At 36.6% G+C, this 144,179-nt stretch overlaps 2 protein-coding genes across 4 annotated transcripts in view; both read right to left on the reverse strand.

Annotated features, from left to right (window-relative positions):
* Positions 1–366: 366 nt before the first annotated feature.
* On the reverse strand, positions 367–96,128 carry LOC140159184 (protein yippee-like 2). 2 transcript variants are annotated; one of them, XM_072182570.1, is made up of 5 exons: positions 95,958–96,128; positions 60,498–61,095; positions 45,106–45,149; positions 12,840–12,948; positions 367–11,733 (listed from the first exon to the last, which is right to left on the reverse strand). In XM_072182570.1, the coding sequence occupies exons 2-5, from the start codon at positions 60,597–60,599 to the stop codon at positions 11,638–11,640; spliced, it is 351 nt and encodes a 116-aa protein (XP_072038671.1). In that variant the 5' UTR covers positions 60,600–61,095; positions 95,958–96,128; the 3' UTR covers positions 367–11,637. The 2 variants fall into 2 exon arrangements, with proteins under 2 accessions (XP_072038671.1, XP_072038679.1); XM_072182578.1 differs by lacking the exon at positions 95,958–96,128 and adding an exon at positions 76,744–76,859.
* A 26,478-nt stretch (positions 96,129–122,606) lies between these two features.
* Positions 122,607–144,179, reverse strand: part of LOC140159541 (neuronal acetylcholine receptor subunit alpha-3-like) — a 199,755-nt gene continuing 178,182 nt past the window's right edge. For both annotated transcript variants that reach the window (XM_072183043.1, XM_072183034.1), the window contains 5 exons: positions 133,699–133,743; positions 132,738–132,847; positions 128,093–128,979; positions 126,679–126,821; positions 122,607–124,582 (listed from right to left, as the gene is read on the reverse strand). In XM_072183043.1, coding sequence (XP_072039144.1) covers positions 124,376–124,582; positions 126,679–126,821; positions 128,093–128,979; positions 132,738–132,847; positions 133,699–133,743 — 1,392 coding nt within the window. In that variant the 3' untranslated portion in view covers positions 122,607–124,375. The remainder of the gene's footprint in view (positions 124,583–126,678; positions 126,822–128,092; positions 128,980–132,737; positions 132,848–133,698; positions 133,744–144,179) is intronic.

A 144,179-nucleotide genomic window follows, 5' to 3' on the forward strand; every position in this document is an offset into this window, starting at 1 on the left:
AATGATAAGCTAATGACAAAGACACAGTAAATAAAGACACAATGGTAGAGACAAACCAGATTTTATTTCCGGCTCAAACTGCCAAGATTTAATACGATGGCAATAGTGATTGCATGAAGACATTCAGTCACATAGTCAACAAGCAGAGCACACATACATCATCACCAAATAAGATCTGATCCACACGGGTAAGAATTCAACACAACCAACCAACCAACCTACAATCATAATGAACATCCATTCTGTTAGCATGTTAAATAAGACAAAAAAAAAAGGTTTGTCTCAAAGCTCACAAGTGGTTTGAAAACAAATGCGCAATGCAATTTTTTTTTAAATTCTAGACTTGGTATTTTTTTATGGTATCTGATTTTCACTGAAAATTTCCGGGAAAAAAATCAATTTCCACATTTCTTTTTTTTTCCAAGTTGTGCAATTTTACAAATGCTCGCACAAGCTTTGAGACAAACCTCTTTTTTTTGGCCTTATGCACTGATAACTGTGATTCCAGTTCAGGATGATATGACCAAGTCCTTGGCAAAGCATGACGTCACTGATATTGAAGAAGTAATCAAGGTGACAATAATTGCTGTTCTGATCACTCTTTGTCAACAGAGTCTTTCCCAACAAAAGTAACATTGATATAACATACTGTACTAGATGGAATATGCATAGCATCTGGTGCATAATTCATTATTATTATCAACTCCAAATGATAATAATTTTTCCACTAATTGATCACACTCTTGACTGCAGTTTGTTTGCTGTTGTAGTTTCATGTAGTTCACACATGCATTATTGCCCTACCATGTAAGGCCTTTCTTTTCAATATCTAGAAAGGCAGAGTTACTGTGGCCTCCAAGAACGGGACTGCCTCAAGTACTACTCTATGGAACGACAATGTGCTTGTCTTTATGATCTCCCACTCAGGCAGTTCTTGGATCATTTCCACTCTTGGCAGGCCAGAGTAAACTCAATTTTGTTTTGGATATTGACAATAAGGCATAACTGAACGCCTGGGCCTACATTTCAAGCTACTCAAATATTGTAGCTACTTTACAGACCTTTAATAGTTTCCAATATTTCAAAGACATTGCCATCCACATCCTCAAGCATTGGTGGCACTGATTGGCTACTAGACAACCTAAACCATTTCACACTGGGTGATATCGTAATAATACATGTCACTGATTGTGCTAGGCATGACAGGCTTGTCCCAGACATGGGCCGAGAAATGAGAGCCACCAAAATCCAGCTGAGATTGCGGATGGTCTGCAAAATCACTACCCCCGATTCCTTGAAGAGGAAAACATTAATGCAGTGTGAGAATGTAATTAAATAAATCCATAGTTTTCACAACTATGTGTATGAATATAAAACATTACCAAATGGTTGTGTTAAATTCTTACCACCACTTCATAGTCTTACCAGTAATAATATGTCAGCCCCATGACAGCTACATAGCTGACATTCCCTATTTAACAGTTACACAGTTACTACACTGAGCCAACTATACAGATCTTAATATTAGCAATAGGTTCAACACATGCGTGCAACGTCTTTTACTCATGCAAAAAGTTAAGATTTTTAAAGATTTTTTTTTTCATATTTTTTGTAATATTTTTGTTTTCTTCAATAAATTAAGACTGGAATGACCGGGGCCATGGTCCATGGAGAATATCAATAGAGCAAAAAAGTGCTGATGGTTTTTTTTCTCGTTTTTTTTCTCTTTTAAATATAAGACTTACTGCACTATAAAATCATTTACAAAAAAACAAAAGCACAAATTATACATCAACATCTGGCACTGCAATACAATATTAGTGCCTTAACATACAAAACCAACCATTAAGAACCATTTCAACAATTTGTAATTATGGTAACACAAAAAAACATGCATATGTCGATAACCCAATCATAACACATAAGAACAAAACAATAGACACACTTAATAACACCACCAACTGTCGCCTTCGTTATGACCTTTGCTGTATTTTTACAACAATGGTTCAGTTGGACACAGCTGATTTCATATTTCTCATGATTCTTTGCAATCATATTTATCTTTTCTGCATTTTTGTTTTATAAAATACTCTTTCAAATATCCATTTATCAATTACTGAGATGAGTCCTTAAGGAATAAATGTCATCAACCGAGGCTCAGCAGAACACTCTCGGAATTATTTTGCAATACTGCCGCTGCTTATTCACAATGGTAACTAGTACTAAATTGTACTCAATATAATGCTGTTGTAGGATGGCACCGCCTATATTCCTTTTATGTTCGGAGGACATCTTCCCTCTTGCTCTTTTCTCTACCATTTTATACATGATATCATCAATCTTCTATACTTTTTCAAAAAGTACATTCCCTTCATAAACATACTTCACTTTTAATGCTTGTTGATTGCTATACTTTCTTTTCATAAATATACTCTTCTCTTTTAAATATATATAATATCTGCCTCTATTATCACCATCACCATTATTATAACATTATCTTCATGTTCGAGTTGCATACAGGCCAGCGTACATTACGCTGGGTTTCTATCACATACACTGTTATCGACATACACACATTTCTTGTACCATTATAACAAGACATACAGCAACACCTAGCACAACTGTTTTTTTCTTGATACTCGTGTGTGAATCACTACTTTTATAATATATAGATAACACCGCTTGCAAGCATACTTACTAGACAAATTCTTCCAACGTCAACATCATTTTGCAAATAGGCAAATACGTCACCACAGAATTTGTGCTTTATCGATACAGAAATTTAAAGTGTATGACACATGGCATTCATAATGCAATTTGCATCTAAGCTCTGCCTAATTTCATCACCTAAGGATAGAAAAATTTCATGTACTCAAAAAAACATGGAAACCTGTTAGACAGAATCCGTCAGTGGTGCTGACCCACTGAACTGCTTCAATCCAGCAGCTACTAGCAAGGTGAATGTTACAGCATAGAAACAAATTCACAACCACAACATTCAGTACAGTTAGTATATAGAAGCGTACACAATCAGATTCATTCATTATAAGGGTACCGCAATGTACAATATGGTCACCTACTAGTTACTCAATGGGTCCTACCAACTTCCAAGCTTGCAATGGTAGTGAACCATCTGCATTCCACAGGATCTGCTGATGCACCACACACATAATATACATGTAGGTATCACCACTGGTATAAAAGTTGCAGGTGGCTTGGTATTACTATGCACTTTCTTGCATCCAATTGACAAGTTGATACCATAAGGTGCACCAAAGTGCAGCTTAGATTGCCATGCCATTACACAATTATGCATCACATTTAATACCCATAAAGAATGAATCTAACTGTGTTTGATGTTTTAAACACAAGCAAGCTGTGCGTTCACACAAAGAAAGAAAACTCTTACATCTCAGCAAATCCCTACTGCTTACACAAAGTCAAGAACCTCAATAAAATTAAGAATATAAATAACACAAGAAATATTTACTGTAAATAACTAAGCACTCAAATGTAGACTGTACAAAAAATGTGAATGTCAAATACTATACAACATATCTATAGGGTATAAGAAATGGGGTCGTGGGCTCAGTTATGCTGCCAGACATTACTGTTGATATCTTTTGGTGAAAATTCGGTAACATCTTTCAATAAATGATGCATTTTTATCTAGAATCAAATTTTGATGAATCGGAGGGGAGTAAGCAGGGAACATACTGCATGAGATTGAAAATATATAGATATTTGTTTCTTGTGCGATACTGGGTGTTGGTAATACAACTATTGTTATAATATTTCTTAAATTAGTTTTAAAATACAGTCTTTATAATAATAATAATAATAATAATTATAGCTTGATTTTTACTTTTGTACATCAGTAACATACATTGCATTGATTTGGTTGATGAGTATATAAACCCCACTTACATCTAGGTTGTTTTCTACTGGTTCCCAGGGCACACATTTTTTAAGATGTAGTGACTATTTTAGCTACACATGGATATCAAATTGTGCTTAGAAACTCGATATGTTTACCAACTTACAGAAAGTTATGGCTAATTCCTGTATACTTATAGTTGAGATGATGTAACATCATACCAAAAAACCGGTAGGCAGTTGTTATTGTGCCTGACAGTATGTGTGAGCATCATAATTTATAAGGTCTATTTAAAAGTGAAGTGGTCATTATGCTGTTTGCTCAAGCATATCGATAGATCAGTTTCTTGCATTTGTTTATCAATATTGCTGTCTCTGCAGCCACTGAAAATAAAACTCAACCAAGAGTATCCAAATCAACTCTGCATACATGCATGCATGTAACACAATAATTTTCAAAATTGGAATATAATAACAATGAACGTATTGTGTTTTCCATCACTTTTTTATGCAATGGGAACCCGCAAGAGAATCCTATAAGTGGAATTTATTATACTAGTAATGCTCCTTACCCCTCATTGCTTTGAAAAAATATAAATAAACAAAATCCCACCCAGCAGGATCAGGTACAAACTGTGTATCTTTTTGAAAATAAGTTTATAATGTTAGCAAATCTTGTTTAATTTAAAGAACAAACTTGCGAGCTTTTTCTTTTCTTCTTCAGCTTTGTACTGAATCTATTATCCATAACTGAATCAAGGTATCACAATATATTTGTGGGTCCAATGTAAACCAACATTGGACTTTTAAAAGGTTAATTTAAAAGGATTTTTTACAAAGAAGACATTAAATGTTTTTGTTCTTGCATGTCAAATAATCCACTGTATCCTGGCATATCCCATCAATTACATTCATCTAGCACAGTTTGTGACCCCACAAAAAATCTAATTACTAAAGAAATAATGTGAATTCATAAGAAAATCACACTTTGCAGCATTTTGTTAATAACTTCTCTCTTCCTTCCATCTACATCACCTGATACCAATAAAAAATATTGGTATGGAATCCACGGATTCACATCATACATGACCCGATTCCAATATCGGTACGATGGAATCCAATAATTTACATCTTACAAAAAGATACAAGAAAAAAAATCAAACACTCATTCTTGTCAACCACCACTTCTGCCCACCCCTCCAGCCTCCCACTTAAACAAATCACTCAAAACTGGCATCAAGTCCCAGGGGGGCCACTCAAGTTTCAGAGTGTACACATCCGTGGCTAGAGATTTTTAAAACATACCCTAAATAGGATTTGCCCTTCTGAGCAAAACACACCCCTAAACAGGAATTTAGCGGGATTTCGCAACAAATTTTACCCCCCTAACAGGACTGTACCTAAAAGATACCCCATAGCAGGGTTTTATCTGAAAGGTACCACCCTTACATGTTTTTGATAAGTTCCCCCTGAGCGTGTCACATTTTGATAACTATATTAAAGAGAAGTCAATGATTTATAAAAAAAAAAGTAGGGAATGAAAAAGGATACAGTTTATGTCACACCACATAGAGGATTATTTACCTATTTTACAATACCATTTAAGCATTTTGTTTGCAAAAAATAAAGGCACACAGTAGGTTAAACATTTCACCTACATGTCGGAGAAGTGCAACCTGCCGTTATGGTTGTCATTCAAAAAGATTAGACAAGGAGAATCATGACTTAGCCCTGCGCATTATCCTCCATTATTGGTTTGTCATGCTTGGGGACCAAATTATAGTTTCTTCGGCTTATAATTGGCAAAAATTATCGGTTTTGGTTACTGCCTGCATCAATAAAGTCTCAATTTACTCTTGCGTACGTAAGTTCATATAAGCACCAATCACGCATTATGCAATGCACAACTAGTGAAGTGCTGCGCCCAACAGCATGTATGCCATTTTATATCAACACAAGATGTTACATTTATTTTGCCAATTTAAATTCGAACAAAGTATACCTCCAGCATTTATTGATGATAGCCCGAAATTGAATAATTGGTTCTTAAAAGCATGAGAATTACAACGGTTTGTGGCACATGTAGCACTTGATGTATTTTATTACCACAATGTATTACACAAGGGGCCCTTATCAATGCATCAAAGTTTGCTGGCGCATGGCAAAATAATACGGAGGAACAGTTATCTGTGCATGTGCAGACTCTCCTTGTCTAGTGTCTTTGTTGTCATTTGACCATCTTTAAATCACTCTTAACATGATTTATTTTAAAACTGAGCAATCTAGTTTAATATCCTTCATGTTTTTGACTGAAAATGCTCAATATCAGTTGAGGTTATCCAAAAGAGTTACGTAATTGGCAACCATCAATTTTTGTTTTTGTTTTGACAGCATACGAACATTCCTCCTATGCTGACATTATGTGGATCAAACTACAAAATTTGTTATACAAACAGAACTTTTAAACTTAAACTCTTGTTTTTTTTCATCATATTTGGCATAAAATTACAGAATTTCACAATTTTCAAGTTTTTGGAAATATGTCTTTTGTAGATTTAATAAACATCTATCATTTTCACAAATTATCTCCGGGATAATCATATGCAGATTTCCTAATTTTAAAAAAAGTAACAACAAAAAACCCATTCAATATAAAGAAATTGGTAGAATTCAAATGTATATAAAATGCCCAACAACCCCTCTCCCCCTTTCAACAAAATTTGAATAGTCACATTTTTGAGCAGTCACACACAAACTTTTTTGAACTCAAAGTAACCGAATCAGATAAGTTATAAAACAATTTCCATGAATTTTTAAATATCATTTTAAAGCCACTGAAAATCTCCATGCAAAGATTCCCACCATTACCTGAGTGTCTGCACGTTTCAATCAAAAACATGAATAATCTCTGCGAATTTCAAGTATAAAAATATTTTCCTGTCACTTTGGAATATATCAACTCAAGTGCCTATATAATAATGGACACTGTCTTTTACATATAAACCTAACTACTGGTTTTTAATTTGACATTGTGTGTATTTAACTTACAATCATAACATGATCATACATTTTATCAAATTTAAGTATACATATAGGTGAAGACTTGGAATTTAAACTAACATAAGTTCAAGCTTGAGTATGTTGATATGCAAATGCCCCAATGTCCAAAAACATTGATAACTGAAACCGCCCTATATGCTTTCTATCATACACAAGTTTAAGAATTGGTATTTATTGGTGGTGTTAACATACCCCAAGCTTGTTTAGACAACTATTTTGTTGTAGTTCCACAGATGGAGTGAAATGATTTTACCATCAAATAGCAACATCTAATAACAGATGGACTTCAATGTGAACTGGTTCATGGAAAAACGGTGGGCATTGGATCAATTTGCATTGGAGTTATGATGGATGTACACTCCTTGCACACAGTTGTTTCTGAGTCTATTCGCTGTAGAAGTGACATCATAATTGGATTAACTGCCATAGCAATAGATGAATACAATTTTTGACTATATATCACTGTGCACTTCGAGCAGGTTGCACTCATCACCTCTGTCTGCAATCATAGATTGATAATACCGCTCTTTTCAAAGATACTAATCTTACTAGTGCAAGTGATCAACATGATATGGTTTAATGCAGAGGTACTGTTTGAACATTGTAGTGCAGGGCGATATAGCCACAAATTGTATTCAGCTATTGCTATGGTAGCCTTATGTCACTTCTACAGCGAATAGTAATGTAGTGCAACGTCACAAGGCTAACATTTTTGATTGTGACTCCACAAATTGGTTCTTGTAAATAAATGTGAGAATCTCGCAAGTTTCTGTTCTGCAAATTCTTTATCAAACTTCGCAAAATTACACGAATCAAAACAATTTCCACATATATTTTTTGGAATATTCCCCCTGGCCTGAAATCACAATACTGTAAAATAATGCAGGGGAAATAACGAGACATTTCAATGGTGTGTCATTAATTCCAACTTTAAGCAAAATTCACATCTTATGATCACACACTTCTTCCCATTATTTACTCATCATTCTGTGTCCCACAATGCATAGCTCCAGTAATCCAAACGACATCATAATTCATGTCATGTGTTGTGTATGTTGCTATCACAAACATGCAGATCAAAGGATTACAATGTTATTTTATTATTTGGAGCCACAGTGTGCTGAGCAATGATTGAACAGGATACAGGAAAAATGATGCATTGCTTATTTGTGACAACAAACATTGTGGAAAGTGTTACAGGTCGATGTACTATATGCATCGGAAATGTTGAATGATTAGACAGCTTGATTTCATCTCAGACACTGCAGATGACATAATGAACAGAATAGAAATGCTTCAAAAATTGTTCAAAGCATCAGTATTGACTCAGAGACTGCAATGTAAGCCAGCCACATGTCTGCTAAACACATGCTTCATGCAAAATCTGAATCATGTAATCACACTCGAGACAGGGTCCTGCTAGATTCAGTAATTGAACAGAAATCAGGTAAGCTTACCTCTATGTAAATCATGCTCTTCTTACAAAGGATCTTGATCATTGCAATGATGTGCCATGTGGTAGGTACTAGGGTCGGTATATATTATTGCTGTTATAACATCCTTTACCCAATATCATACTCAAAGCTTTTACTCTGTTAGTTTAAATTTCAGGAATGATAATCATATCAGGGGTATGTATAATAGTGCTATGCCTAGTAGTAATTCAAGCAGTTTACCACAGAGATGGAAGGGTTGTATAAAAATTGCTTTTGTATCAGCACTGCCCTCATGAACGACTTACTTAAAGTTCCTAACTTACATAAGCTAGCTCTGTATTTAAATAAAGTGAGGGGAAGCGTCTACATCATTTAATGGATTATTCCATATGACATCTGCCATAACCCTGTGGAAGATTTAAGAAATATCTTCCATAGAGGGAATATTTGCTGATCGTACGGTCATCTCAAAACGAGGTTCTACCCGCAAAGTGTGTGCTGTGTGTGCGTATGCCTATCAAACGCATGCTTGAATTATGGTGTATGCTTTGCAAAAGCTTTCTGGCGCTTTGCTAGAGAAAAGTGCAAGAAACAAAAATGCACATTTTGTGCATGCATTTGCAGGGAGAACCTCGCCTTGGTAGCAAGATGTCGGATGTGTGCAAAGGGCGAATACACATTAGTGGCATTGTCTAGGGTTAACTATTTTGAAACCCATTTTACTCCCCCAGTATATAGCTATTAATACCTTTGGAGTGAGCATTTCAAATGAAAGTTACTCAATTGCCTTTTCTATTTGAAACCCATACTCCTTCTGTGGCCAACTTTAGCTAAATCCTCCACAGGGGAAGGGAGGACTTTCAATGGAACAGCCCAATTTACACACTTGCAAAGTCTCTTGTTAAGCCATTTGAACTCCAATATAGTTCACGTAACAAATAAATGCACACTTTGAACCTTGAATGCAATCCTCAGATGATGCAGTTCTTTGACGTATCAAAATCCTTAACAAGCGATGCAACTGTGCAAATGAAATGAGACTGATTTGCTTGAAATCTAATTTTGTTACATACAGACTTAAAAACTGCCCTGACCTACACACCACACAAGGGTGTTAACTATTGACAGTGCTATACATTATCAATGTGCAATATGCAGACTACTTAATCACTCGCTGACAAAAACAGCGATTGCCACAAGATTCAACTTGCCTTTTTTTCTCTTTTTCTGTAATGAAGAAATATACACCTTTGATCAGTCTTTCAATATATAATCTTTTCTGTGAGCACCTCAAAATTCAATGTGACTGAATGAGGTTCCAATAATCATTTACCACAACATACATATTGAGGTCTAGGATTAGTTGATCTGGTTCTCTGCTGTCCCTGTACCCGCCACTTTAAACATACCAAGCTGGAGCCACAAACAAACTTCTGATAGGGCTGTGTGATCCTTCCTCTGACAGCTAAATCTTTCTCCTTGTGCATATGATAAATCAGACTTTGTATGTAATGTGTTGGTGTATTTTGTGTTCACTATATCACTACTTACTCCTGCTTGCCATGAAAGCCAAATGCCTTATGTCCTTGCCATTCAGACAAGTTGTAATGGGCGAAACTGTCTTGTGTGTATCTAATAATACAGACAAGAGTATCTTTAGTAGTTTAGGAAAATTTGTTTTGTAAAAAATGTCATATGTGAGTGTCAAACATTTCAAAATTTAAATGTTTGCTGTTTTCTAGGGTTGGCACTTTGTAGCATTTTACATTCATATGACTATGATGGGTTTAATTGAAAAATAAACATGTATGCATCAGACTGGTGGGGCTCACCTAATTCTGATTTTCAGACAAAAAGGAACAAAACAGGCTGAAAATAGGCTGATTGAAAGCTTGGTATGTTTTATGTGACTGGACAGTGGCAGTTATTACAGGATCTATAAATCTGACACAATCTGATCCAACCATGCTAAAGTAGACAATTTTGGCAATAATCATCATCTACTGTAAACCAAGGCTTGGTGTACTATTACCAAAATCCTTTATAGATCCATATCACACTTGGTTGCCAAGTTATGTGCTTTAATGATGACAACTTTCTTCCCCTATTTTGACCTATATCTCAATTTCACAATTGGCATCTTTGGTCTGGTTGTATCAGATTATGTTACAAAATGCTTGTCGTTATCCTAATTGGTGGCTTCAAATCTTAACTATTCATCCCAGCACTTTACAATTATACTCTGACCAGGCTGATCTTATTCCTTTAGGCTCAGCTGGGAAGCTGGTGGTTAAAATTGGAAGCCAACCTTTAGCCATTTTTTAACAAATGGTACATTGACATGCTTTTGACCTCAATGTTAGGTCCCTAAAATTTCTTTTGTGTGGAGAGAACCAACACACAGAACCTCATACAGTCACACCTTTTGTTATATCAAAAATCACCTCTCTAGTACTTTTATAAATATTTTTTTAAAGTAGTTTTGTTTATCATAGAAAATATTATCATCTGACAAGGAGTGGGGGTTGACCTTAATACTAACAATAATAATATTAAGTTTGCAATATTAAATAAAAACAAGACACTCTTTATACACCATAATAATATTACACATGCCCTACACAGTATCTAATAGTTAATAGATAGTTATACACTACATACATTGTACAAAGTGCACAAAATGTTTTCTCACAACACACAAAAACAATATGTTAACACAAGCTTGTCTGCTGGACAAAAAGCAGCGCTTAAAATACGACAGCAATTTTGGTTGACGACGATATTTGCATGGAAATTGCCCCAAACCCCCTTGGTTTTTTTTTGACGGTACTATATTCATCATCTGCATGGTTTTATTCCTTTTTGTACAAACTGACGACTCAGCTGCTGACAACAGGTTAAATTGTCCTGACTGTTCTAGACCAACTGACATCAAGGCAAAAACAAAAATCAGTGAAGACGTAGAAAAAGTTCTCACTGGTGCTATCATCAATCCACAGTCACCTGCTGTCTGCACATTCATAAATAACAGTACCATCTATTGCAATCAAAAACCAGATGACAAATGGGATACATACACTTAAGCGCTAACAGGTCTGTGTCATGTGACATATAAAAAGCACAGTTCCTGCACTAGCTCCCATAATGCATTTCTTTGTTTCTTTCTTTCTCTCCAGCCAACAATATCCAAGGTTTACTGCAGTTGAAATGGCACTTAGCATATGTGTAGCAACATGGACAGTTTTCAAAGATAGAGGGCGCTGCATCAGTCGCAGTCCCATCCATTGTCTTTTATCATGTGTGCTAGTTCTATGATGTACTTTCCTTCTTTATATTTCTGACTGTTCTCAAAGGCATGTTCCTGTTTCATGAAAAGAGGAAAGGTTAAAAAAAAATGTTAAACCAATTTCACTGACTAGCTGAATTTAGCAGATTTAAATTCTTATCTAAAAATTCTTATCTAAAAACCATTAAAACAAATTTCATAGATATATATTTCAGTAAAATAGTGAATTTGAGGCTAACACTAACTATAATTGCTTCCTTATTTGCATGCCGAGTCCCGATTCCAGTAATATACAGCACTAATTGTTTGGGATTTAAAAAATAATATCCTGTTTTGGCATCTGAAACATAACTATAAATCTTAATCTTTTAGTTTGTTCTAACTGGCAATTTCAGTTAGAACTAAAGGATTAGGATTTATCTATAGATGTTTCATTTAGCAGAACAGGATAACATTTTTAATCCAAAAAAATTGGTGCTGTATTTTTCTGGAATCGGCAGTGCATACAGCCGGACCATAATTCAGCTGCTAAGCTGCCAATGGCTTTTAATAGCTTATTATATGCCATGGTGCTTTATTACATATAGGCACTAAATAAATAGTGCAATAGACCAGAACAGATTCTTATAATCAATTAAAACAAAAAGGCTCAATCATGTTAAATTGTTCAATAATGATATGAAACTCCACCCAGCTTACAAAACATCAATTTTATTTGTCTAGTTTGTTGATGACTGATCAATTGACTGAAATTTATTCAAAATTAATTCACTCACCCTCATCAGAATATTTATGATATTTAAAAATATAATAGTCCCTCTCCCTTAATAACACAGCCAGACTCCTGCAGCAGATTACCCATCCCGAGCATGTACCCATGTACTATTACACTGCCATGGAACACATTTAGTTAGTGCTTTCAGTAACAACAAAGAGTGCCTACTACCTAGCCTGTAGTAGCACCCCCTGTTAGTAGTACCCCAGACGTATACATTGGATACCTTTGGATGCACCACTTCGGTTGTCAGTATATGGCAGATAGCGCAGCTAACATATTGGTGCTGATGATCTGGTAGTGTATTTTGTGTATAATATGAAGAGTAAAAGAAGGAGTACATATGGGGGTAGCTCAGCATGGGGTACCTCATCACAGGAGTCTGGTTGTGTTTATTTATACTTACATATTTCCAACCCAGAGTGGTCTTGCAGCATTCACAGTAAATATCTGACACGGCATGTAGTCCTGTGAGTAGAACTCGCTCCTCTGCTGGACCACACCCTACATTCACTCTGTAGTCAAATAAAATAACAAAAGAATACCACTATCAACAAAATGTGCATAAAATGATTGACACACCCAAATACAAATTGAGTACTAATGCATTAGGAAAACACATTGGAAAATGACTTAACTTCTTCCTAATTGTGCATTTGGTATATCAATTGAATACAATCAGGAGATCAGCTTAACTGACAAATAAAACATATTGTGATTAGAAAGTTATATTGAACATGCAAGTACAGTAAGGATACCACTCCCAGGGGAGGATGTTCAAAGCACCCCTGGAAAACGAGGGTGATAGCGATGACAATCATGATGACAATTTTATTTATTTACAATAGTTTCAGAGACTTTTAATCTACAATTCAACTTTACTTTCAGAGATATGCATATTATTATCCCTTCCCTTCGATTACTGTAAAAATGTTTAGTCCCAAACAAAAATGTTTGGTAGACTCATAACCGGTGCGATCTTACCTTTCCGATGTTGATTAAGATACTTCTTGCATCGATCCCGAGATGCGGAAAAAACCAATAGTCATTTTGTCCCACATAAATGAATAAATAACAAAACCCCGATCCCCGAGTGGACTCACCCATTCGGTGACGCCACACGATAATCATCCCTTATCCGACTTGGGCAGCCCTACTCGCCAAACTTGTAGGGGCGGCGGGGTCGAGATAATCAACATCGGAAAGGTAAGATCGCGACCGGTTATGAGTCTACCAAACATTTTGTTTGGGACTAGACTCAATACACCGGTCGATCTTACCGTTCCGATGTTGATTAAGATACTTCTTGCATCAACATCTGAAAGATCGATCTAGCAAGTAACCGACGGATGGAGGTACAAGATTGGCCAGCATCTGATAAGGATCGGGAGAGTGGGTAGCATGGTAATCGCGAGGTCAAACTATTTCCCCCCCCTCACGGCCGGGAAACAGAAAGACTACGTGAACAGACAAAACCCCTGAACTGAAAGTTCAGTGGTTAAGAATAGAAACACTGGTTCTTACCATGTTGGAATTCTGATTGTCCGCAAAACACCTGATACCCAACCACCATATTATCTCCGCAGAATGGCCCTGGAGAACTTATCGCCTGGTCGTTGGTTTACGTTTTTGTAGTAACCCGTGGAAAAGGACGACGGGTTCTTCCAAGACACAGCCTGACAAATCTCTTCTATGGGGACCCCCTATGGTAGGCCCACGAAGATGAGATAGATCTGGTTGAGTGGGCCTTGGGGCGGCGTCTTTTGTCGCCCCGAGTCCACTCAACACCTGGACCAGCCACCGTGCCAGAGTCTGTTTAGCGGCTGGACCGTGCGGTTCTGCGTGAGTGATAAATAAGCGGTCATGAGCCCCTCTTAAGGTTTGTGTTCGCCAAGGTAGTGCTGTAGCGCCTCACGGGCACCACAACCTGTCTTCGGCTATTGATGAACCCTGCCCAATACTGGGGAGGAAGAGGGCGAGTGTCGGAATGTACTTCGCTCATTTTTGCAAGGAAATCCGGCGAAGAAACAGCGTCGCTCCGTTGTTAGTAATACGGAGGCTGACTTGAGACTGCGTGCAACTCTGAGCAGCTCCGTCCCGAAGCCAACGCCAGAAGAAAGGCCGCCTTAAGAGTGACGTATTTAAGGGTCGCTTTTGATAGGGGCTCAAAAGGAGGACCCTTAATATACTCCAAGACTGTGTTGAGGTCCCATGGAGGGACCACCTTCCTTTCCGGCGGGCGCTCGTTGAACATACCGTCGAGAAGAAGACTTAGGGACCCATCTGAATTGATAGTCGACCCGTCTTCAAATCCCGATGAATCGAGAGAATGGCTGACTTATAGTTGGCTATCGTTGCCTGCTGAAGTCCTGACCTGAACTTTTCTGTCAGAAAATCTGCCACTAGAGGCACAGGGGCTCTAGTGGGAGATGTATTTCTTTCATCGCACCATGCGTAGTAGGGAGCCAAACGCTGACTATACGCACGGAGGGTAGACTCTCGTCTACCCCGGCGATGAGAGAAGCAGCTTCTGATGAAAAGCCTCCCTCCGCCGCAAGACGTTCCCTGATAAGGGCCATGCAGCTAACTGCAGGTGCTCTAGTGGTAGACTTGGTACCTCTCCTCCGGGCATCCGGAGTAGATTTGGTAACTTTCGGGGGGAGTACTCGCGGCTGAGCCGCTAGTAGATCCACCATCGGTCGAAACCACAGGTGTTTCGCCAGAACGGTGCTATCAGAATGACGTTGCAATCCTCCTCCCGATCTTGGTCACCACCCTTGCGAGCAGTGAGATCGGGGAAAGCGTAAGCAGTCATTCCTCCCAGTCTCACGGACAGAGCGTCCACGGCGAATGCCTGTGGGTCTGCGACCCTTGAGCAATACACGGCAGCTGATGATTTCGATGAGATGCGAACAAATCTATCGAGGGGTGGTACATCACCTCGAAGATCGCCTGGGCGACCTGCGGAGCAAGGGACCATTCTGTAGGTCCCGACACCTTTCCTCGTGACAGATCGTCCGCGAGGATGTTGGTGACTCCGCTATGTGCATCGCTCTCAACGTAATCTGCCTGGCCTTGCACCACCCTATCAGGCGTGAAAGCGTGCAGGCATAACCGTGGTGACCTGGTGCCCCCTTGTCTGGGGAGGTAGGCCACCACGGTTGTGTTGTCTGTTTGGCCAACGATATGAGAGCCCACGATCACCTTCTCGAAATGCTGGAGAGTTCTCTCCACTGCCCAAAGTTCGAGAAGGTTGATATGGAACTCCGTCTCCGTGGCCGACCATAGGCCCGAGACTGAGTCCCGTGGATGTGGCCCCCAGCCCAGCTTTGACGCGTGATGGTCGTCACTACGTGACCTTTCGCTGGTGCAGGAAACCTGACACCTTGAGTCAAATTGGGCTGATGGGTCCACCACCAGAGTTCCTCTCGCGATCTCCGACATCGGAACCGCGAGGGATATTGGGTGACGACTGGGCCTGTAAAAGGCTAGAAGGTGTAGTTGTATAGGCCTCATGTGAAAGCGGCAGTACGGTGACGAGGACTACCATACTGGCCATAAGGCCCAAAACCTTCATCCATGCCACAGCGGGTGCCCCTCTGACTCGGCCAAGAGTCGGGCACACCTCGCCATGTTCGTCACCCTCTCGGGTGAGGGCACCGCGATCCCCTCCTTGAGGTTGATCTGGGCCCCTAAGAATAGTGGTGTCTCAAGCGTCGGGACCAAATTGGATTTCTTGACGTTGATCAGAAATCCCAGGTCCCGCACCGCACGGACTACTAACTCCACGAGACACTGTGTCTCCAGCGGGTGCGTCCGTAAATGAACCAATCGTCCAGGTAGCAACACATGTTGACTCCCCTGCGCTTCAGGTACGCTGCCACCGCCCTGACCAGGAGTGTAAACACTCTGGGGGAGGTGGACAAGCCGAATGGCAGGCATCGAAACTGGTAAGTTTGACCCTGTACCTTGAAGCGTAGAAACCTCTGATCTTGAGGTGCGATCGAACATGCAGATATCGTCCCCGAGAGATCTAGCGATGCCGCCCACATACCCTTGATGGGGCAGGCTAGCACCGGCGAGAGTCTCCATTCTGAACCTCTTGGGCCTGATGAACTCGCTCAACGGCTTGAGGTTCAGAATGGGCCTCAATCGCCGGTCTTCTTTGGAGCCAGAAAAACGTGCTCCAAAACCCCTTGGTGAAAGGGGGTGGACCGGGACAATCGCTTGCCGTGAGAAGCTGAGTGACCTCTGATAGTAGTGCCCGACGCTGGGGGCCGTCTGGCGGCACTACAGTGGACCTCTGAATCGTGCAGGCGCCGAGGGGTGGCTGGTAAATTCCAGCCTGTAACCCCCACTGACCACTGACAATACCCAGGCGCCCGTGAGATGGCATGCCATCTCTGGGCGTAATGCACAGCGGCCGCCCACAGGGGAATCCCTGTGGAAGTCCAAGGCCTGCCGGCATGGACTGTCGACCGCCGTGCCCTCAGGACCGATCTGGTTTGCCACCCTTAGAAGAACGGCTCTTCTTAGGGGCTTGCCATCGGTCCAGCACTACTCTTGCGCTTCCCAGTTTTCTTGGGAGGTGCTGGAGTAGCCTCGGCTCGGGTGTAGTCTGTGGTGCGCGTCCTGCTGAAGCCGGAGCTGGCGCTGAAGAACGCTTAGAAGACTTCTTCTTCTTGTGCTTCTTCTTCGCTTTACTGCCCTTCCCTTGGTCAGGGCAGCCTCCGACTTCTTCAGAGTGCTCTCATTGGTGGCCTTCTTTGCCCGGTCCTCAACCGTTGCGCAAAAGGCCTGTCCAAAGAGTAGCCCCTGTCCCACCGAGTCTGACTTCTTCATTGCATCAGCGAAGTCGAAGCCGTAAGTTGACTGGAGGGACAGACAGGCATTCTCCGGCGGCGAGATGACATCCTATGGGCTAGGCCCATAGAACTCTCGTTGAGGTTAGCTGTTAGCACCGCTAACAGATTAACCTCGCGAAGAGTTCCGACGTTGCCCGTGGTCGCTTAAGCTACCTTCCTACCGAGGTGCTCGGCAAGCGTGGTAGCGACGCTAGAGACTCTGATAAGCGGCGTGCTCGCTTATCGATGAGCTTTAGCTCCTCCTCCCACTGGGGGGAGAACGACCCGTGCGCCTTGGCCGCCAGCGGCAGGCGCTAAGGCAACGCCTGGATCCATGTCAGGGACCCTGAGGTAGGTTTCGTAGTCCTCCTGCGAAACACGCAGTGGAAGCGTGCAAGCACGCGGCGTCGAAGCTCCGGCGAGCCTGACAGCCTCACGAAACCTACCCTTGAGGTCCTCCTGGAATTCAAGTGCGGGCGACCCTTGTGTGGACGCTAGCTGGGCATCCTACTGAAAAGATGCCCTGGTCCTCCTGAACGGACTCCTCCTGAGAGAAAGCCAGGCCCAAACCTTGGGCCACACGGCTCATCACCTCAGCGGTGTCCGCAGGCAGACGATTGCTAGCGAGTTCCTCACGGGGAAGCGGGGGACGGATACCTGAAGCTAGCTGCACAGTCTCATCAGACTGTGAGTCGCTACTGGTTTCATCTTCCGACTCCTTTCCTCGCCTTCAGACTCTGACTCACTCTCTGATGAGGAAGAGATCTGACGACGGGCATCTGAAGGTGGACAGGGAGGTGTCGCCACCGAGTGGCTAGCCAACTGAACACCAGCAGAAGAGGGAGTACTCCCGCTAGACCCCGAGTTGCTAGCTATAGCACCCCGGGATCCGCACGCTCTCGCTGCTGTCGCCCTAGCCATAGCAGTGTGCGGCCTACCCTGAGCTGGATCAGGGTTAGCCACTCGCCGCCCCGGTTGGGTAACAACTGGTGGTACTGCTTGCCCAACGCTAGGCGGCACTTGCCACGGTGGTAGACCGTGGAAGAAACCACCCTGCGGCGGATACCACGGGGCATACCCTGTTGGTAGCTGACCCTGAAAGGATCCGCCACCAGGAAACCCCATGGAACGGTAGTACCAGTACCGCCTCCCCTGTTGCCACAGAGACTGTGGTAACCAGGACGAGTCCTGCGGTACCTGCGTGGTTGTAGCGTAGGTGCCCCGTAGGGCTCCCGGCTGCGTACCACTGTACCCATGCCTCACAGCGTGCCCCGCTAGAGGATCAAGCCGCGTGTCTGGGTACCCCGCTATACTGGCTGTCCCTTGGCTAAAAGGAGCTTGCCTAGTATCACGGGTAGCTGAGCGTGTATACCCTCGATCAGTCACCTCGCTACCTGAATAGGCAGTATCAATCAATGGAGCCATGCTCCGCTGAATAGATAGTGATCGATCATAAGAGGGTAATTGACCCATTGACTGTAATGGATCACCCACGCCTGCTGGCTCTCGAGGACATAAGTGGGTTGTTGATCAGCCAGGCTGTTCAAACTACCTACCCTAACCTCTTGAGCCTCGCCCAAGGTCGCTGTGTGTGGCGGACCACTCACGGCAGCTATGGGCGCGTGCATAGTGGCTACCACTGAAGTCACGCCTTAGCTCGTCTCGGTAGCTGCCACTGTTTGCACTTGGGTCGCTGTCCCGTGAGAGACTGCGAGCCCAACCCCGGTATAGCCGCTAGCCAGTCCCGGAGGACAGCCGGCAGCCATTCCAAGGCCCAGGGAATCACTCGGCGGTCCCACCATGGAACGCTGCCGTGTGACAACCCCAGTTGGTTCTGCTAAGACTACACCTGAAGCGTTAGCCCCGGTATTGTCTCTGCTAAACCCATGCACGCCATTCGACCCTTGCGGGAACGAAGGCGTGCTGCGTGTCGTGGATCAACCCAGGCAAGCCCGGGTTCCACTGGCACGCTGCGTGCTACAGACCGGCCGAGGCAAGTCCCCTGCACGCTGTATGCTAGGATTCAACCCAGGCAAGCCCGGGTACCTTGGCATACTGTCCGTCGCCGGCTACTTCAGCGGGTGCTAGACCCGCTCGTTCGCCAGCAATAGACGGGTGTCCACCTGCAAGAAGCTCGCTAGAGATCTCACTGGTAGACTGGTACTCGCCTGTTAGGGCAAGTACCGCCCGCTGCCTGCTACTAGCTTAGACGTTAAGTCAGTGCTTTCGCTGGCTGTTAGGCCTTCGGGCTCGCTAGCAGTCCCGGAGGGTCCGCCTGCTTGCCGGGACCGAGCCCCAGAGGTTACCTTAGCGTGGCCCTTGCCGGCCGCTAGTACCTACCATATCAATCTTACCTGTAGGCTTCTGTTTCTTAGTCTTCGTCTTCTGTCTGTGTCGAAGGCCTAAACGAGCGCTACTTTCTAAATCCTCGAAGTGGATGTCCGATAAGCCTATGCAAAAGGAAGCACACTTATTTGATTTAGAGCAATCCCTGTGGGTGTAGCAGAGTGGATGCGGTCCCACTCTGCCACAAGGGAAGGGCATGATTGACAAGGCCTAGACATTGTAGTAATCGGGAGCGTACAGCACTACCCCCGAACACAAGCTCAAGCCCAATAAACAGACCCACACGCACAGTGGCTGACGCTGATGTAGTGGTATGATATAAAAATATATATACAAAGGGATGAAAAACTGAAAACCTTTTGGGGAAGATTTGTCAGGCTGGTCCTTCGAAACCCACGAACTCTTAGCAGTAACTCGTCATCAGACGCGTACTGAAAGATATAACGATAGAGCACACCATAAACATAGCGATAATCACTCACCATACATGTATACACAGTACTGTACAAACATCTATTGTAACTTACTAGTCTGCTATAGTTGTTTTACGTGAGAACAAAAATAAAATGGCGCCCTAAGGGCGGCCATTTTAAAAACGTGTCCCGTATATGAACGGAAACACACATACAAGCTAAGTTTTTGGATCGCTTTTTGTCACTTTTCTAGCCGAAAAATGTCGTCAAAACTATCTCCCTAGCGACTATACTGGTTGGTTTTTACCTCAGTGTAACAAACAAACTGTATATCTCGTCCTTTGGTTCGTAATGATACTTAGCGTTGGTAAAGAAAAAAAAATCCACACGCCTATCTCATCTAGAAACCAAGGAGGATAAGGATGATTATCGTGTGACGTCACCGAATGGGTGAGTCCACTCGGGGATCGGGGTTTTTGTTATTTATTCATTTATGTGGGACAAAATGACTATTGGTTTTTTCCGCATCTCGGGATCGATGCAAGAAGTATCTTAATCAACATCGGAAACGGTAAGATCGACCGGTGTACTGAGTCTGCATGTTTGCTATATAGGCCTTTGTATGGAAAATGTATCAATTTTGTAAAAATTGACATGCAACAATAGATGCACATTTTGTGCCACAAAAATGTTGTGCTTATTATTATCATTGTTGTGATTAGGGACTATGATGACTTAATATGATTTATATACTTATGATTATCATTACTATGATTGATATTCTCACCAACATTTTTAAAAGTGGCAAGACTTCCCAAATTGTAAATTCCCCATCATTTATTTTTAAAGTTTAATATCATTGGCTCACCTATTGAGTACGGTACAAGGAAATTATATGAACTTTACACAAAAATTGGGTGTGTGACTATAATGGAAACATGTACGACTCCACCAAAAGTTATGAAGTATGAAAGGCCGGGATGAAAGGCTGTTGATTACAGAATCACCCATATATATCGCCTAGCTCATAATGCACCACCCTGCCTGCTCAATGTTTGCCACCTGTGCTGTGATTCATAATTTCCTTTATAATTCATAGAATTGATTATTAATGCTGCGACACAATGATCCAGGGAAACTATAAAGCAATAACAAACACAAAACTACATGTAAACAATAGTAGTATTAACAACATATCCAAAATGCTTAATGTTTAATCTGAAGCCAGTAGCTCTAGCAAAATTGTATGCAAGGCTGACGGTATTTGGGATTAGGATTTAATCTGTAATGTTTTAAAGAATCATACATTTCAAGAATTTGGTAGAGTTCAAAGTAAAACTAGAATTACGTGGTTCATAATTAAGGTGGCCCCACACAAAGGTGTGTTAATTACAAAGGTTTGTAAATATAAATAATATACAACAAATGCAAATAAGCTCATTAATATTCACAAATATGCAAATAACATGACACAAAACTATACAGCACATCAGGCCACCATATCCTGTGTATACCAAGTGTGATGTTGATCGGTTATTGCATTTCAGCTGCACAGTGGATTAATCAATTGCGCCCGGACAGCCAGTCAAACAGACAGGCAGCCAGACAACCATTTAAATGATAACATAAGCCCCACACAAGGATAGGAGCCAAAAAATGTTCCATTTCAAAAACGACTTTCCCAAGAATCACTATGCAAAATTGAGGTATCATGAACACATTCACTTACTCACTCACACTCTCTCTCTCTCTCTCTCTGTCTCTTTCTCTCTCTCTCTTTGCAAATGCTCTCAACAGACTCAAAAGATGACTGCTCTTCTTCCTGTCTGCAGCATTAAAATCAATGCAAATTTACTTATCAATACACCCATGAAATTGACCGTGCCTATTTTCCACTGGCATCATTTTATACATTTGGCATTGACACAAGTGCTCAAAAATGTTGCCTTATTCAATCATACAATGATGATATTAATAAGTATGTCACCAATAGCAGCAGACTATGTGGTGTCTTCTTATCCATTTGCTAAATGAGAATTGCATGACAATTTGAATTCTGTCACGTCTGCAATACATTTCATAGTAAAAATTACACCAAACAATTTCATTCAAACATGTAATTATAATGATATCAATACGAGATACAAATTAAACCAATGTACGTCACTATAGTTTCACCAAGAGGAGTCATAACTAAACTACAATGTTATCAATTCTGTTGGCATTTGAATCACTTGCAGCCATGCATGGTTTGATCAATTTCATGTCCGGATACATTACATCCATGGAATTTTTCTCTCCATTTCCCTGCTTTCAATTAGCACACTTTAAACCGACCAGTGCAAGGTATACAAACAGGTTGACCCATTTCCACAAATTGTCCATTATACATGTATAATCACATCAATGTTAATATACCCTGCAGTGCAGACAGAACCAATACTGATGAATTTTACAGCTTTTATATTTGAATCATTGATGAGGTAATATACACTGAGTAATTTATTTGTCTTTAATCCATCCATCTGATCATCTCATACAATGATCAATCTTGTGTCTCTTTTGATCTAACCTTGAGGAGTTATGGGCTCTTCCTTTTGAAATCTATACACCCTCTACAAAAGACATGATCTTAATGTCCCACAGAGGGGGTGAAGATTTCTCATTCAAGTAACCCCATTTGAAATTCACAATCAATGTCTTCAACAGGGGGTGTACAAATTTCAACTGGGATAGCCCAATGACAGGATAGGTGTCATCATCGCTGTGGTGACGTATAATGTATTGCTCATCTGGGTACTTCAAACATCTCATTTTCATCCAGATTCCCCCACTAGCAAACCAAAACACAGTGGGACAATACATTCATGTGTAAAAATCCAAACCCTAGTTAAGTAGCATCTTAAGAAAATGGTAAGCCTTGCCACATTACAATGTATATTGTATTAGCAAGGTGTTACATACTGATATTGGCTCCAAACATATGGACAGCCTGTCTAGATTGGATTTAAATAAAACCATCAAATCTAATGAGTCTCAGTCTGGCAATACAATTGTTACAAGTTTGCACACAGAGGAATAGCAATTTATATCCATAACATGAATAAGCAATATATACCTTCACAGAAAGCTTACCATTATTACTACATGTATGTCTACCATAGCAACCTTGTTAAAACATACTTGGTCAGGCAAGTAAGTGCCCATCTAGTTGGAGTGGTATAACTAGGGAAGGAAGCTCAGTTTTAAATGCAAGGTGAAGATTGGAGAACCTGAGCAAAACCATTTGAGAGCGAGAATGGACTGGAAATAAAATGCACATAAAGCCTCATGGGAGCTCGAACCCAGAACCTCATTGGTACAGAATCGCTACACAACTTGCACACCCCCTCTGGTTTGTTGGGAACATGAAATGTGGGAGAGATAGGGAGATGGCATTATGTAGGCCTACAAAAGAATTCTTTTTTTTTTTTTTTTTTTTTTTTTTTTTTTTTTCAATTTTATTCACCTGTACTTGGGCCTGGTGGAAGGGAAAAAGAACATACAGACATGGTCCATGTACAAAAAGAATTCCGCATTTACCATACTGGAATTGTAATTATTTTATATTTATTTTGTCTGGAAATATTTTTCCAGGAGTACTCTGCCACCTATTTAACACATGCTCAAAAAATTGTTACAGGGAAAGACAAAAAAACTTACAATGACAGATAGATCTTTTGGGCTTATGGTCTTAAGCTGTGAGACCATATATTCCTCACACACAGGATTGCTCAAGTGAGGAAACTGGTGAGCAGTAAGTACATTGAATCCTGTGTGTATGAATAACTTGACATATTTATTTACAACTTGCATGTGCCACCATGCATTTTGATCATAGGTATTTTGAATTGCTAAACTGCTTAATTTGTGCCAAATATTTAGATTAAATCCATAAGGAAATCTTCTATTAGAGATGTGGGCTATTGATTCTTAAAAGGATGTCAACAAATCTACGCATAATTAGCTGCAAATGTTGCTCCAATGCTCCAAATTACCACATTATTATAAACCTGGAAGTTCTGAATTAAAATCAACCACAATACACAAAGTTAGTATTCCATATAGTGGTGCAATATTTGCATCTTACAAGCTCCATACCCAGAATTTCTTGTCCCCTCCTGCTCCTCGCTGTGCCAAACATTCTTGCCAGCACCCAGCACATAAAATGCAAGAATAACAAGCAGCAAATTTGGCATCATTGAACATCTGCTTTTTTATATGGCATTTTAGTGCCCTTTCTTAGGTGCCTGTAAATATGTGCCCAAATATTGCATGTTCTCCTCTTGGCTTACAAATTATTTCTTACCCCCCACATCCCCATATTTTCCTCTCATAAGAATGCAGATATGTTTTCACTTAGACAAATACTGTAGCATATGCATATCATAATTCCACATAATAGATAACCATGATAATGCCATGGAACTCATTTGTCTATCAAAAAGCAATTGTGGCAATCAATAATATGTATTCAGATAGGCAGTAATTAGCTAGGTTGGACCACTGCAATATTAATTCATTATCAACATTTCCATACAATTGATGCTAGGATGGCATTATGACTATAACATGACTCACTCTTTACCAAATTACTTAGCTTAACTAGGGATGACATATATCCACAACCACAAGCCATTTGGGCATCCACTGTTAAAACTTCTAAAGCCTTAATAATATTTTTAATTTGGTATTCATGTTTGTGCCAGATGCTTCCCCTTCAGAGCTGTGATCAGTCTCTTCAGAAATGTTGTGGGCCAAATGTTGTGGGCCACACTAAATAGAATCTCTACTATAAATGGGGGCATTAATAATACTAATGCCTGGATAAGAAGTTGTGACAGATGTTTGCATTTGTTTTTTCATGGGCTCGAATTGGCTTTTTTCCCCGAAAGTTTTGGGTCGGGGTCCTAACTCCTAACCAAGCAATTATTTGTCCACATCAACTAGCCTTAAGGAAATCAGTCATTTTGGAGGTCCCAGTAAGTTATGTCATAATGACCCCCATACAGGGAATTGATGGCTTTATTTTTACATTGTATCTTTGGTACAAGTGGAAAGAGGAGACCTTTAGCTGCAATCAAGGAGAAAATAGGCGGCGCACTTGCTATGAGCACCTTCTCTGAGTTACACAAGCCTGCCATGTATTTGAAGCAGACCCCACTCCTATTATATCATACTTCCCCACCCCCATCAATCAATGTTAATGGGGCGGTCTTGCAGAAGTTGCATGCCAACATGGCTTTTCTTAGCATTGTATGGGGACACGGCAGCGCGAGGCAACTGATCACCTAAAGACGTTGAAAAAGTGCCGGCATTATTTTCCTTGATAGCAAATTATGATAGCAAATTATGATAGCAAATTATGATAGCAAATTATGATAGCAAATTATGGTCATTCATTTTGGTTTGGAAAATCAAGAGCTTAATTGTCAATAGCTTGGCAAGATGAGGGTTAAAAGTCTAAACCACAGTCTTTTCATTTAATAAATTTCATCAAATGACATATGTCACCATACTACCAGACAATTTACCATGGAGCGGAACATTTTCCATCTAAAACAAATTTCAAAGGTCATAATGGATGTTGCCAAGGCAACAATTCATGTTCACCCTAAAATCAAGACGATTAACTAATAACTAGCCTCATAATGATGAATTGAATTTGATGACACATTCAAGAGCTTATTACATAGAAACAACTGCCAAAAATATATCATGTAAACAAGAAATTTAATTCATTTTGATGCACACTGCAGCATACACATGCGTATATGCATGTACCGGTACATTATATAGGCACAGGGCCATAGAATGTTGTATGCACGCACCAAAGGAGCAAAATCTTGAACCTGAGTTGCAATAATATTTCATATGAATTTTATTAAATGCGCTGTCAACTTTGCAATTTTGAATGTATTATCATAATAAAAATTAAATCCACAACAAAATGTGCATTATAATTTATATTGTTGCAATAGTTTTGTAAACACTAAGTAAAGTCTGCACAAAAAGTAATGCAGTTGTAAGAGCTGTTATAAATATGCCTATAGCTTCAGAACTAATAATTGTTTTCACAACATTTCAACATAAAAAGGATGATTTATTTACGCGCATTTTGATACCCAATTTGCCCGATTTTGTTCAATATTAACAATACAGCAGTGTTTTGAAAGAAAAATACCCACATTTAAAAGTTGCAGCTATTTGTATTGATTTGAAGTAAGCACGGAGTTAAGGATGGGCTTTACGTGCTACAGTGCTGGCATAATTACCATTGATCGCCGGCATTGATCGCTGTAAACTGCAACTTTTAAATTCAGGTATTTTCCATTAAAAGCACTATCAAAATGCGCATAAATAATTCCTTCTCTCTATGTTGAAATATTGTGAAAACAATTATTAGTTCTGAAACTATAGGCATATTTATAACAGCTGTGTTACTTTTTGTGCAGACTTATATACCTATTCCTATTTTTGTTATCATAAAAAAGCAACAAGTACATGCAATTGCAAACAAACAGCAACACAAGGCAACCGGAAACAAAAACACCCTGGACCCAGCTGACCTAGATTTTGGGTTTGGGGAATTAAAAAAAAATTAAATAAATAAATTAAAAACAAGGATTTTTTGCCAAAGTGGATTGATTTTGATTGCATGATATTTTGAACAAATTCAGAAAAATAGGCCTATATTTCTGACTTTTTAAAGATTTTTCAAGCTGTCAATGAATTTGTAGGGTCATTTTGTCTCTTCCAGAAAAATAAAAATTATGACCAACCAACCGTAGAACAGGTTTTTGTTTCTTTTTATGGTCAACTTGGACAATTCACAGAACTGCATTTTGAATAATGCCAGGGTAGTTGTGGTTACGGTAATTTTATATTTTGCATGAAATTGCATCCAACAAAACAGGAAGTTTAGTGGAGATCATTTCTAAGTGGTACCACAGTTTTAGTTATATTCATAGTAGGCATAAACAAAATCCAGTTTTCTTCGGACACCAGTTGCTGCTACATGCCATTACCAAGAGCTATTTCACCAACATCACCATTAAAAGCCACCAACATTGTTACTTTTATTGTCACAAAAAGTGACTCACCCATTCTCTTGTCTGTTTCAACTATCTGAATGATCAAAACATTGTAAGGGAACCCCTCAAGGTTTCTGTTATTCTACCAGGTGACTATAACCAGTCCAAGTCTGGCTGCATGCTTCAAGCCAAATACATCTAGTTTCATATTTAGTCATCCCCTCTTACTCTTGGATGGACATTCCTATTTGTTTGTGTGCATTTTGCCAACTTGTGTAATTGCTGTTTTTTAATGTGAAAGCTACAGCTTGCTTTTGAGTGTTTTTTCTCTTTTAAATGGAAATTTAGATAACCTTGTGCAAAGGAAAATGTTGAATAATTTCTTGTTGCTGAGCCATGGTTTGTATAATTTACACTTTAAATGCGGTTTTCTCACTTGATTCTTTTACTCTAGGTACATTAGTTGGTGATTTCCATGGCAACTTAAGACATTTGTATCCAAATGTTATGTGAAGGCATGAATGCATTTGACAAAGCCATAGCAGTTCAATAGTTTGTATGAATAAAGCAAATTTTGCTATAAATTCTGTTAACTTTTTCTCTATGTTTGGTGCTGAATAGATTCTGTCCAATTATGGTTCATGAAAACTATATACCGGTACATGTATAGTAGTTCCCTGAATTACATTCTCAATTTTTCTTTCAAGCATTTTCTATAAATATTCTTAGCAAAGTAGTGAGGTTTCTCATAAATATTGTTATTTCCAACATCCCTTGACTTTTTCTCCCTAAAGATTGTCCCCAACCATGATTCATCAACAAATTTTCTTTATGTCAAGGTTGTTTTCATCATCAATGTTCTTCCTGCTCATCTCCATGGCTACTTTTGCATGGTTTCCTCTAATTTAAGTCATATGAAGACGTCCTTTCATATGGAAAAGGACACTAAAGATTACCAATAGAGGGTATCCGTGTTCTGTAAGCTGCATATCCTATCAACAACTGCTATACCTTGTTTAGGACTTTCAAAAGAAGTACCTGCATGTGCAACCATGACTGTTTCAAACTAACCCGCCAAAGTCATGCAGGTAACTCTGAGGTCGTGCATTGAATTGGTTTGAATGAGGAATACTCCGGGAACCAGCGCCTTTTGTTAGAAGTGACACATGAGTGAAGTGGATAACCTCTATGATCAACAATTTGCCTTCTACGGCATTCATAAGCTTCCCTGGCTTTCTGCTATATTGAGTTTCCTCCAAGTTTTCTCATCCAAAAAGACAGGGATGTAAATGGTCCTCTGGTGCAGCAAGAACACATAATGGGGCCTAACTGTTTTGGGTTGCATATTTCTGACTTGACTGATCATGCTGATGGAACTTCTACATCACTATATCTCTGATTGAATGAGGGTGGGTTGGCAAGAGAATGTGTAAACCAATCAGACCAATTTATATTGATTTTTCTTATTCAACTTTTTTTCAGAGATAGGTTCTCATAGCTTGTCACACAAAATGAACCAACATGGCTACCAGCATATTCACATGCCTCACTATAGCTCAGAATAAGATTTGGGCATTCACTCATAAACAATGTCTGTCTGTTTGATTTTGATGGGAAAATAGGTTCTTGGTGAGACTTTTCCATTAAGTAGTAAATCAACAACCATTGTAATAACTTTGGTTGAAATACACCCATTCTAATTAGCAAATTTTATAATTTCAAAATGTAATGTGCCAAGCCAAATGTTTGCACCATGTGTGCATCCATTTATCAAAGATGCTTGGTATATAAATCTTGTACTTCATAATCACCGGTAAAAATTCACACCAAGTGTACAATGTATACGTAGGAATTAACGATGCAAACCTGTGGAAGATGGTAAGCACTGGTACGATATAGCCCGCGGTGTTAAGTAATAATGAACTCGTGCGTTTATGCAACTATGAATAAATGCCCCCACTCTGTCAGCATATCTGATGAGGCAAAAACTTGCCAAGCAATGAATAAATGTGACATGCAGACTGCAGAATCAATTCGCCTAATATAAACTAGATGTATAAATACCCTGTATAAACAAGGCGGTTCTCGAACCACGAGTCTCGCCTGCTTTCGTGACCGCCTGCTTTTGCGATTACTTTGGTAGAGGTAAATGAATTTGGCGGTTATAATCGGCTGGGCACGATTATCTGGCTGATGGTGACTGTACCCACCAAGTTTCATGCCCATGCAACAGTTTTTACTAATTTGACTTCAGATTACCCCTGGTGGACTCAAAATGACCTTCCCAAAATTTGGCTTTAAATGATGACTGTACCCACCAAGTGTCATGCCCATACGACAGTATTTACTCATTTGACCTCAGATGACCCCTGGTGACCTCGAAATGACCTTCCAAAAATTTGGCTTTAAATGTTAATTGTACCCACTAAGTTTCATGCCCATCAGACAGTTTTTACTAATTTGACCTCAAATGACCCCTGGTGACCTCAAATGACCTTCCAAAATTTGGCTTTAAATGTTGACTGCACCCACCAAATTTCATGCCCATATGACAGTTTTTACTAATTTGACCTCAGATGACCCCTGGTGACCCCGAAATGACCTTCCAAAATTTGGCTTTAAATGTTGACTGTACCCACCAAGTTTCATGCCCATCCGACAGTTTTACTAATTTGACCTCAGATGACCCCTGGTGACCTCGAAATGACCTTCCAAAATTTGGCTTTAAATGTTGACTGTACCCACCAAGTTTCATGCCCATACGACAGTTTTTACTAATTTGACCTCAGATGACCCCCGGTGACCTTGAAATGACCTTCCACAAATTTGGCTTTAAATGTTGACTGCACCCACCAAGTTTCATGCCCATACGACAGTCTTTACTAATTTGACCTCGGATGAACCCTAGATGACCTCAGTGACCTTGACCCACTAACCAATACAAACCGGTTCTGTCTCGGGTCAAGATGCACCCACCCACCAAGTTTGAGGAACGTGCAACCCCTAGTCTCCGAGAAAATAGGCGGAAGGCAAACTTTAACCAAAACTTTAACCAAATTTGTCACATCCACACACACACACATACATACACACATACGGAAAAGTGATTATATAGTCTCCTGCCTTATCAGGCGAGACAAAAACTAATTACATGAACATTTATTTGAGGAATTTTCATATTTATGGGATGTTAGCTCTAGTATAGAGCCTCTGCCACTACCAATAAATACACCAGCAATTGTGAGGTCTGATATATCCACAAGCAATCTCACTTCTCTGATGCACTGGGCAGCAGTCAGGATTATTAGCGCCTCAATGTCGGCGCTACGCGCCTCTTCATGTCGCGCCTCAGTGTCGGCGCTCTCCAGTTTGGACATCGCGATCCAAAGGAACTGATCAAGTTCTAGGGGTGTGTGTGCAACTGCATTCAAGCTGTGGAGGTGCACATTAACTGAGGAGCCTTATCGGAACTGTGGATCATCACGCTTGGAGATAGCTTCAAAAACAGTGTCTTTGAGCAACAGATCTTGGAAGAGAGGTGGTATAATAATCCAATTTTGTGATATGGATACCTCCACAGCAGTAGCAGATCCAGGTTTTTTGTAGGGGATACCCACCCTTTATTATAAGACCCAAAAAATAAAAATAGCTCCTCCGCCCCCATATATGTGACACGATCAAGAGAAATGAGTCGCATGTCGCTAATATTGATTTTGAGATATTGGCAAAGAAAGTGTTAAAATTCTTTTGTTTTATATTGTTTCAGCGATTGATAAATTGACATAACTTTGCAAAGAAAAGTCGTATCAACATGGGATTTTCAGTTTCTTATGTAAATCTCATTTTCGACAAGAGTTGACATGTGACTCATTCCCCTTGTTCATGTCACATCTGTGACTCCTCGCCACAACTGAGCCCGGATGTCGCCAATCATCATTTTTGAGATATTCAACCAAAATATTCTGCTTGAAATTAGCTTTAAAATGATGAATATCATGTCTATAGTACTTGACATTTAAGTAGTGAAAAATCAATAAAACAGTCAATAAATCCTTTCTTTCCTATTGTTTATTGTTAAGTTCGATGGAGCATATCTCAATAGTGGCACTGGCGACATCCGGGCTCAGTTGTGGCGAGGAGTCACATCTATCCTTGATTCACGGTTGCACAGTCAGTCAATATGTGTATGGATGAGCTCTGCATTTAGAATGTGTGTGTGAACCTCCATGGCTGGAAACTCTATGTCCTACTCCACACTCCATCTCTGTGTAATCAATGAATTGTAATTGTGGATGCACAAGAACTGTGGACATCCCGTTCCAGGACAGTGTGTTCTATCTAGATCCAAAACAGCATAACAATATTAGCCATCCTCTGTATATATCTGCCATATGCCCGTTTCGTTTGTCAGTCTTCTTGCACGGCAGTGTTTGTCTAGATGCATTTTGTTTTCATCAATGTATAGCTGTATCAGCTGCTATTCAAAGCCTAAAATAGCAAAGTATAACTCCAATCAAATTGACAGTGACATACTAATTCCCTGGGATTTAGCTATTTCCAAATTGCTCACACAAATTCATGCCAGTCTATATTAAAACATAACAATTGTCTGTGCACATCAATAGATATCAATCTGATCATGGATGCCAATTGTTAAAACAAACGGTGCATGAGGAATGGAACTTTACAGCAGCTTGGCAAACCAGCTATTTAAGGAAGGTGGCAAAATATTTGAACTTGGTATGAATATGGCCTACATTTAATATCATTCAATTTTTTTTTCTTTGGCATCTCATAGAACTCAGAACTTCAATTAAATGTGATTATACCTCTTGGTTTAATGTCTATTTTATGGTAAAAATATTCACCTTTTCTAAAACTGATTTGACATGTTTGAAATTGATCATTGTGTAAGTAAATAACTTGTGAATGAGCTGAGGGGGTTGCTAATAAAAAAAATTTAGAAGATCTTCCTGGTGATGCATAGACCAAACTTGGTATCATAGCCGCACAATATACACTCGATTATTTCAGTACTGATGGATAGATGAACTATAATAGCCACACTGTACCCACCCACTCTACATAGTACATATCACCTTGTTTCATGGTAAATCCAGAGGGATTCCACCACCCCCTCTTTGTAAGGTATCTTATGACATATTAGAGAGCTTGCGATTTCCAAACGTACATATCATACGCCCATGTATCTATTCAAAATCACTAACATGTGACAGGATTTTGAATAATTTCACAGGCATATGATACGTACGTTTGGAAATCACAAGCTCTCTATTATAAACTTACATCTATCAGTAAGAAAAGCCTGAATACACATAATAAGAGTGCTAACCAGTACACGCACGTGTATGTGTTGTGTAGGCCTATAATATGTAGTGTATCATATTTTGAAACCTAAAATATCACAAATTTACAGGAATTAGAGTGCTGGTTTGACAGAGCATAATAGCGTGCATGACCTTCAACTTGAGATAATTAATTGGATTATGACGTACAAATTGATAACGCTCTATTTATTTATTTATTTATTAGGTTGTAATTGGCAGCTTTTGATGGGCTCTGAACATCCCTACTACCTGTACTACTACTACAGAAATGTGGTGGAGATCAAGATACCTTTATTGTGCCTTTTATTTTTAATCTTAAACTTATTTAAGTTAAAGATGACCAAATCAACAGCCTCAATGCCTCATCCCCCATTTTCTTTCATGAAAATAGAGATTTTGGTATCAGAAGCAACTCAAGCAAGCTCATATTTTTCCTATTACCCAGGTAAAATTTAACGCCTGAGATGTTTTGTTTAGATAGTGTAAAAACGAAAATGTGGTGAACTGTGGTAACCACACCGTAAGTGTTTATACTATCATATATGGCATTGATATACACGATTTTGTTTCTAATATCAAAACCACTGGAGCAATAACTCAAAATTGGGAAACATAATTATTTTAACGGTAGGACCCAATGTGAGATAGAAAACATAAAAGATTGGACCACATGCTTTAATCAAATAAATAAGCACTGATGCTCCAAGATGGAAGTCATTGTGAGAATTATCAGTTTTGTAAAAATGTCTTCATGCTTTAGAAAAGCTATTTATTGGAATCTTTTGAAGATTTGAACTTCCAACTTTCCAACACACCTAATCCTATTTGTACTGAATTTATTTGTTCAATGTATTTTGAAATCATAATTAGCAATTGGTTCCACAACTTTTAGTTTCATATAAATCAAACCAAGATATTTCCATTATATTTCTTGGTTAGTCAGACTTGTCATAAAATTACCCTTGAGTTTTGCATCTATTTTACACTCCCTTGTTCCAAGATTATATTCTTGCATACATAGCACGACAGCGTTTGTACCGCACTGACCCCTGATATTTGATAACTTATTCTCCAGCTTGGAGGATGGCAACACAATTCCTTATTAAACATTCTACTGCTGTTTGCAATCAAAATAACCACAATTCAATATTCAAAAACATGTTTTGAACATCCAATGTGATCAGCATCACATTGAAGCAAAAACTGAAATGCATTCTATTGACGATGCAGCAATATTGCAAATGTTAGGGTTATCTTCTACTGATAGCATCTGTTCTTTGCTCAGTTTACTTTTATACTCATTGTTGATGGTTAAAATGAAGTAAAATCATTGAATCATTGTGCTGAGTTTTTACCTTTTTCTATCACACTTGCTTGAGAATTTTACCCAACAGGCTTTGCAAATTCAACATGTATCAATTGAGGATTTCAGTATTTGGTTTCTCAAAGATGTTAGAAATCAATTTTTTCTGATTTTCTTGACTAACTTAATTGAGAAGTTATGAAATAAATCCTTCCACCCAGCATTTTATTTGATCTCATTTCTATTTTCTTTCTTTTTAATCAAATGTGTTACACTTTGGTTGGAAATTAATTGTCCAACAAACCTTGCAAATTTAAGATGTGTATACATTGACGCAGCAATCAATATGTGTGCATTCCCAATAGTGACACAATGTCTGTATTTCTTAAATGGACACTGACGACACAATCAATAGTAAATGGATAAATAAGACGACACAGGCAACACTTGCTGTAATCATAGGGAATAGAATAAGGGAACCAAAAAAAAAGTATCAAATCGTCACAGGATGAACTGGCCAAATATAACTTAACAGATATTTACAGAAAAGCCGAGACCATAGTGTGTCATTCACACCCATATTAATGCCCATATGTTGCAAGTCTGAGCATTAAATAATTGTATATGTGTATATGTCTATGTAATAGGTATGAGTCTGTATATGCATAGATTCATCATGTATAAAATATACCTAGGAAAATCAAGTACGGACATGCAGTGAGAATGGCAGGCATTAAATTGTGTGCCTGCCTACCGCCTGGCTGCGTGCTAGTGTTTACGTTTGCAACGTGATGGCACAGTTTACCTTGACGCATGGGTTTTCGTGCCCTCTGTGTTTATGTCTGTGTTGACGAACACTGATGAGACAGTGTACAATTATCAATATCACACAGATAGATCATTTTCTCTGTTTGTACTGAAACATCTAGCTACAAAACAAAGATCCACATTTGGAATTAAATACATAATATTTGCACAATTAATTTCTACCCTAATTACAGTTATATATTATTAGTACTTAAATATTTACGCAGGTGCATTTTTCTCTCAAATCAATTAAAGAACATCACATGGCAGACATCATTTGTGAGACTCGCATGACTATGGTCTCAAGAAGACGTCAGCTGTCTACTTCTTAGATCAAAATCATCTTCAAAATTAGAAAATTGGGATGTACATGAAGGAACATTGAGGTCTATCTTACCAATAATACTGAAGTATTTTTCATTGCATGTAAGGTTTAATGGGCTGAACTTTCTTAATTAGCATTGGATGAATTATTTTTCTTTTGGTATCTTTTAAACAAATAGTTATATAATGCTATTATGTCCACCAAATATCTCCTCAGGTTAATGATAAAGTAGAAATAGACTTATTTCATTTGAAATCTACACTTCCCCTGTGGTGGATTTATCTAAAGTCTCCACAATAGGAGTGTAGGTGTCAATGTTAACTTCCATTTGAAATACTAGTACTCACTTCATATGTGGAAGACAGACATAATAGAGGGGGAGTATGGGTTTCAAAATAATTAACCTTATTTATTAGGTTGTAATTGGCAGCTTTTGCTTGAGAATTTTACCCAACAGGCTTTGCAAATTCAACATGTATCAATTGAGGATTTCAGTATTTGGTTTCTCAAAGATGTTAGAAATCAATTTTTTCTGATTTTCTTGACTAACTTAATTGAGAAGTTATGAAATAAATCCTTCCACCCAGCATTTTATTTGATCTCATTTCTATTTTCTTTCTTTTTAATCAAATGTGTTACACTTTGGTTGGAAATTAATTGTCCAACAAACCTTGCAAATTTAAGATGTGTATACATTGACGCAGCAATCAATATGTGTGCATTCCCAATAGTGACACAATGTCTGTATTTCTTAAATGGACACTGACGCATACACAATCAATAGTAAATGGATAAATAAGACGACACAGGCAACACTTGCTGTAATCATAGGGAATAGAATAAGGGAACCAAAAAAAAGTATCAAATCGTCACAGGATGAACTGGCCAAATATAACTTAACAGATATTTACAGAAAAGCCGAGACCATAGTGTGTCATTCACACCCATATTAATGCCCATATGTTGCAAGTCTGAGCATTAAATAATTGTATATGTGTATATGTCTATGTAATAGGTATGAGTCTGTATATGCATAGATTCATCATGTATAAAATATACCTAGGAAAATCAAGTACGGACATGCAGTGAGAATGGCAGGCATTAAATTGTGTGCCTGCCTACCGCCTGGCTGCGTGCAAGTGTTTACGTTTGCAACGTGATGGCACAGTTTACCTTGACGCATGGGTTTTCGTGCCCTCTGTGTTTATGTCTGTGTTGATGAACACTGATGAGACAGTGTACAATTATCAATATCACACAGATAGATCATTTTCTCTGTTTGTACTGAAACATCTAGCTACAAAACAAAGATCCACATTTGGAATTAAATACATAATATTTGCACAATTAATTTCTACCCTAATTACAGTTATATATTATTAGTACTTAAATATTTACGCAGGTGCATTTTTCTCTCAAATCAATTAAAGAACATCACATGGCAGACATCATTTGTGAGACTCGCATGACTATGGTCTCAAGAAGACGTCAGCTGTCTACTTCTTAGATCAAAATCATCTTCAAAATTAGAAAATTGGGATGTACATGAAGGAACATTGAGGTCTATCTTACCAATAATACTGAAGTATTTTTCATTGCATGTAAGGTTTAATGGGCTGAACTTTCTTAATTAGCATTGGATGAATTATTTTTCTTTTGGTATCTTTTAAACAAATAGTTATATAATGCTATTATGTCCACCAAATATCTCCTCAGGTTAATGATAAAGTAGAAATAGACTTATTTCATTTGAAATCTACACTTCCCCTGTGGTGGATTTATCTAAAGTCTCCACAATAGGAGTGTAGGTGTCAATGTTAACTTCCATTTGAAATACTAGTACTCACTTCATATGTGGAAGACAGACATAATAGAGGGGGAGTATGGGTTTCAAAATAATTAACCTCTAGCCAATTCCAATTCTCGCGATTCCAAATACAGCGCGCCACCAATCAACGGCAGTGAAAATTGGCATTTCCGTGTCTGGGGTCGACATCCTTTTCATCGACCATAGCTGACCATGTTTGTGATTATTACTCTAAAAACACAATGTTTTATAGTACTTTTTGAAATTTTTTGAGATTTTCTGTGTTGAAGTGAAATATTGCAGTTTGATATTCACAGATGTCCTTTTCTAAAACCCGCAAACTTGATGTTGACACTTGGTGTTTCCTTTTTTTTTATACTAAAACCGCCCTTTTTTGTTTTTAAACTTTACGATGCTTTTCAGCCCGATACGCTGTGAGCCTAGTCAATCTGGTAGGCCTAGGCCTGTCCTTTTTAATGGAAAACGATAGGTTTTATTTTGGTTATTAGAATAAATTGTTTTAATTCTGTCTGAATTTATTGTTTGGTCAATACGATAATAATATAAAACCAACGTACTTAAGAACATCCATACTATAGGTGTTGCGCTTTTTGTTATCGGCCTACATTTTCTAAAATGGATTTTTTTTTTTTTTTGCACGGGCGCTTATATAGCGACCGCCGCTGGGATAGGCCTACAGCAAAGAAATTCAAGTAAATTTTAAAAAGATTCTTAATGTCTCATTACTTATAAACATGCATCACATTGGTTTGCCGTTTTTGTTATTATTGTAGTTGTTTGATTTGTCCTTATTTTATTTTTAGCCTAAATTTGTATTTTTAATTATATTAGGGCCTACTATCAAACATTAAAAAAATTACGATCGCAATAAAAACACTTTGTAGGCATAGCCTACCGCATAAAAATAACATTTATTTTTTGTTAATATTTCAATTTGAGACTTTAATGCATAAGTTCAACAATACCTCATAGAGTTCTAGCATTATAATAAAGATGAAGAAAGTTTCAAACTGCAAAAGAGTACATGAATTTTAAAAGATCATTATTTTAAGGCATATCAAGAAAAGATGCATAAAAAACTTCATAACTTTAGAACCAAGTATGCTAGACCTTTGGCGTTTTCAGTTTAAAATGATAGCCTATTGTACGTGTAATGTATAATAATGATTACAGTAACACAATTTTCAAAAATGCCTCCTTTGGCCCCCATGAACCAGATCGTGTCACAATTAATGTTTAAATTTGACAATTGTCATGCCCGATTTTAATATTAATTCATGTTTCTTTTTACTTTTACTTCCGCTTTCTTGCATGTCATACCATCTTTATTTCATCTTTCCCTTTAATAATTCATAACCCAAGGAAATTTACTCTTAATGTATAGGCCTAGGCCTACTCCCAAATAGCACACGTTGGTTGGAATGAGTTTCTTTTTAGTCATATTATCGGTCGGCACAACATTGAAAAATCAAAACTTTTTCGACTAAATATTCAATTGGACAATTTTAAACACCTAGGCCTAGGCCTAGGCCTATACATGTTTTTTATAAGTCAACACTGTGAAAAGAACTGAACTGTAGTGTAGCCAAACCTTTACGGCATTGTGGACTTTGACCAAATTGGAAAGGTTTACATTCGGAGGGTCGACATTTCTTGCATCATGGATCAGGCCCATGGATCAAGGACTCAACTTACAAAGTAAAGAGGTCAAATCTGGGGATGGACTTTATTGGAGGGGTGAACGCATTGTTTAGGCCTGCTTCATTTGAAGCTATTTGAGACTGAAGGGGCGAACCGTTACACCCCCCCCCCCAACACACACACACCGACTTACGGTGAAGGATATACTGTACAATAAGGAACAATTTGCAGTTGATGTTTTTGACAAAAACAAGATAACTTAACATGCTTAACAATGTAGTTTGGAGGCCATTATAGGTCTAAATGAAAATGAAAACGTGCCTATTCATACAGAAGGGTAGTCCTATACGAGCCCCCGCACCAAATTTATTGAGGGGCTGAGCCGCCAGCCCCGGTTCATAAGCCTATGTAATTTGGTTGACAGAATTGCACCACGAGAGTTTATTTTAAAAATTAACAGGTTTATTTGTTTAGTGCAAGTATATATTTTCTCCCGACATTATACATTGGGGCCAAAGTGTTTTGTTTATAGGGCTATAAGAAGGAAATGGCTTCTAAATTTACGACCTTTCGTGATCATAAAGTAGGCCTACACCATGCTACAAAGAGCGTTTCAAAACGTCACCCCGGAACGTCACACGAAAAATGCTTTAAAACAATTAATTCATATCTATTCAAGTTTGTAAAAAGGTTATAAATGTAAAACATCTAGGCCTATGGGCCTAGGTTAGGAAAAAATAATAAAAATAAAAATAAGACAAGCGTTCAAAACATTTATGAAAACCAAAAGCTTTTATCTTAATCATGTATCACGCATGGTAATAATTATGGGAAAAGATATCCAAATAAGAAATAAAAAAGGCACGAATTTGCGTTTTAGATTTAATTTCCTGTTTGAAATTGTCTTGCATCAAAAGCATTTGCTTTTATTATAGGCCTACCCAAACTCGAAAATTGACATTTTGACATCGGGTTTATAGGCCTAGATGGTCGATCAGAGACATCAACATTTTTGACATCGAGTTTTAACCGTAGATGGTTGAATAGGAATAGAGTAGGCCCTACATTTGAAATAATATTCGAAAACGTTTTAATCGTAGCCAAACAAAAATAAATGCTTTACGCTGTCCATGCTGTTAAAATATGTATTGAATATTTCGTTATTCTAAATATTGAGAATTAGACCTAGGCCTACTTTACTTAAAACAAACAAGGTTTAAAAATTGTTTTTTTTAAAAGGATATATTGGGGAAGGTGGGGCATAACGGAACACTTAACTTTGAGGATGCTCTGTGACGTCACCATAAGTAATATGACTGTAAAAAGTATATGTTCAGTTGAAGTTTGTATTTACCTTTAATATACCAGTAACCAATATAACTTGAATCTTACAATTTTTTATAAAAATGAAGAAATATTTTCAACAAAAAAAATCCGCTTTGCCCCACTATCGGGCAAACGGAACCCCTATGGGGCAAAACGGCACCCTGGGTGCAAACTTATATCAGTTGTTCCATCGGTAGGCCCTAGGCCTAGTTATATTTAGGCATATATTCAGTTACAATATTAAGTGGGCCTACCATCTCTGTGGAGTGAGTGGTTAACTTCTTATAGGCCTAGTAGGCCTATAATATGTATGACCAATATTTGATTAGAAAGAAATATTCAGTAGGCCTACCATCTCTGTGGAGTAAGTGGTTAACTTTTAATCATTAATTCTATCTGTAGGTCTAGTTATATGTCTATGTTTCAGCGAAGTGTTTACCATGTTCGAGTAGGCCCCTAGATAAGGCCTACATTTCCTTGAGTGAAGACAACTTATGTCCAATTGGCAAAACGGAACCCATCTGTGGGACAAAAGCGCCCGGGGCAAAACGGAACCCTGTTCCGTTATGCCCCGCACCTAGGGTTCCGTTTTGCCCCATACCCGATTTTTTAGAAATAGGTTGCATGCATAATACATCGTAACATATAGGCCATGCACTTAATACAGCTCATGGCTAGTACCTTCGTGTTTGCAATATACACAATTATTTGGGAATCCGATATTAATGAAGTAAAATTTCAGCGCATTAAACATCTACATATCTTACACCAGACGGGTAGTAATTTTTTGACTCGATCTTGCTCGAATGTCAGTGGATTGTTTCAGATAAAATTTTTGTTGTAAATCCTCGTAGCCATACTTGTGTTCCTCAATATAATTTACATAGGCGGCAGTATTGCCAAGGCCTATTTTTCCAGGTGGTTCCGTTTTGCCCCGGGGGTCCGTTATGCCCCACCTTCCCCTTCATGGGTTTAAGTACGTAGGCCTATCCCCAATCATATTTTTCAGTGTTTTCTTTTCTTGTAAACGAGAGCCTAAAGTATTTTCCCAAGCGCCTCGGATCGGGTTCGGAAAAGTTTGAAAATAAGGGTTTAATTGATGCCTATTATTTTGTGTGGGAAGGCCTAACACTCTGAACATTCACAGAGGTAGGCCTAAACCATGACTGTCGAAATTAACTTTAAAAAGGAGGCAGAAAAAACCCCACATTAAACAAAAATAACTGCTTTACGCTGTCCATGCTGTTAAAATATGTATTGAATACTAGTATTTCGTTATTCTAAATATTGAGAATTAGGCCTACTTTACTTAAAACAAACAAGGTTTAAAAATTGGGTTTTTTTTAAAAGGATATATGCATATGAGGGTCTAAGTAGGCCTATCCTCAATCATGTTTTTTTTTTAACAAGTATAATAGGCCTACTTACAACAAAGCTTAAAGGCCTGAAAGTGTTTTCTTTTCTTGTAAACGAGAGCCTAAAGTATTTTCCCAAGCGCCTCGGAAAGCCGGTCGATGGTTAACATCGTCGACGCGTCATGGATGTCGACTTTTACCCATGATGCTCTGCGCGAAGTAGATCAGCCAGGCGTGATCGTAGGTGGCGCGCTGTATTTGGAATCGCGTCAATTGAATAATATAATCCCTTTGTGCATGTGGAAGACTTTTCTTGGATTTTCCACAGGGAAAGTGTGGATCTCAAATAGAATAAGGCTATCAAAGTGCAGCACAATATATTATTTATTATTGTAAACACCACTATGAGCACATATGCATCTCAGGATTCAGATGGCTTGAGCATATGGCTTGAGTGTCCAATACCACTGCTAAAAAGTATCTTGGTTTGAAACTTTAAACACCTCCCTGAAAAGGCATACTTCAGGACAATATTGGTTATTTGCAAGTACAAATTACATGGTGATTCAAACTTTTATCATAAAGGTAGACCATCATAATGGTTGAAAAGAAATATGAATTCCTTCAATAGCCCTCAAACCTTCATCTATACCTCAAGAGCGGTGGCATCAATGCCGAGCTGTCACCACGGGCAGTGAGATGACACTGACGGAGTAATAAATATGAACTGATTTGATTGCCAACAATCGTATACAATCATATTCCTTGCTACTCACTACCAACATCATCAGCTAGCTTAACCTGTACTTGGAAGAAGTCTGTCGCAAGAAAACAGTTCAGGTTTCCACGAATTGCCTTGCCACATGAAAGTGGTATACATAATATTAATTACCCAAGTACCTACCATTGGATTACAGATTACATACAACTTGAAGCATTTGTATATATTCATGTGTCATTCTGCTAAGCATTATTCACTGTTCCAGTTACAGCGCCAGTGTAAACAAACAACAGTTAACAAGAAAGCAAGAACCCAATCCCCCATTATTCACAAACATCCCTTCAAGACATTTTACGCAAAACAGTAACCGAGACATAAGCAACTCTTTTGCTGATAATAATTTAAAACATTTATGCATACAATTCTTTTCCTCAGCAGAGTGTGTTCAATAAATTCATGCAGGGTTTTAGCAGTAACGTGACGCAGGTGATGCACTCTATAGCGTTTCCGTAAAAGATTTTCATAGCTACATGCAAATCTGCCAGTTATATTGCATTTATGTAGGAGGGGATCATACTAGGCACTCAAAAATCGCATGTTTACCCACATTATTAGTAAGTTCTTTCTTTTTTTTTTTCATTTTATAAAACCTGTCTGATTAAATTTACGCTGACTTTTCTCAGGAGCCAGGATTTTTGCAAAAAGAGATCTTGGGAGCCAGTGTGAGCTTAGGATTTTATTCTTTTTAAAGAAATATCGAAGTCATTATGAACCAGTTTGTCTTGTTAGTTAAGGATCTTTTTGAAGAAAATTTGCAAATTATATGCAGTAGTGTAGTTTTATAGTCTATACTCAGTCTATACTGGGGTTACTTAATTTATTTTCCATCAAATTCTTACTAATTACACAAACAAGATTGAGGGTATAGCAACTAAAAGCGAAAAGCCTTACAAATGTGTTGCACTCAACAACAACAAAATACAATCAAATATATACTAAGTACCTAACAAACCATACAAACACGACCAGATGTGCGCTGGGCCAAATATCCAAGAGAGGCAACATATGAAAGGCTCATGCCCAGGGGCTCATGCTGACTTCAAGGGAAGGGTTGGGGGACTTAGTCTTTCCTCTCCCCAACCCCTAAACTATGCCATTGCTCAAGGCCACCATTATTGCACTAGAAAAGCAGGTCTTCTTGTCATTTTGAAAGGCTGATAATGTTTGGAATGATAATCAAATTGGAATAAGCCACAATACGTATGTACCATTTTCGGAATATACACTTTCAACATAATGGAATTACTAATGGAAACAACAAAATAACATTTTGCCATTTGGCTGTCAGTCCGTCTGTTCATATTATTTTGCTTTATTACTTTTGTATACATTGCTGCTAGGTTTATGGGGTATACATGAAAGAGGTTGCTGAACTGCTCATCAGCGAGACCAAGAAAAAAATAGTGATTGTTGATGGTCATTTATCAATATCTGTCTGAGATGATAATGTCATACTGTCTTGCTAGTTATATTGGACTGAACATATCATATAGCCTAGTATGAGGGTTTCTTGTAACTGGAGCAGTGAACAAGGCATTCTGGATGTTGCTTTTTGGATTGAGCTTAAATTGCAAGACATGGCGTCTCCTGTATGAAATACATGGGGAAAATTTGATCTATTTTATACACAGCATGTTTAACATTATCTCTGGGACTATCCCATTTAAAGGAATGTTTGTTTTTAACATGTGTTTTTTTCCCAACAAACATAACAAATGCATTTGTATTTTATTTGCATTGTTCTGGTTATCCAGCACCCCATGGACGTCCACGATTGCAGGTGCGTCCACGTTTGTGAAGTGTAGCTATATGTAGGTCCAGGTTTGCAGGTAATTACAAACACAAACATACACAACCCCCTCCTTGTAAAGACCTACTACTTTTTTATAACCAGAAAACATCCGACCCCCCCCCCCCCCCACAAACCAAAATTTATTGCCTTACTGAGGACACCTACCAACCTTTTTACATATCAAGTGTAGATCCCCATCTGAAGAAACATTGACACTGGTTTATGGCAAATGACACACTGCTTTGCATCCTGGTTGATTTCAGCAACCATAGATGTACTCAGTTGCAAGTGTGTCCCCATTTAGGCCACATCAAGGTCCACAGTTGCAGATCTTTACAAAGCACACACCCACCCCACATACACACTCCATCCCACCCCACCTAGTAACTATCAACACATTCAGCGTAAGAACCACAACTGTCCATTGGACATCTTCACATGTATCTTATTTTGAATGTCAGCACTGTTTTGACCATATAAGGTAGGCTACAATTTAGGCATATGAACCCCTATGAGGATGAGTCCTCCTGTGTGATGGATTGAAAGATGTTGATGGATGATATTTCTAATCACCATGATCACTGCCTAAGAACTTGTGATTCAAATCCACTAGAAACAGGGACAAGGGGTATTAAGTTAGACAAATATAGACAACCCATCACTGAAGACTATTCAAATAGTACATGTGCTATCACAATTTAGATACTTTATGCTTATAGTTATTTAATATTACACCCACTTAGCTCAAAATTTTGAAGCTAGACATAAAATAAAATGAAACACATTGCATTTCTGGCCTTGCCTCAAGAAATCATCCTGTCTTATTTAGCATCAACTTTATGATGTAATTTGAAGGAAAAAAAGTTTGTTTTTTTTGTTTTAATTCGTCGGTCGCAACACATAGTGGCGTACGTGAAGGACAAAATATGTTTCCGATGAAAACGTTTTTGAATGATATGCTACTACTAACTGAGTCGACACTCCTCCACTGTTATCTCTAGGTGGCCCGATTCCATTTGTAATTGAAGTTTAAGGTTCAAACTATTAAACTGTATCTTTCATAGTGAACAAGGAATAACTATTATAGTATAATAGCTAGCTCTAAACCTATACGCCACTATGTGAAACGGAAAATTTTGAAAATCACTCTACGCCACTATGTGCTGCGACCGACGAATTCATTGATAAAAATTTCCTCAAGGTTTCCAAACATTTACCAGTGGTTCAGATATTCCATGTATATCAGTCTCAAATATTATCATGATTAATTTCCATTCATCATTCCATCCCATCCACTGGAATAAATATTGATTGCTCCATTATTCCTTTACCTTTGCAAACTTCACAACAAGCCCACAGCTAAAGGTCTGAATTTTAATTTTTTTAGATTATATATATCTCTATATATCCACCACAGCTGCTGTGAACTTTGAATAAAACCAATGAAATTAATAAATATTTGAATATTAATTTTACAAATTGGTACTTACACAGAATTAAAGAGATAGGCACGTCCCTGGCTGCCTTGAAAGGACTGAAAGAAAACAGAAAAGAGAAATGGTACATGATAAATATGACTGTCATGTATGTTGTGTGATATGCTTTTTATTACACAAAACACTCTTGCGTTCCTCAATATTAATATTGCTATTGCCATATAGAAGAGTGTGCTATAAAGTATTTCATTACGGCCAGCTGACGATGTGAACAAATAGCTGTTGTAGTTTTAATTCTGGCTTTTGAATATTGACCCACTTTCATCTCTCTCATCTCTCTCACTCACTCTCGACAGAGACACACAAACAACATTATTTTCCATGTTAATAAACATGTTGAACACATTTAATGTCTCAGTAAAACAGACCAATATAGATGTGTTAATCAAAATGTGGAATTCAGCTTGTCTTATCGATTTACAAAATCCATTTCCAAGATGAGTTAATACATTTCTCTCTGTGTGACAGAGGTTATCTGTGTTAGCATCTAGTATGCCCCATTCACATAAATGGATTATTTATAACTACCGGCAAAATACAGATTTTAAAGTCATACCTGATAGGCCAACCATACAAATTATGCATTATCTACATTTGGCAATGTGTTTTTTGTTTACTACTTGATTAAAACACTTCCTCTCTTTTTATGCGGATCCCTTATCAGTTTTCGTTTTTATTTTTAATTTCAATGAAAATATGAATAAAACATTAAAATACATATGTCACATCCTCCTAGAAATTCTGATAATAATGCTATTGTTCATGCCAGAAGGTTATATTGTTATGCATGGAATGGGGGTCATTTTAATTAATTAATACATATTCCATATTCCATGGAATAAAGGAAACTGTAGTCTATTGTAATAGTGGAAATTTTCACACAATTAATATTTTGTGCTTTGCCAATGAACTGTTGCACTCATTTTTAAATGTGTGATTCTAAGCTTTCTTATTTTGATCTGTACACATAAGGAATATATTTGTGTGTTGTTATTTTCACAGTAGTGCACAAATGAATGTAGCGTGAATTTTTTTATTATTATATCATTTTAGGCTATACCAAATAACTTGGGCAAGCATTGTCATTCATGTTAAATGTCCTGAAATCAATGACACTTCCTGGAAATTATTATTCCATGAATGCTATTTTCTGAACCATATGGCAATGGATAATTATTGACAAAAATCTTCTCACGGATAATAGACAAATAAGTCAGCTGAATGAATTGTACCGTACCTACATGTAATAAAAAAAATAACAGATTTTATAGGCCTAAACTTTTCATAAACTATGCTATGTGTTAAATTGTCATATATGCTGCCAACAGGCTTTATGGAGATGATGCCATTTAAACTGGGAAGTATGTATGCCTACTATATTGCACATAGTTGGCAGTTTAGGGCACACAACATTGCAAGATTCTATTTCTTAACCCAATGAGGCTAACAATATACTTTCAAGTGTTAATCCATTCTAAGAAGGTACCATATGTATTTACTTAAATAGTATGTGCAAGGAACATTTCTTCGAATTGGGTTTTCAAAAAACGTCCCATGGCTGTTCAGCGATTACGTTCAGAGTTGCTATGGTAGCCTCAATTGGCATTTACAATCTAAATTTCAAGGACTACGATTGGTGCATCGACAGTTTGAAGATATAATACAACATTACTGAGTTGGAAACCAGATAGGACACAGAATAGAATGTCTGAGAGTAAATGCTAGCGAGCGTGAGCAACGTGCCTTTCCTAGCAATTGTAAAATAACAAATTGATGATGACTACATTCATGTTTGCTAAAAGTCTAAAGTCTTTCTGTTTTTACCAATTGGTTGCTGATATGTGCAGACATTGTTTCCTGTAATTCATGCCAATTGAAGCACATGCTCTTCCTTACCAACCATGCAAGTTAATTTTAATTTTCTTTATTTGAAACTTTTTGAATTTGAAATGAATTAAATTCTGTAAAAATTTAATATTTCAAATCACCTTTGTCAGTAACTTCCGAAATTGGTTAAACATAGAAATTAGTCTCGAAAACTGGACCAAATTGCCGAAAAGTCGATTGAATGAAGAGGTCAGGTGCTAAAAACGATAACTCCAAGCCGCCTTTTTTTTTTGGTACAAAATATTTTTTACTGTTTCATGGCATGCCTTTGTTATTGCTTATTATGTAGGGGATTTCTTTGGGTGAATACATCAGTAAAAGCCCCGGGGGGGGGGGGGTCACTCCCATTGTGGCCTGTACACCATCCACGATAATCAACTTTTGAAAAGGACCCTAAACAAGGATTTAACCCTTGGCTAAATTGATACCCTAAACACAGATTTTCTTCCTTGCATCAAATTTCATACCCTAAATTTCATTTCCGCGTATTAGCAATTGCAATTTTACTACCCTTTTTTCCAATATTTCATGTTTTTGACACCCTAAACACGTTACGCGCACAGATCGTGCCTACCCACTGAAAAACTACCCTTTTACGCGTTTTCATTATCGCGGATGGTGTACAGGCCACAATGGGAGTGACCCCCGGGTAAAAGCTCATGTCCATGAAAAAGATATATTTGCACTGTTATCATGTGGTGATTGAAAATAGTAGTGAAGAAAGGTCATGTGCGTATATTGAGGGGGGCTTGGGGGGCACGAGACCCACGGGTAAAACCAGGGGGCAGCAAAAAGGAAGGGGCAACAGAAGAAAAAGGGCGGTAAACAAAGAAAAAAGGGTGGGAAAAAAATGTCAAAAATGTTTACAAATTGTATAACAAATGAAATTATACAATAAAAGAAATCTTTTTAGGTTGATAGCGCCTATTATCCTTTTTTTTTTTTTTTGCTCCTCACTTTTTCAAAAATAATATTGGGTCAACCTTTTCAGCCTGTTGGCAAAATTCACCTTTTCTCCAGCCCTTCGGGTAGGAGCGGCCTGGGTATGCCACTTAAGGCAGCACATGGTGTATGTTGCATTTGAATTCTCCCAAATGTTACTATCCACCAACAAATTTCTTTCGGACATGAATAATCAAACTATGAACACCAAATTAAACACTTCAACACAATTTTCATAAAGAAGGAAATTATCATTATGAACCGTAACCTACCAAACAAAGAATATGCATTTGTACTCATCAAACAGTTCAGCTGTTCAGTACTGGCTATTTAGTGAAATCTAACCATGATACATTACAGCCAGCTCCAGATCATCACTACATACCAGGTAACAATATCTCACATAAAAAGAGAAATAAATGCTAAGTTAACACCCTGTATAAAATGACAATTTATATGAAGGTTGTAAACTGATATTTTATTCCAGGGTAGGATGTGATGTCTTTGTGTACAATTTATGGACCATGAAACTAGCAGCTTGCAAAAGTCTGCCCTTACAAATAAAACTGTAGGACTGTAACAGTGGTTATTTTCGGGCATGTATTTTTTTTACTTTAGGAGCAGTCTATTTCAAAATATTTGCTTCCCAGATAGAAACGTAGTATCTGCTATTCTGCTATGTTGGTTACTTTGCAGATACATCATTTTGACATTCGTAACAGATTGATTAGAAGCATCCATTTTCTGCAAAGTAAATTGGCACTTTGTTCACATTTTACTTGGGGGATTGAAATATTACAATTTAGGACTTTTTGTATCTCCTCTCTTCTTTCTTGAGTACCAACTATTTGTCTCAAGGAAGAGAGCACTGTTTCTTTGTTTAAATGGAATTTCAACTTTTGACTGGCCTAAACCTGGTTGGCTAACCTAAACTAGTTGGCTAACCTAAACCTGGTTGTCATTATCAACCTACCACTGTTTGCAGTAGAAGCTTTAATTTCAGTAATGAGCAATATTGGTAACTAAATTGGTTTCACAACTACATTTTTTATTTTCATAACTTCTATTTAACAGAACAGAAGCATTTTGATTATACTGTACACAGTTCCTATTTCACATGATTCACTTGTACTGATAGAATTCTACATGATTTGGTCACAAATGAATACTAATCTTTGGGCGATGTTAAATTATTTGCACTCTAATTTACATCCTAATATAATACAATTATTTCACAAGTCTTTTTATACACCATCAGCTGTATAATGGATTTGATATGCCTATCACAGCTCTTTGTCAGCAATTACATCTACTACATGTATGCTGTCAAAATTGTGCACTGGAATGAATTCATAATACAATGTACATCCTAATTTAGACTTGGCTGCATGGCCATATCATCAGATTGATAATCTAATGAAAAGGAAGGAAAACAGAAGGATGATTTTTCACTTATTTTCTGTGGCATCTGACACAATAGTGAACAATTGATAATGGTTCAATTATACATTGCCCTATTTGTTTTAATATCAGGTTAACTTCCTCTCTTTTACATTCCTTATTCATATGTCAGTATACAATTATAATTCTTTCAATTCATATAGGCCAGCATGCTAATAATAAGCGTTTTACCCTGGCTTGAGCATCATTTGTTTGAGCCTGGTCCCATCAGGACCCAAGTGTGTCTCCAATACAGAGCAATAAAACAAAATGCAAACATTTCTCAGCACAGGGGCAGCATCCTGATTCCTCATTTTTAACCAGGTAGTGTGATGGTCACAACATGAAGCGTGATATTTTCCAAGGTGGGCGGGACTCGACTTAAATTTTAGTAGGGGTGTGGCACAGAGCGCCAAATTATTTTTGGGCAAAATAGGGGCTTCTGATATTTTCACCTATGAATTAGCTCAAACATACAAGAACAAACATTCACTGTAATATTCAGCATACATATTGGGTGTCATTACAGAACTGATTTTTGGCACAACATTTTTCATACCAGCTCATAGCAATGGGTCCACATAAATTATGTTTGTAATTTAAACTTCAGAATTGCCAAATATATATAATAGCCTTTCAGTTATGGGTCAATCATTTAATGACAAACTACTGCAGCTCCTACACAACACCAGAAGGGGTATGTCCTGTTTCGTATGCCACCATCATCCTAGGGGCACAGACACCTCTTGCTTATTATTATCTTATGAAGATGTCTGGAATAAAGTATACACTGAGGGAATGAAGTTGGCATTCAACCTCCTCGCTTAGCTACGAGCCCTGCTGAGTAGTATTGGGTTTCATACAACAAATATCATTTTACATTGCTATTTTTAACATCATAATATGTCAGACCCAGCTATGTGCAGGCATCAGATTTTGTTGTGGTATGCATATAGGACATAATATAGGACATAATGGCCTGGCTCTGTATGTCAATATACGCATGCATAAACAGCATGATGGTAATTTGTTTCCCGTTCTATTTACAGGTACCTGGGACAGCCCCTACAGCAGGGGCGGATTTAGGGGGGGGGGGCGCAGCTGGCGCGCGCCCCCTCTATTTTTTGACTAGCAAAAGGCGCCGGCCTAACTTAAAAATACAAAATATGAAAGAAATTTTAAAAATGAACAAATTCGCCATGAACAGCAAACAATGGGCCAAAACCGTTGAGTTTTCGAGGGGGTAACCCCCTTAACACCATTTTTTCGTCGTCGACCAAAAGGCGCCCCCTCTATCAAAAATTCCTGGATCCGCCGTACAGGTAAACAAAATTAATAAAATTGTGTAAAAAGTTGATATGAAATGAGAATTGTTAGCCTCAGAGTTTCCATATTTAATTTGTAGAAATATTCAGCCTTTTTTGATACCCAAAATGGTTCAAACCTGCATGATTCCCCAAACTACTCCCTATTCCAGAAAAATACAGAACTGATTTTTTGGAATTAAAAAAATATCCTGTTTTGCCAAACTGCCTAACTGGCAATAAAAGTCATATTTTAATATTTTTGCAATTTGAGGTAAAATGGTCCAAAAACATGCAATTTTGCATGTTTTCTTACAATTGCAATGACAAATTTGTAAGACTTGGCACAAGTCTAAGCATTCAAAATCTTGAGTATAGGCTAAGAGTTGGTAGCTTATAATTTTAATATTATATCTTATTTTTGCTAATTGGTTATGAAAAAGATTGGAAAATGTGTTTTCCAAAATTTAGAATGCATAACTTGAAATTAGTCTTTGTTCAAGTCTTTGGGCCTGATTGTTACAGAATAGGAAAAAGGTTGAAAAACACCCTAAAAATGCATGTTTTTGGCCCTTGTTTCCAAAAATTGATCAAATATTAAAATTTGACTTTAATTGCCAGTTAGGACTACCTAAAGGATTAGGATTAAGCTATGTTTCATTTGGCAAAACCGGATAATATTTTACATGTGTATAAGTTATAAGGTGTTTAAGGGATATCATATTTTTTCGCCATGTAACAATCCAGCAGCTCTAACCGCTGGCACAAATACTAGAAACCACTCTAGTTGTTTTTGTTTCTTCAATGTTGACCCGAATGTAAGGTACACATGAATTCATGTATTTGTCTCTGAGTGCTTGCGGTGTTTCTGTGTTAGGTGATACAACTATGTTCTGAAACATTAGCTGATATAGGAAAGGTCACACTCCTATTTGTTGTCCAGGAGAGGCCTGCATGTAGGTTGATGCCATTGATTGGGACTGTTTTAACACAAGTTAATGAGTTGACATACACCATTGTGTTGAACGAGTCCTACTCTAAAAAAAAAAATTAAAAAAATTAAATTTCTGTTTTAAGTTTTGTTTTAAGTTTTGGAAAATTGTGACAGGTTATTCAACTGCAACACACACCTTACATAAAATGAACCCCTTAAAGCATAATATTTGTTAACATGTATACATGTATCTATGATAATGGTCCAATTCCCTCTTGACACAATAAATTTGTTTCAATCTAAAAACCTAGGCTTATAGATTTCAATTATGCGCTCTTTTCCAGCTTGCTCAGTTGCTTAGAGCATAGATAGTGAAGCTTAGAGCCTCTATCTTAGTATTAAGAAGGTCATCCTTTTAAATCCGGCCAGATGCACTGCCTTTTTGTTTTATTTTTTGTTAACTTGCTAACACAATGCAAAGCATATAAACATGTACATGTGCAAAACCAGCTGAGAGAAACTCTGTCCGAGAGTATCGACACAGCACATCTCACGCCGTTAGCAGCAGGCTGTATCAATATGTAGGCCTAGGCCATATTGGTGTATGGTCTGATCATGAAGGTAGTAGATGGTCTGATCTGTTCCAACAATATTGATATCATCATCCCAGGCTCTACTTCGACCAAACAGCTGATGCGACCATCTGTATCTTGATTTCCTTCACGTGGCTATGTGGTATATGTGTCAGTAATGATAACTATCTGTGGTAGTTGACTTTAATTAATAAATAGGCCCCTTTACTAGACTTCACAGTGTTATTCTACTTTTTACTCATTGGAGCTCATGAATATACTGGTTTCACACTTTCAGCTTGGAGGTTCTATTCAGATTTGGAAGTTTGTGTGAGCCTTCATAATGAATTTATTCAGACAGGGTATTCATTTATTATAAATGCAGAAAACACACCAGGTCAACATACTACTTAAAATCAAACCAATAACATTTTCACAGCACTATAAAAGGAATTTTGCAAAACTCCTCTAAAATTTTAAGTTCTGGCCCCAAATTTAAGCTGAATTTGATAAGATCGCTTGCAAGAAATCATGCAGACTTAAGGTTTGTGTTGGGTGCAAATGCCAGGTATAATAACACATTTTAACTTCTATAGAGTTATTCGTAGTTATAATTAAGTTAATCTAACCTCATAAACTTTGCCCTTTAAATATGAAAGTAAACCTGCTGATTTTTTTATAACTTTACTGGTTTAAAAACCTGGAGAATCACACTCAGGATAGTGAGGATACATACATATTTTTTTCATAGATTTTCAAAATTCAATCTCTCCAAACTTCCTTAAGGCGACTCCTCATCACAATTCATCAGCGTGCATCAAAAGAGAGATGTACGCATCACTCATCAGCAATTCCAAGCTGGCAGCTTGGCACACTTTACATCAATTATTTCCTGATCTGAATTATGTAATATTGTTAATTAAGTCTATATATCTGGGACAAGAGTTAATTGACAATAAAGATTCTAATGATACCAAAGTTCGTTAACTTGTAGTCAGTAACCACAAATTCATAACATTTTCAATTCAATTCAAATTTTATTTATACACGGAAAGGCCCAGATCAGCCCTTGAGCTGGTCTTCCCTGGGGCCGTGTTTTACAACAAGTATAAACAACGATATAATATCAAAAAATAAGAACATATACAATGTGAAATTAAAAAACATATACATACAAGCAGTAGGAAAAATAAGTAATGCAAAATAACTAGGTAAAATTTAAATCATAATCACTGAATAACAGTCTTTTGAAGGAAGCAAGACTTACAGAGGACTGTGCTGAAGATGACAAATTATTCCACATAGTAGCACCTCTGTAAGAAAGACTACGCTTCTTATAGTTATTTGAAGGAAAAGGAATATAAACATTTCTTGGATTGCGCCTGAGGTCGTATTTATATTCCTTTTCCGTAAATAACTTACATATATTTTCAGGAAGTATATTGTTTGTCACTTTATACATAAATTCAGCAAGATGGATATTTCTAATCTTATCAAGAGATAACCATTTAAGTTGTTCCAGAACTTCAGCTCCTGGGGTATCCCAAGGAACATTACAAATATATCTAGCAGCTCTTGCTTGTAATCTTTGAAGCTTAATAGAATCATTTTTGCTACAATTGCCCCAAATTACATCACAATAGTTGAAGTGTGGTGCAACAATAGAGTTATAGATAATTTTAAGGGTACTTTCAGAGACAAAATATTTAGCCCTTCTGATCATTGAGATATTTCTTGCAGATTTTTTACAAACATTTTCCATATGATCATGCCAATTTAAATTACAATCAATTATTACGCCTAGATGAGTGCTGGAGTAAACCTGACTTATAGTATTACCATTTATATGTACATTTAAACTATTGTGATTAATTTTACTTAGTCGCTGCGGTGAACCCATCATCATAAATTTAGTTTTATTCTCATTCAGACTCAGTTTATTATTGTCTAGCCATAATTTGATACTCGACAGATCATTATTTAAGCTATTTACAATATCAATGTCATTTTTGGCAGAGCAGTAAATTATAGTGTCATCAGCATACATACTGATTTGAGAAAAGTGAAGACAATTAGGCAAGTCATTAATAAATAGAATGAAAAGGAGTGGTCCTAGGATTGAACCCTGAGGAACACCATAATTTATAGAATCAAAGTTAGAAAGTGTACCATTTACAAAAGTAGCTTGAGTACGATTAGAGAGATAACTTTTGAACCATCCAATACTGTATTTGCTAACTCCAAAAATTTTCAGTTTTTGAATCAGAATATTGTGATTTACAGTGTCAAATGCCTTTCTTAAGTCAATTAAAGCAATGCCAATTATATTACCATCATTAATAGCACCATACCAGTCTTCAGTTATGGAAGCAAGTGAAGTTGAGGTAGAATGTAGAGGTCGGAAACCAGACTGATTGGGAGAAATAAGACTATGAGAATTTAAATAAGTGTAAAACTGATCAAAAATGGCTCTTTCAATAATTTTTGATACAACAGACAAAATGGAAATGGGCCTATAATTATTTGGATCACAATGCTGGCCACTTTTAAAAATAGGTGTGACTTTGGCTTTTTTCCAATTTGTAGGAAAAGTACATGACATAATAGAATAATTAATAATGTGAGTTAATATTGGTGCAATAACATGTGCTCCTGCTTTCAATAATTTGGCAGAAATCTCATCAAGACCGGTTGCCTTATTGGTAGGAATATTACATAATTGTTTGAGTACATAGTCAACTGTAACTGGGATAATATCAAAAGACATTACATTATTTACATCATCATCACAACCATTATTATATTTACAAGTATCATTTCTACCAAGTTCAGCAGCAAGATTAGAACCAATAGATGTGAAAAATTTATTGAGTTCATTAGAGATTTCTTTGTTATTGCTAACCTCACCATCTTTGGTTTTAATGCAATTGATTTTTGAATATGATTTCTTAGATGGCACGATGTGGCGCAATTGCTGCCATGTTTTCTTAGTGTTACCTTTACAAGAAGCAAGTGAATCGGTAAGATATGTGCGCTTACTTTTCCTTATTGCACTGGTAACCTTATTTTTAATAGCACGATAATGAGCCCAGTCCTCAGATTTATTTGATTTAATAGCATTACGTTTTGCATTATCGCGATCACGCATCAAATTAGTTACAGCAGGAGTTAACCATGGGCTTGTATTTGGTTTAACTCTTCTCTTTTTTAGAGGTGCATGATTATTTGCAACATTTAAAAATATTGATTCAAATTTATCCAAAGCCAAATCAACATTTGCTGCTTGATACACAGAAGCCCATGACACATTCTTAAGTTCGTCTACAAAAGAATAATGATCAAATTGTTTATAAGACCTGGATTTAACATATTTGTGACCATTATTGAGATGCTGTTCTTTCCTTTGATAAAATATATAAGTGAGTGGTCACTAATACCATTATGAATAACACCTGAATGAGTTACTTTACTAGAATTTGATGTATGAATATGATCAATAAGAGTTTTAGAGTATTGAGTGATACGAGTAGGTTCCTTAATAAGCTGATTAAGATTATAAAATGAACTTAAATCCATTAACTTCTTAGTATAACAATGAGGATGATCAGAGAGTAGGTCACAATTGAGATCACCTATCAGGAAATAGTCCTTATTTTCTGAATCAACTTGGGCGAGAACAGTGTCAATGTGATTAAAGAGATCAATAGATGAATTAGGTACTCTATACCAATAAATCATAATATAAGGTTTACAATGTTGAGGCATCAATTCAATACATATAATTTCAAGATCATTTGGCATAAGATCATGGCGGATATTATAATTTATATTATCCTTAATGTATACAGCTACTCCGCCGCCATCCCTATTTCGATCAGAACGATGAATTGAAAAATTATCTATAGAAACTTCACTATCAGTAAAAGTGTCATCAAGAAGAGTTTCACAAAGACCAATGATATCAATATTATTAATATGAGCAACATAACGAATATCATCAATATATTTGGGGAGACTGGCAATGTTTAGATGTATTATTTTAGTACCTTTTACATTAGGAATAGATTTTACATTATGTTTACAATCAGAATTCACATTAAGCCTCAATCTCTAGTCTAAGTGAATAAATTCCTACCTACAATTCAAAATTTGTAATACATTATATAATGACGGAAAAGGACAAAATGTTATTCCATTGAATCAATTGTCATTGTTGCAGTATAAGATGGATCGGAAGGGGTTGGTGGAATACATGTACATGTATAATGGGCCACAGTTATAGCATTGCCCCCTCACATGTCCGCTTTGGGGATTTGTCTAAAAGCACCCAATTATGACAAAATAACATGCTTGGGGTGTGAATCAATTCAATTCAAACAGTGGACATTTTGAAAAGAAAAGGTTTGCATGAAAAAAGCTAACTGCTCCCCTGTTTTGAACATATAGACCTATATAACACATTTAAGAAAGGGGACACTTTGATACTTTGTTATTGGACCTTCTAGGGCATGTAGGGCCTAAATATTAACAAATGTGAAAAAATACCTAAGTATGGTTATAATTCTGCCATTCGTGGTGCATTGGTATCAAAAAATGTATTTTTCTATTTGTTAATACCTGTTCTAATTGCGGTATAAACAGATAAATAGGACATCTTATTACAAAGATACATAATGTATATATGCCAATATATTAAAATCCTGTGTGTGCCTTAAGCAATGTTTACAAGGTCAATGATGAACAGAGTAATAAGTATTCAATTTGGGGCCCACAAATGCATGACCAGATTTGCTTTACACTTTTTCAGACCCAGTCCACAGTATATTTTAGTCATCGTGTCCTACTTACCCAATTGGGCGATTAAGACAAATGAATGATGTGAGCATCCACACGTTCAGTACCTCGTCATCGTGCCATAATCACTTCTGGTTATACACACACCACAGTTTACAAAGTAATACCTGAGGTACTCAAGTTTGGTAGGGGGTATGCCACTGAGAATTTGAAAATTGTCTTTAATAGTTCTTAAACTAAGACAATTGTCTTAGTTCTTGACCAATTTTCCCCCAAATGTTGGCGAAATTTCAAAATTTTTGGCTAGATTACTGGATATTTACTACTTTAGTATTTTCTCTGCATAATACTTACAATAAAAGCACACAGGCGCAATACATAACTGATGAAGCTCAGTGTCGCATGTATGTGACATATTGAATTTCCTTTCGTTGCACATTTTCTAGCACCTTCAATTTGCATTTATTATACTGTAGAATGTTTTATGGCACATTCTACCATCACAGACCATTAAACTTGACTACCTCTATTATTTTCACTTCATGTTAGAAAATACAGTTGTTTGGTTTAGGGAATTATGGATTTACTGGTAAGTGTATAACACAATATAAGCTTCTTTAAATGCTCGTTAATTCATTTCCAGGCTCACATCTACCCATTCCATAAGCCTACCTATGCCTAGTCTACTTCATAGCCCCTTTTGGAAATTCATATCAACTCATCTAATGACGATTGCACATTCAGAATGAGAACAGCTCCCATCTGAAAACCGCAACGCCAGAGCGGTCACTGGGGATGTGTTGAGTGAATTGTTTGTCAAAAAGGAATGCAAAGCAGTCTAAACCTATGCCTAACCTGATCACTGCAGCAGCACGTTTACATAACAAACCCTACTACATATATAAACCTAGCTGGGTTTTGAATATGCATTGTGAACTGAATATTCTACAATTAATCAAGTCTCTTTTGATTGAAAGGGTAACTGTGCCAATTATATTGCCAATCATTGTAATGTTACTATGGCAAAGAGTGCAATGTCATTTACTTTTCATCTACATTTAACAATAGTCACAAAAAGAGATAAAACGATGAGGAATCTCTACAGATGAACTTCATTTGTAATCATCTGATGACGACTACAGTTACCCTGGGCTGCTGTTGCTATGACAACTTCTGATTAGAATAACAAATAGTAAAACTCTGTTATCATGGCCATTTCATTAATATGAGAAGAGGTTCCTCATCTGCAAATATGCTCTTCATCCATTAACAAAAATATGATGTTTACTGATCACTGGCAATGACTACATGTAGTGCAATGAGTTTCATTTTGAGTTGAAATTAAACTCCGACTCAGAGATCTATTGATGTTCCACAAGAATTAGCTTGCTTTCAATCTGGCTTCAAATTAATGTTAGTTTTTATTCAATCTGTTAGTAAATTGTAATAAATGGTACATTTATAGTTGTTCTTTCAAACCTTTCCTAACTCTTTATTTCCACTTCAAAAAATATTGCTCCTCACATCTGTGTGATTCTACTCCCCAATCCTGCTTCCAGTACATGGGCGATGCTCCGACACAGACCCTGTTTGTTCTTGTGGAATAATTGAGATAACCTGAAATTCCCTTGGACATGGAACTAACCACTTATTGTTTCGGTTACCATATGAGAATTTGGGGGAGTTAATCCTGGCTGAGATAGTTTATTGTGGTATCATGTATAGGGTGTGCGCTTCTTAACTGCAAAACCATGACTGCTGGTAAATGGTTTTATATGGAGTGTCTTGGGTCAGACAGAGCGGTCAAAGAATCCCTGTGTGCTGAGGTTTGGGGGCAAATGTCTAGTATGTATATCATAAGACAAGACTTCACCAAGACTCGAACCATTGACCAAATAATACATTACAGTAAAGCCTGACACATGATCATTACTGCACCACTACACTTGACTTGTTTTATTACAGTAGTCGTAGAACATAAGTAGGGGCCAAATCTACACTTTATCTTGCTACCTCAAAGGTCCTCTGTGTTAATGAAACTGCTACAAACTTCATGATACATTATTGTCACATCACCCATTGTGCGCCTTGAACATACCTCTCACAATATATAGAGACATCTACAAGTCTACACGTAGTCCATACATTACAATCATGACAATTTCAAGTGTAATTTAAATTTATTCCCTGCATGCTACATTTTTATCCCACTGAGAGGAGAAAAAAACTTGAAGTAGAGTCAATGTGCCGGGCTGGTAACTAAATCTGTCTTACTTGATGCAACATGAATTAGGTTAATAACATTGAAGCTGTATATATTTTGTTTTGCTTTGAAGAAAACAAAGTAAATCACAGCAAGTAAAAAACGTTTTATAATAAAGAAGGGATTTAAAGTTGTTGCCAGGTGAGAAAATAATCCAATAAAATCAGAATAAGGTATCATTAAAAACCGAGCAAGGGTACTGACTTCCATTGAAGTGTTTCAAAAAATCTTAACCGATATTGAATTTGCTCATGAGGATTGTCTCAGTCTAGGTGCTCTTAAACGAGCCTCTTCTGCGATTGGTGAGTACTCAACTGTAAATTTGACAATCAACATAAGTCTCAAGCTAGCATAAAGGCTAGTACTAATGCCTAAAATAAAGCAAATCCTGTGAAACTATATACAGGCTATTTTGTGTTTTAATGTAATTTTTGATTCTACAAGTCTTAATTTACAGCCCCATAGCATAAGACTTGGTGCACAGCCCTTATACTGGAACCAGAAGCAACAGGGAAGACAGACACTTTGATGGCACAATAAAGCCTCTCACTCCGCTCACTCACTCAGACAGCCAGTTGTGATTTGACTTTATATTAGACAAGAGTTTTCCTGATTATGCTTGACAGACTGGTTGCCATGATAACTGTTACGTTGACAAGGGGCATCATGGTTGTTGATAATATCCATTGCATACTGTTAGTATTGGTAAAGTCATTAACGAAATCTTTCCAATGGTTTTTTTTTTACTTAAACGTATCTGTTACATGGCAATAATGATAAATCATTCTACCGTAACATGCTTCTACCGTAATTCCTTGCCAGGTGAAGTATTGTATACTGCGGATAAAGCAGTTCTTGGAAGCCCGCAAGTGGAAGCATGTTATGTATATTTACCTTTCTTTTTTAAATAAGCTTAAGGGAGTATCAAGTAAAATACTGAAATTTCAGAAAATGTAAACTTGATTTCTGGCTGCCACAATATCCACCAACTATGCTTTAGGTTGTTTGTTGAAATAGCGAGGATTTTGCATGCACCTAGACATCGATCCTTATTAGCAGACCTGGCAAAAACTGTTTATTTTACTGTATTTGACCTAATCAGCATCCGATCCCCAGCTTGTGCCCCTGTGAACTTTTAGAAGACTTGCTTAAGCATCTAGAGCACTAATTAGGTCTAATTCAGTTGGAAAGATGAGAAAATTGAGTATAAGACACAATTTACACAGCTTCATCTTCATCCATATACTCACCTTGCTGATGAGGTCATCATGGTTGGCTAGATGTGCCCTGCAATGTATGCAGCTATACCGCCTATGACAATTAGGCAGGTAGGCTTGAAACGTCTTCACCATCTTGTTATTATTCGTGGTTCGCTGACGCTTGTTGGCTCTGGTTACCTCCTGTAACCGTGGGCCATTGAACAGAGTCAAGAGTCCCAGACTTATCGTGCTGGTTGTTTGAAGAGTGTGCGGGTACCACGTAGGGTACTCACACACACAAATGGATTAAAATGTGTTCGACAACCTTTAAAACTCCTCCCAACAACAATGCCCCTGCAACTCTCCTACTTATGGAGAGCAGAGGAAGCACACTCTACCACTTTGTATATGGGATGAAAAAAATCACCACGGCAACAAGTGGCCACAGTTTGTTAGTCTTAAACGATTCGGTTTGGTAATATTCCTACGTCTGCGCTGACTGACAACGGTGACTCCCCTTTCAGGGAAATGTTCTCTGATTTGTAACATGGAATGATGGGGTGACCTTTGACCTTGAATATATGGTCCTCTTCTGATGGGATAGGTTGGTCTGTGAGTTATCTCATCAGTGAGTCATTGTATGTTCATTCTGTGAAGAGAAAAAATAAAACAAGGAATTAAATCACTACTGATGTAACCACAAACTGTCATATGATGTCATGCTGACAGTCACTTAAGTTTATTGACAGCGTTTAGTTTTTGTGTGCGCACTGTTTGCAGCACATCTCTGTAGGGACATTTGTACTGAGTACCACCCCACCTGCACATTAAGAAATGTATAATCTTGTATCTCAGAAAAGTAAGAAGGAGATCATCGTCCTTCCTCTTCATATCTTGATTCATTCGTCTGTATCATTTGAATTCATTTCACATCAATTTTCACTGGTTTAGATTAGACAAACATCCAAAAAAAAGAGCATTTGAAGCAAAACCAAAATGTAAACTTGCAGGTATGCATTGAATCATTTACAAAATTTTTGCTAAACTTGAAAAGTGTGAAATCTAGTAACCAAAGATTAAATTTTGCGAGTTGTTTTCTCAGTGCATCTAAAATCTTCATTTTATGTGCATTTTTGCAACAAACTTAAAATCTTGATCCCTCAAATAAGAAGCTACAATACTTGTGGATACATGCAACAAGGGTCCTGCCTGAGAAACTATGTCTGTGTCATATATGAACCAAGCAAAAGGCACAATGATCATTGATCAATCAATATGTTTATTTCAAAAAATCATTTTTCTATTTAAGAAATCAGATCATTACCAGCTTTATTGTGGTGAATAACTGTGAACAGTTAACAATATCATAACAATGGTTAAGAACTTTAATAATAGGGTTATTAATATCAATGTTCTATGAATATAACTGTATAATATTGTGCATTTCTGAGAGCTCTCTGGTGGTCATAAGCCCTTCATCAATATCTACAAATTGACAACAATAAATTAAGAATATTATCATTGTCCCTGGTTAAGGCTATGGACAATATCTATCAATAAATGGGTCCTTGACAATAAAATATTCTACATTTTATTCTGTGGTATAGATCTAGATGATCCTTGAGTTACTGGACTACCATTGCCATCAATCTTGCCACTGTTTTTCCATGTTAGTTGTTACAATTGCCAAATTGATCAATATACTGATCACCATACATGATCACTACATGCTTTCCAAGGTTTCTGAACTCTCCATCTCTCTTGTACTGGACCTCATATGTGGACACTACAGTAAACATTTTCAATTCATCATCTTTAGTAACCAATGGATTCACATTTGATTTTCAATAGCATAGACTCTTTTAATCAAATGTTACAAACCTTGGATGAGTAATACAATGAGTTGAAATGTCAAAAAGGATTCAAATATTTTCTCACTCTGGCAGGCTGAATAAAATGTTTGTTAAGCAGTCATGAATATCTTTATCAAATTCAAGGTTAACACTCAACATTTAGCTGCATTAATGAGCAAAGGTTCATCACTTCACCGTAATGCCATAAATTGACTGAGCAGGCCTGAAAACTAGTCATTCAGATTTGTGATTATACAAACTGAGTCATTTCTCCCAAATTCAATTTACTGAGCTAAATTAATACAGGCTACAATATTTCAAATACTCCCATCGAAATTGGACTTTCCATTCATGAGGAATTTAAATGACACTTTTCAGGTTAGAAAAGAAAACATTTAGGGAGTCAAATACACAAGCATTCCATTTGTCTGCAAACTCCTTTTGCTTGATCACCTTTATATATGATGGTGCACGCCTTCCTTCCGTTTTCATCCAAATTATTGAAAGGTCATCACCATGATCATCCTTGCTCATGACAAAGAGCAACCTTCTAATATCAAGGTTGGATGGTTCAATCATTGATGTCTGATGTAATATGTTGGCCATGAGAGAGAGAGCTGCTTGAGTATACTCGTATTATATATTGATCATATTTGAATAATATTCAATTAACCAATATAAATAAAATAAATAGATAATTAAAAATAAATAAATAAATAAATAAATAAATAAATAAATAAATAAATAAATAAATAAATAAATAAACAAACAAACAAACAAACAAATAAACAAACAGCTTTCTATCTAATTTATAATGTCTTGTTAAGTTTTCTTTATTATTTTATCCCACTATAGTGTCACTTAGCAAATTAAAAATATATTAGTTTAGGCCAAAAAAAAAAAGGTTTGTCTCACGAACCCGCATATAAGTATGTGAAAGCGATACAGCGCGTTTGTTCACGCTGCTGACCGCCTTTTTTAAAGGTTTTTTTTTTCCCCGATTTTTCCGGTTCCCGATAGTTCGACCAACGTAGTAAAAATGAATTCCTCAATGTCAGAAAACCATCGAAAATGTCAGGCAGCACGTATGCCATTAGTGTTGCAGATAGCCCGTAACCCACACCGTAGCCTCAGTCTCGCTAGTTTCACGCCATCCTTGCAACGGCACGGAGCGTAAAGCCGACGGGCAAAGTGGATGCAATATAAAAGGACTTAGCCTACGGAGAACTCTGCGATCGAGTGAAGCCATGTTGTTTTCATAAATTTTTGTATTTTTGTAGCTGTTTTTTAACGAATTTTTTACCGTTTATTTCAACATGATTGTTAGTATTCGTATAGTTAAAACAGGGGGACTGTGCTGAGGAATTGGGCACTGCATCGGTGCGCCGATTCGGTTACTCTGAATGCCCTAAAAATGAGTTGGTGTCGAAATGCTAAGCTGTAACCCGTATTTTCCGGCAATTGAAAATTTGTTGCTTCTCTTTCATTGTAAGACCACTTGTAGTTTTCCAATACCTGTCTTGTGATTTTCATTTGTCTCAGGCTAAAAAAAAAAAAAAAAAAACAAAACGCATTAGCATAGCTTCTAAACCAAAAAAAAAAAAAAAAAAAAAAAAGCATAGCACTTAGCTTTTTTGGCAAATGTTCGTGAGACAAACCTTTTTTTTTTTTTTTTTTTTGGCCTTATAAACATAATCATATGCTATGTTAAATTGTTATGTATTAATGTACGGGTTGAACTATTTAATTCTAATGTATAGGCCTAAACTAACGACTCCACCCGTGCTGTCCATATGGAAAAAATATCTGTGGGCGACATGATGCTCATAATTTGTGAACCATAAAAAACTGAATTTTTCAAACACTATAAATAAAAAGTTGTTTACAATTCACAGTTCATTAACTTGAGAGACCTTTCCAAACAGACAGTGCTATAAATTAGTTAAGTGATTTACCACCATTAGCTAAAGTACACAATTCTGCAATGTGAAAAATAAATATGGCAGCTTATGAATCATGGAATTATTAATAACAAATACTTTGGAATAAACAGATGCAGGACAATGAATTGTAAAAATAAAGAACCATTTAAATCATTGTTTTGACTCAAATCAGTATGAAAATATTTGTTCCGTCATTTGTTTTAGTGTTTTTTTGTATGTGTCAGACAAGCAAGTCTGCATGTTGGTCAAAATATTTTTATGTCGGATAAAAGGAAGATCATGAAAAAATACTACTGTCACAACATTATTGTAAATTGCAGAAAGTTTTCAAAATACTTTTGAATGTTATTCAAATGTTTTTTGGGTTTTTTTTAATGTTGGGTTATAATGGGTTAAAAAAATGTTTAAAACATGTTTGAAAATATTTTAAAATGTTTTCTGGCAACCTTTTTTTAAAAACAATTTTGCTAATGTTTTTGAAAACATTTGTGTTTGCTGTGATACTCTATACATTCAGGCAACTTGCTAAAAAAGAACAAAATGACAAAAGTGAACATCTCCTCTGTCCATAAGTTATCATAAAACAGGCCAGAAAAATGGGCCTCTCTTGCATGGAATAATATGTGATTATCTCTGAAATATGATGATTGTATGCACCTGACCACCTGTCATAATGACCAATGCTAAGGATTCATATCTCAACAATAACAACTTGATCTCTTGTCTGTCTCCAGCAGATCTAACTTATATGGTTCATAAACTTTCATGTATAAAATGGCACCTGATACCTGCTGCATACTCTTTATTGGTCAAACCAGTAGCATAGCCAGCAAGGGAGTAAGGGGGAAGTCTACCCCCCCAGACACCTAAAATGGGGATGAGAAGAAGGGGGAGAAAAGAGAAGGAGAAGGAGAGGGATAGGTAGGATGGGGAAAATAGGGACAATACTGACGTTCCCCCCGACTGACAATGCTGGCTACGCACCTGCGTAGAACATTTGATACAACATTATTTAATCTATTTCCATTAATGTTTAACTGTTCACCAATGCAGGGGTAGCGCTAGAACTAAACACTCGAGTGTCCGCAGGGACCCCCGAACTTGCAAAAAATTAAAAAGTAGGGGGTCCGGAGTAGAGTTTGGTGAGTCCCAGTTGCACAAATGCAGCATAAATAGTATGTCTGCAATAGCGTTAGATTGAAAAACTGGGAGTCTGCAGGGACCCCTGAACTTGCAGAAAATTTAAAAACAGGGGGTCCCAACTCGATTTTGGTGGGTCCGGGACCCCAAAAAGCAACTTAGCGCTACCCTTGCACCAATGTTTGGTGAAATTGATAATTATTTTGCCACCACACATTTGACATCAAATGTAACTGATTTTTATCAAACATTCTAGAAGATAAAATGAATTGATATACATGTAGATTGAATAATGAATACCTATTGAACGAATATTCATTCAGCAATATTTGGAGTATATATAGCCCTTTAGAAATAGCAACATTAATTTATTAACGATGACCATTCAAAATGACAGTATAGTCACTTTTTAAAATGTGCCTGTTGCTTTCCATTGGCTGTTGCGTGAATATTCCAAATAGTCACAATCTTGGTTTTGTTATCAACCTAGAAATATTTTACACCCCCACAAAAAAAAAAAAATTTAAACACTAAATGCGCCATGATTTTTAAAACCTCATCATTTCTATTGGATCAAGGTAATCGTATAACACAACCCATCCATTTTCACCCTAGCTACGTAATATTGAATTTCCTCATGCAAGATGTCAGACAAGTGCGTCATTGGTACCTAAATACAGATTTGATTACGAGGTCTTTTTATTTTCACTCATTTGCGCTAAATTCTTTCCGCATGGTGAAATCAATGAAGATTAAAAGAATAATGTACTAATAACTATGTTTGTAATATCTAACTTATTATTATGCAATCCCAGTTGTAATCCCATGATAAATGCCTGCAATAAATTCTGCTTAAAAATGCTCAACATAAAATAATAATTGCTTAGAGAAGCACCTGTATCAAGCCAATTGATAGTAGGGTGTTGACATCCATGTAGCATCTCTCCTATGCTATCTTCAGTAGATATGCTATCATGAGTACTTGTACTAAGTTCACTATGTAGGAACACATCCACTCTACATGACAGAATTTGTAATTATTGCATGGTGTGGTTGTTTTTATAGATGCAAATTTGATACACAGTCACAGATCTAATTTCAACTAAAAATTTCTTGACGCCTACCGTAAGTTACACAATAATTCTAATAACTAAGTAAAATGACAAGCAATTCAAACTCAATGTTGATTTGACCTCTTACGTATGACGTTAGCAAACAATAACATGTATTCAGAGATATCAACACTTCTCAGAATTTGCCATGTACAATTTGTATTGACCAGCCACCTTTCTTGTCAACATCAACGTGTATCTGGTAAGGCACCCAATTCATATACATTGAACATACAGTATGCTAATGGTTAGAACTGTATCATGACCCAGAAACATTTGTAATTGCATTCAAACATTTCATAAAATATTATTTCAGTATCATAGAAAATGTATTGTTCAATTTCATTTCGATTGCAAATTTTTGTATTTTTTTTACCACACAAAATGAAATCTAATATTTCTTTGACCATTTTCAAAACAATAAAAGTAGTAAATAAGTTCCGTTGTTATACTAGATCATGTATACACTTCTGAACATAAAGATATGGATGTAAATTTTGCGACCAAGCTCTTATTTACATACCGTACTTAATCGGCAAACCACAATCAATTCTTTGCATTTTGCAACTGATGGTCAACAATTCTTTGTATTTGTTGTTCATGTTTTACGTATGAGGTATCTGTCAAGGTATAGTTCTTCGACCCCCATATTGTACATGACTTTGAATGGATTTGGATCTTTGAATGGATTTGGTACAAAAACCTCATGGGGTCATTAATTTTTTAAGCTTTATATCACGGTTGAAAGGGAAGAACTTCTAATAGCGTGTTTCTATTGAGTCCCCTGCATTTTACCGGTAAAACTGTTCGCCGTCAAATAGCGGCGAAAGGCGGATAACGGTCAGTTTCCATTGCACGTTGTTTACCGTAAACACTTTCGATGAACAGCGCCAATTGACACACCTTTAAAGTTTGCGGCGAAAGGCCGTGCACTGGGGTCAATCCCCGGGTCAATCGCAAAGCATTGTGGATTTTAATATTGTAGTATTTTCTTAATTGTTTGGCTAAAAATAAGGTAGCAAACATGAGATAAGAAGACTGAAGAATAATGTTTTTTATTAGCGTTTTCATTCGCTCTCGTACATCAATTACGCCATTGGGAAATCCCCTCAGTGATATCGACGTGAGTACTCAGTATTGTTGTGCGCAAAAAAAAATAGGTCTTAGAATTTAATCTTTCACAGTTTAATTTCAGTTAATTCTTTTTAGCGAATAGTAATTTAACATCAACAACATTATATTAAATTCATGAAATCTTTCTAATTTTCTGAAGCACACACCGCCGCGGATCCGAGTTGATTTCTATTTTTTTTTCGCATGCACATCTGGATTCATCCGTTGATGTTGTTGTTGTTTTATTTCATGGCTTTTACTAGGGTCATAAATCATAACTCATGTTGAATATTTAGCATAATATGTATAATGCAGGGATAATGCATTATGAATATTTACTTTATTTATAGCAAGTGAGTCAAATATTTGTATGTGATTAGGCCTAAGAATTTTTGCGAACGGAATGGCATAATCATATGGTCCCGATCATGGTACATAAACAAGTTATATAGCTCATTGATGATGCAGAGGTCAATTTCGCGACTCAACTTCCGCTTTTCTTCCCTGTATGCGCATTCAATCGGAACGGAGTGAGTTTCTATTGACGTTTCGGTAAGCGTCCCGCGCTATTTTCCTTCCTCAAGAAGGAAAACGTTACCGTAAAAAACTCGCCCCTGTTTACCGGTAAATAGCGGGAAGGTCAGTTTCTATTGAGCAGAAATAATCCCTTTACCGTCTTTTTACCGGTAAACGGTCCCAATAGAAACACGCCTTAAGACTGTTTTCATGGTTGAATGCAGGGGAGGGTACTCAAGTTGGGTTTGGGTAGGGATCACAGAATCTGAAAGCAGCTAGACCCTTACTTAAATACAAATTTTCCAAGAAAGTTGAACCCATTTTTTTTGTTTTTGGACTCCAGTTAAGGGGATATTTTTGGCAAAACAATTGAAAAAAGTTGTTTAGACAGGATTTTGAGACTGGAAAATTAAGGGCTTATAAATATAAGGGTTAATAATACAGTACATAGAACATGTTTATATACAAAAATAAGCTTAATGAACTTGAGCAAAATTTCTCAGATAGTTTTCATGGATAAATTCCAGAAGATTGCTCTTTCATGTTACCCTACTGGATGAAAATTGGGATTCATCACATGCTTGCCCAATCACATGACCCACAACATACTTCAAGTAAAAAATAAAAACCATAGCCATTTCCTTTGCAAATCCATGAATAAATTTCACATAGTATGTATCGTAGATATGATTAGATTTGGCATCACATGATCGCTAGTTTTAATGTCAAGTCCTCATTCTACCTGTCCTAGTCACGACTAACACAGCAGCCAAGATATTTACGTCATGTTTTTTGACAAGAATATTTGGCCTTGTGCCAAACAAGTAGTGGTTTGCTGAATACTGGCTAGAAAAGATAGACATCGCTTCTATGACACAGACTGAGTGTTTGTGTTTTGATAAAATCAAGATAAAAATTATTGTAAATAGGCCTATACAAAATAAATAAATAAATAAAAATAGAAATAAATTAAAAAATGACTATATAAACAAATAAATCAATAAATTAAGACTACAAAATAAAATTAATTAAATAAATAAATAAATAAATAAATAAATAAATAAATAAATAAATAAATAAATAAATAAATAAATAAATAAATAAATAAATAAATAAATAAATAAATAAATAAATAAATAAATCAATCAATCAATCAATCAATCAATCAATCAATCAATCAATCAATCAATCAATCAATCAATCAATCAATCAATCAATCAATCAATCAATCATAAGGCTAATGAAAGTTGACTCCCAGTTTCCCGTTACCCGACTCCGGTCAGAAAAAAATGCCGATCAAATATTTCATTATTTTCCATTATTTCATTATTTCACATTTTTCAAGTTTTTCAGAAAAAAGGATAGTTTTAATGTCATCTTTCACGTCCGACACGTATTTTTTAAGCACTTTTACGCCGACCCTGACCGGCCCGAATAGTTTTTGCAAACGCTGGGTTAAACTACGTGGTAAAATGGCGATATCGTAGGGCGCATTTACTGGAGACTAGGAATTCCCTGCATCTAAGTTTCTCCTACCACTAAATGGATAGACCGAACACAAAGAGAGGCAGCCAAGTTCAAGGGAACCAGCGTATGAACAAATATGAAAGCATTTCTACCGTGCACTATGTAGCGCTATATATAGACAACATCAAAATAAATAAAATAAACAAAATTTGAAGTCAAATTTATTCTGCTTTTCTTACAAATATTTATGTATTTAATAAAATAAACTTATAAATAAAATGATTTATTTGTCAATTTCTTGCATGGTTGTTTTATTATTAACACGTGCACCCTGTGATGATTTTTACCAGCAACCTCCAGTTTGTGCAAGTAGACAAACTAATTTCCGTATAAATATTGCTTCCAAAGATGTGCTAGTGGAGAGTAAGTTTGGTTTGTAAAAAGTAGTGTGCAATAGAACACACAGACACCGTGTATTTTATATGGAAAAGTGGTTCTCCAAAGACTATCATGGACTTCTGGTGCTTTCATAATGTTGCACAACCTATAGGTTAATTTGAAGATTCCAAAGAAGATGTGCTTAATTAAAATTTGTTTTGAAGTGAAGCATGGTCATTAGGCTACTAACTATACTTTATTATTTTATTTGGGCCTCAAAACATAGCATTCCGTAATTAACTTTGCACCGATAACGAAAGTTTGAAAATAATGAATAATGAATAATGAAACAGTCACCTACCCAGTCATGAAAAACTATGTAACGGGAAACTGGGGATCAACTTTCATTAGCCTAAAATAAACAAATTTCACAAAACTGATGGATAAATCAGTAATGCTACCAAAACTACATTATAGGCCTACATGTACTGTGAAGGTAGAAAATTTTGCAAATCAGTTCACAAATGTCTTAGAAAACTGAAAATTGTAAATTTAGAAACGAGCAAAGTAGTTCAAAAGTGGCAAAGAGTAAAAGATTACACACACAAAATTTTAAGATGTTTACAGTACTACATGTAAAATCATGTGATATTCATTTCTTTGCAATAGCCCTATGTCTGAAAATACTAAATAATATGCACTGACCACATTTATGTACCCAACATCTGGAACACAGAGAGAAAGCAATTATTTACTCCATACCAAACTGAGGCCTATTTCTATAAATAACTGTATTATTACCTTTATAAAATGCCTTGGTGAAAGCAAGTATGTGTGTGTTATGTTAACTGTGTACCGGTACTATAAGTATGAATGAACATCTTACCCCGGGGCACTCAATTTTTTTTGGTAGGGGGTGTGCCACCGCCAGTTTCAACTTGAGGTCTAAGGAACTGATCGGCAGGCCAAAAAGGGGGTCTAGGGAACTGATCGGCCGGGTCAAAAGGGGGGTCTTGGGAACTGTTTGACCGCCAAAAGGGGGTCTTGGGAACTGATCAGCCGCCAAAATCTGAAAAATCTCGCAACTAAACCATGCAGGCCAAACCAGGGTTCAATTTTGTTGCGTTTTTGCCACAGATTTTTGAAGGAATCGATTTCACTTTGAATTGTGCATTAAATTATTAAATCAGGAAAACCATTAATGCAAAATAGGTCTGTTTGGCCTATTACGATGAAAATCTCAGCAAAGCAAAACAGCATTCAATCAAATTACTAGACCCTGCAGACCTACAATCTATGCTATTAGCCTACTGATAATTATAGCAGCAGCTAGCAGCACTACATATTAGCCCACCATAAAAACAAACCCACAAAAATATTTTTTTCAGTGCCGAAAAGTAAAACATTGACTACATTGAACTGCATGAGATGATTGAGTGAAGTGTGCAGAATTTGACACCATTCCACTAGACCAGTAGATCGTAAATTACCTTTTAATTCACTGTTATGGCTAGCTGCAAGGATGTGCACACAATTATTTGAGGTACTTTTTCTCATATTTGGCAATTTTATTCCCAAAAGAGATCTCAAAATCATTGCTGTTTAACAACAAACCAGTGTTGCCACTACTAAAGGAGCCCAAAATCCCGCCCAAAGTTCACCTTACTCCTAATACAATGTGTTTCAATGGGGAAGAAATTTATGGAAAATTCCTTTGAAGTTTTTGAGCTCGCAAAAGTAGCTTTTGGGCTTGAAATAGTAGGACAGAAAACACGCCTGTCAAGATGCCAATGAGAGCGGAAATCGATGATCTGAGGGTCTATGGAACGGCTAGAAAATTTTCGGGGCTTCAGAGCGGGCAATCAATGAATTCAGAGGGTCTAAGGAACGGCTAGCGGCTCTGAAAAAGGGGGTCGTCGCCGCGGCACATACCCGTATAGCTGGGAAATGTGAGTGCCCCGATCTTACCATTATCATTTATACACAAGAAGCTAATTAAATGAACTTATCTTGTACCTATTTGCACCAAGTTTCTTTAGGCTGTTTGAGATCACAGATCCTGAATCTGTGCAGACATTTTAGACCCCCTGGTTCATTATTTGAAATGAGTGTCGTGTGATGCGATATCATTTTTTCTTAAAATAATTCAAATTTAACCAACACCTTTCTGAAATATGGTAATTGTCATGGACAAAATTAGAATGCTATGAAGTTGCACATTTCTTTTTGCCCATATGTATGTACAAAAATAAAAGATTCCCTGCATTTTCCCCATTTGCTTGATTTATGACAAATATCATTTTGAAAAACAAACAAAACTATTTGCCCACTAGTGGCAAACACATTACATCGCCAATAAATTTCTATCACAAAGAACTAAAGAGCCACCATTTCACTATTTTCCTCAAGATGAAATATGTAGGGGTGATAGAACATGTAGAAGATGCATGGTAGGAGCTATGGTTAACAAAACCAACCATGATTGGTTTCACTATTTATAATGGACCTACATAGCTGAGGTCTTCGTCAGGACTCTATGCAAAAATATACACTGTACCCAAATCATGCAAAACAATGAAAGTAAAAAGGGAATACCTCCATCTACCATGTCTACCCAGATGTTTACCATGTTTACACCAATGAACTTGGGTGAACTACATCTGAACTTGTTGGTATGGTAAACTATGGTTGGGTTTCCTACCACACACACCCCAGGCAGACTCCATTTCCAAAGTTCCATGCACTGATCTCATGGGGTATATGACCAGGATGGCAACAAACTAATCATTGCTGCTTGCCATATTATGACATCATCGTCATCAGTCTTTTGTTGTCAGGGTTTGGAGTCATGGAGTCATATTGGTTCAACCTTTTTACTCCTACGAAAAGGTGACTGAAGGGGGCAAAGTGTTGGATTTGAATTACACTGCTGCTAAAAAAATAATTACCCACACTTGCATAGGCCCTTTGTCATGTTTGTGTGACACAGTGAAATAAATCCGAACACAGGAGAAACCATTTCTCACAGAGCTATTCCATCTTCAGATCAATCCTATTGTTGAGTGAATGTGGTTGTGTGTGGGGGAAGGGGACATGGGGTCAGGTATGGGAGGATTCAACTAAAAATGAACATTTTTACAGCTTGAAAGGCAAATAATTAATAACGCAAACCATTTTGTTCATGTCCCGAAAAGAAAACCTAAAATGTTGATATCATTTAAACGCACTTTGCATCCATAAAATTTCAATCATTAGCCACTCAGAAGGTGAGGTGATAATTAATGAGAAAGCTTTTAAGATGTGTCATATAAAATGAGCCAAACAATTGAGAAGAGACTATCTTACAAGTGTTCATGCTGCTAATTCAACCTTCTACTTGACGTGCTGCGGCACACACAGACTCGTGACGTGTTTCAATAAAGCAAAAGAAAACTGATGATATCACTGCTTTCTTATATAAAATCTGCTTGTCACAAACATGATGCATTAGGAAGTTGTATTTGCCGTCTACACCCAGTCTCAACTGTTTTGCTTTGAATAGCGTGTCATATGCATACAAAAAGGACATGTGATTTTAACATATGTTTAAAGGGAATTAGCTCTATCACAGCCTTGCTACACAATGAACTTAAGTCACCAGAAATTTCAGGATGGGGGATGGGGGATGGGGATGGAGATGGACAAAGATGGAAGGGGGCAGGGTGAATCTGAAAAGTTTACATAATTTTGACTAAGTAGGATTTTCAAAAAAATTTTGGTTCCAAGGGGATTGGGCCCCGCAAGTTTGTTTGGGTTTTTTTAGAGGGGGGAGGGGAATTCCCTGGCCCCAACCACTATTTCTTACTACATAAAGTTCAAATTTTAAATGCCTTTCATTTCCACAAACTTCTTTTTCAGGATGAATTTGAGGAAGAAAAACTTATTTAAATCTAAAACCAAAGTTGATGGTAGTTTCCTGCAAGCTGCTTCAATGAGATTGAGATATTGTCATTATGACCAAAAACATAACCTCCAGGTAGAGGAAGGAAAAACTTTCCATATATATATATCCAATTTAATATCTGCAAAACATAATTCATAATTGCAAAGTGCATTATTTGGCTGTTTAGGCCTGTTTCAAACCTGGGATGTGCAGACCAAAATTTATTCAATAAGTCACTCGAGCATACAAATTGCACACTTTCTTGCACTTTAATAGCACACATTTGTCACACAGTGCAGTGATTTTGCAAGCCCAGCTGGGTAGTGGGAGCACATTTGCAATTGTTCCCCTGACAAGTTTGTCCAGTAGTCCACTGATCATATTAAAACAAACAAAACCTAATCCATAAAACATACCAACAAAAATGAAAGTTGGTTTAAATCATAAATTGTCACTATCAGCTCCAATTATTTCCACATCAAATTATTTTACTAACAACAGATTGTACAAAATTGTACTTTTTGTAAGGATACTACAATTATCAGTAAATTAAGAAAACTGTGTTGAATAGAAGTTGAAAAAGAACATCATGATAATTGCATCATTTGCGATGGATGCGCTTTTACATGTCGCAAGGTGCTTATACACATGTCACTTGTATGACCCACCCTAGGACCCCCGGGGGATGTGCGTCATGGTTGGGTCATTTACCAACCAATTAGTGACACAGGGTACGGTCATTTACTCAATATAAAGGCCACAACATACCCCGAGGGGTGCGCCAGTGTCAGTCACTTTACCTAGGTGCGCCAATGGTTAGGCGATCAGTGTCAGTCAAAATACCTAAATGCCTAAAATGGTGAGTCAAATTTGCGCCATGAGGACAGTCATAATCCTTAACATGTGCGTCACAACTTTGACCAGGGGGCTCAGTCATTGTCGGCAAATGTCAGTCATTGTTTAGACGCACATGTGGGTCATGGTATAGTTAAATCCGACGCACCTATGTAAAGTGACTCACCACTCCCGGGGGTCATAGGGTGGGTCATACAAGTGACATGTGTATTATGATGCAGCTTGTGAAAGCACTCCCACCTGATGCCATGCAAGAAAACAAGACTCTTTAAAAAGTCTTTATATTATATGCGAATTTCTAATATATACACATAAGGTGGTTGGCAGATTATGGTAAATTGCCCTTATTAATATCATGCTCTAATTAAGTTACCACACAGATTCTAATATGAATGCTCCTATTCTAAATATTCATGAATTTTTCTTAACTGTTCAAATTACAATCTTTTTCTGCTTGTCATTTCACTAAGAGCAAATGGCATTTTCTCATCTTTATTTTTGCTTTCCATTCAAGTAATTTTGTTTGTAACTATTGGGAAATTAAAAATAAACGTACAAACAAACAAGCCAAAACACTTCAAATTATTGTAACATTTTGTGTGCTTTTTCATACATGTAGAGAGTCTTGCTGTCTCCATTTTGATCCAATTTCACCAGATCTGCAATTCAACGCTGCAAAAACATGTCTTGCTGTCTACTAACTAAATTGTAATTCCTTTTGATTCGTCAGCACAACAAATTCAAGTTTAATTTGCATGAATACATACCCACACTGTACAATTTGTAGTCAACCATACTGGTACGCAGGGTTGTATTTCCATTCCAAACATTAAAGGTTCTAGCGAATGAATTCTGTACTTGAAATATGTAATTTCCCGTATTCCAAAACAGGATGGTACTTATCATTAATGGTTTAGCCAATGTTTCCTCGTCATGGACTTATTATCATCACAAAGATGTTTTGCCATCAAAACAAACACACTATAAATTATCATAGAATGCTTGTTCATTATTAAAAATATCAATAAATTCAATGCAAATTGATTTTAATATTTTTTCTATTGAGAATAATTTGCATCACATCAGCAAAATAATTTCATGTATGAGCGAGTGGACACCATGTGGCGTTGATGGAAATACTGTCACTATCACATTGTTAAAATTTAATTTTGTCACATTTGTTATATCTCCTTGCTATTAAGTGGTTTATTGATTTGGGATGTAATTATTTTCAATAATGTACTCCTAAAAATAGTGATTTTTAAAAGCTTACGAAATTTAAGTTCAAAATCTCAGCCTTATTATATTTATTATTTTTCAGATAAAATTCACTGACTTAAAATGAAAAGCGATTGTAACAAGAATACAAACTGACCTCTAATGAATAACCTTTAAGAATAATTTGAACTAATTGGCAAAATTTACATAAATGAGAGTTTTAATTAAAATGATACAAGACCATCTGTGATGTTATTGACTACACGGACAATGATGATTATGCAGTAATCAGAAATAGCTCTTGTTAGACAGAACATACATTGTATAGATTTAATTGAAATTAAAGACAATCATTCAATTTAGATTCTTTCATTTGAACCTAGAAAAATAAGAAAACTGGATTTTAATTATAATATACTGATGGAAAGTAATCAAAGCTTCAATTCAACATAAATAGAATTCATCACATTTTTTCAAACATGGTATTTTGTTTTTCAAACTATCAATATCAGACAAATAGAGCAGATGCCATCAGTTAATTACAAAATTAAACTTTATCCTGATAACAGAACTTAGAATAGAATAAAATATTGAGCAAGAAAGAGGTTTCACCAATAACAGACTGTCTGGACTTGGTGCTAGTCAGGATCACTTCAGCTATTTAAATTGAATAGAATAATTTAATAATAAGAATAAAAGTTGCCAATTGAAAAATATAATCCTATTTCTGTACAAATTAGTCTAATTTCACTTCTTCCAAACAAGTTAAAAACTACATACCATCCAAGTGCTTGTTCATATATCGGCTTACAGTACACTGGACCATCTACATCCAAGTGCTAATAATTGTATAGGAGCTACATGTAGTAGGAGCAGGTAAAGTACCTCACCTCCACATGCCAACACAAAATGCAGTCTGAGGACACAAAGAACTTATGATGCAGTCAATAGAATGGCCAAGTTGACACAGAGCCAAAATTGACTACCAACCACATCTTTTCCCTCCAATGAAATAACCAATGAAACTCTTTCTGTCTATAATGGAGTTAACTATAAGGCCAGGAAGTTGTGAAAATATGTCTTTGTTCTCAATTTTATCAACATTTGATACTTTTGCTAATCCTAAAACACATTTAGACCCTGAATTAGAACCAAAACCAATCATAAGCTATCAGTGATTACCAGCTGGTTATCTTCTGTCTGTATATTGACATTATTAAATGATCAGAAGTAAATGATGAAAGCTCACAATACAAAAATTAACTACACCACACAATGGACCATAACTTAACTATATACACACGTACACGTGTTGTTCCCTTCTTTTAATTGTACTATTTACATTTATCTACAATTTAAGTAGAGTCATTATTATTTTCAATGCAAACAAAACCAAAAAATGTGCTTTTTTAGGATTATACAGGTTTAAGTATATAGGCCTAACACTATTGATCAATGACTACAGTGCATTGTTTTCTGAGCAGTGTGTACCGGGGTCTTCCTGGTTGAAGGTATACGGGATGTGCCACGGTTTTGGGGTACCTTTTCAGCGATTTTGGTATATCAATGGGTGGGTTTTCAGTGGAGACCAATGCGCCCAATTGGGCGCATTTTGGAAAAAGTGCACATAAAGCGCCCAATAATGGCACATTTGGGTGCTTTTTCTTGAAAATTGGTATACTGATGGGTAGCAAAAACAGCAAAAAGTAGGTATAGAGAAAGTCAGCATCCAAAAGTCTGCGTGGCACACCCCCCGGGTGTGTACTGTCTACAGTTAAAGTCACATAAATTGTGTATTTACCAGTGCAGTATCACATGGCAAAACACTATAACAGATATTTCCGACTATGTGCATTCCAACACAAACAATTTTTGTTTTTGCTCTTTTTTTCTTGGTTGCAATTTTTTTTTCAAATGAAATGGAAGTTTAAAGTTAATGATAGTATGCCCATCATACCATTGTAGGCATCCCTATATTTTGTAGCTGATGTTTATAGGCCAAAATAAGAACTTAAAAACCAGTAAAGCTGAGCTTGACTCCTTCAATTATATATCCTGGGAATTTCTTTGTTTGAGAGATATTCTGTTTTCCCTCCAGATGAGATCAGTTTAATTTGCCCTAAATCACATGTGGTATAAATTTTGACACCCAGTATACATATACATGTACCATATCCCTGCATGTACATTGTACAAAGCCTTTATGCCTGTGCATTTGTCCATGTGATTTACCATCAACCACAGATATGTGCTCCGTTGAGCAGGAAAAATGAAATGTAAAAATTAATCCTAATATCAATTATCAAGAAAAACAACTTTAGGTGCAGTCTGATGACTTCCCAATTGTTTTTGACTTAATTAATGACTGGACTGGACACCTTTGAAAATTCATTCAATTTCAATTTCTGAATCAGCTCCATGCAGTCTGATATGATCACCAGATCTAGTATAATAAAGAAAGGGAGCAAATCAATTTCAAGTTTTCAATGTTGTACGTCATTACAACTAAGGCTAAACACTAAAGTAAATTCAACCCATCGTGGAACAGTTTTCAAACAAATTCAGCCTACTGGGCAATCAAGCATATCACGCTATGCATGACTGGCAAATGATTGACCAGCAGCCTGGATTTGTTGGAAAAACGTCCCACGATGAGCTGAATCTATGATGCAAAATTTGCAAAGATTTTCGAATCGGGGTTTCAAATCCGAGGAGGACTCGAGAACCGGTTCTTCTAAAGGTTCTCACTGGATTACAACTAGGAGAACCAAAATTGGTTCGCGTAAGTTTCCAAGTCTCAAATTGTATGTTGTGTAAGATTTAGAAAGCGACATGCATTGTCTGTCAGAAAAACTGCAAAAAACTTAAGGCCAGGTACATGAGGGGAAGGTAATGACAGCCTCTTGATTTTACCCATTTTTTCTCAATATTTTGTGGAAATCGAAAGCCTGGTTTTGATGAGAACCAAAACTCATAAAAAGCCCTTTTTGAGAACCTAAACAGGTTCCCGCAATTGATTGCTAATTTGAACCCCTGTGAATGAAGTGCGGACTACAGTTCTCACCCCTCCCATTTTTTTGCCAACAAGGTCAAAATAAGTTGGAGATGCTTGAAACTTTCAAAACTTACATTTTTATACACACATTTTCAGTAATGTAAAATGTTAATCACACAATTCTTCCAAGAAACTCATTGTAAAAATGATAAATGGGGAAGAAAATTAATAGGTCAATAATTCTTCATGACAAATGTGTACTAGTACCCAAAAAACGAATGCGTGCTGCAGCTTTGAGGCACATTCTAAGCTGTGATATAGATCATATAATGATATAGTATATATATTCTCTACCAAATCTCCATTTCATCGGCACCTTTTGCCTTTTCACATCATCTGTTACAATTATCACCAAAACTATCTCATCCTCCCTCCAACCATGGACTGTAGCTATTCTCCAGTCCATGCTCCAACAAAATGATGTGTTCCCACCCACAACAAACCAACTCAACTTGGTTTTAATCATTTTGTATTCTGTTTTTTGTTCTGTAAAATATGTTCACTGATAATTACTTTCTTTGCCATAATTTCTTATACAGGTGTGGCCAATAGATTTTGTTTAATACTACTTTTTTTCTTTTTTAACACATCACTTTATGAAAACAGGTGTGTAAACAAATAAGCCTGTGATTCTTACTCTTGGTTGATCAGCAACAGTAGCATAGGGCAGAGGCAGATGGCTTTTACTGGGCTAACCAGCTCTTGGACCAATATTAAACGCAGTGTTTATCTTCTTCTACGTCCGTTTCCTACCGAAATGCAACTTGAGCAAAAATAGTGTAAAATTGTGCAGTCTACATACAATTTTTGCAAAAAAGACATTTTTGGAGCAGGTCAGCATCAAGACTTTTGTCTCTAAAAACAATTCACCCAGTTCATCCAGGGATTTTACCCCTAATTATAAACCATCCTGAAAACAGCTCTGTACTGATCAGCAACCCAGTAGTTTCCCTGCACATGGACAAATATTATATACACACTACATGGAGATCAAAATGATTGTCATTTTGTAACACTAACTGTGCAATTTACGTTGTTAAATCCTATGTTGTTTTAACATCCGGCAAGGTTCCCGACAAAGGATTCATGCACTTGTATAAATTCAAAAATTTTGTAATTTTCATCTTGTTTTGAAAGAACTTTTTGTGAACATTATTTACAATATTTTAATCACTGCAAAACAGTGCTGTTTATTTATACACAATAACCATTCAGTTGCCAAGTCTGGACTGTTAATCTTTTCCTCTGTATATAATCTTATGCAACAAATGATAAGGATTTCCTTACAAACAAAACAAATATTCAAGTGTTTTCCTTATAGTCATCAGCAATATCCAGCCCCTGGATGATACCTGGATGATATCTGCATGGAGGACATTTGTATACAACTATTTGATATCGTGAAGCGCCAATCAGGCGCTCGCAAAGAGGGCTTGTCAATGTCATGGTCCCATACGCACTGAACAAGTGCTAGATAAGACAAATTTTATATGGAAGGACAGGAAAAAACTTATCAATGCAGCGCTTAAATTGATTTTTCAAAGTAAAATGCTAATAACTATTTCAATGCAACCAAAGGTCCAAAGAACTGGAGCTGGAATAGATAAGCTTTTGGACCTACATTGATGCAATTCCACTGGCAAAGACTGGTCCTGAACTGAAGTTACATTCTTTAGGTGCTGCTGCCGCTTGGCCCTTACAAGAAATTGATTAAAAATAATATTAACATAACTTTGTAAAATGAAGCCTCTGCATTGTTTACTAAATAATGAAGCTGGGAGTTGAACTTGACCTGATTAGATCACAGTCCCCATTTAGTCTGCGATGAGGTAAAACAAAATAAGTTGCATGCATTTTACATGAAACATGAATTTCTGATATTCAATTTCTGATCAAAAATCAGGTGTTGTTTAATATTGATCATCACCTTAACCCTATAACAGTAATAGATACCACAAAATACCACGATGAAAACCACTGCGCATGCGTGAATCCCAGGGTCTGCGATGGCGCAATCACCCTAAGTGTTATATGCTCACAGAATTGCTGCCCGGGGCAGCGTAACCCATGTAGCTAACGGTCTGTGATCGTGTGCTTGGCATGCAGGGGGTCTAAGGTTCGAATCCCAGGGGTGCCAAGTGACTTCTTTCTTCATCTTCTCTCCCATTTCATTTCTTCTTTAATTTCCGATAGCAAAAAGCAGGCCCTTACCAAAGGTCGAGGCCTTATCTAAGCCTCGACTTAGCCTCAGAAAATAAGCCTCATGAATAGCCTCATATCCTTAGCCTCACCTTAGCCTCACCTTAGCCTGAAAATTAGCCTAATTATGCAAATTAGATAAGCCTCAAATAATTAGCCTCAAATAATTAGCCTCAAATCATTAGCCTCGCATTATTAGCCTCGTAATATTAGCCTCGTAAATAACTAGCCTCGTCTTAGCCTTACCTTAGCCTCACCTTAGCCTGAAAATTAGCCTAATTATGCAAATTAGATAAGCCTCGCAATATTTAGAGGCTAAGCTAAGACAAGGCTAATAATTTGAGGCTATTTTACGAGGCTAAACATTACATGCATGCAGGGACGGTTGGGCTATTTATTGATCCAGCTAGGTGATAAGTGTTACTGATATTTTTGGGGTGTTATGAAGTGGGGGTAGGGTTATTTGGTGAGTTGCATTTGGAGAGTTCCAATATGGTGAGTTGTCAATTGGAAAATCCAACTATGGTGAGTTGTCATTTGGTAAGAGTTCCAATATGGTGCAAGTTGTCACCTTGAGCATACTAGTATTGTAAAGTTTTATTTTTAAAGTTGGGATATGGTGTGCTGTCAATGTTACGGGACAGTTGTATTTTGAAGTGGGGAGGTGGTAATTTGTAGAGTTGTCACCTTTAGCGTATTGGAAGAGTTTATCTTTATGACACGTACACCATATCCCAATGTCACCAAACAACTCTTTTAATATGCTGAAGGTGACAACTCACCATAAGAACTCTCAAAATGACCATCCCCCACTTAAAAGTACAAACATCCCCATATACCACATGTCCACATCTCAACTTTTACCAAATAGAACTCCCGCATATAACTCTTTCAAATCGGGTGTAGGTGAAAACTCACCACACTTGAACTCTCCAGATGACCCTCCCCCACTTCAAAGTAGAAACATCTCCAATACATAATTGTATATATTGCATGCACACCACTTCATCCCAACTTAACATAACACTTCCAATATGACAACCTATCATATTTCATTATTTGAACTTTCCCAACAACATTAACTCACCATATTTGAACTCTCTAAATAACCCACCCCCAATTTAAAGTACAAACATCCCCAAACATCAATTAACATAACACCCTAACAACATCAGTGCAGTAACACGCTTTCACCAGGGTCAGCCAGCATCAAACTGCAGTATACATGTCTGCAGACTACAATACATGCATGTCTGCTGAATTCGACAACCTCAAAAAGGCCATATTTCCTGATGAAAAAGAAGCAATAAAATACATACTTTGAAACTTACTTAAAAGCTGATTTTTCTTCCAGAGATATGGTTGCCATGCTCCCCATGAACTAGGCACCAGTAAAAAAGCCTAAAATACCCTTTAAACTGTTAATTTTTCAAAATTATTGGCAATTCTGAGCAGCATACAGTAGTCTGCTCCCTGACAGTTGGTGACCTCTGACCTATCATGCGACCATATTTTTGAGGCCAATAAAAGCCTCAAAAAAGTTGAGGTTAATTTTAGCCTCAAAATTAAAGCAGGCCAAGACGAGGTTAATTTTTAGCCTCAAAAACATTTCAGGCTAAGACGAGGTTAATTTCTTAGCCTTGTCACCGATAAGGTTAATTTCTTAGCCTCGATGGCTAAGTTGAGGTTAATTTTTAGCCTCAAAAGATATCGAGGCCAAGTTGAGGCTAAGGTAAGGCTTATTTAGCCTCGACTTATGGTAAGGGGGGTTGGGTGTTAGGGTTAACGCATTATGCAATTGTGTACATAAGGTTACCAAGGCAGTTAAGCGAATGCCCTGGTGCCGTGTGTCATTACCGCTCATGCACTAATTAACCACGTACACGATAAGAGGAATCGGGAAGCACTGTAAAAAAAAAAAATTAGCAAGTGGTGGCAAGAAAGTTTCGCACCACGTACGTCGAAGTTCACTTTTCAAAGGGCGAACTGTTGTTACGAAAAACGGCTGGTTAAAAAAGTCTACAAAATGACCTCAAAAGGTCAAGTCTTCTGTTTAAAAACAAAATGTCGAAATTGCAACAAGAACTGTCAGTGATTGTCACCCTTGCGAGTGAAAATACAGCTTATTTAGCCAGTGTCAACATGGTGTCATTGCACATAATATTTTCTTAACATATTGGGCTAACTCCACCGTATTTCATCAAATAGTCGCCCCCCTCAAATAAACCCTCACCACCACTTTTTTCAACCAAGATGTTTCAAAAGTCCGATATTTCCATGCTATCTTGTGTAGTAAGCTTACCAAGTTGCTCACATGGTCGGTAATAGCAGCAATAAATGGCGAAAATCTGCATCAGAAACCCAGAAGTGAACCAAAAGTCAGTGTCAAAAGTTCATGGTTCGTCATTTTAGCGTGACCTTTAAGCTTACCTAATGATTTTAACGGGAATTGTCGTGCTAAAAATGACCTCTAATAAACGCCCCCCCCTTAAGAAAATGACGAAATACGGTATGGTTTTTTACAATATAACAGTAATGGAAAGAAAACTGAAATAATTGTTCTTCATTTTTCGGCACAAAAAATGACGTCACAGACATAAACAACGATCTCCTAATTAGCATATGGTCGCCATTCCTCCAGCTAGCTCGTCCTGTGATTGGTCCTTTAGTTATCTAGTTTTTATTCTATATCGCTGAAGTGTACTTGTTGTAGAGCTGGACGATAACTGCGTATGGTACATTGTGTTACAGTGTACATGTATTGTAACTTATCAAATACTTTTTGGTAGGGTACCTAGACTTGGCTATGAGCCATTGTGGTGTCAATACAAATTGGGCAGACTGACTGAATCAAGGGCAAGTTCGCTATCATCAGTTAATCCCCTAAATCAACAATAACAAACAAACTTGGCCGGTCATATGGAAAATCATATCAATTGCCAACTTTTTAACGAATTTAACAAGATAAGTTTTTATGAGATTATATGAAATCATCTTTGAACTTGCACTTGTGCTATTTTTATATGGAAATTTCCCCCATACGAGGAAACCTGTTTTGGCAAACATTGTTTATTGTTGATTTCAAAAGCATAGACTAAAATAAGTAGGCTCTACATGTACATGTATGCAGATACACATGAGTGCACAATATTTGTATATGCACCCATAGAGGGCAATGGCATATGTTTATAAACACATGTATAGAAGGTTGAGAGCCAGAAAGCCTCAACTCATAATCACCTGCTCCCACAAAATGAGCATAAATTTGCAAGGGCACTAGAAGATACAGTCCATAAATCAAGACAAAATTCAATAGTAAATAAAAGACATTGTGGAGGAAATATTGATTTTTGATGACCAAAGCAAAGTGAGTTACGGTGCTGAACCCTCGACATTTAGAGCCTACATGAGATAGATGGCAAGATTCAAACCATAATTATTTAAAACTGAAGAGCGCAAAAGACTTAGCACCTACATGTACTGCACAATGTACATCAGCCTTCATTGATTCATATAACAATATACCAGGTGGAGTGGGAGCTTTGACACAAAAAAATCAACAAAACATTTTGTGTTCTCACCTTGCATCTGCTCAAAAGTTTTGAACCCCCCTTTGTTTCCACCTTTTTCTCTATTTAAAACTTCCCCTCATGGTTCAAGTAAAATATTCAGATTCCCGCTTAAAACTCCCACTCCCTTCTGGCATAAATATTAAATTTGTTGCATGTATTGAAGTTCACATGATCCATAATTTAAGAAAGGAAAAGAAGAAGAGTCTGAGCCCAACAACATTATTTTTTTATGTGCATGTAGGCCCCTATACTACTCCCATGTTTTGTAATTTTCTGACATTAAAGTTCAAGCCTGTCTATATCAAGTACTGGCACTTAACCTTTTCCCCATTCATGTTCATAGCGTTCCTTCACTCCCCAGTCTTGTCTAGATTCATTCAGCATGTTGAGATGATGATTTAGTCAAATTTATGTGGTATTTCCTTCTCATGCATGTTTGATTGCTGGAACCGATATATATTAATGAGAAGCAGTCAACACACCTGCACACCTCACTGACAGGCAAAAATTGGTTAATTTGAAATTACAAAAATATTTTTGAACTTTTGAATTCAATAATTTTGAGTTTGAATTTTTTTAAAGCTTAACTTCCACCTGTATCAATTTGCCATAGAATAGATTTGAAAAAATGCAATCCAACAAAATGTATATATGTGCAGGACTAGGTATAATAAACTCGTGAGCAAAACATAGTAATTAATGCTTTTATTTCATCATACATTTCCACTTTTGATTAAATGGCATTGACCCCACTGCCAATCTGTGAGCTTTCAAGCCAGTTTTCCCCCCATTGTAGCCCCATAAAATTTTAAATATACGTAACTTGTAACTTTTGTTGGTTATGTAAAAGGCTGCTGTGAATCCATATTCTCCTGACCTGAGCTGATTGCTTTAATATCTTTTAACCAGGGTAGCAATAAATACAAAGATCATTCAAAGGCCTTTGTACCGTGTGTACTGTGCAGCAGCCGTACTAGCAGTCAAGTCATGATGGTGCAACACAGACGAAAATTACACTATATAAAAATGTTTCATTTTATGAATACCGTATTGGTCCGAGTATAGTCTCACACGTTTTTTATGTGAAAATTTTTCACAATTGGGGGTGGGATTATACTCAATTTCAAAAAAAAAAAAAAAGTTTATTTTCTTCCGGTGTTGGAGTGTCCCTGGACCTAGACCTAGATGCTAGGATCATTCATGGTTGACCTAAAAAAAAAAAAAAAAAAAAAAAATTCAAGATATTTTATTTTTTTAATATGAAAATTGATACTTTTTTCATGTCATATTTATTAATGATTTCAAAATGCATTCAAATTCAATGCATTTTGAAATCATCCAAACCGAAAAAAATTTTTTTTACAATTTCTGAAATTTTTCGAAAAATGGGGGGTGGGATTATACTCGAACGTGGGACTATACTCGGACGAATACGGTACATGGATTTCTTACATTTTCAAAAATATTTCAATTTTATTTTAAAAAGCAAAAACTGCACAATGTTTCTCTAAATGAGCAACACAGAATTTTGGTCTCACGTATGGGATGGAATGGGACAATCATGTTGACTATTATAGGAGCCTACTGTACATAAACAAAAATTTCCTTGTTCTGATTTTTGTAGCATAACATATTATGCCCTATCCAATGTCTCATCTTCTGGAGATAATTTTATTTTACTAAAAAAAAACTTACTTGATGTCCTGGATAGACTGGTTTATACAACTCTTGACATCAAACAGAAATTTTCCAATATTTGTTTATCCCTTTATTAAATGTAAATACTAGTAATGTGTTGTACTTGTTCTGTCATCATCATCATAGCATAGTATTGTGGTTTATAGAATACTTTGATTATAGCGTGTCCATGTTTATTTGTTCATGCAAAATGACAATGATATCTGTATTTGAAAAGATCCTTTTTGTCATGGCTAATGGCTCTGAAATCCTGTGGGAAAAAACCATTATTAGTAGGGATTTTTATGGTCCATAGTACATCTGTATGTTGTATTTTAAAATAACATTTCTTTATTGAATTTATCCGATGATCATGATGTTCCTAGGATTTTTTGCTGATCACATCTTGTGACATTTTCACTTAGATTTTATGATTCTGGTGAATGCTGATTTGAAGAAAGTAGCTTTACTTTGGAAATCCAAATTTGAGTAAATAAGCAAAAATAAACAAATTAGCACATTTTCCAAAATGTATAGGGGGCCTACTGATTTAGTGCTTTGTTTTGTTTTTGTTTTCTGGTCTTACTTTAATATATAGATGCAGACCCATACTGCCCTCCCATGACAAAAGGAAGTATGGGACAAATTGATGTTATTGAGATATGGCGCAAAAACCATATTTTCCTTGATTTATTAAATATTTTAAGTAATATTCATACTATATGGGGTTCTGGTATGTTAAATTAGTGTACCTTATCAACTAGCATCAATTTCCTTAAAACAATGAATAATTATTTACATAAAATCATCACAATTTTCCAATTTTATGTCCCATGCTTCCTTTTGTGGTTGTTTTTCGCCAAATGCCCTATATTTTGTGTGTACAAATCTGAGGAAGCAAGTATTATTTTTTCGATTTACCTACTTTATGAAGATATAACTTAGCCAAACTTTTATTTAACAAAAAGAGAGGGGTATAAACAGTTAATTTAAGCCAAAAAAGGCATTTTGAAAAAATTGTCCCATACTTCCTTTTGTCATGGGAGGGCAGCATAGTCAGGAGAGTATGGTGGGAGTGATGCACCCCACATAAATCAGCTAAAGGTCTGCTGTATCTGTAAAAAATAGTAAAATTGGGCCAAAAATGCAAGAAATCATGAACTTTCTGTCAAATTTGTTAAAAACTGGATCCAAAAATCAAATGCAGAGGGGATAAAGGTCTACTTAGACTACTTTTGGCCAGAATGAAGATTTCTCTACACCCCCACCAAAAATTCTGGCTACAGGCCTGATCGATGATTCTTCTTATTCTTAAAAAGAGTCCAAAGAGTAAAGCACTATGATATGAGTAGTAGGAATGAGCATTCTCGTCTCTCCACATGCTTCCCTTGTGGCATACAGGCACCATCAGGGGTAGAATTTCTGCCCGATAAATCTATGAATCAATGCTCACAAAGATTCTCGAAAAAATTAGTGCATGAATCCAAAGATAGTATCTTTGATGAATCAAAGCTGATTCTCATTATTTCAATGATAATTTGTGAGACTCCTCCTTGCAAAAAAAGCATTTGCAAGAAGCCAGATTGATTCTCCTGTGCAATGCATCCAGAGCCTTGAGCACCTCTGAATTCCCAGCTCTTATACTTCATACTGACAAGCTTGCTACCTAGGCAGTTTTCAAACAAATAAAAAAGTCATCTAAAGATTTGGTTGCACTTCAAATGATAAAGCTGATATTTTCCAAGTTCATTACCTAGCTGGGGGTTTACACCCCCAGCTAGGTACTGTAATGCTCTCCGATTCTTCTTTCTTCTTCTTCTTCTGGCAACAAACTTCAAAATGCTTCTCCTCCTACATGTTACACCCTACAATTACGTAACTTGCACATATGACAGCGTTCAAGATTTGACTTACGTTTGGCGGACACGCATGTGAAAAAAAAGTATTTAGGGGTGAAAAGAACCAAAATTCTTGAATGTTTATATGTTTCCAAGGGTAAAATGTCATCTAGTTTCAGATTTTGGCACTTAAAACTCCCTATCTTTTATAGATTTTGAGAAAAAATCATTTTTTGGTCCGATTTTGGCCGAAAATGGCCATTTTGGGGTGACAAAAATTTTGACTTGCAGATTTCCTGTGAGTATATGAACATGAAAACTATCAAATAGTGCCTAATTTTCTATTCTAATTGTGTAACAAGGGTACAATTGTGATATTAAAAGCATTGAATGGGATCCATATATTTCTTTATTTTTGTAGCAGGGGTAGAAACTTGAGGGTTCGGGTGACAATTGATTTAGAAAAATATACAATATTCGCATCATTTTCAATTTGAAAACGCCATATCTCCACAATGGTATGAGCTATAGGGATGCTTTAAGTGTTTATTTGCTCAATATTTCATTAGCTAAATGGTGCTATAACAAACAAGTAAGCTTGATCTACAGAAAATAATATAACTTGCAAAATGCTACCCCCACCCCTAAGGATTTTGAGGGCATGAAAAAAGTCACAGATTTTGCAAAAAAAATAAGTCCTTCAAAATTGGGAGGTTTGAGGCTAAACAAAAGACATGTTGCCCTTACCAATGCCTCCCTCTAGAGCAACATGTTTTTTGTTTAGCCCTGAGTATCCCCATTTTGAAGGACTTATTTTTTTTGCTCCAAATTTTGCTCCAATTTGGGGACTTCGGGCAGAAATATGCCTGTACAGTGCTATTGGCAAAATTTTCAAGTTGATAATTATGCATTTTTTATGTCAGATTCAGTTTCCACACAAAATTTCACCCTAGAAAATGTTCCTTTAAGTAGGATATCTTTCACTTTAAGTTTCCACCATTCTGTCCGCCAAACGCAAGTCAAAGCTTGAACGCTGTCATATGTATCGCCTATATCCAGTGCCCATATGGTGCAAATAGAATTGGGATCAAAGGTCATTAAAGGGGCATTTTCGGTATATAACCAAATATCTTCAAAATGCTTCTTCTGCCACATATTACATAGCACAATGACGTCACTTACACATGTGCATCGGCTATACCCAGTGCCCATACCTTGCACACAGAATTGGGGTCAAAGGTCATTAAGGGGTAAAATCTTACAATTGCATTATCTGGACATCTGTAAGGAGTATGGGGCTCAAACTCGATACAATAAATCTCATGACCAGGGGAACATTTTGTGGGGGTCAGGTCAAAGGTCATGCAGAGGTCAAATTTTAGAAACGCATTTCCTGGACATCTGTAAGGGGTACGGGGCTCAAACTTGGTGACAACAAACTTAATGATCAGGGGAACGTGTTGGAACACTTTGCAGGGGTCAGGTCAAAGGTTACCCGGGGTCAAATCTTTATAACTTCATTTTCTGGATATCTGCAAGGGGTATGGGGCTCAAACTCAGTGACAACAAATCTCATGACCAGGGAACATTTTGCAGGGGTCAGGTCAAAGGTCATGTAGAGGTCAAATTTTCTAAATGCATTTTCTGGACATCTGTTAGGGGTACGGGGCTCAAACTCCACAACAACAAACTTACTGACCTGGGGAACATTTTGGAACACTGTGCAAGGGTGTCAAAGGTCATCTGGGGCCAAAGGGTAGAATTTCATTTTCTGGATATCTGTAAGAGGTACGGGCTTAAACATGGTGACAACAAACCTCAAGACCAGGGGAACATTATGGAACATCATGCATAGGTCAGGTCAAAGGTCATCTGGGGTCAAATCTTAGAATTGAATTTTTTGGACATCTGTTAGGAGTACAGGACTCAAACTCGGTGAAAACAAACCCCATGACCAGGGGAGCATTTTTGGAACATTTTGTAGGGGTCAGATACCTCCACAACACCAACATGTCCCAGCTAGGTTTGTGGTCTATGACCACCATTTGCCACTAGTTGAACTTGTACACTGACAATGGAAATCATTACCTCTCAGCAATGTAATTACAAAGTTTAGGATTTGAATTCTGAAAGCAAGTTCAGGCATTTAATTGAATTAAACATACAAACATTCTAGCTTAAAAAAAGTTTTAAGGAAAATGCATTAACTGGCAAATTACAAGAAAAATTTGCCATGTCAAGCTATACACAACAGGTATTGTGTGGTGATATTTCAGAAATGGCTTGTTAGAACAAAGCCTGGCTGGTGGGATGAAATTTTGTTTTGGAAGGTTTGATAGTCTGAACTTGAAAGGATCATTGTTGTATAGTTATCAATTCAAATTCAAGCAAAAGTTTAAAACCAAACCTCTAGACAAACAAATCAACTGTATTGGGACAGAAGCAATGCCGAAAAAAAATACAAAATGTGTGGAAGGATGAGACACTGTTCACACAAACATGAAAATAATAGCATTTATGTAATGTCGTCATGGGGATGCATTTTGCACATGAAATCTCAGGATATTGCCCCCTATCAACTTGCGAAGAATTAATACTTGACAACAATTCTGCACTGCACATGACAACCCGAATGCAAAGGTTGGAAATGTTAATCAGGATGTATGATTGCAGCAGTTTTGAAGCAGTGTTCACCAAATTGCAAATGACCAACTAAACCCAGGCCTGGTTCACCCTGTATACTAATGCTATAGTATTACTGGTGGTATCCAAATGGTCGCATGTCACAAATAGGTCACCCAAAAATGGAGCAGCCGTAACATGAAAACGCTTTCTTCACACTTCAAGTTAGGTTTATTCTAAAAGTATAATACCGATTGTAGAAAGTTTGGTGTCATTTTGTAGATAATTATGTTCTTTTTCAAATACAAAAAACCCCAAGTCAATTGGACAAGTACTTTGAGATTTATACCTCAATATGTAAGATGTGTCAATGGAGCAGCCGGTTCGGGAGAGCCGGTTCGGAGAGCCCCATAGGGTTATACACAAAATTGTGAAAATATGGCAAACTTCAAACCTTTGTATCTTGAAAAGTACAAATAGCATGGACCTCAAATTGCACATATATCATCCTGGATTGTAGATCTACCTCATAGTACATCAACTGTAACAAAAGATGTAACCAATTAATTGCCTAATTAAATGCTAATTAAGACAGTTTTCCCTATATGTTACTGTACAAAGTGTGCATACTATGCTCCGACATTTCTAAATGGACTATCTCTTGCCTGAGTCACCCTGCTTATTCAAAAGAACACATATTTTTAAGGAAATTTTATGAGGAATTCAATTATGCTATTAGTTTTAGTGCCAGAAATGGAGGAAAAATTTTTGATTGAAAAGTGTCATAAAAATTGTGAAATTATTTTACAATTTTTGACCACCCTGTATGTTTAACGCAAGGGATACTAAACTCTTTCTTCCTAATTTGTTTGAAGGACCCATGCAATGTCTTTCTGAATCCATATTTATTTTGATCTACATAGCTTTCAGAAAAGGAAAAATATGGGGTTCACCATGACAAGAAAGATGCTAATTTTGTTGTTGTTCCACCCTGTATATTTCTCACCCACCCTGTATTATGATGTTATGCTTTGTTGATTTGGCATCCTTGTAATATGAGCTTTCCAGAAATATATACTTATAATGGTCTAAAATGTATTCATTAAAAGTTGTGTTGAATTGAATCAAAATTGGTGATATTTTTCTCATTTTACATTATGTTACACAAAAGATGACCAATTCATGACATGCGACCAAATAGCTATTTATACTAGAAAACAAATTAGTCCGTACTGGCACTAGTTTACCAAATAAAAACAACCTACAAAATCAAAACAAAACCATTGATGCATACTGTTTGTGTTTGTTGCACCTTGTACAGGGTCAACCATAAATTTGGTTCTCAGACCCCAATTTGACCCAGCTATAAAAATGCATAGAGCTACCAAATGAAATGTACATACAACATCAACTTAAATTTTGTGAGACTTGTCACAGTTTGCTGATATTAACCAATGTGTAAATACTGCAATCATAATAACACATGACTCATGTCATTTACATTATGATAAGTTGCACCATGTATGTGTGCACTCACAGTTTGTTTTGATCAGGTTTGGAGGATCTGTAAGCTGGAAATGACTGGTTCCGTTGTTATTCTATGGAACCTGGGAATTAAGGAAATATATCTCAGGCTGGTTAAAATAGTTCACTTTGTGCCAAAAACCTTATCTATGTATGTAATGATAACATGCACCTGATTTCAGTGCAGGAGAACCGAGAAAAACCCCGGGGAAAAACCTTTGGTATTATGTATCTACTTTGTAATTTGACATTGCTACCGGTACCACAAAATGCTGTAAGGCTTTTCAAATGTACAATGTTGGCAATCTGTAGAAATATTCACAAACTTTCCTTAAATGCAGGCCTTAAGGTAGAAACATCGGCTACGGTGTCATGCAAAGATTTGGTTTAAACTGATACAGGATGTGTAGTTGGGTGAGAGAAACTTGCCTGCCAAATTTTAATTTTTGCCAACAAAGGGTTTTTTTGAGTTATGCCATTTTTAGTCATTTAGGAAACCCCATTGACTTTGTACATAAAGTGGTTTTGACACTAAGCCTTGTTCACTAAAATTGGTAAAAGTTTGAAAATGGATACTATGTTTAAATATTATTTTTTCTCCTTTCTATCCCATTTATAGAACTGGTTTTTTGGATCTCTTTATTACCAAAATGTTACCAAATAATATTAGTGACTTCTTTCCTATATATTGGCCAGTAATAAAGGGGATATTTTAAGGTAATGTTAGTACTTGCTCAAATTTTCTTGATTTTATCTAGAAACACTGAATGACCCAATTTCATAATTATTGTCTGAGCTAACCATAGGGCCAATTTAAACAAACAAGGTGTCATATGAAAGGTTATTATATTTAGAAACTTTTCTCGCCAGCTTTTTTTAATAAAGTGTTTCTATTTTAAGTTATGGGTGTTTCTAGATTTCCCTAATTTAAAAATAGAAAAATGATTTTTGTCAAAAAATAAACACTTTATAAAAAAAATCTGGCGAGAGAATTTAGATATTAGGCTTATTAACCACCCCACAAACTATGGAAACCATATCACATTCCCTCTAGGCTAGCAATAATTATTTGTAGAAAAAATTGGGGAATTTTCAGAAAATAGAGAAAAACATAAGAAATGTTTAAATTTTTATGAAACACTAAAAATAAATGGAGTAAAGACTTATCTTAAATTGGTTATATATTTGAAATGGATACATAATTCTGATTTGATATAGTGGCTATTTTCCTGCATGGGCCTATTATCCGATGCTCCTACCTTAAAGATCCAAAAAATGTCTGCTCTTTTTCATATCTTGTGTACATTTGATACTTTCATGTACAATTTACTTCTTTGCAGTCAGTTGCATTGCTTACAGGAAGGTAATAATTAACCAGGAAGTATACACTGTATTTGAGAAGGTAAGGCAGAGCAAAATGGTAAATATTGGAAGTTAGTCAAGTTACTGTGTTTACCAACTAGATTAAGCTCCAGATGGCATTACACCATTTAACAAATAGCAAATGAGATTTCCTACTCCATCCATGCAGTACAAAATTCCAACCATCCAAGTTTCTAGGGTCTGTGCTTAAATCGCAGGTAAATCCTTTGTTTCACTATTCACAACATGCACTCACCTTTCACCAGTGACCACTGAATACCATTTCTAAAAGATTGAGTGCTTGTAAAATAAAAATCAGTATAAACCTTGCAGAAGTCCATGGTTTCTTTTTCTCTCAAAATATTGATGATGATGGTTGGTGTCAATGACCTTATTATAGCCAAATGCATATTTTATATTGTACATATAGTTGCCATAGGGGAAGTATATGATAATTCACAATGCTGAATGCTATTCCAACATCAACAGTCAACACTTTCCCCAGCCATTTAAGAGGTAGGTATATAGGCCTAACAATAACAGTTTTAATTTGTATACAATGTATATTCTTATTGGGCATGTATAAAATCATCCTTATGATCATGGTGTCAGTCTGTGGTATTTTGAATTTGTGTTAACTTGGACTATTATTCTGTGAAAAGTATGATCAGCAGGCTGGTAGCCACTAGCCATGCTAGCCAGTCAAAACAGCACTGTACATAAAGGTCGCATTTACTCACATAGACCATAAGCAGTAGAGAGAAGTGCAGAGAGGAAGTGCAGGGACCAAAACATCCCAAAAGGACTGGAAACTGAGTGGTCAGTGTAAAGACTGCCACCAAACAGTCAAAGTCCCCTGTATGCTGTGAATTCTTGCATATTCATGCGGGCTGTTCGATCATGCATGTTTATAAACTCAAATACATTCTAGTTTAGGTGATTAAAAAAAAACTATGGGCATGTGGGCAGTTCAAGTACCGTTGGTCGGTTGGACATTGTTTGGTTTTAGTTGCAAATGACCCAAAAAAATACATTGTAATCTGTAAAAAATGGCACATTTATTGCACTTGCTTCTTTCAGTTGAAATCAATCTACTTTTGCCCCAAAAAAAATGCAAAAGGTCAGTTAGTTAGGTCCTTTTTGGGGCTGTGCAATAATTATGTGTATCCCCGGGGTGGTGAATTCTCAAAATGGTCTGCCAAAAATTACTTGCCCCCCCCTTTGGCCGTGCCAAAAAATCTTTGCCCACCCCTTTTGATGTGCCAAAAATCTTTGCCCCCCTTTTGGCGTGCCAACAAATCTTTGCCCCCCCTTACACATGCAGGATTTTGGGGAACTTGCAAAAAATTGCTTGTAGTACTAGTCTAGAACATTATAGGCCTCTAATGATGTGGACATGTGGTGTGTACACCACAATTGGGGAGGCCGGATAAGGTTATCACTATTTTCACTGGGATTATGAGAAAAATATGAGCTTTCTTCTGAGGCTAAAATCTCCATTTTGATAGGAAAAGGTGGGGGGATGAGGCTGTCGATCAAGTACGACCCGTGGTAAGTTGTATAAATTATAAAGCATTGCCAGTTTATATAGGCATATAGGCCTACCTCTGGCATATACCTAAATTAAAATAAAATTATTATATCTATACCGCCTGGTCCTGTCCAGTATTACCTTAGAAGTAGAAGTAGAAACAATCTTTGTTTAGGCCTACAACCAGCACCATAACCATTGATAACTGGTTTGACCCTCTGTCTGCTGCTGGAGCTGCAAACTCAAATTACATGTGCTGGATTGAAGGTCAACTGACCTTTAAAAATGAGGTACAATGCTGTGAATGCTTATTTCTTCATCCATTATTTTAAAGCTGAATGTTGACTAGAAATACGCATAACTTATGCTAGCAAGCTGTATTAAAATGAATATACACTTCTCCAAAAACAAAATATTTCTCTTAGATACCTTATGTAGCATTTGGGTAGACTTTACCCTGTAACAGTCCAGTTTTGTTATTGATTACCCGCCATTTGTCCCATAATAAACACGAACGGTACATGCACCATGCACACAACACAGTGCAAAAATGAACAATGAAAATATCAATATCGTCATACGACATCGCTAACATACGGTCACAATTTACTCACCAGCACCAACATTCGACCAAAGATTGTTCCACGATTGCATCCAAAGGAAGGCAGATATATCTTCTTTCATGAGATGGACACAGAAGGATCTTCGGAGCATGAAAATTGTAGTTTTCAGATGTAGAATTTTGCAAATCTATCGAGACTAATGTACGTGCAAAATGGTGGTGTCTGTCTATTTTGGTTTCAGCTGATGGTCGATACCATGCTAATTTGCCATGCTTTCAAAGGGTGTGCAACAAATAAACCATACAAATATTTCGCGTTTTAGGAGTCAAATCAATGAATAATGTAACATTATTTTAAAAATCAGCCCATATATAGAGATCTTTGCTTCTGTTGGTACTGCAAAGTATTGGTTAACATAGTTTAGCATCAAAATAATCGTATCAAAACATTGCCTCACTTGTAGTCTGTTTACCTAATAATAGTGGATCGGTCCCATGTATGGGCTATACAATGTTTACATTATGGCCATTTGTTTGGGTTTGCATGCAAATTTCGCAGTTATATGCTAACCAATCGGGGTTTGGGTTGATGACATCACATGGAGCTCGCGATACTTTTGTGTTTTGGGAATAAAGGGCATTTCCCAAATGGGTTATCACGGTTTCACCCAACTTGAACCCTGGCGGCACGTACACACGAAATATGGATGGATTTCCAGTGATTCACGTTCTATTTTCACAACAAATCCCACGGAACCGCGGAAGGTGGCTAAAATCCTTGTTTTTGTCTTTGAAGGAAAAAAAACCGGAAGGGGGGGGGTTGGTGTTCATAAACACTTTGTTGGTAGGGGTTAGGAGAGAATGGAGGAGGGTCTGGGGAGGATTTAAAAATTAGACCCCATTTGGAATTACCTATTCTTTGATCAACCGAACTTTTTGACTTTCATCGCTTGGAGGGGCGCAGAATCGATGCTGAATTGGTCAATTTGGCGCCCCCTAAGGGTGGCGCCAGGGCATGTTGCCCCCTCTGCCCCCCCCCGTATAGTTACGCCACTGTGTAGGCTATCCCAATGACTCACTTCTCAAAACATCAGGCAAACATATAGGTTGGAATTCCGAAAGGGGGTTTAAACCTAGGTTTAGGCTTAAGCCGGGACTAGTTAGACCCAGGTTTAAGTTAGCACCGGCTTAAGTTAAACCACCTTTCGGAATTCCAGCCATAGACCAGAAGGGCCCATAGGCCTATAGGAGTCACAGTACATCTTTTGCCATGGGATGGGAGGGGGTAGTAAAATGGATACAACTTTAAAAGTATTAGTAGTAGAACCCCTGGTGGTTTTTTTTTTGGGTTTTTTTGTTTTGTTATGTTTTGTTTTTGCATTTCTTACCGTACCTTTTCCCCTTCATTTGACACCACGGGGGTGTTGTAGTCTTCCTGGGATTTCAAGATATGCCCATTTAAGACCAAAAGGTTAGTCAAATTAGTAAATAAGGAAGTAACATGCACTTCTCTAGTGCGCCTGCGGCCCTGCGGAGGGGGGGCAAGACAACATTTTACTAAAAATGGTCTAAAAATTCCGAGTAAAATATACAAATCTTAAACATCAGGGCGGCGGCGTGGTCCGCATCGGGGAGGGGGGAGCAAGCGACTTCTCACAGGGGGCCGGGGGGAAGCTATTGCCCATTGTCGGGCCCATTGTCCGGATAACTAGCTAGTGGCGGCAGAGTCATTAAAGTTTAGGGAAAGGGGCCAAGAATATCAAAGTAGTGTTGGTCTCGAATTCAATTTCAGTCATGATGCAGTCATGTCTACAGTAGAATTCATCTCGACCTTTGCAGGACTTAAACCCCATTAAAAGCTATTAAACTAAGATAACACTCATTGAAACAGCTCAACTGATTAAATCGGATCTTCTCTGGTTGTGCACATGTGTCTGTTTTCATGTGCGATATCGCAATAAAGCTGGTATTATAGCTTCAGTTGGGTAACCGATTATAAAGGAAACGAAAGGAAACAATGGTATGTGTACCTTTGTTCACGAAATGAGACAATGGCCTGCTTTTTGTAAACCAGCATTCTTGAAAATGAGCAACATAATGATTGTTGACTTAACACGGTTTGGAAATAATTTCTTCATATTTTTGGTGTTATCTGTCGTTTACATATCCTTCCTAAAACACAAAAGTGCGACCCTCTCCAAACACCTAAATTAGCTAAAAATTTAGGACATGTTACAAAACTATATTGTCTAGAATTTTAGAAGAGTACTTTTAATATTGGCCGGTTATTTTTCACACAGCGACGTTAACTAGGCAATGTACTATTCTTTATATACACTAAAACACCGAAGTACGAACTTTCCAAACATCTAAATTAGCTAAAAATTTAGGACATGTTACAAAACTGTATTTTCTAGAATTATAGAAGAGTACTTTTAATATTGGCCGGTTATTTTTCACACAGCGACGTTAACTTGGCAATTACCCATACTTCTAACATACGCTATTTGTAGAGGTTACGCGTCAATGGTAGAGCACTGTGTATTGTGTATAGGAAAACGGACAGTAACTGCAGTATGTTAGGCCTATAACCCAATGACCCCCTTTTTATTTTGTTTGTACCCAATGCCCCCCTTTTTTAAATAACGTTTTGTACCCCCCCCTGGGATATAACCCCATTATAGACCTAATAATAGATATATAGCTAGATCCGTCTCGGTTCAAAATTATTTCCGTGTAGTGCGCCACCAAATGAATTTCAATTTCAAGTTTTTGCTTTGATTAGTAAAATCAGGCACAAATGAATGATGGCGTTGTATGCAGTATTTCATTTTGGAATTCACACGAAATAATAGCACAAGCTACAATGTAGAACGATTGAGGAAAGTCACATGTATCTTCGCTTATATTTTTGGAGTTGAACATATCTAGGCCTACGAGTGTTTTACGTAGGCCTACATGTTGAGCTTTATCATGTTTATCATGCATTTTATAGTATGGTATTTTGTCATAATGATGGTCCAAGTTTTCTGTATTGAAAGTTTGACATGATGCAAATGCCTCTAGATTGGTCTGGGTGTGTGATGACTATCGTGCATTTTAGAGAGTTTCTTTCTTTTGTTGCAAAATTTGGTTGTGGTCGTGTGAATCTTAGATAGCAAATTTCATTTTTGGTTTGCTCCAAATATTCTTCAAGTTTGTTGTTTTCAGACTCTAATGGTACCCGATTTGATTTGTGTATGAAAGGAGCAATTTGTTGTTGTCTTTATCGTACATGATAAAACATAGGCCTACTCTCTTTCTTGCAAAATTGGTGTGTGGCGGTGTGCTTTCGCAGAATTTGCAAACCTTGATCTAGATAATATAATGCGAGATATGCAAATTACATAGGCCTATGATAAAATGTCACTTTCGCATGATAATGCACATAATTATTTATAGGTCATTTAGTTCATTTAGTTTATGTTGGCAAACAGTCCCTTCTTCTCCTTCAATCTCCATCTCCTTCCTTCGTCCTACTGCTTCTTTCTCTTTTCCATCCTCTGCATATTCTTCCCCCCCTTTCATCCACCTTATTCTCCTCCTTCTCCCTCACCTCCTTTTTCCTTTCTGTTCTTCTAAAGCTTTTCATCTTTTGGCATAGCTATAGAATACCCATCTCACCTCCCAACACACAGGGTTAGGGTTAGGGTTAGGGTTAAGGTTAGGGTTAGGCACCCTGAGCGGGGTATTCTATAGTTATTCCCATCTTTTCATTTATATACATCTAGGCCTGGTCCAAATGGGACATGGCCTAAGTGGGGCATGGCCCTAGTGGGACATGGCCTAAGTGGGACATGGCCCTATAGTGGACATGGACCTAGTGGGACATGGACAGCTATGGACCAAGTGGGACATGGCCTTAGTGGGATTGGACGAAGTGGGATTGGACCAAATGGGATTGGACCAAGTGGGAACTGGACCAAGCGTGACATCCCGTGACTATCTCTAAGGTTCGCTATCACTAACGTGTAAAGTCTATGGAGATGAGAATCCCGCTATCTCTAATAGAGAAAAGGGTTCGCTATACCTAAAAAAAGGTCCGCTACTTCTAAGGTTTGATATCGCTAATTTGTAATAAGGTTCGCTAGTTCTAAGGTTCGATATCACTTTAAAATAAGGTTCGCTATCACTAATTTAAAATAAGGTTCGCTATCACTAATTTTGAATAAGGTCCGCTATCACTAATTTATTGAAGGTTCGCTATCTCTAAGGTTCGCTATCACTAATTGCAATAAAGGTCCGCTATACCTAAGGTTCGCTATCACTAATTTTGTTTAAGGTTCGCTATCCCTAATTAATCAAGGTTCGCTATCTCTAAGGTTCGCTATCACTAATTTCGATTAAGGTTCGCTATACCTAAGGTTCGTTATCACTAATCTTAAATAAGGTCCACTATCTCTAATTTTAAATAAGGTCCGCTATCTCTAATTTCAAATAAGGTCCGCTCTATCTCTAATTTTAAATAAGGACCGCTATAGCAAACCTCATTTGAAATTAGAGATAGCGAACCTTATTTAAAATTAGAGATAGCGAACCTTATTTAAAATTAGAGATAGCGAACCTTATTTTAAATTAGTGATAGCGAACCGTAGAGATAGCGAACCTTAGAGATAGCGAACCTTAGAGATAGCGGACCTTATTTAAAATTAGATATAGCGAACCTTAGGGATACCGGGATTGTTAAAATTAGAGATAGCGGACCTTATTTTAAATTAGTGATAGCGAACCTTGGAGATAGCGAACCTTCAATAAATTAGTGATAGCGGACCTTTTTTAAATTAGAGATAGCGAACCTTATTTAAAATTAGTGATATCGAACCTTAGAAATACCGAACCTTATTAAAAATGAGTGATATCGAACCTTAGGTATAGTGGACCTTTTTCGTAATTGGTGATAACGAACCTTAGGGATAGCGAACCTTAGAGATAGCGGTCCTTAGAGATAGCGAACCGTCGCCGGACCAAGTGGGATTGGACCAAACGGGATCGGACCAAGTGGGAATAATAATCCTAAATATTTCTTTTTTTTTTTCATGTGTAAGCAGAGGTCACAACGTGAACTTGAGGCTAAATATCTGAATCAATGGCCCGGATTAGTGTTTCTCAAATTATAAAAATAACTTCCAAGCCACCCTTTTCGATTAAATAAGACAAAAATTGTTACCTCTTTCTTCGAAAATTAGGGTAAGATGGGGTAAGTGGGACACTTAAAGTTATTATTGGATATAAAACTCTTGTAAGTGAATAAAGATTTGACTTATGTTTTTGTAATTCAAGTATAATCCTAGGACAATGTCTGGTGTTAGTTTTGGGGCGATACTCCAATTCAGTACAGAATGGCGGGGCCAATTATGTAATGACTCAACTGTCCCACTATACCCCAACACTTTGGGGTAAGTGGGACACATTAGGGGTAGGGGTAATTTGACACATATATTTATGATATTATTACATCAAAAGAACATATTTTACAGCAATACAAATTTATATTGGAGCATTTGGGCATTATTAACATAATTATAGGGCCTACTATATAGGAATACTATACTAGCATTATGTTTATATATTTAATCTGAATAAATGAGACAGACTTTTTTCATGGTTTTTGGTGACAAAACCCAAAAAACCCACGATTTGCGTAATCAAGTCATTCAATAGGCGTTTTCAGTATTATTTAATTTTTGAGTTTATTGGCGGCATTATATGCAATTTAAATTAGTAATTTTGTTATTTTTTGTATCAAAAATTAATTTCCAGAACCACTGTCCCACCTACCCCAAGTGGATGGGGTAAGTGGGACACTATACTAAATAGGCCCTAATTGGCTAAATTGCATGATTTCATCATGATTTTCTGCTATCAGGCTTGTAAAAAGCATCCTTTTTTATGGTAAATGAAATATATTATCTCTCAATTTCTCCTAATTCTCAGCAAAGACTTTTAAATATTTGGTAATAAATAAGTATAATTGGCCGCCACATCAAGGTAATGTTGGTCTCAAGCATCTCCCGTAGCTCAAATACCAAACTAACTCCAATATTGAGGAGTGAAATTATAACATACATATTTGCAATGGGGTAAGTTACCATTCGGTATCGTATTGGTGGATTTAGTGCTGCAATGAAAATCTAGTATAGTAAGTGTCCCACTTACCCCACTGTCCCACTTACCCCATCTTACCCTATAAGAAAAGTTTTCTTTTAGAAATGTGCCAAATTGGGGTAAAATGGGACGCCATTGATTTACTGTGTGCTAGTTCGCACTGTCCCATCAACAAAACAAAATCCCATATAGGGCCTAAATCAATGGCGTCCCATTTTACCCCAGCTGTCCTATTTTACCCCAGCTTCTTTACAGCAACAATTTCGCATGGGGTAAAATGGGACATCTAATTAAAATAATGACGCCGGAGACCGACGTGCACCATTTTTGGTGAAACGTGAGTCTGGACTCTCGGTTGTTTTGTAGTGGTCACTTGTCGGGTATTAGTATTATAGCCGAGTAAAATCTGGTGTGCCAATTTGCCCCACTTCCCCTATGGATAGTAAGGGCCGGGGTGATGGGTGTGTATAATGAATAAGCAACATTATAGCAAAATATTGTGCCCAAACCAAAATATTTTCCCGGATATTTTCATCCCATGGACCATGGACATGATGGATGAAGCTATCCCCTCCTTACTCATCATTGCGTGTAAGTTTTAAATAATAGATGGCGCTATGTCGCTTAACCGAATAGCTTCATAGGCAAGGGAATAGCCAGGACAGAAATAGTTAAATGTTTAAAACAAACGCACACAAGTTGAAGAAAGTTAAACAAATTGGATGTCAACTTTGGGCAACTTTGCACAATTTTCCATGGGACATGCGGCCTAAAAAACCCCAAAACAACAAACCAACTGATTTCAACCTGAAGTATTGAGTGCAGAAGTAATTGGAGATAATGATTTTATTCAAAAGACATTATTTTGGGGCAAAAAGGAAAACTATATGTTTAAAATCAACCAACAACGAGCCTGAGTCCGAATCCCAGCTTCCCAACTACTAGTTCAAGACTGCGTCTTGAGGTTCGAGGCCGAGTCCGGTGATTGTTTAATATATGTCGAGTCCTCTCACAACTCGAACAGTGTTTGAGCAAACATTGACCTACCTTGACCTAAGGCACGGCACGGGTGGATCACTGCCTTGTCATCTGTTTCACGATGCTTTGCCAGGTTGTTCTCTGATTTGCTAGCCTTCCAATTTCCACCAGGGATGTCAAGTTAATGGTTGAAGAGTCTCACTGTCTTGATGCAATCCGCCCATCTCTTTGCGGGTCTTCTAGTAGCTCTTCTAGTATAACTTATAGGGTGATATTTGAATTAGCATTAGCATTTTGTCTTGCTACATTAGTGGAACCAATGATTTTTGGCATCCTCACGCCTCAAATGATAAAACTAGAATTGATTCCATGTTTTCTATGCCCCTATGCTCACGAGGGGTTGTGATGTGCCCTGAGTAATTTAATTGGATGATTTATCTTTGTTTATAATTAGAATCTATTTGATGAGACATTTTAGGGATTCCCCTTTCTTGCATCAACTTGATCAAAAACAAATTGAATGGATAGCTGGGAATTCCCTTTTCAGTGTGTTGCACAATTGGAAAGTCCCTGAGATTGTAAAGTGAAAATGATGTCATGGAATTCCCATAAGGAAGTGATGTAATGAGAAAGGTTAATGTTACAATTAAGGCTTGGGAATTCCCAAGATCGCTTTTGGCTATTAATACTTGGGATTTCCCAGTGCTTGATATATAAGAAAATGTAAACACAATTATTCACAGTTTATAGTGTTGATCTAGGCTAGCTAGCTAATATGCTTACAGTCCAATTCCTTCAAAGAAAGGAAATTGCGAACCAGAAATATTTTATGTAGTCAAAGCACTACTGCTTGCCAGTGTTGTCGGAGAAGATCTAGAATACGTCAAAGACCGTACTTCTTCAAGTTCAAGTTCAAGTAGAATACTTCTCAACGCCTTATTAGGGCCAGGCGAGAAGGATAAATGGTGTGCGCTGCGTGAAGCGATGACAATGCTATGTTGAGTGTGGAGTATTGTAGTGATTTGTGACTTCTTTCTTGAATTGCTTAGTTGACTCGATGGTTATGATTTCGTTGGGGAGTTGATTCCAGTCCTTTATTGTTTTTGGAAAATAGGAATGTACCCAGCAGTCTTTGGTTCCGGTTGGTCGTTGGTAAGCTTTGCTGTGATGATGTTTAGTACGGCGGTTAACCGGCTGCAGAAACGTTCTTTCAAGAAAGGAATATATATTCTTCTGTCGACTTGCTGAAGTCTGGTTCATGCATAGATTATCTAAATATGATGATCTATGGTTTTTGATTCAACGCAACTGTCAATACAAGTGGGGACAACTGCGTCGCAGTCCTGCTTCCTGGAGATATTGTGTGAAAGGTGGAAATAGCACCAGTTTTGGAGAAAGCAGCACAAGGAGTTAAGTTTGGAGAAAGCAGCGCAAGGAGTTAAGTTTGGAGAAAGCAGCACAAGGAGTTAAGTTTGGAGAAAGCAGCGCAAGGAGATAACGGTTTGGAGAAAGCAACGCCATTTTTGTGTGAGGATTTTATTCACAAGGATATTATTTTATCAATGCAAGTGTACAAAGGACTTCGCTGATTTTCGCAGGGCAAGAGAATAAGGATATCCATCAGCCGTCCAGAACATTGCAAGAACTCTTTATGATCACCAAGAAGAAGAATGCTGGCTAAGTACTAAATAGTTAAAGAGTGATTATAATTGATTATTGTGTATGTGCATTTGTTGTCATATATTGTACCAATCCTAACTTGCTTTCAATTAAAGACTTAGATTTTGTTAGCTTAATCAAACAGTGTATTTGTGTTGTGCATTCGTGTGAGTTCGGGTAAAAAGGTGATTTTGGCCTTAAGTCAAGTACGACTCGTAACAGGGTCGAAGGTCGTAATGGGGGCCAAAATGTTAATTTTGTTCTATCATGTTGTAGGCCTAATATACCTCAAATTGTTCCTCTCATTGCTAGGAATATAAAAGTCAATGTCATATTGCACTAGGGTGCTTAGTTCAGGAGTTTGAACAAATTAGGTCAAATGTCAAATATCTCATTTTCAAAATGCACCGATTCAATCACGTCTTGTCTCAAATTACTACTCTCGACAAACTAAATAGGAAAATAATTTGTTTAAGGAATGCATGTACGGTATATCCTCAAAATCGGATGAAACCATGGGTCAAAGGTTACGCATGTAGGGCCTACATACCGCATTTCTATTGGAATTAAGTTGCATTAACTCTGAAGGGGAAATGACAATACAAATTGCACCACAATTGTGAACTAAGTATTATGTTTCAGATTTCTTATGTTAAGGGGAGTAATTTGACACCAGTTTCGATGAAATCGGACCATATTTAAATTTTGACCTCTGTATAAAGGTTTTGACATTTGACCTATTCGACCTTATAACTCCTGAACTAAGCACCGTAGAAAAATTAGACAATAACTTTTTTATTCCCTGTGATAAGAGGAACAAGTTGAGATACATTACAACATGATGGGACTATTTTTGAGATTTGGCCCCACTGTGACTTTCGACCCGTTGTAGGAACCACACGGAGCATAGAAAAAAATGGAACCAATAAAATGTTTTCCCTTTTGTTTAAGGATGCCAAAAAATATTGGTTCCACTAATCATGCTAATGTAGCAAACGAAAATCCCAAACCCATAGCGCCCTGTACTATTCCTTTTGGTCGTTTTGGAAGTATCCTTGCTTCCAGCATGTCCAGGAGGATTTTGAGATACCTAGTGTTTGGCATTCTTTGGATGTGTCCAAAGAACTGCAGTCGTTTCTGAGTTACTCTGTTTAGGATGGTGTGGTGTGATTGGTGGATGGTTGATTTTCTTATTTTGTATAATCGAGATACTCCCAGGAATTTTCTCTGACACATCATTGTGAAGACAAGCAGACTATTCTCGTCAAAATGCCATCATTATCAACATTTATTTATTTATCTTAACATATCTGTTTTATTGATTCATTCAGTTTATTTATTTGTTTATTTATTTATCATTAATTAATTATTCATTTAACTTAAAATGGCAGAATCAAAATATTGGTACAACCTCACTTTTGCTTGATAGTTGGAACTTTTTGTCCATTGGGCTTCTACTCGTTAAGGGGGATAAAGTTGACATTAAGTTATTAAATTAAGGCTTTGCTACTATACTCTTCCAGACCACTTCAGATGGATTAATATAATTAAAGTAAGAAGTAAAAAGATTAAAACTTTCAACTGCACTCACCAGGTTATTTTCCCGGGGGGGGGGGGGCACTCACATGTTAAGGTTGGTTTTTTTGGCCCTAATTTCAGTTCTTCAAGCCCCTATTTTGCCCGAAAATCAGTTCTTAGTTCCCAAAGTTCGGCGCTCCGCGCCGCACACCCCTACCAAAATTTAAGTTGAGTGCCCCCCGGGGTTATTTTCCCAAATATTTCAGAACCAACTGGTTCCTTCCTCAGTTGGTGATGGTGTGTGAGATGCTGCTGAGATCAGTGTTTCTAGAAGATCTTCTACTAGAGTTGCCAGTTGGTTTCACTGATTTCAGTAAGCTGTTGTAAACTGGAGATAGAGGTGTTGATTTTGGGCTGCGGGTCTCTCCTAATGTGGATCGCTTCGCGAATTTTCCTTGTATCATTCCTGCTGTCCTTTTTCAAAATGGTAACTCCGTCCCAGTCAATATTATGACCGGACTTGGTATGAGCAGATACAGGAGAATTGGCACTTGGAGCAACTGATTTATGCTCCTTAAGTCTGAACTTAAGTTTCCTTCCGGTTTCACCAATGTAAACAGAGCTACAATCCGTGCATGGAATGTGGTATATAACTCCTGTTTGATCTTCTTTTTCAGTACGGTCCTTAGGTGCTACCAGATTCTTACGCAGCGTGGTAAGGGGTCTAAAGGTGGCAAAAACCCCATACTGCTGAAACACACGGCGAAGTTTCTCACTGGTTCCCTTGACATATGGCAAGTTGATATTAGCTTTGCATTTGGTGTTAGCATTCGCCGCAGAAGAGTTATCTGTTTGTTTTTTTCGGTTTGCGAGCTTTGTGAAATGTGCAGTCCGCGCTCCAGAATTGTAGATACGAGCGTTGGGGATGCAGCCTGATGGGAAACTTTTTTTCTTGTACGGAAGACGGACTTCCCTCTACTCACACACACACCCCCACACACCAGCTTTATGATTTGACCAGTGTGGAGCAATCAGTAGGAGTCTGCAGTCCTTGGATCTGTTCAATTTGTCCAAGAATCTTGTGATCAATGATCCTGGTTGAAACTGGTTGACATCTATATTCGTCACAGGTCGAAATCATGTTGAAAGTCCATTTGCAAATACAACGTGATTTCAACCTGATTTCGACGTCAAAATTTCGACCTGATTTTAACGTGATTTCAATGTCAGGCGTGCCCACTGGAGATATCGATAACAATAGAATTTGAGGGGTGGTGTGTAAGTGGGGTGTGTAAGTGGGGTGTGTATGTAAAGTTATAATATTCACTCCTCTTATTTAATAAACACTAATTCTATTCTACTTGTAAACTATTGTTGCCAATCTAGTACTAAGACGTAGATTGTCCTTTATCGGATTTAATGACAAAAATAACGTACACAATAAAAGCGCGCCTTATTATTGCACTTGCAATTGCAATGAGTCACATGTCGGTCATTTTCAATTAGAAGTTTTTTGCATCATTTTCAGGCAGTTTTAATACAAATGCTACATTTTGATACAAACCCCATCAAAATCGGACATCTGGTTAAGGAGTTATTTTCAGCCATTTATCAATGGCTGAAAACAATATGTTTTTGCCAATATCTCAAAAACAACATTAGCAACATCCCCTTGATGATGTTACATATAATTCTGAATAGCGAATAGCAAGTTGATTTGACCAAAAAGGCACAGGTAAATCAATACGTATTCACATAATTATCATGATAACACAATGCAAACGAATCTGGTCGAACATTTTAATGAAAGATGAAGTTGAAGAGCACAGACAACATCATTGGCATTTTGTGCACACAATTATCTGATAGCTGTGACAGCTGATAACTGTTGAGGGAGCTAACCTCCATTTTCTTTAAATCACACGTTTCTATTTTCCTGAAATTTACATTATATAGGAAACATGTAGAAATATACTCAAATAATTGTGTGCGCTCCATATATTAAAATAAAAAGACTTATAGCTACATGATAATGAAAGATATGAGTGTATGAGGCCTATTATTCCATATAATGGGAAAAGACAATTTCTATGAAATTACCTATTTGCCATTCACTATTGTGTGTGATTAGCGGACCTTGGAATTGTGTTTGACTATTGGATATATAGACACATATACAGAACAAGTGCAGACCGAAACATTCCACTATTGCTTATGGGTTCCGGAGAATGTTTTTCCTTGTACGGAAGACGGACCCCCCCCCCCCCACACACACACACACTCCAGAGGAGCGTGCGGACAGGGGAACCACAACTGCTTTATGATTTGATCAGTGTGGAGCAATCAGTAGGAGTCTGCAGTCCTTGGATCTGTTCAATTTGTCCAAGAATCTTGTGATCAATGATCCTGGTTGAAACTGGTTGACATCTATATTCGTCACAGGTCGAAATCATGTTGAAAGTCCATTTGCAAATACAACGTGATTTCAACCTGATTTCGACGTCGAAATTTCGACCCGATTTTAACGTGATTTCAACGTCAGGCGTGCCCACTGGGGTTTGATATCAATAACAATAGAATTTGAGGGGTGGTGTGTAAGTGTGGTGTGTATGTAAACTTATAATATTCACTCCTCTTATTTAATAAACACTAATTCTATTCTACTTGTAAACTATTGTTGCCAATCTAGTACTAAGATGTAGATTGTCCTTTATCGGATTTAATGACAAAAATAACGTGCAAAATAAAAGCGCCCCTAATTATTGCACTTGATAACGACAACAATTAAAAATATGTGACGTGATCAAGGTGAATGAGTCACATGTCGGTCATTTTTAATTAGAAGTTTTTTGCATCATTTTCAGGCAGTTTTAATACAAATGCTACATTTTGAAACAAACCCCATCAAAATCCGACATCTGGTTAACGAGTTATTTTCAGCCATTTATCAATGGCTGAAAACAATATAAAACAAAAGCATTTGAATACTGTTTTTGGCAATATCTCAAAAACAACATTAGCAACATCCCCTTGATGATGTTACATATACATGTTACTCTGTACCCTACGCTTTCAGATGTTTCTTATTGAATGTCCGGATGTATTTGCTAGTTACAAAATCCTGTTGATAGGAGGACCACCTGACCCAATTCCCACGAACACAACTGCTATAGATATGTCTATCAAACGACTTAATCACATTGAGCCCCTCAGCTTCTCTAATCGATCGGATGTCATCGTTCTGCTCCTGAGCAAGAATAGGATAAGTACCATTGGACCCGGTATATTTAAAGGTTTAGAAAATATCCACACGTTGGATTTGTCTTTTAACCAGATTTCAAATATAGAAGCCGACTCGTTCTCACATTTGTATACATTAAAACAATTACTGTTAAATGTAAATAAGCTAAAGTATATTTCACAAACTTGGTTAGATGGTTTAGTAAATGTTCAGGTACTGTATTTGGGCGGGAATTCTATCAGTGAAGTAGACCCAGATATATTCTCACACATGCAAAGGTTACAGGTGTTATCTTTACCGGAATGTCAGCTTTCCCAAATAAGAAACCTTACCAACGAAATGCTCTTGTTAGACCTTGCATCTAATAATCTCTCAAGCTTTCCTGTTGATCTGCCACAGAATGTAACACATTTATCACTTGATAACAATCAACTCTCTCTATTGAAGGAAACCATATTTGACGATAAACCTACATTGATATCCTCTCACATAACCATTTGTCGTTCATTACTAATAATCTGTTCAATCATCTTCAAACTTTAAAACATTTGTTTTTAAGTTCAAACGCATTGAAGAGAATTAACGCCGACCTTTTCAATGAGTTGACAAAATTAAAGGGTTTACATCTAGGTAGCAATAGCATCGAGTCATTACCATCAGGTATATTCAGATATTTAAATCAATTACAAGAGCTTAATTTGTCTCACAACAAACTTAATTTAATTCAAAGTAACATGTTTAATAATTTGACAAATTTAGAGGTATTACACCTTGGTAATAATAACATTGAATTGTTTACTTCGAATGTATTCAGTGATCTCCTGCAATTGCGAGAACTTTATCTGTTTGATAACAAGCTGAAGGTGATTCCAAATGACCTTTTCAGTGGGTTTACAAAGTTAGAGATATTAAGCCTGACATACAATAACATTGAAGCATTACAGTCAGGTGTATTCAAAGATCTTCATCAATTATCAGAGCTTTATTTGTATGGTAATAAACTTAAGGATGTTCCATTTGACCTTTTCAATGAGATGACGAAGTTAGAAATACTTCAGCTGGGTAACAATAGCATTGAATCATTCCGGCCGGGTGCATTCAGAGATCTTCGTCAATTGGAACAGCTTTGGCTCATTGACAACAAACTAAAGCTGATTCAAATTGACCTTTTCAATGGGCTTGTAAGGTTAGAGGAATTAGATATAAGCGATAATAGCATTGAATCATTACCATCAGGTGTATTCAATGATCTTCATCAATTAAAGGTTTTCGTACTTAATGCAAACAAACTAAAGGGGATACAAATGGATCTTTTCAATGGAATGAAAAACTTAGAAATATTATATTTGGGTGACAATTACATTTCTTCTTTAGCACCATGTGTATTCAGAGATCTATATCAATTGCAACAGCTTGCGTTAAATGGAAACAAACTGAAAGTGATTTCAATGGACCTTTTTAATGGGTTGACAAAGTTAAACAGATTAGCTCTAAATACAAATGAAATTGAATTATTACCTTCTGCTTCATTTAAAGACCTCACCAGTTTACAAGAGCTCCATCTTTACGACAACAGGTTGACCGAGATACCAAAAGATATTTTCCATCAATTTAATGGAATGCCATTACGGCTCTTAAACATTTATTCCAACAAAATGAGTAGACTTTATCCATATCAGTTTGCAAACTTAACAAATTTGAGAGTTCTGGATCTTCATAGTAATAAACTTAACAAAATCCACAGTAAATCACTATATGGTTTAACCAATCTGAAATATCTAGACCTAGCATATAATGATCTAACCAAAATAACCAAAACCTCTTTCGTGGGATTGACTTTGCAAAACAATAGTTATGTCTATTTAGATAACCCAGCCATGTGTTGTTTCCTGGGTTTATCGAGCCAGTCTCAATGTATTACAAGAAATGAGAAATCCCCTTACTTAACATGTAAGCAGCTTCTTCCCTCTATCGCAGTTAAAGCTTGTACATGGATTTTCGGATTTTGTGCTTTACTTGCAAACACAATAGTCGTCACTTGGGGGTTTCAAAAGATAAAGTATAGATCAGCAGATAAGAAGCAAATTAAACAAATTGTTTTTATCACCAATTTAGCTCTGGCAGACTTATTTATGGGTCTGTATTTGTTAGTTATTGCATCTGTTGATCAATACTATAATGGATACTTTCCTTCATATGCGGAACATTGGAGAAACAGCAGGCTTTGTAAATTTGCAGGATTTCTATCAGTCTTATCAAGTGAAGCGTCCCTCCTTTTTCTTACCCTGATAGCTGTAGACAGACTTTGGGCATTTCGAAAAATCTTTATAACACGCAAACTATTCGGCAAAAGAACACAAGTATTAATGACAACATGTGCATGGATTACTGCTTTTACATTAAGCATTGTTACTGTTTTATTTCAAGATGATAAATTGTACCAATTTTCCGATGTGTGCATTGGATTACCATTGGCTAGAAGTAAAATATATAATACGGACATTTATAGAAACTTGATAATATCGTACGACGTTGAAATCAGGCCTGATGATCATTTCCAATTGCCAATATTTACCGAAATTGGCACAAAATTAGGAAATTATTTTTCAATTGGGATTTTTCTGGGGCTTAACTTTCTGCTATGTTTAATAATTACAATATCGTATATACTATTGTTCATATATATTTGTAAATCAGGATTTTCCTTGCTCAAAACAGAATTAAAAATGGCTATAAAGATGGGTGCTGTCACATTGACTGACCTCATGTGTTGGCTATCCATTATCATCTTGGGTATTCTAGCACAGACTGGAGTAAAAGAGCTCTCCCCTGAATGGTACCCATGGATTACAACATTTGCTTTACCAATCAATTCTATACTCAATCCTTTACTGTATGCTACTGTAGGTCGAGTATCAAATCATTTTGTAGACCGATTACGACCAAAATCTTACAATGAAATGGAAACAATGTTGTAGTTCATTTACTTTACACGCAAAGCTGTTTTTCAATATTACTCTTTTAATAAAAGATTGGAGCTGTATTAATAAAACCTTATTATACCGTAGAATTTCGTCTATAGTTATATAGTCTCTAAATGAGTGTTTTGTGACGAAAGAGACGAAAGGCAGCCACCCTCTACAAAACATTATAATACGGATTAGTCGTACAGTAATACATGTTTGAACAGCCACTTGTATCAGTAATATATTTGCTCAAACTCAAATAATGTTTTGTGGAGGGTGTCTGCCTTTCGTCTCTATCGTAAAAAAACAACAAATAACAAAAAACACCCCACTCCCCCCCAAAAAAAAACAACAACCCGAAACCACATATTTAGAGGGATTGTTGCTTGCAGATGGAATTCTAGGTATACTTTTTTGCTCAAAATTTAATTGTGTTATTCTTTGCCCAAAATTATAAAATAATATTAGTAACAACTGTCAGGAACGTTTTCTGGTTATTTTAAGCCGAATAATGTTCTATGTGGGGATTTAGTGTCTTAGTTAAAAAATGGTTCACTCTGGCTTTAAAGGCTACGTTCGGTGAGGAAAATACATGTTTTTTACATGGCCTTTGGGAAGTTATTCACTTTACGACTTAAAAAGGAGGGGGAAGACTTGTAGCTCTCCCTATGTCAGTCAGTTTGATGATGCTAATGATAGTAATCAGGACTGGACTCAAATGTAACAATGTTATCCAACCGTTTTCAAATAGTATGTTACATTGCTTAATAAAATGTTTTGTTACTTTTTTGTTTCTCCTCTGACACAGTGTCAGGCATGTTGCATTTATAACAGATACATTTTAATATAATGCCGAATAGCGATTCGACTGTTTGTTAAAATCATGATACGCATGCATTCTCTTGAATTATTGAACAGTAGAGGGACAGAGGGCAGCATCATCATCAATTCCTTAATGGTCAGAGACAAGTGAGCGGCAAAGGGTGACATACATGGCTAGTTAAAGTGCCGCACCGTCTGATCCTTAATTCATACGTAACGTGATTTTATCAAACATACAAATCGCTATCCGGCAATCTGCCAAAATTATAAAGTATTATATACATTTATATCACCTAATATAGCGTTCGATGAGCCAGTTCTGGGAACCTGAAAGTGGCCTTAGGTGCCTTTGTAGGCGTAAGATGCCGGTCGTTTTGCATCATAGGAGTGTATTCACGTAATCCAGCTGCGACAGAACCAGAAGTTTACTGACTAGGAGAGGGAAGCATCACATTATAATACGATATTGCTTGTTTTTATCGTTACATATTCTTTTTACCATTTCAAGGTCACTTTCAGCATCACTGGCGTAAGCATGAGGATCCAACTAAGATCAAATAAATATGAGAAAGGGTTTTAACACAAGTGTCCACATACATTATTGACAGCCAGTTAACAAATTTCACTGACCATCCAGGATTTGAACCTGGGACCTTCGAATCACCGGACCGATGCTCTACCAACTGAGCTAATAAGTCAGATGGAGACGAGCAGTGATGTATTATCTATAGGAACCTTTAGTTCAATACCCGCCCTCTATCATCTTCTCATCCAAGAAGCTTTAAGAAAGAGGTTTGGAAATCATTCCGAAATCATATTCGAGACGGAGAAATAAAGTTCAACTATGTGGGAAATTAAATAAGAAAGGTTTTTAACACAAGTCTCCACATACATAAAAAGATCTAATAAGTTCAATGATATGGAATTTATTAGGCTTCATGAATATAGGACAGACCTACAAGTTTCATATTATGTTTTGGGGTTGGGTCAATGACCGACGCAAGGTAAATCCAAATGTACTTCGGTTAGCGTCTTATAACGGTGTGGTCATTGTTCTTAGCACTAAATGCTAATTAAATAAATATGCAATCTTTACACAGGACAAACAATAAAAGTGCATAAACAAAGTTCAAAATGGAAGAACATTTTTCTTTATTATTATTTTGTAGAAGTGTGCATCTTCTTTACGGAAGACATTATAATAATACCGTATTTATTAATAAAACTCGCAATAAAATTGAGTTTACACAATTACATTCAAATATATTGAGTATCAAATACTAGAATTACAGACAAATACTTGTGAAAAATTACTGTTACATGCAATCGGAGGGAACACCACATGTTTACCATTGATATTTTAAGTGAAGCTTTAGCCATTTTACCAGAAAACTTGCAGCATGTTTTTAGGTTAATTTGGTAAAATATGAATACAGATGATCCTAAAAATACTTGTTAAATATATTTTGTGAGAATAGTAAGTATAGATAATAAAACGAAAAGAAACTATAAATAATCTTTTTGTAGCCCATTTTTGAATAATATTAATATTAAAGACAGCTATATATTTACAAGTTAAAATTTGTTAAACTGCATTCCGATGTTTATAATTTGATGAAACCGATGTCTATATTATAATACCTTTATCTGATTGGATTAAGAGTATTGCACGTGGAACACTCTCCTCCGTAAAGAAACACAGTGGAAGTTCTACAAGCGTTTCTATCAAGGGAGACGAATGTGGAACCCAAGTATTTTAAATACGTTGGTTAAAGTATATGACAACATGAGCCAAATGTGCAGTCATTGTCATAACAGAGTCAAATAACACACTAAATCAATAACAGCTAATAACCATGTCATCTGCTTTCTTGATATCAAGTTTAAGTTATGTGAAATCCAAGTTCGAATTGTATAAAAACGTCCTAGATTTGATAGACGCCTTTGTTTTGCAACTTCCTGACCCACAGTAACGTATACTTGTGTAGAGTCAGAAATAATAGCAGTCCTAGTTTGAACAGACGAACAATTAGTTCACCAAGAGGCAAAATTAAAATAAGGGAGACCCAAGGACTGATCGTTGAGGGACACATTCTTTCATATGTTAATAATGGAAATCCTACAGAAGTTGGAAAGTAAGTTTTAAACTTAATTCCCGAATTATGGTCCCGAGTCATATGCGTATACTTGAAATACTTTGAATTGAGTTACCCCTCGGGTGACTTAAGTCACCGCCTTTCCAACCAGTAAGAGCTGAAAAATATACCAAAGTTGCGAGCCAGATTTGCATTGCAGACAAATACATGAAGACAGGTACTTGCATGTAGACAAGAACGTCGAGTGTTTGAAAAGCCCAACTGTTTCAAACCAAAAGTACTAGAGTTTGCGGTGATGGGATTGATGAAAGCCCTCAGATATGGATCACAGTATAATTTAAAATACCCATTTTGTTACACATGAAATGCAGTATTGACATGTTGTGGAACAAAATTGAATAACAAGTATTATTTACACAAGTATAATATAATTGGTTGTGCTTTACTCATAGCGACGAATCCAAGATTACTGTATACCGTCCCTTTATAACCAATGATGATCCGTAAAACTGTGTCATACGGGACGCGCCAAAGGCAAGTAACAACAATGGCATAAACGGCGTTGCATTGAAAAGAAAAGCGTCGCCCTCTACAGTTACAATAATACAAATGGACGGTTTATAGTTTTCTGGGTTCGTCAATATGCGAGAATTACGACGTCACACAGCAGAGAATTGAAATGAGCACACTTCCTCCCGCCCAATGAATGTAGCAATTATACAGGGTGTCTCAGAATGATTCGTACCGGGAAAGTTGTATTTTTTAGGTATGAAGGGCATTACTAAATTTACATATATTTAGCTTTCTTAGGAATTTTTGATTTTAGAAATTGGACGTTTCTAATAGGAAAATGTTATGCAATATATTTTGTTGTGTTCTTACTTCTACTAAATAGTCGATATCTATTGATTATTTATGATGTTACGAAGCAATCCTTGTATGGAATAAAGGATTTGTTACACTTGAGTGACCTTAAACTATTCATTTTTAGTGGCAGTTTTGAAGACAATTTAATATTGCAGTGTGTGAGTTTCATCATTTGAAAAGCCGGCGGAGATGGATTTTTCATAAAAGTATAGAGAAGGTTCTTCTTTAGTGTCACAGCATGTTTTTATGTCCACAGTATATTGGCAAACCCACAGCTACGTAACGGAGAAGATTGAAATTTACTGCGGAGGATCCTTGAGGTAGTTAAATCCTCTGTAATAATGACACTTTTGGGTAAAAATTGTGGTAAAAATCACATGAAAAGTACGTTTTTCAACCTAAATATCTGAAGCCATATTGAAATGTTTCACTTGATCGCATATCAAGAATTATTCATATACACCCTGTACATAACAAATTGTTTGATTGGCGTAACAGGTCCAAAAACTCAGAGTCGGTCAATCGAATATTCGTTTTTTAGCCGTCTTGTTTCTGAAGGGATACACCTACATTCCGAAAAATACACACAATAATGAAATGCAAAGAAAAAAGTTCACATAATAGTAATAATAATAATAAGAAGAAGATTTTTAGGGTCGGTCGGAATACGCCAATCAAACAAATTTTTAAACACTCAATAGACAACCTTTCGAGGAAAAATCGAGAATAGTTGTAATTACGTATCTAATTAAAACTAACATCATTTGTCTAGTGTCGATTATTTATTGCCCAATTACACAAAATATATACGCATACACTCAGAATGTTCAGTTTATATTATTATGACAAATTCTCGCGATTTTGCAAACGGACGAATCCGTATTTGTGCGCATCATTGGTTTTTTTTTATGGAACACTAGTTCAGCATTAACATGATTAATGAGTAACGCAACATCTGAAATTTCATTAACTTGTCGCAAATCAAATCTTATAATCGGAGCCAGAGGTAAAAAAAATAGTTTGCGTCTGACGTTATCTAAACTCAGATACGGTTTGCTTACAATTTGTCGTATTGATTAAAATTTCTGAATGCACAGCGATATCAGCGTGCCCTATGGTTAGAGTTTCACTTTCAAACATACAAACCGTCTCAAAAGTTAGGTTTTAGTAATAGGGAACTTTCTTTCCTTCTTTCCCGAAAGCGCCATGTCATCAATGCCTAGAAACCCAGCAAACACAAAAACGTTTTAAAAACGTTTTTAATCAGTTATATTTTGGCTTTTGGTTTAGGTAAAAACGTTTTAATAACATTAAAATGTCGGGTTATATAAAGGTCATGATAACGTTTTAAAACGTTTTGTATGAAAACACACTACAACAATATTTTTAAATGTTTTCAAAAAATGTTAATGTAAACTATTTTTGCAAACATTTTCCCCAAATATTGTGTCAATACTTAAATAACATTATGTTAAAATATTTGAACCAAGCAAACACAGAAATGTTCTTAAAATGTTTTTTTCAAAACCTTTTAATAACATTTAAATGTCGGGTTATATAAAGGTCATGAAAACGTTTTTAAAACGTTATTGAAAATATTTTGGGCAAACATTTTTCGCAAAATATTTTTTCAACTCCCCAAAATAACATTCTGTTTAGAATGTTTTGTATCAAGTTTTCAAGAATGTTTTTGGAATGTTATTAAAACGTTTTATAACCCGACATTTAAACATTTTCTGTAAAACATTTTTGTTTGCTGAGCAGTAAATTATCAAAAAATGTTTTTTAAGGTTATGAAAACGTTTTATACTCTTAATATACCCTTTATATAACCCGACATTTAAACGTTTACTGACAACCTTTTATAACCTTTTGCAAATGATGTCGAAAACGTTTTGTGTTTGCTGGGAAGGTGCTTTTTGCCTTGTAAAAACATCGTTTGCCATGTTCTGCGATTCCTTTTCTCCGATGAAGGCACCAGATGAAATTAATCTTCCTTTTTATGCGCTACTAACCAATCACGGGCTGTGGGGATTTGATCGTGGGGATTTGACGCGGACTATATCTTTTTCTCTGGCACCGATTATAACTGTTCTATTTTTTTGTTAAAGTTCCTGTGTGCAATATGTTACAAACTTATTCGCCGATTTGTAAAATCACAATTAAGTATGATAGATAGATATTTATTGCTCGGCTTATTCTTAATGTGATTAAAGAAAAATCCCAGGCACGCCAAACGAAGCAGAATCTCCTGCCAAACACACAGATGGAAATAGATTGCAATGTATATAAGTAAAAAAAAAAGAAAGAGCAATGTATTACACTTCAAATCATTGAGTAAAAGTGTTGCGTAAATATGCAATAGTTCAACTAGTTTCGTCAAATTTAACAAACATGGCCTGAGGAACATTTTTCCAATTTTACCAATGCTGTTATGTTAACTTAAGCCTTACATCGTATGGAAATCTGATTGAGCCTTACGTAATTCCCCAACCATGCCAATAGATAGGCAACCCGAAAGCTTGCAATTTTTATAATAAAGTCAATTTGAACTGTTGCCTATATCTGCTCAACGCGAAAGTAAAATTTGTGCAATTTTTTTAGCGACATCAATTGGTAAGCCGCCGCCTATATCTGTGAAATCTTGTAGCAAATAAGTAGCAGATCGTGTAGAGATGTAGCTAACTGTATACCTATTAAAAATTAACTAAATAGTATCTCAAACACGTAAAAAGTGGGTATGGTATTATTTTTTAAATGAGTCGCAGGCGTCGAAAACTGTTCTATCTATCTATAATGAACATGATGATAAAATATCACATCCCTGTGAGCATGGTGTGAAATAAGATAAAAGTACAGGAACTTTTACAATGTACTCTTCTGAAGTGTTCATTGTTTTAATATGCCCTCTGTAAGATTTAATTTTTCCCTCTTTTTTCCCCAAGTTAGATGCACTTTTGAATTATTTGTAAAACTCATTTCACGCACCAGGAAACATACAAGTCGGTAAAAGTCAAAGCGTTAATAGTTTTACTGAAATATTCAGTAAGTACATCATCCGTAAAAATGTTCAGACTTCCTATATCACCGTGGCTGATGGAATGAAGCAGCAGTACATGCCTTGAATGAGTTTCTCTCATACTTTTTTTAAATCTTTTATCATTATTAGGCATGAATGTTAAAAGTACGAGGAGAAAATTTAGAATTTCAAACATCTTACACATATTATACACTTCTTGTTAACTTACAAGAATCTTTTGAATTCAACCAATTACAATTTACACGGGTATTATAGTAATTTGAGTTACGGACTTACCGGTTATTCTACAATTATATCATATTACTGACGAATACCTCTTTCTGTTTTATATAAAAAGAAAAAGCAACTGTGAGCATGGTGTGAAATAAGATAAAAGTACAGGAACTTTTACAATGTACTCTTCTGAAGTGTTCATTGTTTTAATATGCCCTCTGTAAGATTTAATTTTTCCCTCTTTTTTCCCGGGCCCCAAGTTAGATGCACTTTTGAATTATTTGTAAAACTCATTTCACGCACCAGGAAACATACAAGTCGGTAAAAGTCAAAGCGTTAATAGTTTTACTGAAATATTCAGTAAGTACATCATCCGTAAAAATGTTCAGACTTCCTATATCACCGTGGCTGATGGAATGAAGCAGCAGTACATGCCTTGAATGAGTTTCTCTCATACCTTTTTTTTAATCTTTTATCATTATTAGGCATGAATGTTAAAAGTACGAGGAGAAAATTTAGAATTTCAAACATCTTACACATATTATACACTTCTTGTTAACTTACAAGAATCTTTTGAATTCAACCAATTACAATTTACACGGGTATTATAGTAATTTGAGTTACGGACTTACCGGTTATTCTACAATTATATCATATTACTGACGAATACCTCTTTCTGTTTTATATAAAAAGAAAAAGCAACTTTAAGAAAGAAAACACATACAAACAAATACCTAACCAAAACCAATATGCATAGTTATTACATCGCACAAGTATAGACCAGAGGATGATTTAAGGAAGCCCCATCATGCACTGCAAACGTGTTATCACTAGAGTTTCAACTGCCACGTTACTTTTCAAATCCCATTGAATTCTGTGCAAAAGATGTTGTTTAAGAATTGTGCGTGTGTCATTATTACTTGGTCGATTTCAGAACAAAAGTGATGTATGCATAAAGGATAATTCACACCTTCTGTAGTTAACATAAAATGTGAAATCGACTAGCATTTTGAATGCGTTTTTATTGTAAATATATCAGTCCAAATTCAAATTTAACCATGCCCGTCAATGCAATGTGCGAGCAGTGGTGTCATGTTCACTCACACAGCTGTGCTAACCGCAAGTCAACACAGTGGCGTGGTGGGAAGTGCTTAAATCATCCTCTGAGTATAGACATCCACTACTTTAAGGAGCACTTCTTGATCCACAGCTTCATCCCCCGACTTACTTCTAAAACGTTGAGAAACCTGGGACTACGTCATGATTGTATGACAAAGATATCATCCAATTTGTATTTGCGAGCTGTCAATAGTCTCAAATTACAACAACGAAGCATATAATATGCACGCTGTAATACATCCACATCAAGTCAAATTATGGAAAACGATTTTGTGTGGATATCTATTTTACCGCACCATAAAAAGAGAATGATATCAGGAAACCCCTTTCATAACTTTTACAATAGCCTTACAACCTTTCCACCTTACTACATATCCCAGCAAACACAAAACGTTTTCGACATCATTCGCAAAAGGTTAGAAAAGGTTATCAGAAAACGTTTAAATGTCGGGTTATATAAAGGGTATATAAAGTGTATAAAACGTTTTCATAACATTCAAAAACATTAAACTTACTGCAAATATTCTAACATAATGTTATTTAAGTGTTGACAAAATATTTGGCAAAAATGTTTGCCAAAAATATTTTACAATAATGTTTTAAAACATTTTACAAATATTTTTGTAGTGTGTTTTCATACAAAACGTTTTAAAATGTTTTCATGACCTTTATATAACCCGACATTTTAATGTCATTAAAACGTTTTTCCTAAACCAAAAACCTCAAATATAATCGGTATAAAACGTTTTAAAAACGTTTTGTGTTTGCAGGGATATCTCTTTCAACGGCACCTTAAACATGTTTTACCATATTTGTTGCACCCCCTCCACGACGTCAAATCTTACGTGATCATGGTGATTAACCGAATGACTTTATTAAATTGTGTGACCATCCTTTGCGCTCGTTCTAGTTAACAGAAAGACATCTGATCTTACTTCGGGATCAGTGAGTGGTATCAAACTTGTTATTAAGGTAGAATTAATTCCAGTCATATCCGGTGAAAATGAGACATTTGCATAAAAATCATTAATAATTCAAAAATGTATTGTTTAATGGGAAAGCCTTCTGTGCGTATTTAGGAATGAGGGCGCGTTTACACTTTGAGGTCAGTTTCACGAGTGCGTGTTTAGATAAGACATGGTAGTGACGTAATATTAAAGCTGTTGGTACTTATACTGTTATCAGCTGGGAGGCATAGCTTTACACAAACACAATGACGCATATGCATAACAGGAATTTGAGAAAGTTTTAACACTTTGCATTCCTTGATAAGCCAATAATTATGATTAATACTTGATACACCCATAAGAATAATAATTGAATACCTGAGTGGAAGAAGGGCCCAACTCCAAGTTTTTACAAAAATGAGTTTGACCCAGCATTTTATTGCCAGCAGATTGTTCTTCCTTGTGTGTGAAAGATGAGCCAAAATTCACTCTCTAAATAGTCTTCCATGTACACTTAATCATGGTTTTTATGGAAGAAAGGCCCAACTCCATGGAGTTGGGCCCTTCTTCCACAAATATTGGGTTAAAGAGGAATTTATGAAATCTGCTTTTCACTACAATAAACTTTATTGCTAACATATTATATGCTTCTACTTATGGAATTAATGGATAATTATCAAATTTCTGTGGTATTTATAACACATCTGCTCACGGAACTGGCACTTGCAGTATATTAGTGGAAGAAGGGCCCAACTCCAGCTCGTATTAAGGTCTGTACCGTTGCCATGGAAACATCATATATAATTTCGAATATATGTAGTATTGTATGTTCATGTATTAAAGGTCCCCTGAAGATGAAAAACATTCTGTCTATAAAACTTTTCCAAATATTAAGTTTTTTCTAATATCTCAAAAACAGTTTTGATGGAGTTGGGCCCTTCTTCCACTCAGGTATTCAATTATCTACACATGAAAATACAATGGGTGTCATTTTATTTTCATGATTTGAATTCTACAAATAACGTTATGAGGGCTAACTCCCAATGCTTCAATTATGTGGGTTATGTTAAAAGGGCATTTTGTGATCTTGCAGATTATTTCGTTAACATCGCCAATTTTGTTCTGATATACCAGAACGAAATCGGAATCAACTGAAATTTTGGGAATAAGCTTTTTTCGTGGATATTTACTGAAAAATGTCATATAAAGAGAATGCTAGGATCACGAAATCCTCCTTTAAGCACAACGTATGGAAATTAAGTTCTTGCTGAAGCTTCCAGGTACAATGGACAATGGTCAAATGAAACACAGTCTGTGCAGTACAGTACACTCTAACATGGTACTGGCAGAGCTTTAAGATGAATTTGTAGAGACTTTGTTTTTAGACATATCAAATGCTAGTACATCTTACGCTCGTAGTTCTAATACAAGAAATGAAATGTATTTTGTTCTAAAAGGCTTTGAATTCAATGCTCGCATGTATGTAGCCACACCATAAGTTATATATTCTTAGAAAGAACCCGGTCATTACAAAATCCCAAATTTCCAAGAAATTCGCCAATTTGTACAAAGGTATAATTAAAGACAGAGATAAAAACAATTTACCGCGTCTCACGTCGTCTGTCATTCAAATTCGAGCACGGTTTGTTTACAAGTGTCGTGATGATGACTTGCTGAACGCTGATTTATAACCGGGCGCCTTATTGTTAATTTTGCAAACCATCTCAAAAGTTAGGTCTTTATAGTAGGAAACTTTCTTTGGTGAAGGCATCATGTCGACAGTGCCTAGAAAAGCTGCTTTTTGCCTTGTAAAAGTACGTAATTTTTCGCCATTTGCTGCTATTCCTTTTTTCCGATCAGCACCAGATAGATCGGTCTTCCTTTTACGCGCTGATTAACCTGTGTAAACCAATCAAGGATCGTAATTGACAGTGACATCAGACGCGATAAATTGTTTTTATCTCTGTCTTTAATTATAGAGCCCGCGTATTCACAGGACAACATAAAATGTTACTGTTCGTAATCATGTCAATTAAAAGTCAACAACGGTCAAATATTGTCGCGAATCATACCCAACTTATCATAAGTAATTAAAAAACAATTGACATTGATAACTATTGTATAATCTGAAACATCCCATCTCACACTATGGTTTAAATTCACGGTCCTTATTAACATTATTAAATTATTGAAAGTGTCATAAATTTATTCTCATCTTGTGCAGAACATTTTGACTTGCTTGATTTAAGGTACCTCTTTCTTTCCCAAATACAAATCTTTCATCATTAACGATACAGAAGAACATTAGTTCTTACGTGCATCCTCACCATGGAACATACTCCATGAAATGGAACCATATATCGTTTGCCAAAATGCTTGCAAAGTACAGGTGGTATGACTGTCAGCAGAGCTCAAGCACACAGCCACTCAATTGCAACTTTGATCAGATTTCAGCATTCAATCAGTACAGCTATTATAGCAGCACATTTCCTGTTCATCGTTTCAACTTTCTTTTTAATTTTGAACTTGGCTGCTCAGCCACAAAATGTAACACTATAATATAATTATACACCACTTTACAGTTCTTCGATTTTAACATTTCCTTTTTTTTTTTTTTGCTTCATTTAAATGTATAACACTGAAAAGCACTTTTCTGTACTTCAGTCTCAGGATTCCAATGAAATGCAAGCTGTACTTTGTGAGAGCCCAATAATTTTCGATCTTATAATCAGTTTCAATTTGAGACTATAGTCTTTAGAAACTCATTGCGGTACAATTACATAGGAAATACACTGTTAATGTTAACATACAAAATGTGTTTGTAAAATCTACCAAAAAATATCTATCTGCTTTGCAGACATCAAGACAGGGTCCTGTTTACTACATATTCAACATCATCGGTATATTCTTCTTCCAAACCGGAATTGGTGATGATATTTTTGAAGAAAGTGAGGGCTTGGGGTGCTTCGAAGATGATGGCAAGAGTCCCCGCGGATACTGCACGCAAGTATATGATAAGAAAGACACGATCTATTACCATAGCTGTGTACTTCCAGTCTTCGCGAGCCTGTAGAAAAAATAAAAACATAAATTCACTTTTGCGTCATCAATAGGGGAGAGTGGGGTAAGTTGAGCCACTTTTTACATTTACACTCCCTACGCTCAAGTAAATAAAGCAGGACCCAAATGCAGTGTTACAAATGAAACATATGTATGTTTACTTGGTTATGATACCACAAAATTGTAATCAATATTTTGCACTTTCTCACAGTGAGACTTCAAAAATCATTTGCAAATTGGCTCAACTTACCCCAACGGTGGGGTAAGTTGAGCCAGTCGCAGGGGCAAGTTGAGCCACCATAGAAATGCACAGTATATGCCATAGCTGTGAAATTAAATTTGGCCTTTTTTTTTAATTGTTGTTTTCAGGTATTTATTTCGAAAAATAGTTTGATATAGAAGTAGTTTGATCTAATATTGCATACAAGTAATTTCTGACAAGATTTTACTTTAAAAAAAAATTTGGGGAAATTTCTGCAGGTTTTTCCTATGCTCAACTTGCCCCATGGCCTATGGCTCAACTTACCCCATGTGGCCCTTTTTGTCAACAACCAAGCCTCCCGCCTGACTAAAACTTGTTACAGTTGTAAATAGTTTCCTAAAATAGTGTTCATATATCACATCCTCAATACCCAGAATGTTATCATTTTAGCATTTTTCTTTCTGGGTGAAACATGAAAAAAATTGTTTTTTGCCAAAAGTTCAACAAAAGTGCGAAAACTGAACTTTCTAATGCAGCTTTCTTACCCTATGAGCAAGTGATTCCATATTACACTTGAGAAGCCTCTGTTATGTCATATACAAATAAGTGGAACTGCAAAGTAAGATAAGTTTTTAATTTTCTTTCTAGAGGGGGTGGCTCAACTTACCCCTTGGCTCAACTTACCCCACTCTCCCCTACCAAATGATTTATTTGCGTCTCTTAGGCACAACATCGTTTTTGGTCCTATAGCACTACCGGTGCCCGGATATATCGGTGGCACTTTATCCCACCCTGAGCATTTGTACAGGGCATTCGTCTCTTATTTAAATGAAAAACAATAACACTATGCAACTGTTAAATACTGTGCTTGATACAATTTATTATATGGAGTGATTTTAAGAGTCATTGGTACTTGACCGAGCACCGATAGTTCTATAGGACCAAATTCGATGTTGTGCCTTAGTAAGAGCCATAACTTTCGCCTCAAATAATCACGTGCACTTAAGGGATCTGGAATAAGCGTTTTGAGCGTTTCGACAGTATTTTTTGTGGGACATGAGAGCATATCAGACATATCGAATTGCATTCTGAATACGAAGAATGTCTTTCTAATATCAAATAATTTGCATTTTTTGAAATTCACGATATAATACAAATTTTATGACAAATTATTAAAATTTGATATTTTTCAAATTTTTGATCTATAACAGTACTCGAAGTAAATTTTATAAATCTAATGATATATTCTTAAAAGTGCATGTAGCTGGGAGGAAAAGCCGACGATCAATTGAAAATGTTGATCTTTCATATTGAAGATATGGATTTTTTTCCCAAAAAGACCTATTTTTTTTTGTGGTTTTTTGGGGAAAATAATACATATCTTCAATACGAAAGGTCAAAATGTTCAATTGATCGTCGGCTTTTCATTTCACCTGCATAAACTTTAAGTATAAATCATCAGATTTATAAAGTTTACTTCGAGTACTGTTAAATATCAAAAATATCAATTTTAGCTATTTGCCATGAAATGTGTATTACATTGCGAATTTCAAAAAATCAAAATTATTTGATATCAGAAGGACATTCTTCGTATTCAGAATACAATTCGATATGTCTGATGTGCTCTAATGTCCCACAATAAATACTGTCCAAACGTTCATACCCCATCCCTTAAAGGCGGATGGTCTGATTTGATATTATGTTTTCATCTGAATAATCTTGATACCTACTACCTACCTATGTGGGTGTCATGTTGGTAATTTAATCATTCGTGATATGAGAGCCAAAGCTATACACCACAAGGCCCCATAGATAGTATGGATAAAGTGTTGGTTAACCCACATTAGTTATATTTTGGAATATGAAAATGAAGTTAATAATTAATATTTTAATTGTTTTACCTGATTCATATCTTGATCATTCATTGTTCTCGATGTTAGATACATAATCTCTTCCACTGCTCTATGAATCATTATTCCTTCAGTGCTATCCATATCTTGTGGTCCAGACGGCAAGTACCGGGATAGAATATTACTGGATGGACCTGGATGAAAATAATTAGGGTTAAGATTACGTTTTACACTATTTAATAATTTTGCCTTAACAATTCCACAATTTCGTATAGTAAACAATGGTGATTTTCAAATTAAATAAATAACGCCCCTCTTAAAGGGGCATTTCGTGATCCACAGCCTCATCCCCCACTTTTCTCAAAAAAGTTGAGATTTTTATATCACTGGAAACCTCTGGCTACATAATGTTTATGTACAAAATATTTCTTGCAGATTAATTCGTTTTGCAAAGATATCGTGAAATTTGAATTTCGTTCTGGTGCACCAGAACGAAATTACAACGCATTGTCTATGGAGCAGTGTAATACACATAATCATGCATAACTCGCAAACGCAAAATCGGAATCAACTGAAATTTTGGGAATAGGTTTTTTCGTGGATATGTACTGGAAAATGTCATAAAAGAGGATGCTAGGATCACGAAATCCTCCTTTAATGGTTTCCCATATTTTATGTCAAGTTATTGATGGACCAGAGAGGCCGCGTAAACCTCTCTTGTATATAGTGTTGGGAAACCCTTTTATTTGATTGGTTAATTGTGATGAAATCAATACGGCTGACAAACTGTAAACCAAACCCGTAATTTGATAGTCCAATTAGATGACTTTTGACCTTTCACTGTTTCCACTTCCATAAAAACGGTTGATCATGAAAAATTGGGCGACCTTTGTGTTATTGAAACCACGATTTGGGATAAAAATAAAGTGCGTCCAAAAGGTATCGTTACAGGCAATCGCTCGATGACATGAGGAAATCATTACGTTCCACGCATACAGACATTTGTTCTGCACACTTTTTTTCTACCAAACTAATTACGTGGCTTAATTTGAACAAGATGTGGTGATTTACATCTCCAAAATGACAAATGGAGCCGTTCGCTACTCTAAAACGCCTTCCCGCCTGCACCATTTTAAATGTTACGGTGGTTTGGAGTTTAGTAATCTTCTTTTTTTGTCAATGAAATGAACACCAATTTGAAGGAAAATTTCCTTTGGAAATCATGAGCATTTGGTTATTATGAACCAATGTACATGGAACCACGTCAAATAACCTGTTGAGGGCATCCGCTCGATTTGTGAAATGTAGTTGTTTGAATATCAAAATATTTTCCTTTAAATGGCCTGTTTACAAAACATTCTTAACAGGATCCAGATGTTTAGACTTTATGAGAAATTGGATTGCATTCAAAATAATTCATAATCTTTGAAATAATATGATAAATGTTTCTAAATCTAAATCTTACCGTCTGTGTCTGAATCTGATTCAGTACCGTAATCCAGTGTATTACGCATACGTACTGTATAGTTATTGCCTTTGTTTTCCATCACAATTTTATTAGAATCCAGATGATTCTTTGCTAGTGCATCCCTAGTGACAGCTATACCAACAGTTCGGTATCTCTTACTGTATCTTTCTGGTCTTTGCATCCCCAAAAACTTTGGCAATGTTTCGATAAATACAAGTCTAATCCATCCAGACATTTGATGAGTGTCTGGTGAACGGAAGCGGATGTTCAATACAAATACAGTTAGAGCAATTGATGAAGAAACTATACACATAGTGAAAGTTAGATATTTTACTATAAGAGGAAAGTTGTTCGCATTTGCAGGAATTTGTTGAGTCACGAGTAGAAGAAACACAGCGAGTGACAACAGAATAGCTGTACAGAGCGCCATCTTTTCGCTTGTGTCAGGGGGCAGATAAAAGACCAACACTGTATTGAATGATATAAGTGCGCATGGTAGTAATAAATATGCAAAGTAGTAGAGTGGTTGACGACGGATTATAAAGTAGTATGTAACATCAATATAATCTTCAGCACAACATGGATATTTTACAACATGTCTAACACATGGCATCTCGTGTATAACCCATTCGCCATTCGGCCAATAGTCCTTTCTGATGGCTTTTTCTCGAAAAGGAACTAAATCCACAGTGTATCCATCGTACGTCCAGGATCCAAATTTCATTGTGCAATTTTGTTCATCAAATGGGTAATAGAGAACGTTGATCTTGCAAGAGCTTTTGTAAACAACAGGAGGAAACCAGGTGACTGTCCCATTGTAGTCCACGCTTGCCCACATGGACGATTTGGAAGTCTTTGACATCATGTCAAAAGGGCCGTCCGCACTGGATTGGAAGAAAAACAATGAAATAAATAAATTATGCCCAAGACAATATCCATGAGATGCCCGGGATGGGATGGGATGTCGATGTAGTTGTGTCTGTGTCTATGTCGAAAGTTCGCTATATTGAAAATTGAAAGTATCGAATATGAAATAAGGTTATACTCTGATCAGCTCGTAATCGGCGGGACTCATAGCATCGTGGATTGATATAGAAGAGCGTACAAACAGCTTGGTGCACCACCTACGCGAATGGCGCTTTGCGTATTGCTAGCTGAACTGGTGCGCGCTTTTGTGAATGTATGCAGGCGTAAGTTGGGACTTTATTGACGCGCACAGTAACAAAAACCGAATAAGTCTCGCCTATTACGAGCTGATCATAGTGTAGATAGGGTAAGGGTTAAGGTTATGGTTACGGTTAAGCCTAGATTCATCATAGCGACCATTATTTTCGACTAGTATGATTCGACTATATTTATAAATACGTATTTATAAATACGCACGTGACCAACTCCGCGCTGCCACAACAGCTAGTAGACAGTAAGTCTCGAAGTGACCTTCTACACAGCGGGTGGTCTTTCTATACATTTGAATGCAAAGACGGCAAACGTCGATAAATATTTTTTCCGTAGGCAACTAATTTCAAAGTGTTGCTTTTGATAACATATTACAAAGTACAGGGTGTCCCAAAAAAAGAGGCCCCTCATTGCGCCCTCTTTTTTCTCCTATTTCTGACAAGTTGATCAAATATATTTTGGTATGTAAAGAAACCTTGAGTCGTTAGCTTTAATGAACCAAAACAATTATATCAATCGGCTCAAAACTTTTGAAGATATGCCGTTTTTTCACTCTGTCCACGGAGAAGGTTTGGCTACTTCAAAGATTGAAAAGGAGTCCATATACCATGCATGAATATCAAACATTCCTCAATGATAACTTTATAAAATAACTTTATTTATGGAATGAGCTTTACCGGTGGGTTTATGGGTAATGGATTTTGTTAATAGTGTCATTAATTTGTGGGTAAAATCATAGACAATTTAAGGTCTATGGTAAAATGGATGCCGAATGAGACTTTCTTTGCTTTACTTGCAATTACTTATTTTTTCTTGGTTATGTATGCCTTTTTGTTTTATTATGTTTCTTACTTTTTAACTTTGTTTGTTTCTTGCTTTTTTTTATATTTACAACATAAGTTATTTCTCTTTTTAGGATAAAAGGTAGCCCTAAAAGGTTGTTTGGTTTGTCTTTGGTTCTTCTGAAGTGAGTTTACTGTGCTGCTCTGCCCTCTATTGCATCAATTGCGTTGCGTACCATCCTTGTTCGCCGGATACTTGCGAATGCATTCAGTAGTACGTTTGCGAAGATCTTGGATTTTGCCACAAAGGAAAAACATGTGTGTGAGGTCTGGTGATCGTGCAGGCCACTCCACAGCATGAGCCATCCCAACCACTCTGTTTGCTATCCGTGGACAGAGTGAAAACGGGTACTTTTATTCAAAAGAGCATATCTTCAAAAGTTGTGAGCCGATTGAAATAATTGTTTTGGTTTATTAAAGCTAACGATTTAAAGGTTTCTTTACATACCAAAATATATTTAATCAACTTTTCAAAAATAGGAGAAAACGAGGGCGCAATAAGGGGCCTCTTTTTTTTGGGACACCCTGTAGGAATCCCCCATGTGTAATAATTTTGCTATTCAATTAATACTTAAATTTGATGATATTTATCTGAAGATTTCCTATCCTTTTCTGTATAGTGGTCAATGGTATGAGGATTTGATCATGAGTATTTATAAATAATTATAGTCAGGCCCGTACGCAGGATTTTTTTGGGGGTGCTGATTTTGAAAAAGTGGACTTTTTTCTATTGAGGGGGGAATTTTGTGAAAAGTGGACTTTCTTCCCAAATTTGGACCTTTTTTGACCAAAAAACGTAAAAAACCTGATTTTTTGCTCGCAAATTCTGAAATTTTGGGACTTTTTGTATACTTTTTCCAAATTTGGGGAGGTGCGGTCGCACCCCCCGCACCCCCCCCCCCCCCTGCGTACGGGCCTGATTATAGTCGAAGCATACTGTCGACAAAGCGAGTCCTGGTTTCATTGGCCCTTCTTCACGGTTGTTTGATGAGATCATTTATTAATAGCAAAACATAATCATAATGTTCAATTCTAGACTTGAATACTACCAACAGCTATCACAGTAAGAAATTGTACATACACATTTATTTGGTAGCAGGTTTTCGTTTCTATATTAAATTATTCATCTTTTTTCTGCTTTTTGTGGTAATTTTATTCAATAAACTGAACATTTGTGCGAAAATTGGGGGCGCTATTTACATATATTTAAAATTTGAATTAGCCAAATAATATGAGTTATACTTTACGTTTCATGATAAAAGTTTTTTTGAAAATTCCCTTGTCATTTTGTTAGTCTGTTTGCTGATGTTCTAATACCATTTGTTTGCTGATTTCACGATGGCTTCAACACATCAGTAAGGTTTGCATTCTCCATAGAGTTGTACATAGGTCATTATACATGCGAAATCAAAAATGTGTATAACTCTATGGAGAATGCAAACCTTACTGATGTGTTGAAGCCATCGAGTCCCAAAGCCAATATCTCTCAGAAATGTTGTCCAAGGACATATCTTCAACATACCTGAAGTTGATGGTGGGGCAAAATGTCTGACATTGGTTTTCAGGGGGGTCAAAATGTACAAAAAATGTACAATTGGGGTTTTGCATGGGTAATATCTCAGCTAAAAGTATTCTAATAGGCTCAATATTGGATAAGAGTAATGTCCTACCAAAGGGCTCTGACTGGCAAAAAAATGGACAAAAAAATTATTTTTACTTTTGGAGTTTTGACCCCCCAAAGTTGGTCCTGGATGGACGAAGTTGCATTTTGAGGGCCCTATATCTGTTAAAGTAAAGGAGTTACAAGTTTTCTGATGCCAGATTTGAATTCTACACAAATAAGTACCCCAGGATACATACTTTTCAAAGTTGTAAATGGTTCCCTTTATACATTTATGGACCTCCAAACGTTGTCTTTCGCGTTGCGACACATTTTTTACGCTGACCCCCCTAAATTTCAAATTGATGCCACGGGAAAATGAAATGGAGTATGAAGCTCAAATTTTCGGAATTTTACTTTCTCATCAATATCTACCACCACACAGAAAAAGAAAAAAATTGAAGAGGTGCTGCGGTGCACATCCCTGGAGTTGACATGGAATGGGTCAATAGTGTCTTATTATAGTTAACTATGGAGGTTCTAATACAACATGATGTATTAACAACACAGGCGACATACAATATTAGTGACTTTCCTTAATGTTAACTTTAAACAATTGAGTAACATCCAACAAACATTTCCAATCACATTAATTATGTTTTGTAGAATTTATACTGTAGTTAAAAGATTAACTTCAAGGTCCAAATGCACAATACAAATTAGACCAGGTCTAACTTTAGCCCAGGTATAACTGTAGACCTGGTCTAACTATGGAGTTTAGTCTAGGGAGAAGGAACTCTTTGGTATATATTTGCATACCGTATTCTATATTATTTTAGATCCTTTTAAGGGCAAATACATGTAGCTTAATATTAGATGGATTTGCTAGGAGTAAAGGAAGAAAATAAAATCGATTTCTCCCTTAGTCTACCCTCCATAGTTACAATAGGTCTAACTTGTTTTGTGCATACGGACCTAAGAATATTATCGTCGTATGCAACGTTGTTTAAATACAATGTCTTACTTGTTATAGATCAATATATCTGGTGTCCAAATCATGTTTACTGGAATCTTGATTGAAGTAATTTTGCCAAACCGACTTGGATTCCATGCTAACTTGTAGTCCGGCCATACCTGATCATAGGTAATGATATAAAGGAAGAAATAATTGTGGACGTTACGTAGTAATAATGCCTCAAAGGAGTGAGGTGCAGAGCAGTGCAAGGCCGGGAAAAACAACATTTTGTTCAAAATTGCATTTCCCAAATGTTATAAACTTCAGTCTAGACTAGATATGTGGGTATTGGGTGAGTATTATATCTCATGTGTGCATGGGTGGGGTGCGTGAAGTTATGGGGTGTCGGGGTGTGCTCGCATGTGTGCATCGCTCTGCTGACCGAAAGCATACATAATAATGTTTCATTTCAAGGTGGAGTGTATCTTCCGTAAAACAAAACACATATTTATTTTAAGGTAAAGAGGCTCTTCCATAATAAATTGCACCATGTGTCATACTAGTTTGTGTGGGTGTTATGTGTGCGCATTGAGGTGCGTGCTCGAACATACAGAGTGCGGACAGGTGTGCGGTGTTTGTGCGTATGCGTGAACACCTTGCTATACTATCTGTTTGAGAGAGTGCGTTCGTCATGATTTTAATCACATATCTATTATTTCTCAACAATCAACTATGGCATGGCCAACAATGGCATATGTTGATTAAAATTAATACCGTAAAAGCTCGTCTACAAGCGTATAGGATGCTCTTGATGAAAGCTAAATTAATCTAGGCGCCAACTATCGACAAAATTATAACATTATGAAGTTTGAGCAAATAAGTTAAAAGCATATACAAAAGTATTATCGTAAGACCAATCTTTTATATTGGCATATTGGCTGTTTCGTATTAATGTAGCATTTTCAAAACACTCTATATGCTTGTAGACGAGGTTTTCGGTATTCATAATTATTTATCTTATTCTCGTTACCTGTTTTAGCCAAACTTTCGTTGTAAATACTTGATTTCTTTCATCCTGGAAGAAAAAAAAAGAAGAAAACGAAATATGAATGGTCATATAGACATATTTTTGTTCGTTTAAAACTAACTAAAGTTAATTTCTTTAAACTTCCGTGATCCGAGCTGTGCGCCCGGCGTCTACGAGCGTACACACAGAAAAAATAAGCAATCACGCTGATTGGCTGATCACGCACTTGACAACAAGGCGGTTGACCCATTGGTTGTCTGTTCGGCGAGTAGTAGGCGACCTTGTCACTTTTACGCGATCGCAATTCGCCAGCGCGTACCCCGACCACGGAAGTTTAAAAAAAAAAAAAAACTTTACCACATGTTGAGTTTTTAAACATTAGGATAATAATAGGCCTTTATGGAAATTACTTTTTTATCGCTTATGTTTATAACTCCTAAAAAGAGATCAAAATATATGTATTTCCTCTGAAAAGATAGAATCTATTTCATTTTTAATCGACTAAGAAATTATGCATTTTAATTTTTATCATCTAGCAACAAAACATTATTGTTCAGTTGTTCAATGCACCTTTTGTCAATAAAACATGTGCACATTCAATTATCCCTAGTGAAATGTAAATTCAATATGTTGACTTTGAAAGTAATACGAGACACAAACGAAGTCAAATATATAAAAGGGTTTGTTCTAATTTAGTTTAACATGAAGAAGGCCGTTACCGCTTATCATCTTTATTTCTGTATTTACATTCAAGTATAATGAGAGAAGACAAAGTCTAAGTTTAATGACAACGTTTTGCCTTTGGGTTACACAATGCTGAAAACACTCAATTCTTATTTCCCTACTGAATATGTTTCTATTTCCGTTTTCCTCAAAATACCCTTATTAAGTCTGCGACTCAATTTCCGTCGTCTGCTCTCTACTGGTTGGTAGAATTCGTCAGAAGTGCGTGCTCAAGTGTGTTAGAAGTTGACGAGGAAATTTTATCATGTAATTTGAAACTTTCACAATTTAATTGGAAAAGATGCTCAAAATTTCAAAGCGACATTTTAATATTTTAAGCAACTAGAGTGTGTGTATGTAAGTGAAAAAGCCCCATAGTCCTGATAATCGAAAGCTTTGCTTTTTTGTCAATAAAATAAAATAATTTTAAATTATTACAATAGTATACAAGTTACTTTATTCACATAAGTCATTTGATATTCACACTCACTTAACATAGTAATAGTTACACTCAAGTAGATGTTAGAAACCTTCTGAAAAGCCTCTAAGAAATAAAATATAAAAGAAATCGACTGCTCCAGAAACTATATCACGTACACAAAATGTCGCCATTCTAACAAAGTCATCAAAGAGGGGTTGTGCACTTGGTCGCATATCTCAAGCTTATGACAAAACCTTAGTGCCTCAAACTTTGCCATAAGTGTCAGAATTTGTAATAATCATTATCACTTACTAGTTTGAGAAAAAAGATGCAGAAGTACCTGTAGCCTAAATCGATTGTAGTCTCGACATTATACATGTATATGTGGGACGGTATAATTCATTACGTCAAAGGAGGGAATTGGAGATGCTGAGTCCTAATAAGACCACGAGAAACAAACGCAGAGTCTGACCTGAGATTTGTCTTTTATTTTGATGGAATTATGAGAATCGCAGTTTGTCCTAGATTCATGTACTGACATGAGTTTGTGTAACAGTAAAGGGTCACCGAACTATTATTTTAATACTTTCGGATGCAACTAAAACAGCAGTTCTAGTGTTAGCAGTTTACCAAAGAAAAATGGATGAACGGAGTGAAGGAAGTAAGTCACACCCAGCTAGCAATCCTAGAGCATTCATAGAGCCTCATACGCGGAACCTTTATGTTTGAGTAAAACTAAATTATTGTGCTACTAACATGGCTATGCTACCTATTATATCCTAGCCTTTAACAATAATTCATCATTATTATATATGAATTTGAATACACTTACACCAACTAAAATACAAAATTAAAGATGAATAAATATGTAAAATGGATATGATTCATAATGGTATCTATACACCGAGGGTTAATACCAATACTAGCACCATAGATAGCCCAGGTGCGCTAATGCAACCTTTTGAGTTGAAGATCTGATTTCACCGAATGCAACCAAATCAACTCTCACTGTATACTTAAAAGTCGCATGCAATCCCAATGATCCTGAAAAGTAGCATCAAATAAACTGTACAAGTATTACAGCATCCGTGACAAATTGGTATGCATTATTCGTACTTGTCAGCATCAACATCAAATTGCTGCTATTATTCGTAATGTAAGAAGTTATGTGACTTCATTCATCATTTCCCGTTTCCGTAAACTGGTCACTAAGTGATTTCCAAGTATATGGCAAATACGCTAGTAGTTATTGAAACGGGTGTAGTCAAGATATATTATATGTTGATGAGTCCCTTACGGGTAAATCTTGGTGTTTGTTTTCGGTGACTCTAATTTGTATTATAGTAACCAGACAGAGAGATATGGAAAACACAAGTTGTGCATTTGTCGCAAACATATAAATTTTACTTATTTTTAAAATCCACGATTAACCCCGAAAAATAAGGAAACCATTGTAGTATAATCTTATACAGCTTTCAATTCCAGACGTTTGTCCTATATATTTTGTTTCTGAATACACCAAAATAACCAAAATAAAGTCATCTGCCTCAGTGCATATAATTATCAGTTGATTTCATCTTTTAGTTTTCATGCAATGCAATACAATACTTGAATTTGATTTTCTCTGCTCTTGAAGCATTCCTGACCAAAGAATGTTTCTATACCAATCTTTCGAGGACATAATTATTTGACCTCAATGTACGAATTTGGATCTGATGTACATTTTACAGTTTTCACCTGGGCCTCATCAGTTGGTAGGTGGTGTTTTATTTCACATAGTGAGTCTTCCTGCGGGTATGGTTAAGGAGAAGAGTGAATTTTCAAGGAGGCGCTGTTCAACTGATATAGGTAAACCCTTAATTATCATGCACGCTGCTCATCGATGTAACTTCCTCTGTTCCCTATCTATTCAGTTAGTTCAACTTCCCGGTCGATTCGTAGGCGGACCTATATAAACAGTCTGTTTCCAAGTGTTAGATAGACTCGCAAATGAAATGAAAATGTTTATTCAATGAAAATGAAGCTGAAGTAAAGAACAAAAAACAAAACTAAACAAAAAGCGGCAGATGTTTTCACGCTTATGAGTGAAGAGACATTAAAATAATCATTGAAACGCGCGCCATAATCTGGGCTCCCTGAGTGGGATTTTCTATGCTTTCAATTACAGAAATGTATTGTACCGTCTTAAAATAATTCCCTCTTGTCAACTAAAAGAATGTACATGTATTTGAAACTCATTGTTTAAACCCTTTTATGTACATGATATATGACTGCCAGTTTACACATTTTGAATACTAGTATATCGTGCAGATTGACGGTTTCCGTTTTGGTTTTGAAACATGCTTCAATACGTAAACTGATATTCAATATCTATATCAAAACTATTTTGATTAATTGTTTGCTACCTAGTGACCGAAAGAGCACTCTGCAATCAAATTCGGTGTGTGCTTTCGAGCAGGAGAACAAAAGAGAACGCATTTAAAAATGTAGGGGTGAGTGAATACACATACACACCACCACCCTACTCCCACCCATCATAAACACATATCCCACACCCCACCCCTAAATACATCCCCACTCACACCCACCCCGTCTAAATCGTTTACACTTCAATTAGAAGCCCTAATATACGTGCTGTACCCGGTTACGGAAAGAGCATTTTGTAATCAAAATTGTTGTGTGTTTTCGTGCACACACCCCACACACAAACAACGTATTTCAGTGTGCGCAAAACTACGTAGTAGACAGGATTCGCACTCCGCACATATACAATTCCCCACCCCACATCATACACACAAAACCACGCCTCATGCACTTGTACTTATTTTAGCTCTATAATACAGGGTGTATTTGCGCACCCACGTTCCCACGTTCCCACACTATCACACCCCCACACACAACCACCCCCAGCCCACACTATAAAAATCATATAATACAGGGTGTACCCAATAATGCAAATGTACCCTCATTTTTCTGCACTAGGTTTCGCTTCTTATGATATTTAGCCAAATAATATTGAACAAAAGTCAAGAGTCTAATCAAATGGATTTTACGTATGATGGGAAAAGGGATATGTACATAGTTTAGAATATACACCTTAAACATATATAATTAGAAGGCATAGCTTACGGCCATACTGTTGAAAGTGAGCACACATTGTGTCCGTGCTGAGGGCTTTAATTCAACCATTAACCAACTCGAAATACACTTTCTACTTGCAGTGAGTGTCATATCAGCCAGACATGTATTTATTCCCTTTTAATCGTTGTCAATTTCTAAACTTTAAAATAAGTTAATCGTATGAATATTATTATTCTTCCATAAATCAAGAGTCAACAGGAATAAGTTGATACCAACTTGATGATGGGAAACAAGTAAACCAAGAGAATGTTATATTTTGTTTTTTTAAATAGGCAAACAAAACGTGTAAATACTTTCTCGTGATAAAAAAAGGATCAACAATAGAACACTATATTTATGAAAAGTTATTCCAGATCAGTGAAACCTGAATTAATTACTATTACCATGTAAAGCAGTCATTTGTAATATTTCATGTAAACAAATCCAATTGATTTGTTTACATGAAATTTTACAAATGATATGTATTGACAATCCTGATGAACTTATTTACGCATGTAAAGCAGTGTTATTTAAAAGACAAGCCACGTAGTGTATTTAGTTTGGTCATGGAATCACTAGTACAACTAGGCATCACAGATTGATATATTTGCCATATGACAGAAAGTTGATTATCTAAAGATACACAATCCACAAAGTTCGACTGAAACGCAGGTGGAATTTGAAGATATCCTCAACTCCCAATAAAAAAAACATTGAGCATCTATGATACATATATAATAAAAAAATGTATGAAATCTTAAGAAATTTTCAACCTTGATAATTTGATAAACGCTATATTATAGTCTTGCATCTTGGTTACACTTAATTTAATTTGATTTATGAACTAAAGTTACATTTTTGAATTAATTTAATTTAATATAATTTCCTAAATTTTCTTTTTCATTTAATTTCACTCAGTTTCAGTAACATTGTCTTGTAATTTATATTTGGTTTACGTAGTATACCAAAACTAGCTCATTCTTCTTTGCAGGCTTGATGTGTGATGGAGCATTGCAGCTATAGGCAATTCATATCGTTGCTCTTCTTATTGTCTTGTCTTATTAGCATGGACTATGATACGAAGCAATCAATGTATAATGCACTCACTACTTACGATGATGTGTGCAGGACGCCTTCACGCCTTCCTGTTATCGTAGGGTCCTTGACCGTAAAAGAAAAATGTTTGTAGCATATTACCCTACAAAGGTAGTGATCGAGGAAACTTATTTTTGCTTTTATGTGCTTTTGTATTCAAAAGAAGAAAGGTTTTCCGTATGAAACTTATCAACAATTATTTGATCTAAAGAAGATATTGATTCAGCAGACAGCATATTTAAAGATTGACCAGGGTCTTATTTAACACAATTTCTTAGGCAATGATATGAAATATCACAGCATGTTTCATGTCGAAATCACTGTGATATAGCTCTTAAATCGAAGAGATAACATTATATGGAACATATTAAATTTTCTATATTTAATTCTAGAGCGAATTCATAAAATTGAAAATAAATCTAACAATTGTGATGTTATGTATTGTTATCTGCGATCTTTTTCAGACTTTGTCTGAAGATATGAAATGTTAGAAAGAAAAGAAGAAGAAAAAAAAAGGAATATAAATGCCATTTCATATTAACAACCTCAGTGTTTTTTAAGCATCAGGATACCTATCCGAAAAATAATTTCTTCTCGCTTATCTTTCTAACTACAAAACTAAATCAGTACAAGAGGTATCCAAGTACATTTATTTCCTTAAAAGATACTAGAAATAAGTTTCGTTCTTAAAATGGTATTCGACTAGGTAATTGTATATATTAATCCTACTATCATCCAGCAACAAAACATTATTGTTCAGTTGTTCAATGCACCTTTTGTCAATAAAACATGTGCACATTCGATTATCCCTAGTGAAATGTAAATTCAATATGTTGACTTTGACAGTAATAAACCTCATCAAATTACGAGACACAAACGAAGTCAAATATGTAAAAGGGTTTGTTCTAATTTAGTTTAACATGAAAAAGCTGCTACCGCTTATCATCTTTATATCTGTATTTACATTCAAGTATAATGAGAGAAGACAAAGTCTTAGAAGTTTAATGACAACGTTTTGCCTTTGGGTTATACAATGCTGAAAACACTCAATTCTTATTTCCCAACTGAATATGTTTCTATTTCCGTTTTCCTCAAAATACCCTTAAAGTCTCCGACTCAATTTCCGTCGTCTGCTCTCTACTGGTTGGTAGAATTCGTCAGAAGTGCATGCTCAAGTATGTTAGAAGTTGACGAGGAAATTTTATCATGAATGTAATCTGAAACTTTCACAGTTTAATTGGAAAAGTTGCTCGAAATTTTAAAGTGAATTTTCAATATTTTATGCAACTAGTGTGTGTGCATAAAAATGAAAAAGTCCTATAATTATGACAATCGAATCGTTTGTGCAGTTTTTGGTCAAGAAAAGTTTAAATTATTACAAAAGTATAAAAGTTACGTATATTCTTTATATATCACATTGACATAAGTCACTTGGAATTCACACTCACTTAACATAGTAACAGTTACACTCAAGTAGATGTTTGAAACCTTCTGAAAAGCCTCTAGGAAATATAATACATAAGAAATCGACTGCTACAGCCGCACAAACTATGCACAAAACTCCTCCTTGCCAACAAAGTCATCAAAAGGGGGTTGTGCACTTGGCCGCATATCTCACGATTTTCATAAAACCTTAGTGCCTCAAACTTTGGCTTTGCCACAAGTGTCAGTATGTATAATAAGTATTATCACTTACTTAGTTTCAGGAAAAAATGCGGAAGTACATGTAGCCTAAATCGATTGTATTCTCGACATTAAACATGCATGTGGGACGGTATAATTCCTTACGTCAATGGAGGGAATTTGAGATGTTTTGAGTCCTAGAGTATTATGACCACGGGGAAGGACTCCAATACAAACACGCAGTCTGGCCGAGATTTGTCTTTTATTTTGATTGAATGAGAATCACAATTTGTCCTAGATTCACGGACATTGGTTTGCTGTAAGGCCTCAGCGAACTCATTTTAACACTTTTGGATATAACCAAAATAGCAGTTCTAACAGAATGTTGGAATCAAGGCTGATGTGCCCATTCTTTTGTAATAGCTGTGCTCTGTGTATGTTCTTCTCAATATCTAAGCATAAAAATATTAAAAATATTCCAATTCTGAAATTTTAGGAAGGTTTTTTTGGTTCCATTCACCAAATGATGACACCGCATGGAGGCGCTGTACTGCAGAGTTTGGTATAGTTTACATCATGTGTTAAGTATTATTCTTAGTTTGCTTTCAATTCCAGACGTTTGTCCTATATTTTTGTTCCTGCGTGCATCATATAAATAAGGTCATCTGCCTCAATGCATATAATTAATATTTACTTAAAATTCACGGGTTGATCTTGTCTTATATTTTTATACATGCAATACAATACTTTTAAGTTTTACTTTCACTACCTTCGAGCATGCCTACTTTAAGCCAAAACGTACTCATTTTCTACAAGTACTACGCACGTAAAGCTGAGGCTCAGGCAATAAGTCAACTAGAATAAAAGAATCTTCCTATGCCAATCTTTCGAGGGCATATTTGACCTAAATGTACGAAATTTGGATCTGATGTATATTTTACCATCTTCACCCGGGCCTCATCAGTTGGTAGGTGGTATTTTATATCACATAGTGAGTCTTCCTGTGGGTATGGTTAAGGAGAAGAGTGAATTTTCAAGGAGGCGCTGTTCAACTGATATAGGTATATATACGTATACGCTGCTCATCGATGCTGCTTCCTCTGTTCCTATCTATTCAGTTAGTCAGTTTAACTTCCCGGTTGATTCGTAGGAGGACCTATATAAACATTAGTAGCGGCGAGAGTCTCTTTCCAAGATAGACTCGCAAATGAAATGAAAACGTTTGTTCAATGAAAACGAATCTGAAGTAAAGTACAAGAAAGAAAACAAAACAAAAAGCAGCAGATTTTTTGACGCATATGGCTGAAGATACATTAAAATAATCATTGAAACGCGCGCCACAATCTAGATTCCCTGGATGGGATTTTCTAAGCTTTCATTACTTGAGTAAAATCTAAAAGAATATAATATACTTCAAAAACTCATTTTTTTTGCAATTTTTAATATGACTGAAAGTCTATACATAGTTTGAATGTATCGCAAAGATTGACGTTTTCCTTTTCTTTTTTGAAACATTTTTCAATTACGTAACATGATACCCAACATATATTTCAAAATAATTTGATCATTTTTTGCTAGCTAGTGACAGAAATAACATTCTGCAATCAAACATGTGTGCTTTCAAGCAGGCGAACAAGAATGAAAGTATTAATCTTGTGCACAAACTCGTAGGTGAGAGACCACAGAGTGCACCATACTGCAGTTACTGTCCGTTTTCCTATACACAATACACAGTGCTCTCACCATTGACGCGCGACCTTTACAAATAGTGTATGTATAGAAGTATATGCATTTGCCTAGTTAACATCACTGTGTGAAAAATAACCGGCCAATATTTAAAGTATTCTCCAAACTTCTAGCAAATATATTTCTCTAACATGACCTAAAATTACAGCTAAGTTAGGTGTTCAGAAATAGTCGCACTTTCGTAAAATATGAGTGAGGGCAAGGCATAGCTAGCTCATAGCTAGCCAACTCCCCGTGTTAATTGAATGGAGATTTGACCGAAAATATTGGTAACGGACCGCTCAGTTCTGAAGGATGCCACAAAAAAACCGGTACAAGCTACATTTAAAGTATTCTATGAAATTCTAGAAAATATAGTTTTGTAACATGTCCTAAATTTTTAGCTAATTTAGGTGTTTGGAAATAGTTGCACTTTTATGTTTTAGGAAGGATATGTAAACGACAGATAACACCAAAAAATATGAAGAAATTATTTCCAAACCGTGTTAAGTCAACAATCATTATGTTGCTCATTTTCAAGAATGCTGGTTAACAAAAAACAGACCATTGTCTCATTTCGTGAACAAAGGTCCACATACCATTGTTTCCTTGCGTTTCCTTTATAATCGGTTACCCAACTGAAACTGTAATACCAGCTCATTGCGATACCGCACATGTAAAACAGACACATGTGCACAACCAGAGAAGATCTGATTTAATCAGTTGAGCTGTTTTCAATGAGTGTTATCTTGGTTTAATAGCTTTTAATGGGGTTTAAGTCCTACAAAGGTCGTGGTGAATTCTACTGTAGACATGACTGCATCATGCACACACTCCACCAAACTCACCCACCCACCACCACTATCACACACACCCCATCTAAGGAATCCCTATAATACAGGATGTACACGATACGGAAAGAGCACCTTGCAATGAGAAATGGCACGTACATGTATGCTTTCGTGCACCCCCATATGCAAACAACCCCCACTCACCCCAACGTATTTCAGCGTTCGCAAATAAAATAGGCGAGAATGTACACCCATAATTCTCCATCCCACCACGACACAAGCACAATTAATGCACTTTTAGGAGCTCTATATTACATGGTGTACCTGGTGTATATATAGTAACAGAAAGACTAGCAAGCGAAACTGGTGTGATTTCGACCATTCGAGTAGAAGAGCAACAGCGATCTTAAATGCGTTCGTGCGCACCTCCACACCCCACACTAAAGAATTCATATGATACAGGGTGTACACGATAATGGAAAGAGTCCCCTTGGAATTAAAATTGGGGTGTACTTTTGAGCTGAAGATCACAAACCGAAATATTCATAAGCGTGTGCGCAAATATGCATAAAGAAGAATGCACTCCCTTTACACCTACCCTCACTCTGTCTGCATTTAGTTTCACCTCCTCTTACGATGTTTTGCAAGAAAATATCAAAAATGACCAAATCAAATAAATTTTGATAATTTTGGGAAAGCGTTGTGTACATCGTTTAGAATATAAACCTTTAAAATGTTTAAGTAGAACACGTAGCTTACAGCCATACTGTTGAAAGTGAGAAAATGAGCACACACGGTGTCCGTGTTGAGGGCTTTAATTCAACCATTAACCAACTCAAAAAATACACTTTCTACTTGCATAACAGACAGACAATGATCGCACGACGAGTAAACGTGTATTTTTCTCCTTTTATAATCGTTGTTATAAGGCATTCTGGTATGATTATTTGTCCATGATGCAAGATTCAACAGAAATAAATTGCAAT

Source organism: Amphiura filiformis, chromosome 1 (assembly GCF_039555335.1).
Source record: "Amphiura filiformis chromosome 1, Afil_fr2py, whole genome shotgun sequence".
Taxonomy (NCBI): domain Eukaryota; kingdom Metazoa; phylum Echinodermata; class Ophiuroidea; order Amphilepidida; family Amphiuridae; genus Amphiura; species Amphiura filiformis.

What these genes read in the sequence shown, in the direction of transcription:
- LOC140159184 (XM_072182570.1), bottom strand. Translation starts at nt 60,599, where the DNA reads ATGGTGAAGACGTTTCAAGCCTACCTGCCTAATTGTCATAGGCGGTAT. An exon ending in ATGATGACCTCATCAGCAAG is followed by an intron (nt 45,150 to 60,497) that starts GTGAGTATATGG and finishes GTTTTCTTTCAG; the next exon opens with TCCTTTCAAGGCAGCCAGGG. An exon ending in GCCTATCTCTTTAATTCTGT is followed by an intron (nt 12,949 to 45,105) that starts GTAAGTACCAAT and finishes ATTTGACTACAG; the next exon opens with AGTGAATGTAGGGTGTGGTC.